Source organism: Taudactylus pleione, unplaced genomic scaffold, assembly GCF_031769625.1.
Source record: "Taudactylus pleione unplaced genomic scaffold, aTauple2 ptg000027l, whole genome shotgun sequence".
Lineage (NCBI taxonomy): Eukaryota > Metazoa > Chordata > Amphibia > Anura > Myobatrachidae > Taudactylus > Taudactylus pleione.
The window spans coordinates 1278758-1422936 of NW_028284429.1; the positions used below are offsets into that span (position 1 = coordinate 1278758).

The 144179-nt window shown below is 46.9% G+C and overlaps 1 protein-coding gene and 1 pseudogene across 1 annotated transcript; both read right to left on the bottom strand.

Moving 5' to 3' along the window:
- Positions 1–10672: 10672 nt before the first annotated feature.
- Positions 10673–72181, bottom strand: TMEM86A (transmembrane protein 86A). The gene is made up of 3 exons (XM_088451760.1): positions 72117–72181; positions 20169–20433; positions 10673–14145 (listed from the first exon to the last, which is right to left on the bottom strand). The coding sequence occupies exons 1-3, from the start codon at positions 72135–72137 to the stop codon at positions 13718–13720; spliced, it is 714 nt and encodes a 237-aa protein (XP_088307886.1). The 5' UTR covers positions 72138–72181; the 3' UTR covers positions 10673–13717.
- Positions 30798–48499, bottom strand: LOC148539132 (uncharacterized; annotated as a pseudogene).
- Positions 72182–144179: the final 71998 nt, after the last annotated feature.

Consider the following 144179-nt stretch of genomic DNA (forward strand, 5'->3'; position numbering starts at 1 on the left):
TGTGTATGGGAGAGGGAGAGATTGTGCATTCAGAGAGGCATTCCACCTCTAAGGTGCGACCTGGGCTTGTATGTCTATGGGAGAGGGGGAGATTGTGCATTTAGAGAGGCATTCCACCTCTAAGGGGTGACCTGGGCTTGTATGTCTATGGGAGAGAAGGAGATTGTGCATTCAAAGAGGCATTCCACCTCTAAGGGGCGACCTGGGCTTGTATGTCTATGGGAGAGGGGGAGATTGTGCATTCAGAGAGGCATTCCACCTGTAGGGGGCGACCTGGGCTTGTATGTCTATGGGAGAGGGGGAGATTGTGCATTTAGAGAGGCATTCCACCTCTAGGGGGCGACCTGGACTTGTATGTCTATGGGAGAGGAGGAGATTGTGCATTCAGAGAGGCATTCCACCTCTAGGGGGCGACCTGGGCTTGTATGTCTATGGGAGAGGGGGAGATTGTGCATTCAGAGAGGCATTCCACCTCTAGGGGGCGATCTGGGTTTGTATGTCTATGGGAGAGGAGGAGATTGTGCATTCAGAGAGGCATTTCACCTCTAGGGGGCGACCTGGGCTTGTATGTCTATGGGAGAGGAGGAGATTGTGCATTTAGAGAGGCATTCCACCTCTAGGGGGCGACCTGGGCTTGTATGTCTATGGGAGATGGGATATTGTGCATTCAGAGAGGAATTCCACCTCTAGGGGGCGACCTGGGCTTGTATGTCTATGGGAGAGGGGGATATTGTGCATTTAGAGAGGCATTCCACCTCTAGGGGGGCGACCTGGGCTTGTATGTCTATGGGAGAGGAGGTGATTGTGCATTCAGAGAGGCATTCCACCTCTAGGGGGCGACCTGGGCTTGTATGTCTATGGGAGAGGAGGAGATTGTGCATTTAGAGAATCTTTCCACCTCTAGGGGGTGACCTGGGCTTGTATGTCTAGGGGAGGGGGGGAGATTGTGCATTTAGAGAGGCATTCCACCTCTAGGGAGCGACCTGGGCTTGTATGTCTATGGGAGAGGGGGAGATTGTGCATGCAGAGAGGCATTCCACCTCTAGGGGGTGACCTGGGCTTGTATGTCTATGGGAGAGGGGGAGATTGTGCATTCAGAGAGGCTTTCCACCTCTAGGGGGCGACCTGGGCTTGTATGTCTATGGGAGGGGGGGAGATTGTGCATTTGGAGAGGCATTCCACCTGTAGGGGGCGACCTGGGCTTGTATGTCTATGGGAGAGGAGGAGATTGTGCATTTAGAGAGTCTTTCCACCTCTAGGGGGTGACCTGGGCTTGTATGTCTATGGGAGGGGGGGAGATTGTGCATTTAGAGAGGCATTCCACCTCTAGGGAGCGACCTGGGCTTGTATGTCTATGGGAGAGGGGGAGATTGTGCATTCAGAGAGGCATTCCACCTCTAGGGGGCGATCTGGGCTTGTATGTCTATGGGAGATGGGATATTGTGCATTCAGAGTGGCATTCCACCTCTAGGGGGCGACCTGGGCTTGTATGTCTATGGGAGGGGGGGAGATTGTGCATTTGGAGAGGCATTCCACCTGTAGGGGGCGACCTGGGCTTGTATGTCTATGGGAGAGGAGGAGATTGTGCATTTAGAGAGTCTTTCCACCTCTAGGGGGTGACCTGGGCTTGTATGTCTATGGGAGGGGGGGAGATTGTGCATTTAGAGAGACATTCCACCTCTAGGGAGCAACCTGGGCTTGTATGTCTATGGGAGGGGGGGAGATTGTGCATTTAGAGAGGCATTCCACCTCTAGGGAGCGACCTGGGCTTGTATGTCTATGGGAGAGGGGGAGATTGTGCATGTAGAAAGGCAGTCTACCTCTAGGGGGTGACCTGGGCTTGTATGTCTATGGGAGAGGGGGAGATTGTGCATGTAGAAAGGCAGTCTACCTCTAGGGGGTGACCTGGACTTGTATATCTATGGGAGATGGGATATTGTGCATTCAGAGAGGCATTCCACCTCTAAGGGGCGACCTGGGCTTGTATGTCTATGGGAGAGCGGGAGATTGTGCATTCAGAGAGGCATTCCACCTCTACGGGGCGACCTGGACTTGTATGTCTATGGGAGAGAAGGAGATTGTGCATTCAAAGAGGCATTCCACCTCTAGGGGGCGACCTGGACTTGTATGTCTGTGGGAGAGGAGGAGATTGTGCATTCAGAGAGGCATTCCACCTCTAGGGGGGCGACCTGGGCTTGTATGTCTATGGGAGAGGGGGAGATTGTGCATTCAGAGAGGCATTCTACCTCTAGGGGGCAACCTGGGCTTGTATGTCTATGGGAGAGGAGGAGATTGTGCATTTTAACGAGGCATTCCACCTCTAGGGGGCGACCTGGACTTGTATGTCTATGGGAGAGGAGGAGATTGTGCATTTAGAGAGTCTTTCCACCTCTAGGGGGTGACCTGGGCTTGTATGTCTATGGGAGATGGGATATTGTGCATTCAGAGAGGAATTCAACCTCTAGGGGGCAACCTGGGCTTGTATGTCTATGGGAGAGGAGGAGATTGTGCATTTAGAGAGGCATTCCACCTCTACGGGGTGACCTGGGCTTGCAAGTCTATGGGAGAGGGGGAGATTGTGCATGTAGAATGGCAGTCTACCTCTAGGGGGCGACCTGGGCTTGTATGTCTATGGGAGATAGGATATTGTGCATTCAGAGAGGAATTCCACCTCTAGGGGGCGACCTGGGCTTGTATGTCTATGGGAGAGGAGGAGATTGTGCAGTTAGAGCAATGGTCAAGGAACAGGGGTAAATTACCCCACATGGGGTAAAAATGAAATTCCTGGGGGTAATGGACGGACAGCCAGACATGGATATGAATCATTCTATAATATGATTCATATGCATGCCCGGCTGTGCCGCAGGGTGGCTCTAAGCCAGACGCCCGCTAAGATGTTATTACTAGCGGGCGCCCGGCTCCTTCCCTGCAGCTCTGAGTTAGCCGGAGGCTGGCGTTCTCTTATGAACTCCAGCTTCCGCCTCTCTCCATGCGCACTATGGGAGAGACATCATAACGTCTCTCCCATAGTTCCGATGAGCTGCCGGTTGGACAGGACGGCGGCGGATGCAGGAGCGGGGATTAAGGTGTTTTTTCTTGTACAAGCGGCACTACAGGGGCATTATATGGGGGCACTACTACAGGGGCACTATATGGGACACTACTACAGGTGCATTATATGGGGGCACTACTACAGGGGCATTATATGGGGGCACTACTACAGGGGCATTATATGGGAGCACTACTACAGGGGCATAACTATGGGGGCACTACTACAGGGGTATTATATGGGGGCACTACTACAGGGGCATAACTATGGGGGCACTACTATATGATTTCCTTCCTTTCAAATCAAGGGGGTAACATCGGCGTATCTAAATATATTTTGGGGTAAAAGGTAAAAAAGTTCCCTGACCCCTGATTTAGAGAGCCATTCCACCTCTAGGGGGGGACCTGGGCTTGTATGTCTATGGGAGAGGGGGAGATTGGTATTAGCCCTTATACCTACAGCTGAAGAGCTTTTGTGGCAACCAGTCAAACATTTATTGTTAACAGTTATTTATATAACACTGGCATATTTTGTTGCAATTTACATATAATAACATTTATATAACACTGGCATATTTTGTTGCCAGAGCAATCTGAGAGGCTCCAACAGACCCTATTTAGGTGCAGAAGTTGTCCATAGCAACCAATAAGCTATGGGCAATGGCCCTCATTCAGAGCCACTCGCTATTTGCGGTCGTTCGTTCTAAAACAAGGGGTGGCTATTCAAATGAACCGTTCGCTGTTTGCGGTCTGTTCACGCCTCTATGTCTGAACGAGCGAACAAAACTTGCGTTCGTTTTTTGGAAAAATACGCCCCCTGGCCGCTCGCATCCTACGTCATGTCCGCTATTTATTAGATTAATCGAGTACATCGACAAGGGTATAAACTGCTCGCTATTCTTGGGGTTGGTGTTTGCTACCACAATTTTGCGAGCAGTTCTGACTATAAAATAACCCAGTGACGTGGTCAATGACGCTGCTGTTTTAAATATGCACACCCATAAAACGCCCGTTTTGACCTTTAAGCACGCCTGCGTTCTGATTTCCACTCCACATTTTCAAGCACCTTCCCCTGTTACCACCCACATACGCCTCTTTCTGTCACTCAAAATAGCAGGCATTCGCTGTTTTGCGAGCACATGAATTTCGGCCGCACTGACTGGTTAGCGCATGCGTATAACGATCCGTACGCATGCGCAGTTGGGCTAACATCACTCGGAACGAACGAGCGGCCGCTTACGAGCGGCTCTGAATCAGGCCCAATGTCTCAACTTTTTACACTGCTTGATACATCTCCCCATCAGTCTGATTTTTGCATTCTGAGGAATATCCACTTTATATACCCATGATTGGACCATAAACCATTAGCCCAAGGCTCCATTCATCGCTGGAAATGCAATGTACTAGCCAATCAGAAAGCAGGAATCTTTATTCAGTATTTTGCAATAATATCACATTCATGAATACGCGTCTGGCAGATGACACAACACACTGCAGATATAATCAGAAATGGATAACACATAAAGTTGCATTGTCTTTTGCCTTTTGTTTCCATATAAATTGTATTGCCCAGGATATCCCTGATCTTTGTGCTGTACGAAGAATAATGAGATGATCCTTATTTTCAAACAGTACCGTAAAATCCCACTTCTAACCCCAAGATAAGAAAAACATAAGAAAAACAGACAGGCTCAGATATCATTTATATACAGCATTTAATAAGAAAATGAAAGGCTGTAATGAATTCCCCATGAATATTTAAATGCCAGCGCTAAATAAACGCTGCCCTGCACACAGCGGAGGCAGACATTTCTGCGGGCTGGACGAATGTTCATGAGAAAGCAGCCTGTCAATCACTAACAACCAATTACATCACAGAAGTAGGAGTCAAACCGCGCCTCGTGCCTCAGTAAACTCACTGGTTCATAGTGAGCTGATGGCTGCCGCCAGTGTGTCTAGGAGACAGATATCAGCTCCTATGCCTGACTCCTGTGGCTTAGCACGCAATAATTTAAAGGGAAAAAGCAGGTTGGTTTGGCCTTTTAAATCATCGGTGCTTTAAAAATAAGGTCTAAGTTGCAGGAATTGCACCGGTGCCTGAGGCTCGCAGGCTATTAATAATAAAAATACTTCAGTTTTATATGCTAAAGGCTGCTGTATTTTACAATGTCTTCTTAAAAGAAAGTAATTTGAAGTTATTCCGTTTTAAACTGATCTCCACTGTATGTAATGTTACATTCCGACGATAGCAATTTACTAACTGTAAGTAAACGTGTGTACCATCAGTCATTGGTGTCATGGCGCCCGATGGCGCACGTCCGGTACTTCCGTCTGCCTGAGATAAGTCTCTCAGCACTTATGGTCATGATGAAAGTAAATGGATTAGCCGACAGCCCAGTGAAATATTCCCATTCAGAAGAACAGGCAGAACCGTCGTCACATTGAGCGGGTTTCACATCATGATAAAACCACAGATATAATATGTAACACATGAAATTTCCTGATATTGGTCCTTGCAGCAGATTTGAGCTATTGATCAATGAACCTGTCAGACAGCGCAGAACAGGCTGCACCCGACCGGACCTGTGTGTAACATGTAGTAACACCCCTGACCCTGAGACCGGTATATAATGTATCAATAGGTGTATAAATGTTATTCAGTGATCACACCTCTACAATATTTATTAGGACACATTCAAAGAAACTGTGACATACGTTATACAGTTATTACTGTTCCCTGTATAGCAACAATCAACCTGGTGCATTTTAAGCGGCCACAAAACTGTCCAATGTTCTAATTAACTTATTATTTATTAATTTCAGAGCTTGTTGTCATTTTCACATGACCCTTCCTCCAAACGAGTAATACAATGGGTGAGGGGAGAGGTGCTTGAGAGTAGGACAAGTGCAATACTCATATAGGGGGGTAATTACCAAAGTCTGGAGAGAGACAAAGGACCTCATTCAGAGGCGGTCGTTAGTTGCAAGCGGTCGCCCTGGATCAGGGCGGCCGCTTGCATCCTGAACGACCGCCTCCTTGTCGATCGCTAAGCTGTGAGTTAACACCCACAGCTCTAGCGACCGATATGGGTGATGGTCGCGATGGTCAAGACCATCGCGACCATCGGGGCTTACGACCAGACCCTAAGTTTGGGTCTGGGCCCTCGTAAGCCCTAGGGAGCTTCCTGCTCTGATCGAGCAGGAAGCTGCCCACTGACATCAGCAATGATGTCAGTGGGGCCGCCCCGAAATGGCAAGCGTTCCGGCGGGAACGCCTCCGTTTGGGCAGGCACGCCCCCTGTCCGCCACCCAAACGGGGCGAGCTGTCACTCACCATCGACAGCTCGCCCCGTCTGCCGAGAGACCCCTTGCGATGGAGCGTCCGTCGCTAGACGGGGTCTCGCACATGCGTACGACGGAGCCGGCTCCGTCGTGCGCATGCCCAGTGGGGCAACATCGAGTCGGTTGCAAGCGCTCAGCGCTTGCGGCCGATTCTGAATGACCCCCAAAGTACTAACCAATCAGCTTCATACTTACATTTTTTGCAGGCTGTGTTTGAAAAATGACAGTTAGGAGCTGATTGGTTGGTACTTTACCTCTCTCCAAGCTATGATAAATCCCCTCCACAATCGTGATACAAGTAGATGAGGACGCGTGTATCTCTTGTGGGTGCAGGAGGGCTAACAGCAACGCTACGTGGCCGCTTCCGACTGGCTGATTGCGTATTGACCCCTCCAGCTGTGCGCACATTATTCATTAGCAGCTGAATTATACGACATTGTCCCCTTCTATTAAAAGGACTGAACTGGCATTTCCATTTACACTACTGCAGGAATAAAAGATTCCCATTTCATTTTTAAGGTTGAAAACAACAGATGTTATTTAATTTAACTGAATTGTTATTTACTGTGATATAATATGCAGTCGTATCATTTTATTTTGTCATTTTGTTGGCTTTTCATTACATTTTCTCGTGCATTTACCATTCACCTGTGTCGGAACAGCGGTGGCGAAAATTACAACACGGCTACAGCGTGTAAGGTGCAAATTGTTCCGTCCATGCTATAAATCACATTACAAACTGTGAACCCAAATCAGTTTCAGTGACCTCACTGACTGCAGAGGGAGGCCTGGTAATAAGACCAGAGGCCTCATATCATGTGGTGCTGGGGAAATGGCGACTTCTGCGCTCGCTGCAATAAGGCCTGTCAGCTGTTGGCGGAAACTAGTACCAGCTGCAGGTCACTGTAATGTAATAACTGAGGGCCTGATTCAGAGACGCTCGTAAGCGGCTGCTCGTTCGCTCCGAGCGATGTTCGCACATCTGCGCATGCGTATGGGTCGTAATGCGCATGCGCCAACCAGTCATTGCGGTCGGAAATCGAACGCTCGCAAAATAGCGAGTGCCTGCTAATTTGAGTGACAGGATGAGGCGTTTGTGGGTGGTAACAGGGGAAGGTGCTTGAAAACGGGGAGAGGTGATCCGAACGCAGGCGTGCCAAAAGGTCAAAACGGGCATTTTAAGGGTGTGCATAATTAACAAAGCAGCGTCATCGACCACGTCACTTGGTTGTTTCTTAGCCTGAACTGTTCGCATGATTGCGGTAGGAAAATCCAACCACAAGCACTGCGAGCAGTTCAGACGCCTTTCGATGTACTCGATTAATCAAATAAATAGCGGAGATGACGTAGGATGCGAGCGGCCAGGGGGCGTCTTTACAAATTAGCGAGTGCATGTTTTGTTCGCTCGCTCAGACATAGAGGCGTCAACAGACCGCAAAGAGCGAGCGCTCAATTTAAATAGCCGGCCCCTTTTTCTGAACGAGCGAGCACATATAGCGTCCGGCTCTGAATCAGGCCCTGAGTACGCGTCATACGGCCGCCCGCTGTCTACACTCGCTGGGCACCACTCATTGTTATTTACATAATTACAGCAATGGTTTCTTAAGCGAGGGGGGATTTATATTCTCTTTTTATAGCTTATATGAGTGCGTCTCACTGACACGTTAGTACTGGACGCGGGTGATGTTTTTGGCCTGACACCCAACACCACAGAGCTCCTGAGCCTGTCCTGCTTTAAACTTATCTAATCTCCACTCTGGAAAAAAAAAAATTCTTATCCCTGAAACCGTAGCGGCAGAGAGCGAGCAGCGCCAGCAGCTGAGAGGGTGGAGAGAGCGAAATTCAAAGAGAATCTATCCCCTATATCTATCTCGTAGGCCCAGCTCCCCTCACATCAACCCACCGGTGTATTCATAGGAAAGTAACGTTCATTTGTGAATCGCAAAATACTGTGATTGTGCCCGTAATTCCCTGGAATCGCTGGCGGCGGCATCGGTGAAGAGGCTGAGTTTGGCACCTTCTAGTGACGCGTTTTGTGGTACCATTTTGGATTTAAAATGCCCAGTGTTCTGTCTATCCATCTGTCTGTCCGTCCGTCCATCTAGCTACTATAATACATCTTGGAAACCCTACAAGAAACATTTAGGGGTAAATTTACTAAAGTGAGAGATTTTAAAAGTGGAGATGTTGCCCATAGCAACCAATCGGATTCTACTTAACATTTATCTAGTCCCGTCTAGAAGATAATAGCTCGAAACTGATTGGTTGCTATGGGCAACATCTCCACGTCTAAAAACTCTCACTTTGGTAATTATACCCCTGAGTTGTCTATTAATCCACCAACACCTTCAATGATTGATTTGTGTCATATTTTAATCCATAAATGATTGTGGTGCTCAGGGATAGGACATAAGAGAATACAAAACAGACTTGAAACCCTGGGATCCTTCATATTACACCGCAGTTTATAGAACTTGGAAATGTAAAAAAAAAAACAATAAAAGCAGTATAGAAAAGGTTAATACTGCGACATGTACAGGATAATGTGGCAATGTCTGCGCAGTGGAACCGCCGCAGATGAGCTGAGCATTTCCGCAAAGCCAGTTTCTACGATACTCAGCGTTTCACGGTTTTCAGAAGCCGAGCTGAACGAATCTGACAATTAGTAACACAACGGTCTTTGAAAATTTCATTATTTACAACTACCGTCTATAATGCCTTATAAAGGGCTTTTATAGCCTTAAAACGTCTTTCTAAATAACTTTTTTCTTTTCCTGGTTTCAAGCGGTAATAAAATATTTGCAATAAAACACAATCTCCTGATATCACAGACTGCGCGAGGGGAGGACGGTTTCCCCAATACTGATTTTCTCGGCAACAGGAGAAGCAAAAAAATAAAATTGCCTTCTCCCCCCCTCTCCTTCGCTGGCTCATCTGCTAATAATACAAAGCATGAAACAGCTCGTCACAGTGACCGTCTGTGTCCCTCACCTCCCCACCTTCACCCATGGGGATTCAGTGACGCCACAAAGAAAAAGTGGCACGACCACGTGTCACGGCGGCATTGGCCACGCGTTGTGTGACCAGTGCTTGCAATGGGTCGGGTACGGGATGCCAGCGCTCAGGATCCCGGCGTTTAGGATCCCTACGTCGGCATCCAGACAGGGTTAAGATATCAAGGACAGATTCAGACTCAATGTACCATTTGCAGTTCACGTGCAGAAGCCGCCGGGACCCGTTCCGTCGCCTTCCGAGTATAATTGAATCTGCCCCTCAATGTCCTTGTTGCCCTGGGAGTGTGGCACTCGGTTATGATGTCACAACCCAGTGCCACGCACCCAGTATAAGGAGAGGATTCCACCTCACCCCTTCCGCAAACTCGCGCACAGCTGCTGATATATTCCACGGAGACAGCAAAAAAAGAGAGCGAGCGAGAGAGCGGACAGGAAATAAATGTCAAAAAACATAATAACAGAAACCAAATGGAAACTCTTTATAAGCTATCGTAATGTATCATAAAAAAACAAAGTAAAATGATTATATAGATGTTATAGTTAAGCCCTTGTTACCGCTCTGCATAACAATGCAATCAAAATCTCCCCAACTTTATTGACATAAGATTGTCTGTGACGACCGTTAAACCACACCTGAGTAGGGCCAGCCCAACTGTATTATATGGTGCCGATTGTGCTGCCAGGGGGGCACCTAGGCCTAAGCAGCAATCATGTCATGACGATATGATATTTACAGCCACAGTGTCACTGTCATTTTACTGACCTCTAATCCTTTTCAGTAGTTAAGTGATATATTTCTGGAATATGGCATGGTGCAGTGGATCACATGTGAGAGAAAAATAAACTTGCAATGCCACGAACAGCGGTGATACATGTACAGATCACTGTGTCATACAAGGTGATACAAATGAACAATATATATATATATATATATATATATATAAAAAAAACAAAAACAAAACATGAATGGTAAAAGCAATATAGAACAACCAGCACTGCAGTTATAATGTCACAATTTGAGGTCAAGTAACTATTTTAAGAGTCTCTTGCAAGAGCCCAAGCTAGTGGTTCATTAAGACACTCATAAAAGGAGATCTAGGGGTCTAGTTACTAAGCAGTGTTAGGAGACAGAGTGAAAAGTGATAAGAAAGTGATAAGGTGCCAGCCAATCAGCTCCCAGCTGTCATTTTTCAAACACAGCCTGTGAGATGACAGTTGGGAGCTGACTGGCTGGTACCTTATCACTTTCTTATCACTTTTCACTCTGTCTCCTAACACTGCTTAGTAAATAGACCCCCTAGCCTTACCGCAGGATTTACTCCATAGCGTCATGGGTGTGACCAATCAGACTTCAGGTTTGATCCTGCGCGGCTAAGACTAATGAAACAAGAGCAAGTTTGATTGCTTTATTGTGGGTGAGAACGGGCCTCTGTTATTTGCGCCATGTTATAGAGAACCGTCATTCAGTCAGACAAACGTGGAGAAGCCATTTTGTGAGTTTAATCTCTATCCATGGGAGCTCAGCCTATCAGGTCACTAGAAACCAGCTGGGAATTGTTAGGCTGCATTCCCAGTAATAACGTCACCTTCCTCCCAGTAATGGGGACAATGTGCATGAAAACGGGGGGGGGGGGGGGGGATCGTGCTACATGGAGGCATGACCAAGGCAGTTTTGGAGCCTGACAAATTCCCCTTCTAAAGTTCTGGACCACCCCTAACTTATCCCCTAAAGACACTCCTTCACTGCCACGCATACCTCATACCTCATAGTCACTGACTTTGTGGAAGTCTCCAGAGACAACAGTGATGGGACTGGGGCTGTAAATGGCCTCAAAGTGACACACCTCCCAAATGTTTTGGAACAGGGACTTTCTGAGGCGGCGGGACTCTCGTTTAAATCGGGGCAGTTTGGAGGCACGTGGTTTAGCCCTCCCCAAAATGGCTTCCCCCACTGCAGAGAATATAGCCAGGCCGTGTGTGTCTGTGCAATTGAATGTGTCTCTAGTCTCTGCTGCTTCTTGTAATTAATACTTAAACCTATCGGAATTTCTAAACGTTTGCAGCAGGTACCAGACGCAGCAGCGGATATAAGGATAAATGGCGGGAGGTCTCGGTAATACGCTGCAGGCCTTCTAGAAGTAAAGACCACACTAAATATCTACATCATTTTGGCTTATGGACAATGCAAGGTATAAACCTTTCACGCTATCCTGCGAATATAATTCGCTGAACACAGATTTATCATAAAATGAATTGGAAATACTGATTATTAAAGCTGTACTGTACTGTAATACGTGTGTGTGAGCGCTGCGTGTGCATGTGTGTGCGTGCATGTGTGTATGTGTGTGTCAGATCCTAGAATACGATTAATGCAACGTTTACGGCCATTCTCGCACGTTTCAGAACTCTAAAGAAAATCGTTCTATGCAAACCATGAAATAATATCTAAGTAAATATATATAATAAACACTAAAATCTAAAAAAAAAAGAAAAAACTGTAAATATATAACAGGTCACACAGTAAAGGAAAATGTCCATACTAAGTCTCTTTACAAATATTCTCACCGTATACATAGTATATAGTAGTTACGTAGGTATTGAAGTTGGTGGATGGGGAACAAAAGTTCTCCAACTTCAAACTATTATATATTCAATTACAATGATTTCAATATATTGGGCCTGATTCAGCATGGATCCCAATTGCAACTGCGTACGCAGACCGGCCGATTGTTGCGCACTGCGCATGTGTATGGTCCGAATTGCTCATGCACCGAGATCGCACTGCAATCATGCACGCCCACAGGAATCCTTCGCAGAGTGAGTGACAGGCTGTGAGCCATGGGGGCGGTGACGGGGGAGTGGTCTCGGAGAAACGCAGGCGTGGCTGTCCGTGTGAACGCCGTTACATGGGCGCACATAAATTAGCCACTGTGATCGCATACGTAGCTTGTGTACTTACTGCGTGCGACAAGACTTGCGGTTTCTGCGACAGGTCAGAGCTGCTGTAATTGTGCGTGAGGGGCCGATGTAGTTCGATGTTGCCGATGTGTACGCAGGACTGCGGGGTATTACGGATGTGATAAAGCAGCAGCGGGCGTCTCTATGCTGGCTGAGCGGTGGCAGACATTAGCATATTTTCGCAGATTACGTGCGATTGCGGAACTGCGGTCACTATTGCGATCCGTGCTGATTCAGGTCCTTTGTTCTTTTACGTGCCGGACTCAGGAGAAGCATCAGCTCTGCAGTCATTTCCATTAGGACGTAAAGGAATGGTAATAAAAAGAGGGACATTCGCAAAAGCAGCCGCCTCCTCCTGTGTGTACCAGCTGTCATCTAATGGACCAATCAGCCGTATAGTGTGGATGACTCAGCCCCGGATCTACGCCGTCAGTGCGGGAGGGAAGGCGCTAATCATTTATACAGTTTCTATGTCAAAATTAGACTTTTTAGTAATGAAATATGATCTGGGATTGAGCCATTGCCAGGATGCGCCATGCGTATGGACTGAAGACTCTGGTTTAGGCTGCGGTTCCCCCAACTCATGCGGTGCTGGCAGGGCATGCTGAGATTTGTAGTCCCACACAGACCAGGAGCCACTAATCTCCTACCAGTCAAACAAAGTGAACCATCCCTTTTCAGGTACACTCCAGTGACGGGACCCCGACTCACCATCACAGCACATTGAACAGCCAAGTCCCTGTATAAAGGGACGAACTCGCGAGCGCAGTGTGTGAGCTACTTCTCACAGTCTCCGGATTGCAGCAAACAGCACCAGATTTATATATGTGTAACCATAGCATTAATGCTGCCAGCCTGCCCCAAGCAGCAGACAGACACCGAGCCCTACAAGACAGCCAGCCTTGAGGGCAGTGACATCTATGTCGTAAAACCAGCCAGCGCCATTTCCTGCAGGCTGAGGGGTGCATTCTATAAATAAACAGTGGGTGAAACCTCAATACAAGAATGGCACCGTGTATAGTGACCGGTACCCCCAACACAGATCATACAGCTGTATACAGCCCTCTGGAATACATATATGTTATAGGATGTGCATCACATACAGAACATAGTGCAGAGAATCTTGACATAGACCCAGCCTCAAGCGATGGAATGAGCAGGACCCTTCCTGATTGGCGTTATCGGCATCTGTCAGGTAACCACATACGACCAACAAACCATATTTAAAGGGCACCGGCAAAGCAGGCATCGTTGCCTCAGAGAAGCAAAGTCACAATCAATGCACTGGAGACGAATATATCTCTGGGGAGGGAAGGGGGAATGTACCCACTTCTCCAAGCTAGTTCAGGATCCCCCTACTTTTTCTTCCTATAATCCCCGTCATCTCTACACTCCACGGCTGACAGGGCGATCAGCATCTGCGCTGCATAGTAAGTCGCCATGATGATACTTCTGGAGCAGGGGACGGGGAAACAGAACTTGTTGACGGCGATGGTCAGGTCGGACACGATGAAAAGCACGGCGCCGATGCAGGCCGAGAGCTTGGTCCATGTCCATAGATCGTTGCACAGCTGCACCCCGGCTACTGCCCGCCAGCCCATGAAGGCGATGAGGGCCGTGTACACGGCTACCAGGTAGGTAAAAGGACCTGAGAGGTAAGAGTACAGGAAAGTGTATAAAAAGCTGGATATCAGGCCGATCACAGCACCGGTCCGGAGGTCCAGGGGCTTCATCCCGAAGGCAGCGGAATACAGGATGTGGGTGATGGCGAACATCAGCAAACCTGCGGGAAGACAGCACACACGCACCGGTGAGACATGGGGCGATACTGGAATATAGTCAGAAATAATGATACACAAGGGGGGTAAATTACTAAAGGTCAACTTCAATCTCTTTTAATTGATTTCAAATCGGTCTAAATCGATGTTGTGTTTCTGGGGCTGAAGTATTCACTAACACTGGCCCCAGAAACACAACATGTGTTTAGATGGATTTGAAATCAATTGAAATTGACCTTTAGTAAATTTACCCCCAGGTCTCCAGATAGTCATTTAATTGTACATTTCTATTGCATTTAGAGAGCAACTATCACATACATGAGGCTGAGCCCAGTCAGCCACTAGTAGCCAGTGACATCACTGAGAATGCAGCCTATCCACTCTCTAAGAACCAGTGACATCACTGAGAATGCAGCCTATCCACTCTCTAAGAACCATTGACATCACTGAGAATGCTGCCTATTCAGCCACTACTAGCCAGTGACATCACTGAGAGTGCAGCCTATCCAGTCACTAGTAGCCATTGACATCACTGATAGTGTAGGCTATCCAGTCCAAGTAGCCAGAGCATCACTGAGAGTGCAGCCTATCCAGTCACTAGTAGCCAGTGACATCACTGAGAGTGCAGCCTATCCAGTCACTAGTAGCCAGTGACATCACTGAGAGTGCAGCCTATCCAGTCACTAGTAACCAGTGACATCACTGAGAATGCAGCCTATCCAGTCACTAGTAACCAGTGACATCCCTGGGAATGCAGCCTATCCAGTCACTAGTAACCAGTGACATCACTGAGGATGCAGCCTATCCACTCTCTAAGAACCAGTGACATCACTGAGAGTGCAGCCTATCCAGTTACTAGTAGCCAGTGACATCACTGAGTGCAGCCTATCCAGTCACTAGTAACCAGTGACATCACTGAGAGTGCAGCCTATCCATTCACTAGTAGCCAGTGACATCACTGAGGATGCAGTCTATCCACTAACCCCTTCATTCGATCCAAATGTTAAACTTTTATTTCCAAAAAGGCCGCTCACTGAAGCCTCTCCATGCTTTGAATGACTGGTGGCAGTTTGGAGACATCAGAGACGCCTCGTTTACATGTGACGCATTTCTAATTATTTTATGTTTTATGACATTTGTGCAAAAAATGTACTTTCCATACGTGGTGCTTTATACTGTATAAAGAGATTTGTGATGCAAATGGAATCCCATTGAAATTATAATCCAACACTTTGGTTGTGGAACTGAGCTCTAGAGCCACCTACTAAACTGGCAGCAGCCATATGTGGATAATATTCACCCCTTGATGGATTTTTATTATTATCATTATCCCATAGCACAGTATTTAGCATTTTGGAGCAATATCGTGCTGCTGCCCCTTACATCAGTAATAAGCTTCTGCGCTGCAGATACATGTTATCTTCACAGATGTGAAAGTGGCTCTTACTGTCCTCTGGTTCCCGTATTCCTCATTTGTGTCATCTCAATATGATGGGTAAGCGAGCAGTCACCCGACGGCAGGTGTCACAGAACCACAAGTACCATGTGTATATGCTGTGCACAGGAATGGTTCCCAAAGGGGCCGCCATTATTCCCGTACCTGGCATAGCCTGCAGAGCGCTGAGGGTCTGTTCTGCTGAACGCCACTGCAAACAAAACTGATTTCATCTTTCATGTATGTCATTAGAAATAATGTTTAAATTCACGGAGCAAAAAGTCCAGAACTGTCACTTTGAGTAACAAGTTATTTCCCAGCCTGAACACTGGTCCCAGTGTATACAGAGCCCTTTATTTCCTTATCCCAGTACTGCGGTCACCCTGCAGATAGGAGACATGGGAGCGACAACGTGAGACAATGACCTCTAGAACCCTGAGATGTACACAGGATCTCATTCAAGTGTGACTGAGGAGGGGGGCTAGGGACCCTCTCTATGTACAATACACCGTGTCAGGCTGCCAGTAATTACAGCTGCTAAGCCCCCAATGCTCCCCCAACACCCCCAAATGGCAGCAAGGGAGAAATAAAAATGTGCGAAAGGGATTTACTGTCTGGGGATAGAGAATGAGGCCATTGTGGGTTACAGACTATGGGACTCATGTACGCTGCAGTTTTCCCAGCATGGCATAATACAGCCTGCTCACCGATGAGGACCTGTGTCCCGGAGGGTCCTGAGAGATCTGCAAAATGCATATTATTGTATATCTGCTCTATAATAACTCTGGGGCTGATTCAGAGCCAGACGCTCTGAACGAGCGCTCGCTCTGAATCAGGGCATTTTTGGGGGTTTTTTGTGCGGCCTCCTGGCCGCTCGCATAGCTGTGGGTGACCACCCACAGACCACCCACAGCTATTGCGAGCAGCCAGGTTGATGGTCGCGATGGTCAAGACCATCATGACCATCGGGCTTGCGACGAGACCCTTGTGGTAGGGTCTCGTGGCCGCAAGCCCCAGAGAGCTTCTGGCTCTAATAGAGCCGGAAGCTCTCCCACTGACATCACTTGTGATGTCAGTGGGGCCGCTCCCAAATGGCAGGCGTTCCTTCGGGAACGTCTCCGTTTGGCCAGCCACCCCCCCTGCCCGCCTACCAAACGGGGTGAGCTGTCAATCAAATTCGACAGCTCACCCCCTTTGGTGCGAGACCCGGAGCGATGGAGCACCCGTCGCTAGCCAGGTCTCGCGCATGCACACGACAGAGCCAGCTCCGTCGTGCGCATGCCCAGTAGGCAAACATCGACCGCTCAGCGCTCAGCGCTTGCGACCAGGTCTGAATCAGGCACAGTATCCCATATAAAACAAAGCTCCAATCACACAGAGGTGTAATAACGACAGTCCTGTGTCCCCTGCGCCGTGATTGATTTAGCCCATCAGTGGCAAACGCAGGATTTTTAGAGGGGGGTTTCCAAATACTTGATTTTAGAGTGAGTGTGGCCAGTCCATGAATAATTGGCACTTAACCATCTTTAATATGTGTCATACAAAGTGTAATGTGCATCATAATTCCAGCATATACAGGACCAGCGATCACAGTAAGCCATTACATGTGGCAGTCGGGCCATCCTGTCTGAGCTAAATGTTTTTATTTCAGATGGGGGCTCCATTCCAGAGCATTGGAACAAGTCCAGGAGTTTGGGGGTACAGCAGAAGAACCTAGCACTACCCTGGGCATATATATACATATTGGTCTTCTTATGCACTGAATAGTGTATTATACTATATTAATAATTTACCCTATTGACGGTCTATAGCATTGCACCCCTAACTGCATGTTTTCCAGATCTCCTAGTTGGTGCACAGGTGTATTTAATACTGGCTGACACATATTAAAAGATCAACAGGGGGTGCTATTTATTTCATTTGTGATTCTGAGAAGAACATGCAGTACAATTCTATTATTTTACAATTTCTATTGTGGTTATGGGCTGGGGAGGGGGGATTCCAGGCAACCGGAAACCCCGCCTGCGTGTGCCTATGGCCATAATGATTATAAACTGATAAACTATTTTTAAGAAATAAGTAAAAATTTTATTAAATGAAATAGGGGATAACACAGTGGCAGGAAGGTGGACTTTTCAAGCGACAGTTACACTTTTGCGCAGTAAGTCTCCCTCACATTTCTCCACCTCTCCGCACGCCAAGCAGACCATATATTTATGTGCAGTGGGGAGGGTAGAAGGCGGGCAGCGGGTATTGTTCGCCCAGGCTTGTTGGAGGGGCCCGGCAGGGGCCTGGGTCAATTCCTGAAGGAGACATTCTCCCCCTTTGCAGCACGCAAGCATGACCATGCGGCCTAGATTTGGCCACGCACTCCCCCCCCCGCTCCCTCAAGTACCTGAGCATGTTCCCACCCCCGACGCCCCTGTTTATGTGATGGAGAAACTATAACATTGCCGATGGAAAAGACAAGGGAAAATCCTGACACGTGGGAACCTGCCTTTGACTGAAAGAAACAAAAGTTATAAGTTGGGGGTGGAAAGGAAACATGTGCGGTGCTTGGTCGTTGAACTGTATAGAAAATAACATGTTGTGGAATATACGAACAAGAGGTTACATAACCACTAACAGTTCTGATCATTCTGATTTTGTGTCCAAAGGGGTGGAGCTGCGCAAGTCAGGGGTGGGGCTTTACAATTCAGGGGTAGGGTTGTGGAATTCAGGGGTGGGGCTTTACAATCAGGTGTAGAGTTGTACAATTCAAGGGTGGGGCCTCACCTTGCTGGATCAGTCTAAAATGCCCCATATTCCACAACCAGACTGCTGACAGACATGAAAGCAGTCTCTCATATTCACCAGCAGTTTCCTGCTCCAAATCCACCTTCTTCATTTTTTGTTTGAATTTCAGCAGCTTAATTGACACAACTGTTTGCACAAAGTATATTCACTCCTAAAGAATAAAACCTGTGTGACTCAGGTAAGTTGCGATGACTGTGAGTTACTGGCATGTGGGGGCTATAAGTGTAAATGTTGTTGCTATTTTATTTCATATGTAGAGAAAAAAAGGTTTAATGCCATCACTACAAAATTTTACATCCAACATTATTATTATTATTATTATTATTATTATTATTATTATTATTATTTGCGCAGTAGCAACAATGGTGCATTGAGGTAAAAGGAGATGGGACAAGAAGGGGTGAAACAACGGCCCTGTACTTTCACACGGAATCGGTATGAATGACAGCCGGACTCCAGCCCGGCAGTTCAAATCCCGACTGCCGCAGCCCCATGGTTTGAAATTCTGACAGCGAAGGTAAGTCCACTATTCCTACCCCACTCCCCCCCTAACCCTCCTTTAGGGGTGCCTAACCCTAACCTTCCCCCCTAGTGCCTAACCCTCACCTCTCTTCGGTAGTGCCTGAGCCTAACCCCCCCCTCCCCGCACCCTAAGCTTAACCCTCCCGGGGGATGCCTAAACCTAACCTCCCCCCCTAGTGCTAAATCTAACCCCCCCTTTCCCTAGCCAAACACTAACCTTTCCCTTGGGGTGACTAACCCTAAGTCCCCCCATGGGTCCCTAAACCTAACCCCCCCATCCCCGGCTAAGTGTATACTTAGCCCGGCTGAGGACTCTCGGTCCGGCGTCCTCACGGGGTTCCGGCGTCGGGATTAACATAGGCATCAGTATTTCGACGCCTATGTTAAATCCCTTGCCGGGATTTCTTTGTCGGGATTGAGACCGCATGATAACTACATCCGCTTTCACACTCCTAGTGCCCCAGAGAAGATGAGAAGATGAACATAAAAATGTTGCTTTGCAATTGATTCAGAAATGAGGCCCAGTGTCAGGAGCGATGACTACAAACCTATTAGTAATTAGAGGCACAAACTGGAATCAAGAAAACATGGAAAAATGACAAAAATTTTACCCGACCATAAGGATGCCCACCGCTGCCTTCACATCTGCGTGTGACGACGCTTACCTGTGTAAATATCGACAACATCGACGCACATCGAGCAGCCATCTTGCCCTTGCAGCAGGTCTGACCAGCCGCACCCACGTCAACTCTCCTGACACGCGAGGGCTCTCATGATGCTTCTGCTAATTTATGCACGCCCGTGTAACGGCGTTTAACCGGTAAGACACGCCTGCGTTTTATTGACCACCCACCGTTACCACCCCCAAATGTTGACTACCTGTCACTCACTTTGCAAATGGGTTTTTCTGTGTGTGTGCGGAATCGCAAGACAATTGCAGTGCGGCTTTTATGCATGCGCAGTGGCAAACAATCGCTCGATCTGCGCAAAAATCCCCATTACGTCCGTCTCTGAATCGGGCCCCAAGTACAAAGTCAGAGAATGTAAGTTCTGTCACAGTTTGAGAACCTTTTACATATATATTAGGGGCATGTCCCCTGCTGCCTTCTAATGTTGTATCACCTTGCATTTCAGGCTATGCCCCCTTTACACTATCATACGGAGCCACTACTGCAATAGCGCAGAACTGGTGCATGGCGGTCACCGATGGCTGGGAATTAATCCCGTGGTTTAGCTCATGTCGCACACAGAGGGCGTCCGCTCTGCTTCACTCACCGTGAACAAAGTAACCCTGTTCCTGCCAGATCAGAAAGGCATCGCCTACGGCCGAGAAGATTAATCCTGCAAAGATCCTCTTGGCACTGCTATGGCTGACTAGGAAATTGACCCCGTGGGCCAGAAGGAATACCCAGAGGCAGAAGATGGGCAGACACTTTATCAGGGCGCTGAACCAGGACGGGCTGGAGGTCGGTAACCACAGTACAAAATAAACACAGGTGGCCTTGAAGAATGGAACCAGCTTCGGGCCCTCGCACTTCACCTGTAGGTAAATAAAATATAAAATGTAATTATAATATCTCAGTACTTGTATTAATGTCTTTACACATTGCAGACCCAAATATTACAGATAAAATAACACTCAGAAACAGATTGGAAGGAACCCAGGAGCTCATTCATGCAATAACAATTGGTTTTAGGTCGGTTATAATGTGATACAAATAGTTTTACCAAACTCAGCCCTACAGGCCTCAACGTGTGGTATCTTCAGCCCCAAATCTTCTACACCCCATTGTGCCCCTCACAACAGTCCAGATTGTGATAAGACTGTGCCAATCCGAGAACCCCACAAGAGGCACGGATTATCGGTGAGCGTACTTACCCACTCTCCGAGAATGATTGGGAGACGCCCACATTTTGGGGAGTGAGCCCCAGATACCTGGAAGAGCAGGTCACCCTCCCCCTGTCCTTCTTACAGATTGGATGAGGCCAAGACGGTACCCCCAGCATTCGCCCTCAAATCTCCGCCCCGGGATCTCCAAGTGGGGAATCAGTCAGATATAGTAGGTGAATGTGTTGCAGATGTGCTGACTCCCCTGCAATGGCCGGGAGGCTCCCGAAAATCGGACGGCGCTCCCGGGCCCCCCTGCGGGATAGGGCAAGGCTCAGGGGCCACTGGAGGAAATTCCTTCCCACCCAAATCGCGTCATTGTTGCCCTACCCCCTGCCTTACAATGACGGAAATTTCGGCATAGTCTAGCAGGGGGTGGGGCCGTAATGATGTGATCGCGCCACCGCACCCCCAGCATTGCCGAAGCAAAGCTCCCTGCAACGCCGACCTGGCTGCCCCCTCCCAGAAGGCATCTTTATTTAGGAGCAATATCACTAGAATGTCTGGTGGGTACAGAGCTGTGCCCGATGCCCCATCACCAATCCTTCGCACTGCGCATGTACAGTAGCGCTGCCAAGTCCAAATTCAGAAGTATCAAGTACACAATCCCGGCTGCCGTAGCTTCATACATGCCCCCGATAAACATATTCTCTAATGTGCTGGGGGGAGTTTTCTGTGCGTTTCTTGTATCTAGAACAGGGGTCAGGGAACTTTTTTACCTTTTACCCCAAAATATATTTAGATTAGGGGTGTGCACCGGCCACTTTTCGTGTTTTGTGTTTTGGTTTTGGATCTGGATCTTTCTTCGTGTTTTGGATCTGGATTGGTTTTGCCAAAACCACCCTTCCGTGTTTTGGGTTCTGGGTTTTGTGTTTTGGATCTGTATTTTTTTGAAAAAAAGCATAAAAACAGCTAAAATCACAGAATTTGTAGGTTTTTCTGCTCCTATGCTATTATTAACCTCAATAACCTTAATTTCCACTCATTTCCAGTCTATTCTGAATACCTCACACCTCACAATAGTGTTTTTATGTCCAAAAGGTTGCACCGAGGTAGCTGGATGACTATGCTAAGTGACACGAGTGGGCGGCACAAACACGTGACCCATCTAGGCGTGAAACTGCAGTGGCAGACAGGATGGCATTGAAAAACTAGGCCCCAAACTGTACATAATGCAAAGAAAAAAAAGAGGTGCAAGATGGAATTGTCCTTGGGCCCTCCCACCCACCCTTATGTTGTATAAACAGGACATGCACACTTTAACAAACCAATCATTTCAGCGCCAGGGTCTGCCACACAACTGTGGCTGAAATGATTGGTTCGTTTGGGCCCCCACAAAACAAGCTGGCAATTTATCTGTCCCTGCACAAACTGGCTCTACGGAGGCAAGATGTTATCCTCATCCTCCTCATCCACCGATTCCTCACCCTCTTCAGTGTGTACATCCTCATCCTCACAGAGTATTAATTCGTCCCTGCTGGAACCACAGGTCCCTCTGTACGTTCTGGAGGCTGGTCTCCCTGGAAGAGTTGATAATTCATTTTATGAACATCATCTTCTCCACATTTTGTGGAAGCAACCTCCTACGCCTTTCGCTGACAAGGTTCCCGGCTGCACTAAACACTCTTTCGGAGTACACACTGGAGGGGGGGCAACTCAGGTAAAATAGAGCCAGTTTGTACAGGGACCTCCAAATTGCTTCTTTTTCCTGCCAGTACAGGTACGGACTGTCTGACATGCCTACTTGGATGCTGTCACCGATGTAATCCTTTAACAGACAGACGCACGCTTGTCGCTGCTGCTTTGAGGATTCAAGTGCGGCTACAGCCCACACAATTCACAAAGACAGAATAAAAAAAAGAATATTTTTATTGTTTGTGGAGCACACTTTGAGGGTTACACCACCCTTTAACAGACAGACGCACGCTTGTCGCTGCTGCTTTGAGGATGCAAGTGCGGCTACAGCCCACACAATTCACAAAGACAGAAAAAAGAAGAAGAATATTTTTATTGTTTGTGTAGCACACTTTGAGGGTGTCACCACCCTTTAACAGACAGACGCACGCTTGTCGCTGCTGCTTTAAGGATGCAGGTGCGGCTACAGCCCACACATTTCACAAAGACCGAAAAAAAAAGAACAATATTTTAATTGTTTGTGTAGCACACTTTGAGGGTGTCACCACCCTTTAACAGACAGACGCACGCTTATCGCTGCTGCTTTAAGGATGCAGGTGCGGCTACAGCCCACACAATTCACAAAGACAGAAAAAAGAAGAATATTTTTATTGTTTGTGTAGCACACTTTGAGGGTGTCACCACCCTTTAACAGACAGACGCACGCTTGTCGCTGCTGCTTTGAGGATGCAGGTGGAATCTAGATGGGATTTGGAACCGAGGACACACTACCTCCATCAATTGTCTAAATCCCACTGCACTAATGTCGGATACCGGACACAAGTCTAACACCAACATAGCAGTCAAGGCCTCAGTTATACGTTTTGCTTCAGGATGACTGCTGTCGTACTTCATCCTCATCGCTAGGGACTGTTGGAGGGTCAATTGTTTAGTAAAAGTAGTGATGTTCCTACTTCCTCTCTGGGATGATGAACAACTCCCAGCAGCAGCAACAGCACTAGGAGGAAGTGGTTCTTGATCTTTCCCTATTTTATTTTTATCGGAGAAAGTTTGGTCCTCCATTTATGTTATATTGATATATATACGTGCGGCTAAAGCGCACACAAACACAGAAAATATTTTTTTATTTTTGCTGGAGAGTAGTGCACTTTGTGGGTTACACCACCCTTTAAGAAATGAGCCAGCCGGCTCTTTACTTATGGGACACAGGCGCACGCTTGGCGCTGCTCCTTTGTTGATGCACGTGCAGCCACAGTGCACACAAGTCACAAACACAGAAAATATATATTTTTTTGGTTTGGAGTGTACTTTGGGGGTTACAGAACCCTTTAACGGTCAAGCCAGCCGGCCCTTTACTTATGACACAGGCGCACGCTTGGCACTACTTTGTTGATGCACGTGCGGCTACTGCGCACACAATTCACAAACAGAGAAAATAATTTTTTTTTTGGTTTGGACTGGACTGTACTTTCGGGGGTTACAGCACCCTTTAACGGTCAAGCCAGCCGGCCCTTTACTTATGACACAGGCGCACACTTGGCACTACTTTGTTGATGCACGTGCGGCTACTGCGCACACAATTCACAAACACAGAAAATAATTTTTTTTTTGGTTTGGACTGGAGTGTACTTTGGGGGTTACAGCACCCTTTAACGGTCAAGCCAGCCGGCCCTTTACTTATGACACAGGCGCACGCTTGGCACTACTTTGTTGATGCACGTGCGGCTACTGCGCACACAATTCACAAACACAGAAAATAATTTTTTTTGTGGTTTGGACTGAAGTGTACTTTGGGGGTTACAGTACCCTTAACGGTCAAGCCAGCCGGCCCTTTACTTATGACACAGGCGCACGCTTGGCACTACTTTGTTGATGCACGTGCGGCTACTGCGCACACAATTCACAAACACAGAAAATAATTTTTTTTTTGGTTTGGACTGGAGTGTACTTTGGGGGTTACAGCACCCTTTAACGGTCAAGCCAGCCGGCCCTTTACTTATGACACAGGCGCACGCTTGGCACTACTTTGTTGATGCACGTGCGGCTACTGCGCACACAATTCACAAACACAGAAAATAATTTTTTTTTTGGTTTGGACTGGAGTGTACTTTCGGGGGTTACAGCACCCTTTAACGGTCAAGCCAGCCGGCCTTTTACTTATGACACAGGCGCACGCTTGGCACTACTTTGTTGATGCACGTGCGGCTACTGCGCACACAATTCACAAACACAGAAAATAATTTTTTTTTTGGTTTGGACTGGAGTGTACTTTCGGGGGTTACAGCACCCTTAACGGTCAAGCCAGCCGGCCCTTTACTTATGACACAGGCGCACGCTTGGCACTACTTTGTTGATGCACATGCGGCTACTGCGCACACAATTCACAAACACAGAAAATAATTTTTTTTTTGGTTTGGACTGGAGTGTACTTTCGGGGGTTACAGCACCCTTAACGGTCAAGCCAGCCGGCCCTTTACTTATGACACAGGCGCACGCTTGGCACTACTTTGTTGATGCACGTGCGGCTACTGCGCACACAATTCACAAACACAGAAAATATATTATTTTTTTAGCACTTGGGGGGAGCACCCCTGATGGACAGAGCACCCCCTGGACAACACTACAGCACCCCTTTAGGACTGGGACACTGCACAGGACTTTGGAGTGGACACAGCCCCTATGGAGAACTGACTGCACAACACAGTCCAGCCAGCCCCTATGGACTTTGAAGTAGTGGACACAGCCCCTATTAACAACAGCAGCACAGCACAACACAGCCAGCCCCTATGGAATTTGAAGTAGTGGACAACAGCAGCACTACACTACACTACACTACACTACACAGCCCAGCCAGCCCTAACTCCCACCCTCCCTCTTCACTGTCCACAGCCGAGTGAGAAAATGGCGCCGACGCGGGTACCTTATATAGGATCCAAAACCCGCGAGACTCGGAAGGCGGGAAGATGACGTTTTGCCTCGATTTCAGGATCCGAGTCAGGCGGGAAAAGTCGAGCCTGACTCGGATCGGACTCGGATCGGGGGGGCTCGGGGGAGTTCGGATTTCAGAAATCCGAACCCGCTCACCCCTAATTTAGATACGCCGACGTTACCCCTTTTATTTGAAAGGAAGGAAATAATATAGTAGTGCCCCCATATAATGCCTCTGTAGTAATGCCCCCATATAATGCCCCTGTTGTAGTGCCCCCATATAATGCCCCTGTAGTAGTGCCCCCATATAGTGCCCCTGTAGTAGTGCCCCCATACAATGCCCCTGTAGTAATGCCCCCATATAATGCCTCTGTAGTAGTGCCCCCATATAATGCCCCTGTAGTAATGCCCCCATATAATGCCCCTGTAGTAGTGGCCCCATATAATGCCCCTGTATTAATGCCCCCATATAATGCCTCTGTAGTAGTGCCCCCATATAATGCCCATGTAGTAATGCCCCCATATAATGCCTCTGTAGTAATGCCCCCATATAATGCCCCTGTAGTAGTGCCCCCATATAGTGCCCCTGTAGTAGTGCCCCTGTAGTAGTGCCCCCATATAATGCCCCTGTAGTGCCGCTTGTACAAAAAAAAAAAAAAAAACCCACTTACCTTAATCCCTGCTCCTGCATCCGCCGTCGTCCTGTTCACCCGGCTTCTCCTTGGAACTATGGGAGAGACGTCATGACATCTCTCCCATAGTGCGCATGGGGGGAGCCGGAAGCTGGAGTTCAGAAGAGAACGCCAGCCTCCGGATAACTCGGCGCTGCAGGGAAGGAGCCGGGCGCCCGCTGGTAATAACATCTCAGCGGGCGTCCGGCTTAGATCCTCCCTGCGGCACAGACGGGCATGCATATGAATCATTCTATATTATAGAATGATTCATATGCATGCCCGGCTGTTCGTCCATTACCCCCAGGAATTTCATTTTTACCCCATGTGGGGTAATTTACCCCTGTTCCCTGACCACTGACCTAGAATAACCCTTCCCTTTCCAGCCCCCTTAGTGCAGGCTGCCTCTTATCAGCTGCAGTAGTATCAGGACCCAGCTGATGTCTTAGTGTCCGAGCCCACTGTTACGTATAAATGGCACGGGTAACTACCATCTTGTGTATCACAGGTAATTAGGACAGATCCAAGATAAATTCTTAATGAACTGTGTATTTATTTTGCCAGAAAAGCAATATTACAAATGCACAGACATCAGATTCCTATCACCCTCTTTCTAAACATTAATAATGATTTCAAAAGTTTGTTGCCCCAATACCATTATTTGTTACTACCTTGGGCCAAATGTAATAGGGCGAGAGTACAGAGAATGTGAGTGTTTAGCACTTTTTAAACTCGGCCAATGTAATAAATCAGAGAACATGCAAAATCGCCTGTTTTTAGACTAAAAAAACTCTCACGATAAAACTCAACCAATGCGACGGGTTACTGCTAAACGCCCACATTTTCTACATTCTCACCCTATGACATTTGGCCCCTTGTGCGCATTTTACATTTTCTTAGTCAGGGGCCTATTCATCAACACTAAAATAAAGTTTTTAAGGACATTTTCCTTAAATAAGTTATTTTGGTATTCATGTAGCCACTTAGCACAGGAGATATCACAGATATCTCCTTGCTAAGTTCCCCTGCGTTAATTTCCACACTCCCCATACATTAGTACATTAGTATATTAGTACATTAGTACATTAGTATGAGGACATTAGTACATTAGTATGAGGACATTAGTACATTAGTATGGGGGCATTAGTACATTAGTATTAGTACATTAGTATGAGGACATTAGTACATTAGTATTAGTACATTAGTACATTAGTATGAGGACATTAGTACATTAGTATGAGGACATTAGTACATTAGTATGGGGGCATTAGTACATTAGTATTAGTACATTAGTATGAGGACATTAGTACATTAGTGCATTAGTACATTAGTATGAGGACATTAGTACATTAGTATGAGGACATTAGTACATTAGTATGGGGGCATTAGTACATTAGTATTAGTACATTAGTATGAGGACATTAGTACATTAGTGCATTAGTACATTAGTATGGGGATGTGGAAATTGTGGTATTCATCAAATTCCGAAAATTATCAATTTTCGGAATTTGATGCAGTTACTATTCGCCACTGTGAGGTGGCGAATAGCAGGTGAAACTTACCTGTATCCGCGTGTGCAGGTCCCCCGACGAGTCCCTCCGGTGCTCTGCTCCGTCCTCAGGCTCCGGAGGCTGGTCGGACATTTGTGCTCCCCAGCAGAGCACAAGAAAGTTTAGGAAAAAAAAAATGTTTTGTTTTTTTTCTAATCTGTCATGTGGTCTGCCGGGAAACCACATGACAGACCAGCAGGACGGAGCCGGAGGCTGCTGCGCGGACAGGTAAGTCGGGGGGGGGGAGGTGAGCGGAGGGGGTCGGGGGGGTACACAAACTTAATGCATCTGTAGGCAGTGCTGCGCATGCGCTGGTTTTACAGATGTAACAGCGCATGCGCAGCTCTGTTTCCAGATGCGATAAGGTAGTGTAGGCAGGAAAAGTATCTATTTCCCGAAAAGCTGTCATCGCAAAAATCACAGCTACCGGAATAGATACTTATGGAGAGGAGGAATGATGAATTCCACCTATAATTAGCTAGAACTCCATGAGAGTTCTCTACCTAATTATCTCCAGAGAATTTTTATGTTTAATGAATAGGCCCCACATACTTTTGTAATATGTATCTTTACTATGCAAAAAACCTTAATAAAAACACCAAGAGGCCTATTCATCATCGCCGGGAAGCCGTATTGCCTCCGATGATGAAGTATCCAACTCGCAGTGGGGGAAAAGTGACACCGGAGCAATTCATCATCGCTCCGGTGAGGGGACAACTGCTCCGAAAAATCCGAAAAGCAGCTGTCCCCGTGGTTAGTATCGCAGCTACTTCTGTAACTGCGTTACTTACCTGTTCTCTGTTGTCCCGGCTACGCATGTGTGACCTCAGGTAACACATGCGCAAAGCCGCCGGCGAGCTTGTGAGGAGGCAGCGGAGGCCCTGTAACTGAAATATGTGGAAACTAGCATTTCCGCATGGTTACCGGGCTATTTATCGATTGACGAATAGGCCCCCAACTTGGAGAAAAAAGTGACATAACTTACAAAATACATTTAAAGATGAACTGAAACTGTCTATATGGAAATGTCAGATTTAGCGGTACAAAGTAATTTTCCCTCTGGAGCTCTATCTATGGGGCCTATTCATCAAAACATAATTAACACATGTGATAAGTATGGTTCTGAACTCGCTGCGAGTTCAAACACAGTTTAGGAGGCATTCATCATGCCTCATTCATCATGCCTCATACCTCATGCCTCCTGTCCTAAACTATCACTTCCGAAAAACTGCTGTTTCTACGAAGCAGTTTTTCGTAAGTGAGAAACTTTTCACTGCCTGACAGACTGCAGACTTCACTAACCCCCCCCCACACAGGTGTGCGATCTGGACATCCCCCCCTCCCCCCTCAGGTGTACAATCCATTCAGTGCCCCCAGTAGTGGTCCCCTATGCAGTGCCCCCCAGTAGTGGTCCCCTATGCAGTGCCCCCCAGTAGTGGTCCCCTATGCAGTGCCCCCCAGTAGTGGTCCCCTATGCAGTGCCCCCCAGTAGTGGTCCCCTATGCAGTGCCCCCCAGTAGTGGTCCCCTATGCAGTGACCCTTATACAGTCCCCCCACCCCCCCATACATATATAAGACAAAGACACACACACAAAAAAACAAAAACACAGTAACCTGAATCCCCTCTGGCGGCGTTGTGTTTGTTACTGTGTAGAGCTCAGTTGGTCCCGGGGGACACTGGCGGCGGGTGCAACAGCGTTGTTGGATGCAGGCAGCTATGGGCCCCGGCTGCATCGCCGCTAGTTCCGCCATTGGACCCTATGTATGTTATTTCAATGATGCAACCAAGATTTAATTTCCCCTTTAAGTTCCCCACATCTACATCAATGGAACATCCCAGCTTTTAATGAATGAATGGGTCAATATATATATTTAAAAACTGAGAATAAAAGTTGCAGTTAGTTCAGCCCTTCAAACATTCGATGGGGAATGGGTATGAAATACCGGCGGCCGCATGGCCGGCGGTTCGATTCCCGTCAGCGGCAGCCCGACAGGAGCAGAGTGCGACGCAGCGGAAGCCCGACAGTGCTGGAAATCCCGATCGTGGATAGGTAAGTATCCACTAACCTAACCTAACCCCCCTAACCCTCCTTAGGGGTGCCTAACCCTAACTTCCCCCCCAAGTGCCTAACCCTAATCCCCCCTCTAAGTGCCAACCCTAACCACCCCCTTCCCCGCTACCGAAACGGGGAAGGGGGGGTGCCTAACCCTAGGTCCCCCCCCGGGGGTGCCTAACCCTAACCCTCAATCCCCCTAGCCTAACCCTAACCCTCCCGGGGTGGTGCCTAACCCTAAGTCCCCCCCAGGAGCCCTAAACCTAACCCGCCCCCCCCCGCAGATGTCCGCTCGCGGTGCCCGGCATCACTACGATCGTGATGGCGGGTTCCGGTCTCCCAGCGTCGGGGAAATGCGGGCGTCTACATCTAGACGCCCGGCATTTCACCCTTGCTGGGATAAGACAGTCGGGAACCCGGCTGCCAGTATATAGGCAGTCGGCTTCCCGATTGCTTCCCTTTGATGGACATCCCTGCGCCACCCTAAGGCACCCGAGTGAGTTAAAGTATCCCTAACATCAAACAAAAAGAATGAAAATAGACAAATGGAAATAGTTAATCTAAAAACTCTGAAAATAAAGCCAGAGAGGGTATACAGAGAGCGACCCTATCAATAATGACCTGACCGCACATCCTTCTATCAATACGGTACAAAGACAACGCGTTTCACCCAGACGAGCTGCTCAATCACTGACTAGATCTGGCAGGAGGGATGCCACTATACTTAATGCGTTTCACCTAGACGAACGGCTCAATCACTGACTAGATCTGGCAGGAGGGATGCCGCTATACTTAGAATCATTCCTGGGACGTGATTAATAATTGATTACAGTCACAAATGTCATAATGCATTTTGCTTGCACTGAGATCAATGGCTAAGTGAAATGATGTAATTATTTCTAGAAGAGACATGTTCCAACAGAACAATATGAATAATGACTGAAATCAATAACAATAATCCAAGATAATATATAATAATAGTACTAATCAACTGCATACTTAGAAAGAGGCTTAAAATCATAGTAACTTTGTTTGAAAAGCCTTGTTCAATTGTCATAAACTACATGAAGGCAGCTGTACTGTAGGGGAAATAGTTGGCATCCCAGTGCTCAGAATCCCGGCTCCAGAATCCCAGTGGCTACGATCCTGACGAGAAGTATTAGGATTAGGGTTAGATTTAGGGTGAGGGTTTAGGCACTAGGGGGGTGGTGAGAGTTAGGCTGCAGGAGGGGAGGGTTAGGGTAAGGCTACAGGAGGGAAGGGTTAGTTTAAAGCTGCAGGAGGGGAGGGTTAGCGTAAGGCTGCAGGAGGGAAGGGATAGGGTTAAGCTGCAGGAGGGGAGGGTTAGCGTAAGGCTGCAGAAGGGAAGGGTTAGGGTTAAGCTGCAGGAGGGAAGAATTAGGTTAATGCTGCAGGAGGGAAGGGTTAGGGTTAAGCTGCAGAAGGGAAGAATTAGGTTAATGCTGCAGGAGGGAAGAGTTAGGGTTAAGCTGCAGGAGGGAAGGGTTAGGGTTAAGCTGCAGGAGGGGAGGGTTAGCGTAAGGCTGCAGAAGGGAAGGGTTAGGGTTAAGCTGCAGGAGGGAAGAATTAGGCTAATGCTGCAGGAGGGAAGGGTTAGGGTTAAGCTGCAGGAGGGGAGGGTTAGTGTAAGGCAGCAGAAGGGAAGGGTTAGGGTTAAGCTGCAGGAGGGAAGAATTAGGTTAATGCTGCAGGAGGGAAGGGTTAGGGTTAAGCTGCAGGAGGGGAGGGTTAGCGTAAGGCTGCAGAAGGGAAGGGTTAGGGTTAAGCTGCAGGAGGGAAGAATTAGGTTAATGCTGCAGGAGGGAAGGGTTAGGGTTAAGCTGCAGGAGGGAAGAATTAGGTTAATGCTGCAGGAGGGAAGGGTTAGGGTTAGGCTGCAGGAGGGGAGGGTTAGCGTAAGGCTGCAGGAGGGAAGGGTTAGGGGTAGGCTGCAGGAGGGAAGGATTAGGGTTAAGCTGCAGGAGGGAAGAATTAGGTTAATGCTGCAGGAGGGAAGGATTAGGTTAAGGCTGCAGGAGGGGAGGGTTAGGGTTAGGCTGCAGGAGGGAAGGATTAGGTTAAGGCTGCAGGAGGGTTAGGGTAAGGCTGCAGGAGGAGAGGGTTAGGCTGTAGGAGGGATGGGTTAGGATAAGGTTACAGGAAGGAAGGGTTAGGGTAAGGCTGCGGGAGCGGAGGGTTAGGATAACGTGGTGGGAGGGGAGGGTTAGGGTTAGGCTGCAGGAGGGGACGGTTAGGGTAAGGCTGCAGGAGGGGAGGGTTAGGCTGCAGGAGGGGAGGGTTAGGGTAAGGCTGCAGGAGGGAAGGGTTAGGGTAAGGCTGCAGGAGGGGAGGGTTAGGGTAAGGCTGCTGGAGGGAAGGGATATGGTAAGGCTGCAGGAAGGGAGGGTTAGGGTAAGGCTGCAGGAAGGGAGGGTTAGGGTAAGGCTGCAGGAGGGAAGAATTAGGTTAAGGCTGCAGGAGGAGAGGGTTAGGGTAAGTAGGCAGGAGGAGAGGGTTAGGGTTAGGCTGCAGGAGGGAAGGATTAGGTTAAGGCTGCAGGAGGAGAGGGTTAGGGTAAGGCTGCAGGAGGGGAGGGTTAGGGTTAGGCTGCAGGAGGGGATGGTTAGGGTAAGGCTGCAGGAGGGAAGGATTAGGTTAAGGCTGCAGGAGGAGAGGGTTAGGGTCAGCCTGCAGGAGGAGAGGGTTAGGGTTAGGCTGCAGGAGGGAAGGATTAGGTTAAGGCTGCAGGAGGAGAGGGTTAGGGTAAGGCTGCAGGAGGAGAGGGTTAGGCTGCCGGAGGGAAGGGTTAGGGTTAGGCTGCAGGAGGGGATGGTTAGGGTAAGGCTGTAGGAGGGATGGGTTAGTATAAGGTTACAGGAGGGAAGGATTAGGGTAAGGCTGCGGGAGGGGAGGGTTAGGATAACATTGCGGGAGAGGAGGATTAGGGTTAGGCTGCAGGAGGGAAGGGTTAGGGTAAGGCTGCAGGAGGGAAGGGTTAGGGTAAGGCTGCAGGAGGGGAGGGTTAGGGTTAGGTTGCAGGAGGGAAGGATTAGGTTAAGGCTGCAGGAGGGGAGGGTTAGGGTAAGGCCGCAGGCGGGAAGGATTAGGTTAAGGCTGGAGGAGGGAGGGTTTAGGCTAATGCTGCAGGAGGGAAGGGTTAGGGTAAGGCTGCAGGATTGAAGGGTTTGGGTTAGGCTGCAGGAGGAAGGTTTAGGGTAAGGTTGCAGGAGGGAAGGGTTACGGTTAGGCTGCAGGAGGAAGGGTTAGGGTTAGGCTGCAGGAGGGAAGGGTTAGGGTAAGGTTGCAGGAGGGAAGGGTTAGGGTTAGGCTGCAGGAGGGAAGGGATAGGGTAAAGCTGCAGGAGGGAGGGGTTAGGGTTAGGCTGCCGTAGGGAAGGGTTAGGGTAAGCCTGCAGGAGGGGAGGGTTAGGGTAAGACTGCAGGAGGGGAGGGTTAGGCTGCAGGAGGGGAGGGTTAGGGTAAGGCTGCAGGAGGGAAGGGTTAGGGTTAAGCTGCAGGAGGGAAGAATTAGGTTAATGCTGCAGGAGGGGAGGGTTAGGGTAAGGCTGCAGGAGGGAAGGGTTAGGGTTAAGCTGCAGGAGGGAAGAATTAGGTTAAGGCTGCAGGAGAGGAGGGTTAGGGTTAGGCTGCAGGAGGAAGGCTTAGGGTGAGGTTGCAGGAGGGAAGGGTTACGGTTAGGCTGCAGGAGGAAGGGTTAGGGTTAGGCTGCCGGAGGGTAGGGTTAGGGTAAGGCTGTTAGGAGGGATGGGTTAGGATAAGGTTACAGGAGGGAAGGGTTATGGTAAGGCTGCGGGAGGGGAGGGTTTAGGGTAAGGCTGCGGGAGAGGAGGGTTAGGGTTAGGCTGCAGGAGGGAAGGCTTAGGGTAAGGCTTCAGGAGGAGAAGGTTAAGGTAAGGCTGCAGGAGGTAAGGGTTACACGATACACAATACCCCATTCTGTCCCTGCTTTATTACACCATACCCCATTCTGTCCCTGCTTTATTACAGCATACCCCATTCTGTCCCTGCTTTATTACACAATATCCCATTCTGTCCCTGCTTTATTACACAATACCCCATTCTGTCCCTGCTTTATTACACCATACCCCATTCTGTCCCTGCTTTATTACACCATACCCCATTCTGTCCCTGCTTTACTACACCATACCCCATTCTGTCCCTGCTTTATTCCACTATACCCCATTCTGTCCCTGCTTTATTACACGATACCCCATTCTGTCCCATCTTTATTACACGATACCCCATTGTGTCCCATCTTTATTACACCATACCCCATTCTGTCCCTTTATTATACCATACCCCATTCTGTCCCTGCTTTATTACACCATACCCCATTCTGTCCCTGCTTTATTACACCATACCCCATTCTGTCCCTGCTTTATTACACCATACCCCATTCTGTCCCTGCTTTATTACACCATACCCCATTCTGTCCCTGCTTTATTACACCATACCCCATTCTGTCCCTGCTTTAATACACAATACCCCATTCTGTCCCTGCTTTATTACACCATACCCCATTCTGTCCCTGCTTTATTACACCATACCCCATTCTGTCCCTGCTTTATTACACAATATCCCATTCTGTCCCTGCTTTATTACACCATACCCCATTCTGTCCCTGCTTTATTACACAATACCCCATTCTGTCCCTGCTTTATTACACCATACCCCATTCTGTCCCTGCTTTATTACACAATACCCCATTCTGTCCCTGCTTTATTACACCATACCCCATTCTGTCCCTGCTTTATTACACAATACCCCATTCTGTCCCTGCTTTATTACACAATACCCCATTCTGTCCCTGCTTTATTACACCATACCCCATTCTGTCCCTGCTTTACTACACCATACCCCATTCTGTCCCTGCTTTACTACACCATACCCCATTCTGTCCCTGCTTTATTACACCATACCCCATTCTGTCCCTGCTTTATTACACAATACCCCATTATGTCCCTGCTTTATTAGACCATACCCCATTCTGTCCCTGCTTTATTACACGATACCCCATTCTGTCCCTGCTTTAATACACCATACCCCATCTGTCCCTGCTTTATTACACGATACCCCATTCTGTCCCTGCTTTATTACACGATTCCCCATTCTGTCCCTGCTTTATTACACCATACCCCATTCTGTCCCTGCTTTATTACACCATACCCCATTCTGTCCCTGCTTTATTACACCATACCCCATTCTGTCCCTGCTTTATTACGCCATACCCCATTCTGTCCCTGCTTTATTACGCCATAGCCCATTCTGTCCCTGCTTTATTACGCCATACCCCATTCTGTCCCTGCTTTATTACGCCATACCCCATTCTGTCCCTGCTTTATTACGCGATTCCCCATTCTGTCCCTGCTTTATTTCGCGCTTCCCCATTCTGTCCCTGCTTTATTTCGCGATACCCCATTCTGTCCCTGCTTTATTACGCGATACCCCATTCTGTCCCTGCTTTATTACGCGATTCCCCATTCTTTCCCTGCTTTATTTCGCGATACCCCATTCTGTCCCTGCTTTATTACCCGATACCCCATTCTGTCCCTGCTTTATTACACCATACCCCATTCTGTCCCAGCTTTATTACACAATACCCCATTCTGTCCCTGCTTTATTACACGATTCCCCATTCTGTCCCTGCTTTATTACACATACCCCATTATGTCCCTGTTTTATTACACCATACCCCATTCTGTCCCTACTTTATTACACCATACCCCATTCTGTCCCTGTTTTATTACACCATACCCCATTCTGTCCCTGCTTTATTACACGTTACCCCATTCTGTCCCTGCTTTATTACACCATACCCCATTCTGTCCCTGCTTTATTACACCATACCCCATTCTGTCCCTGCTTTATTACACCATACCCCATTCTGTCCCTGCTTTATTACACCATACCCCATTCTGCCCCTGCTTTACTACACCATACCCCATTCTGTCCCTGCTTTATTACACCATACCCCATTCTGTCCCTGCTTTATTACACCATACCCCATTCTGTCCCTGCTTTATTACACCATACCCCATTCTGTCCCTGCTTTATTACACCATACCCCATTCTGTCCCTGCTTTATTACACCATACCCCATCTGTCCCTGCTTTATTACACCATACCCCATTCTGTCCCTGCTTTATTACGCGATACCCCATTCTGTCCCTGCTTTATTACCCCATACCCCATTCTGTCCCTGCTTTATTACACCATACCCCATTCTGTCCCTGCTTTATTACACCATACCCCATTCTGTCCCTGCTTTATTACACCATACCCCATCCTGTCCCTGCTTTATTACACGATACCCCATTCTGTCCCTGCTTTATTACACCATACCCCATCTGTCCCTGCTTTATTACACGATACCCCATTCTGTCCCTGCTTTATTACGCGATACCCCATTCTGTCCCTGCTTTATTACCCGATACCCCATTCTGTCCCTGCTTTATTACACCATACCCCATTCTGTCCCAGCTTTATTACACAATACCCCATTCTGTCCCTGCTTTATTACACGATTCCCCATTCTGTCCCTGCTTTATTACACATACCCCATTCTGTCCCTGTTTTATTACACCATACCCCATTCTGTCCCTACTTTATTACACCATACCCCATTCTGTCCCTGTTTTATTACACCATACCCCATTCTGTCCCTACTTTATTACACGATACCCCATTCTGTCCCTGCTTTATTACACCATACCCCATTCTGTCCCTGCTTTATTACACAATACCCCATTCTGTCCCTGCTTTATTACACCATACCCCATTCTGTCCCTGCTTTATTACACCATACCCCATTCTGTCCCTGCTTTATTACACCATACCCCATTCTGCCCCTGCTTTACTACACCATACCCCATTCTGTCCCTGCTTTATTACACCATACCCCATTCTGTCCCTGCTTTATTACACCATACCCCATTCTGTCCCTGCTTTATTACACCATACCCCATTCTGTCCCTGCTTTATTACACAATACCCCATTATGTCCCTGCTTTATTACACCATACCCCATTCTGTCCCTGCTTTATTACACCATACCCCATTCTGTCCCTGCTTTATTACACCATACCCCATTCTGTCCCTGCTTTATTACACCATACCCCATTCTGTCCCTGCTTTATTACACCATACCCCATTCTGTCCCTGCTTTATTACACCATACCCCATTCTGTCCCTGCTTTATTACACCATACCCCATCTGTCCCTGCTTTATTACACCATACCCCATCTGTCCCTGCTTTATTACACCATACCCCATTCTGTCCCTGCTTTATTACGCGATACCGCATTCTCTCCCTGCTTTATTACACCATACCCCATTCTGTCCCTGCTTTATTACACCATACCCAATTCTGTCCCTGCTTTATTACACCATACCCCATTCTGTCCCTGCTTTATTACACCATACCCCATTCTGTCCCTGCTTTATTACACCATACCCCATCCTGTCCCTGCTTTATTACACGATACCCCATTCTGTCCCTGCTTTATTACACCATACCCCATCTGTCCCTGCTTTATTACACGATACCCCATTCTGTCCCTGCTTTATTACACGATACCCCATTCTGTCCTTGCTTTATTACACCATACCCCATTCTGTCCCTGCTTTATTACGCGATACCCCATTCTGTCCCTGCTTTATTACGCGATACCCCATTCTGTCCCTGCTTTATTACACGATACCCCATTCTGTCCCTGCTTTATTACACAATACCCCATTCTGTCCCTGCTTTATTACACAATACCCCATTCTGTCCCTGCTTTATTATACCATACCCCATTATGTCCCTCCTTTATTACGCGATATCCCATTCTGTCCCTGCTTTATTACACAATACCCCATTCTGTCCCTGCTTTATTACACGATACCCCATTCTGTCCCTGCTTTATTACACGATAGCCCATTCTGTCCCTGCTTTATTACACAATACCCCATTCTGTCCCTGCTTTATTATACCATACCCCATTATGTCCCTCCTTTATTACGCGATATTCCATTCTGTCCCTGCTTTATTACACAATACCCCATTCTGTCCCTGCTTTATTACACGATACCCCATTCTGTCCCTGCTTTATTACACGATACCCCATTCTGTCCCTGCTTTATTACACGATACCCCATTCTGTCCCTGCTTTATTACACCATACCCCATTCTGTCCCTGCTTTATTACACCATACCGCATTCTGTCCCTGCTTTATTACACCATACCCCATTCTGTCCCTGCTTTATTACACCATACCCCATTCTGTCCCTGTTTTATTACATTATACCTCATTCTGTCCCTGCTTTATTACACCATACCGCATTCTGTCCCTACTTTATTACACCATACCCCATTCTGTCCCTGCTTTATTACACCATACCCCATTCTGTCCCTGTTTTATTACACAATACCCCATTCTGTCCCTGCTTTATTACACATACCCCATTATGCCCCTGTTTTATTACACCATACCCCATTCTGTCCCTACTTTATTACACCATACCCCATTCTGTCCCTCTTTTATTACACCATACCCCATTCTGTCCCTGCTTTATTACACCATACCCCATTCTGTCCCTGCTTTATTACACCATACCCCATTCTGTCCCTGCTTTATTACACGATACCCCATTCTGTCCCTGCTTTATTATACCATACCCCATTCTGTCCCTGCTTTATTACACCATACCCCATTCTGTCCCTGCTTTATTACACGATACCCCATTCTGTCCCTGCTTTATTACACCATACCCCATTCTGTCCCTACTTTATTACACCATACCCCATTCTGTCCCTGTTTTATTACACCATACCCCATTCTGTCCCTGCTTTATTGCACCATACCCCATTCTGTCCCTGCTTTATTACACGATACCCCATTCTGTCCCTGCTTTATTACACGATACCCCATTCTGTCCCTGCTTTATTACACCATACCCCATTCTGTCCCTGCTTTATTACACCATACCCCATTCTGTCCCTGCTTTATTACACCATACCCCATTCTGTCCCTGCTTTATTACACCATACCCCATTCTGTCCCTGCTTTATTATACCATACCCCATTCTGTCCCTCCTTTATTACGCGATATCCCATTCTGTCCCTGCTTTATTACACGATACCCCATTCTGTCCCTGCTTTATTACACGATACCCCATTCTGTCCCTGCTTTATTACACAATACCCCATTCTGTCCCTGCTTTATTACACAATACCCCATTCTGTCCCTGCTTTATTACACGATACCCCATTCTGTCCCTGCTTTATTACACGATACCCCATTCTGTCCCTGCTTTATTACACGATACCCCATTCTGTCCCTGCTTTATTACACGATACCCCATTCTGTCCCTGCTTTATTACGCGATACCCCATTCTGTCCCTGCTTTATTACACCATACCCCATTCTGTCCCTGCTTTATTACACCATACCCCATTCTGTCCCTACTTTATTACACCATACCCCATTCTGTCCCTGCTTTATTACACCATACCCCATTCTGTCCCTGCTTTATTACACCATACCGCATTCTGTCCCTACTTTATTACACCATACCCCATTCTGTCCCTGCTTTATTACACCATACCCCATTCTGTCCCTGTTTTATTACATTATACCTCATTCTGTCCCTACTTTATTACACCATACCCCATTCTGTCCCTGCTTTATTACACCATATCCCATTCTGTCCCTACTTTAATACACAATACCCCATTCTGTCCCTGCTTTATTACACGATACCCCATTCTGTCCCTGCTTTAATACACCATACCCCATCTGTCCCTGCTTTATTACGCGATACCCCGTTCTGTCCCTGCTTTATTACGCGATACCCCGTTCTGTCCCTGCTTTATTACGCGATACACCGTTCTGTCCCTGCTTTATTACTCCATACCCCGTTCTGTCCCTGCTTTATTACACCATACCCCATTCTGTCCCTGCTTTATTACACCATACCCCATTCTGTCCCTGCTTTATTATACCATACCCCATTCTGTCCCTGCTTTATTACACGTTACCCCATTCTGTCCCTGCTTTATTATACCATACCCCATTCTGTCCCTGCTTTATTACACATTACCCATTCTGTCCCTGCTTTATTACACGTTACCCCATTCTGTCCCTGCTTTATTACACCATACCCCATTCTGTCCCTGCTTTATTACACCATACCCCATTCTGTCCCTGCTTTATTACACCATACCCCATTCTGTCCCTGCTTTATTACACCATACCCCATTCTTTCCCTGCTTTATTACACCATACCCCATTCTGTCCCTGCTTTATTACACCATACCCCATTCTGTCCCTGCTTTATTACACGATTCCCCATTCTGTCCCTGCTTTATTACACCATACCCCATTCTGTCCCTGCTTTATTACACCATACCCCATTCTGTCCCTGCTTTATTACACCATACCCCATTCTGTCCCTGCTTTATTACGCGATACCCCATTCTGTCCCTGCTTTATTACACCATACCCCATTCTGTCCCTGCTTTATTACACCATACCCCATTCTGTCCCTGCTTTATTACGCGATATCCCATTCTGTCCCTGCTTTATTACACCATACCCCATTTTGTCCCTGCTTTATTACACCATACCCCATTATGTCCCTGCTTTATTACACAATACCCCATTCTGTCCCTGCTTTATTACACCATACCCCATTCTGTCCCAGCTTTATTACACCATACCGCATTCTGTCCCTGCTTTATTACACCATACCCCATTCTGTCCCTGCTTTATACCCCATTCTGTCCCTGCTTTATTACACAATACCCCATTCTGTCCCTGCTTTATTATACCATACCCCATTATGTCCCTCCTTTATTACGCGATATCCCATTCTGTCCCTGCTTTATTACACAATACCCCATTCTGTCCCTGCTTTATTACACGATACCCCATTCTGTCCCTGCTTTATTACACGATACCCCATTCTGTCCCTGCTTTATTACACAATACCCCATTCTGTCCCTGCTTTATTATGCGATACCCCATTCTGTCCCTGCTTTATTACACCATACCCCATTCTGTCCCTGCTTTATTACACCATACCGCATTCTGGCCCTCATTCAGAGCTGCTCGTTAGCGGCAGTACGCTCGTTCCGAGCGATGTTTGCACATCTGCGCATGCGTACGGTTTTTAGTACGCATGCGCGAACCAGTCAGTGCGGCCGAAAATCGTTTGTACGCTATATAGCGAGTGCCTGCTATTTTGAGTGACAGAATGAGGCGTATGTGGGTGGTAACAGGGGAAGGTGCTTGAAAATGGGGAGTGGAGATCCGAACGCAGGCGTGCTTAAAGGTCAAAACGGGCGTTTTATGGGTGTGTATATTTAAAACAGCAGCGTCATTGTCCACGTCACTGGGTTATTTTCTAGCCAGAACTGCTCGCAAATTTGTGGTAGCAAACACCAACCACAAGAATAGCGAGCAGTTCATACGCTGGTCGATGTACTCGATTAATCTAATAAATAGCGGACATGACGTATGGTGTGAGCGGCCAGGGGGCGTTTTTAACAAATAAACGAGCGTATGTTTTTGCTCGCTCGTTCAGACTTAGAGGTGTGAACAGACTGCAATGTGCGTACGGATCATTTGAATAGCCACCCCTTGTTTTTAAACGAACGACCGCAAATAGCGAACGGCTCTGAATGAGGGCCTCTGTCCCTACTTTATTACACCATACCCCATTCTGTCCCTGCTTTATTACACCATACCCCATTCTGTCCCTGTTTTATTACATTATACCTCATTCTGTCCCTGCTTTATTACACCATACCGCATTCTGTCCCTACTTTATTACACCATACCCCATTCTGTCCCTGCTTTATTACACCATACCCCATTCTGTCCCTGTTTTATTACATTATACCTCATTCTGTCCCTGCTTTATTACACCATACCCCATTCTGTCCCAGCTTTATTACACCATATCCCATTCTGTCCCTACTTTAATACACGATACCCCATTCTGTCCCTGCTTTAATACACCATACCCCATCTGTCCCTGCTTTATTACGCGATACCCCGTTCTGTCCCTGCTTTATTACACGATACCCCGTTCTGTCCCTGCTTTATTACGCGATACCCCGTTCTGTCCCTGCTTTATTACTCCATACCCCGTTCTGTCCCTGCTTTATTACACCATACCCCATTCTGTCCCTGCTTTATTACACCATACCCCATTCTGTCCCTGCTTTATTATACCATACCCCATTCTGTCCCTGCTTTATTACACGTTACCCCATTCTGTCCCTACTTTATTATACCATACCCCATTCTGTCCCTGCTTTATTACACGTTACCCCATTCTGTCCCTGCTTTATTACACGTTACCCCATTCTGTCCCTGCTTTATTACACCATACCCCATTCTGTCCCTGCTTTATTACACCATACCCCATTCTGTCCCTGCTTTATTACACCATACCCCATTCTGTCCCTGCTTTATTACACCATACCCCATTCTGTCCCTGCTTTATTACACCATACCCCATTCTTTCCCTGCTTTATTACACCATACCCCATTCTGTCCCTGCTTTATTACACCATACCCCATTCTGTCCCTGCTTTATTACACGATTCCCCATTCTGTCCCTGCTTTATTACACCATACCCCATTCTGTCCCTGCTTTATTACACCATACCCCATTGTGTCCCTGCTTTATTACGCGATACCCCATTCTGTCCCTGCTTTATTATACCATACCCCATTCTGTCCCTGCTTTATTACGCGATATCCCATTCTGTCCCTGCTTTATTACGCGATACCCCTTTCTGTCCCTGCTTTATTACACCATACCCCATTCTGTCCCTGCTTTATTACACAATACCCCATTCTGTCCCTGCTTTATTACACTATACCCCATTCTGTCCCTGCTTTATTACACCATACCGCATTCTGTCCCTGCTTTATTACACCTTACCCCATTCTGTCCCTGCTTTATTACACCATACCCCATTCTGTCCCTGCTTTATTATACCATACCCCATTCTGTCCCTGCTTTATTACACCATACCCCATTCTGTCCCTGCTTTATTACACAATACCCCATTCTGTCCCTGCTTTATTATACCATACCCCATTATGTCCCTGCTTTATTACGCGATATCCCATTATGTCCCTGCTTTATTACCCCATACCCCATTCTGTCCCTACTTTATTACACCATACCCCATTCTGTCCCTGCTTTATTACACCATACCCCATTCTGTCCCTGCTTTATTACACAATACCCCATTATGTCCCTGCTTTATTACACAATACCCCATTATGTCCCTGCTTTATTACACCATACCCCATTCTGTCCCTGCTTTATTACACCATACCCCATTATGTCCCTGCTTTATTACACCATACCCCATTATGTCCCTGCTTTATTACACAATACCGCATTCTGTCCCTGCTTTATTACACCATACCCCATTCTGTCCCTGCTTTATTACACAATACCGCATTCTGTCCCTGCTTTATTACACCATACCGCATTCTTTCCCTGCTTTATTACACAATACCCCATTCTGTCCCTGCTTTATTACACCATACCCCATTCTGTCCCTGCTTTATTACGCGATACCCCATTCTGTCCCTGCTTTATTACACCATACCGCATTCTGTCCCTGCTTTATTACACCATACCCCATTCTGTCCCTGCTTTATTACACCATACCCCATTCTGTCCCTGCTTTATTACACAATATCCCATTCTGTCCCTGCTTTATTACACCATACCCCATTCTGTCCCTACTTTATTACACGATTCCCCATTCTGTCCCTGCTTTATTACACGATACCCCATTCTGTCCCTGCTTTATTACACCATACCGCATTCTGTCCCTGCTTTATTACACCATACCCCATTCTGTCCCTGCTTTATTACACCATACCCCATTCTGTCCCTGCTTTATTACACCATACCCCATTCTGTCCCTGCTTTATTACACAATATCCCATTCTGTCCCTGCTTTATTACACCATACCCCATTCTGTCCCTACTTTATTACACGATTCCCCATTCTGTCCTTGCTTTATTACACCATACCGCATTCTGTCCCTACTTTATTACACGATTCCCCATTCTGTCCCTGCTTTATTACGCGATACCCCATTCTGTCCCTGCTTTATTACGCCATACCCCATTCTGTCCCTGCTTTATTACACGATACCCCATTCTGTCCCTGCTTTATTACACCATACCCCATTCTGTCCCTGCTTTATTACACGATACCCCATTCTGTCCCTGCTTTATTACACCATACCCCATTCTGTCCCTGCTTTATTACGCGATACCCCATTCTGTCCCTGCTTTATTACGCCATACCCCATTCTGTCCCTGCTTTATTACACGATACCCCATTCTGTCCCTGTTTTATTACACCATACCCCATTCTGTCCCTGCTTTATTACACCATACCTCATTCTGTCCCTGCTTTATTACACCATACCCCATTCTGTCCCTGCTTTATTACACCATACCCCATTCTGTCCCTGCTTTATTACACCATACCCCATTCTGTCCCTGCTTTATTACACCATACCCCATTCTGTCCCTGCTTTATTATGCGATACCCCATTCTGTCCCTGCTTTATTACACATACCCCATTCTGTCCCTGCTTTATTACACGATACCCCATTCTGTCCCTGCTTTATTCCACCATACCCCATTCTGTCCCTGCTTTATTACACCATACCCCATTCTGTCCCTGCTTTATTACACCATACCCCATTCTGTCCCTGCTTTATTACACATACCCCATTCTGTCCCTGCTTTATTACACCATACCCCATTCTGTCCCTGCTTTATTACGCCATACCCCATTCTGTCCCTGTTTTATTACACCATACCCCATTCTGTCCCTGCTTTATTACACCATACCCCATTCTGTCCCTGCTTTATTACACATACCCCATTCTGTCCCTGCTTTATTACACCATACCCCATTCTGTCCCTGCTTTATTACGCGATACCCCATTCTGTCCCTGCTTTATTACACGATACCCCATTCTGTCCCTGCTTTATTATACCATACCCCATTATGTCCCTGCTTTATTATACCATACCCCATTCTGTCCCTGCTTTATTACACCATACCCCATTCTGTCCCTGCTTTATTATGCGATACCCCATTCTGTCCCTGCTTTATTACACATACCCCATTCTGTCCCTGCTTTATTACACCATACCCCATTCTGTCCCTGCTTTATTACACCATACCCCATTCTGTCCCTGCTTTATTACACCATACCCCATTCTGTCCCTGCTTTATTCCACCATACCCCATTCTGTCCCTGTCTATTGTGATGTGTGAGACATGTACTTAGGTAGAGCCATTGGCCCTCATTCAGAGCCGTACGCTCTGAGCAGAGCGCACGCTCTGAATGAGGGCCGGGCTCCATGAAAATAGAGCGTCCTCCTGGACGCTCGTATAGCTGTGGGTCACCACCCACAGGCTATACGAGCGCGCATTTTGATGGCCGCGATGGTCGTGACCATCGCGACCATCGAAATTGCGAGCCGGAGCCTGCGGTTGAGGTTTTCAACCGCAAGCTCCGGAGTGATTTTGGCTCTATCAGAGCCAAAATCACTCCCACTGACATCACTAGTGATGTCAGTGGGCCGGCTTTTGACGGGAGGCGTTCCCGTGGGAACGCCCCCGTCAGGGAGGCACGCCCCCGGCACGCCTACCAAAGGGGGCGTGCTGTCAATCAACATTGACAGCACGCCCCCTTTGATCGGACACAACGAGCGAAGGACTTTCCTTCGCTGGTCGCGTCTGGCGCATGCGCACGACGGAGCTCCCTCCGTCGTGCGCATGCTCAGTCCATAACATCGACCCACTTGCGAGCGGACAGCCGCTCGCGAGTTGGTCTGAATCAGGCCCATTGTGTGAATGAATGATAACATTGCACAGAATTAAAGCATCAGCTCTGTGTATCATCCTATAGGAAACAGGCTGCTGTAATACAGGTCGTCACCGGTAAATGTATCATTGTCTGCCACTGAGGACGAGGAAATCGCTTGTCTAGTTTAGCCTTTATGTTAGATGTGTCGCTATCATGGCCGGATTGTACAGCGCTGCAAATTATGTGGTAACTATATCAATAAAAGATCATTTGGGCGGATACAAGTTTGCATAAATTATTCAATGGTAAAAGCTTACTATTATATCAAATTGGAAAATACAAAACCACTAGACACCAAAAAGTATATTTCCTCTAAAGTTTGCCGAAGACCACTTGGACGATACACAACAGAGGCATCTGTGGACGTGGCGTAAAGTGGAACATTATTCAATCTACTGTATGTAGCAAGGCAAAAAAATGGACATAATTACTCTTTCTTTCACACATTCCTTACGGGAGGCGGCTTTGCACAACTGTCCGCATGGGGGCATGGCCAGAGGAGGAGGCGCGGGGTGCGCGGGCATGGTAATGAGACTTAGGAGTCGCATTGTGCTACTACCGTCTCTCCTCCCTGCGCAGAAATTCACTTAGGAGCAGAGCTGTTGTATAAATAAGAACTAAATAGTAAATACTGCACAAAAATGGAGCATTGTGCTTCTATATATAGTGTTCATTCTAGCACCCCGCACATGTCACAACCCGTACAGCACCTCTCTCCTGCCTGGGGTGTTGTTCTAAACTCTGGTGCTTCTAGCACACTCAGCTGATGTACAAACTGCTGAGACACAGACCAGAGTGTGCTAGAAGCACCAGAGCATTGAGCGACACCCCAGGCAGGAGAGAGGTGCTGCAGGGGTAGCGACAGTTGCGGGGTGCTAGAATGGAGACTATATATACATTCATACTTACCTACTCTCCTGGAATATCCAGGAGACGCCTGTATTTTTTTTTACCCCTATGAGAGAGTAGACCAGCCCCCCCCCGGATCCTGCCCACTACCCCAGAGAAGCGCTACGAGAGTTTCAGCGTGCGCAGTGCACCTGAGGGGCACCGGTTATTTCTTCCGTAAATCGCCCAACTCCTCACTCTAACTTCTATTTCAACAAAAATTTTGATATTGCGCAGTTGCGGCCTGTCTGTCCCACAAACCCATGAGCCATGCTGGAGATCAGAGACCGCCTACGCAAAGAGGCGCACGGCGGGCAGAAATGCGTATTAGCACTGCGGGACGGCTCTTTTGGCCGCGGTACACGACCTCTAAAGACTTCCAGCTATAACAGTTCCTGTCCGTCTGTATTTTTAGATGCTCTCTGAGTTTATTGACCCTTTTATTTCATTGTTTTACATTCTCAGCTCCTGGAATTCTAATACGTACTGAACACATTCCATTTCCTCCCTGAGACTCTCACCAGCTTACACACTGGCTTTCAATCTAGCTACAGAAATATATACAACTGTTATTCTAATGATACTATGAACGGCCTGGAGGTCTTTATAGAGATCAATAGAATATCTGTTCTGTACAAAAGAAATAAAATAAGAAATAACACATTTTACTCCCAGGGGATGTGGAGACAGGTAACTGCTCCCGTCTGCCTCCTCTTACCCTCTCCCAGCAGCTTTATATACATTCCCCAGCCCTGTCCTCTACCCGAGACAGATTCAGCCCACTGTGATTATTTACTGGGGCAAGTACAGCCCAATGCTGTATGACCCCTCTCATGCTTTCCCATTGTGGAAACCGTTATATACCGAATATAATCATATATGCAAAGGTTCATGCGGGAACTGGTAAACAACAAAATATTCTTGTTTTAGAATTATGCATATATAGCACTAATTATTATACAAGATATTTTCTGTTTTGGGTACAGGGTTAGTTGTCCTTTAACTACACTGGCATTAAGAGCATGTGACCCTAGTGGCCAGGGCAAGGCCGAAACTAGGATTTTTGTCACCCAGGGCAAGGCACTAATTTGGCGCCCCCCTCTGCCATAACTAGACTCTGTCCCTCCAGCAGCCTCTCACCTTGCTCCCCCTGTGTCCCTCCTCCAGCAGACTCTCACCTTGCTCCCCCTGTGTCCCTCCTCCAGCAGACTCTCACCTTGCTCCCCCTGTGTCCTTCTTCCAGCAGCCTCTCACCTTGCTCCCCCTGTGTCCCTTCTCCAGCAGCCTCTGACCTTGCTCCCCTTGTGTCCCTCCTCCAGCAGCCTCTCACCTGGATTTGGTGCTGCACCGGTAGGCAGCTGCAGCCCTTGAGAGGCAGCACTGCCATCATTCGATTCAGTCACCAGTCGCTAGCCATGGGGACTGGCAGTCGTTGCTGCTTGGCTGCCAGTCCACGAGCTCCAATTGGCTCACAACTGGGGCCAGAGGCCAGATTAGAATGACGACAGCAATGTGTCTTTCAAGGGCTCCAGCTGTCTGCCCGTGCTGCTCCAAATCCACACATGCTGCCACCCAGGCTCCCCTGTATGGCACTGGGTGGAACGGCCCATCTGGCTATTGGCCCCCCAAAGTTGCAGCCCTGGTCAGAGTCATTATTATGTATTGATAATCCTTGAAGGGTGATATGTAATAACCTGAAATACTATATCATATGCATCATAGGAATTTCCAATGATAAATCTGCAATTAATTCTCAGCCCCCCATGTAGTAGATCAGTGGGGTCTCCACTGCCAGTCTGGATGAAGAGCAGTATAACTTATGAGAGAGACATGGGCATATCTATAATGGCTGCAGGGAGTGCAGTGCATACTCCCTGCGCTCATACATTATAATTACATCTCCCTGGAGTCTGGCACCAGCGCTGCAGAAATCACCGGGAAAATGGTGCTGCCATACATTTGTGCATGTACAGTACAGAAATCACCAGGAGCATGACGAGGACTCCATGTTTCCGGAGACCTGGCACAGTACAGAATTCACCAGGAGCATGACGAGGACTCCATGTTCCCGGAGACCTGGCACAGTACAGAAATCACCAGGAGCATGACGAGGACTCCATGTTCCCGGAGACCTGGCACAGTACAGAAATCACCAGGAGCAGGACGAGGACTCCATGTTCCCGGAGACCTGGCACAATGCAGAAATCACCAGGAGCAGGAGGAGGACTCCATGTTCCTGGAGACCTGGCACAGTACAGAAATAACCAGGAGCAGGACGAGGACTCCATGTTCCTGGAGACCTGGCACAGTACAGAAATCACCAGGAGCAGAACGAGGACTCCATATTCCTGGAGACCTGGCAAAGTGCCATAGTATACTCTGCAACTGTGCTGTCGAGAGAGGGGGGAGGGCACACGGAAACTGCACACTGGCCCCCTCCTCTCTTAAAATGCCTCTGTGGGGAGATGTATCAAATCTTCGAATGAAGACAAATTGCCCATAGCATCATTCAGCTTCTTGGTATCGTGTATTAAGTACATTGTATGAAATGATAACTAAAATCTATTTGGTTGCTATTATACATCTCCCGCTATGGAAGATTCAAAATGTAGAGTACTGAGGTATGTGCGGGCCTGGATGCAGCCAGGTGGTCACCCTACGCAGGTCCGCTAAGAGTCGGCCCGGGCCCGTGTGAAGGTGCATGGCCTAATCGTGGAAGGCGTGGACATGCCCCCTTCAGGGGAGAAAACTAGTTGCCGTGCTGGGGAGGGGGGGGCGCTGTGAGCCCCTCAGCCCTGCGCAAATCCAGGGGGGAGCGCGATCAGGATGATCGCCCCCCCCACAGGCAGAGGAGACTGCAGCAGCAAGCAGTCTCCCTTTGCAGCCCAGCACACAACAGCATGACAGGGAGGAGGGGCATCAGACCCGGGCCCCCGACAGGCCCCTCCAGCAAGCCCGGGCCCGAGTAATTAGGCCCGATAACTCCAGCATTTTGTTTGCTTGTTTTTATGTAAATTCCTCTAAATGTCCCAGTGCAGGAAATATCATCTCTGGCCAATTTCCCAGATGCCGGAATAACAATAACAGCCGCATAGGCCCCGCCCACTTCTAGCCACACCCACTCACTGATAATTAATACAAACTCTGTGCATGTCTGCATCATTCCCATTAACCGCTTATGGAAGGAAGACTTCATGGCGGTTAAAGTAGAGCTGAAATATTGGACACAGTAAATTAAAAAAAAAAAAAAAACAATTGAGGAAACTACTTCAATGATCACGTTGAAGTAGTATGTGACGCGGGCGCGTCATGTAACTGCTTGCGTACACAGGCATATAATCGCTCATATTGGGGGCCGTACTCTGCCAGGGATCCTCACCTAACATGGGGCTGGTGTAAGTTTCGGTGGTGCGACCAATGGCTGCGCCTAAAAGAGGCACCAGGAGGCACTACAGTACCTAAAGACACTCAAAGTTGGCGTCTCAGTCCTCGCACACTCAGACGCACGCTGGTACACCAGGGGAAGAGCTGGTACCGGAATTAGCGTATTCTCGCAGACGTGACTACGGCAAAGAGACTAAAGCGGGGACAGTAGCGCAGGACTCAGGTCCAAAGTACGGTAATGTAAGGAGGATTTTCTCAAGGCAGACCTCTAAATCTGGCTACACAAAGGCAGATTGCACAGGTGGCCAAAGCACCGAGCTAGAATGAGGTCTAAGGGGGAGATGTACTAAGCCTTGGAGAGAGATGAAGTACCAATCGATCAGCTCCTGTCATTTTTCAATCACAGCCTGTAAAGTGACAGTTAGGAGCTGATTGGTTGGTGCTTTATCTCTCTCCAAGGCTTATTACATAGGACCTGATTCAGACCCGCTCGCTAAGATGCGTTCGCACGCAGCCAGCTGATTGTTTGCATTTTGCACATGCGTACGCATCGCAATGCCAGTACGAGCGATTGGGAAGCATACGCCCACTGCGCATAGACTGCCCAGCAGAGTGAGTGACAGGAGAAGCCGTTTGTGGGTGGTGACAGGGGCAGGCCGCCAGAAACGGGTGAGTGGAGGTGCGAACGCAGGCGTGCCTGAGCGTCTCAGCGCCGTTTCAGAGGCGTGCATAATTAGGACATGGCGTCATTGTACACGTCACCTGGCTGAAGTGCTTGCGGTAGGGTAGGGTCAGCCACAAGCGCTGTGTTCTCTTCCGATGGTATCCGATGTACCGATGGTTGCATACACTTCCTGGAGATGATGTGCGCAAGTGGGCGCCTTAGGACAGGCTGGTGGGCATCTGCATACACTGAGCGATCGCTCGCCAAGACATAGTGGGCGTGCTAATGCCTTGCCGTGCGATCGCCTGCCTTGCTGTCACTTAGCCGAATTTGCATACGCATCTAGCGAGCGGGTCTGAATTGAGCCCATAGCCCTCTGAATGTGCTTCTTGCATGTTTTGTTGAATAAGTTCAGAATTGTCAGCTCGGCGCTGAGGTCACGTGCTTGGGTCACTGTGGGACCATGATCTGCTAGTGCAGTGGTTACATGGAGTTATAATAATACGGACGGTTCATTATTACTGGCCTGCGTGCTTGCTTTGTGCCTGTACATAGTGCCAGTGATGTCCTGCACATCCCATGACCTCTAGGCTTCTTGGCACCACAGTAAACAGCAGATGTCTGCAATCCATGGGCCTGATTCAGAGCCGCTCGTAAGCGGCCGCTTGTTCGCTCCGAGCGATGTTTGCCCAACTGCGCATGCGTACGGATCGTAATACGCATGCGCGAACCAGTCAGTGCGGCCGAAAATCGTTTGTTCGCTAAATAGCGAATGCCTGCTATTTTGAGTGACAGAATGAGGCGTTTGTGGGTGGTAACAGGGGAAGGTGCTTGAAAACGGGGAGTGGAGATCAGAACGCAGGCGTGCTTAAAGGTCAAAACGGTCGTTTTATGGGTGTGCATAATTAATACAGCAGCGTTAATGACCACGTCACTGGGTTATTTTATAGTCAGAACTGCTCGCAAATTTGTGGTAGGAAAAACCAACCACAAGAATAGCGAGCAGTTCATACGCTGGTCGATGTACTCGATTAATCTAATAAATAGCGGACATGACGTAAGATGCGAGCGTCCAGGGGGCGTAATTATCCAAAAAACTACCGCAAGTTTTATTCGCTCGTTCAGACCTAGAGGCGTGAACAGACCGCAAACAGCGAAGAGTTCATTTGAATAGCCACCCCTATTTTGTGAACGAGCGAGCGCAAATAGCGTCCGGCTCTGAATCAGGCCCAATATTCAATGCAAACTGTTGCAGCTTCTGACACCCTTTCTGACCACAGTGACGACATGGAAATCCCGTTCCGCAGCAGCAGCCACCCAATAAGGGCTCCTAACACTTAAGAGCTATTCAATTCTATATAGGAAACTGAGGCTGAGGCCAGATCTGTGTCACTTTCACTAAGGCAAAGTGATGACTCACCAGGGTCTCCTTCCCACTGGTGCATGTATTAGAACGGAGGGCACAAGTCACAGACATTATCCCCTGGCCTTATACCAGTAATCCCATCCTGGCACAGGAAAATCACATCCGGCCGGCTGGCGGATTTAGAATGTCGTATAAGGGTCACTACGGGAGAACCAAGAATCCAGATACAGGCGTTTAAAATGTCAAATAAAACAACAGATATTTAACCATTTATTTTGTTGCAGATGACATTGGGCCTGTGTCATTGATAGACGCTAATGCCGCCGCTGCCGCTTCTGTGTACGCGGTGGATGTGCGAAAATATGCGAATGTCGCAGACGCCATGGATTGTATTGAGACGCCCACCTGCGGCTTTGCAGATCCAATCATCTGCGTACAAAGACGCTGCATCGGCCGCAGATCCTGCGATTATCCGGCTTCTGAGTAGCTCTATGGTTGTAGAGCTTCTTTCACCGCGTACGGAATCGCAGACGCATTATGTGACACGCCCCCAAAATGGTCGTGACACGCCTGCCTTATTTGTCGCAATTCCCTGTTACCGCCCACAAACGCTGTCTGACTGTCAATCACACAGCGAGTAACTAGTCACTGCAAGCGACTACGGTAATGTACCCTGACGCACACGCGCAGTGTGACTCAGACGCATGCGCAGACGACCGATAATCGCTCAACTGCGAAAACATCATCATAGCGTACATCTCTGAATCAGGCCTATAGCTGTGTTTGTATTTTGTGTTTCACGTGGACAGCGATACCAGCAGCGACACCTTTAGGTCATTAGGGTGCGCACACCCGGGGCCGTACAGCGCGAGCCCTGGGCCATAGGACTGGGGATCACATTTATCTACACTGAAGAAGAGCCAGCCTCCTGGGATCTAGCGCTATATAACGTCCAGCGTGACTGGGGACCGTTCGTACAGTTGTATAGTAAATTTAAATCGGATTATCAGTGGGCATCGAGGTCATTTCTGGACCAGACCTGGTTATATAAAGCAGGGCAGATGCTCCTTATTTCTGCAGCTCGTGGGGGTACACCTAAAATACACAAATACTGTAATAATGTCACTAAACTCCCACCTAACACTACAGGGTTTTTTTTCTTAAACTCGTGGTTGGTTTCATCTATGTCCCCTCAGTCACATTAGTAATTTAGGACTTTTACCTTTAATTAATAATGGGAGTAAAGAGGCATTGTCTGTATTACTCGAATACCTGCTGAACATTATAATGTTATTTGAAGTGCCCTTGTGACTTACCTTATAAAATGTGCGAAATGTTTACGACAGGGTTTACAACAAGATCATGTGGATGTCGGACAATTCAGGGATCTATTTAAGACCATTCGCACTTTGACCCAGAAAAGTTTAAGTTCTCTTTGCCCCATATCATGTCGATAACCGATGATTTTTCTGGCCTGCTTTTGAAAGCCTCTTACCATTCCTGAAGAATAGTGAATAGTTTTTGCTTTCACTTTACTGCCGGTTCAGTACCGATTTACCTATTACGCACGTGCGCCCATCGGCCAGCTCAGAGAAGACATTACAGGGTGCTGGTGCGGAATCCGGAGATACCACTCGGGTGAAACTTCAGCCTACAGACTACAATGATCTGTGAAGATGGTGTTAGTTATTAGGACCAAGCTCTGTAGAGCGCAGCTTTTCAGGGCTTGGAAAATGACTGCAGTACTAAGGCAAATTACCGGCGGTACCGAGGGGTGGTTTAGTTAACACCGGAGAGAGCTGTGATATCGCCTGCTTTAGCCAATTGGTAAAAAAACAACATTAATATTTGCTTTACTCATTCGGAAAAGCCATTTCTGTGAGATTTAAGGTAAATACTTTACACAGTGGAGAAATAGGACCCTCGGTTCTTTAGCGTTGACTAAGAAATGCAGGAACTCCTCCTGAAGATAAGAGTACCACCACCACCACCACTACCACCTCCAATGCTGGTCCTCCACCCCATTATATCATTTGCACAATCTCATTCCACAAACGGAAATCCCATTGTTGAACGTGTGCACAACCCAAAGTGTCCGGCTCCTTCCAGGTGAGGAAGCAAAGCTTTCCACCGTCAGATGCTGACACTCACAGGACTACTCCACCTTGTAGTCAAGGCTTTATCTCATTCACGGGGCTAGGCCAGGGTTTCACAACATCAGTCCTCAGGGCTGTCTTCTAGCAGCTCAATTTTTTCAGGTCTCCTCACAAAATTGCAAGTAAAATAAATAATTACTATCACCCATGTCAGTCAGTACAGAATACACCTGTTCCCCAGCAAGGGGATATGGAAAACATGCACTGCTAGGGAGCACTGAGGACTGGAGTTGGCATACACTGGATTAGATCAACCTGCAGAAAAACACAGCTGCCTCAGTGTTCCCGACCCTTACACATTTGCTGGGCCAGGTGCAGAGCCGGAGTAAGGGGTGGGGGTGGCACAGTGCCCCAGGCTCCGCTCTTTCAGGGCCCCCCTTCCACCTGGCCAGAGCACACTTCTCTACTGTGCAGTCCTGTGCATTTTCCAAAGACGGAATGAGTGGGGACGAGATGGGCGACAAGTACGGTAGGGCTGGATGTCTAGTGGGGGCAGGTCAGATGATGAGTGTGGTGGGCTGGACGACAAGTGAGGGTGTACCACATAATGAGTGGGGGCGGGTCAGGTGACCAGTGGGGTCGCTGCTTACAAGAGGGGGAATGCCAGAGGAGTGGGGGTGGACACATACAGTATGCCTCTAAGTCAGAGGTTCCCAAAGGTGGTCCTCAAGGCTCCCCAACAGTCCAGGTTTTGGAGATCTCCATGGTTGAGCACAGGTGACTTAATTAGTACCTCAGCCAGTTTGAATTAATCACCTGTGCTCAACCATGGCTATCTCTAAAACCTGAACTGTTGGGGAACCTTGAGGGCCGCGTTTGGGAACCTCTGCTCTGAGTAAATTACACTAGAAAGACATGCTGGGCATTGTAGTTCAACAGCAGCTGGAACAGGTTGAGTAAAGCCAGACACAAAACTGAACGATTTTACTCAAACTCTGACTGACTTCATGATTATCAGAGCAGAGAAACGATCTCAAGTATATCCGATGCCCAGTGTACACACAGGATCATCGGTCCAATCAAAACGATTGTCTGTCCATAAGATGGTCATGGCGATTTTGTGTCTCCGCATTCACGGTCATAAGAAAATTTAATACATCATTAAAGGCTTTCACAGTGCACACAGCCATGTATTCATTAACGTAAATGAGATGACATAAGTCACGTCGTTACAGATATCAAACATGCGCGCCCACAAAAGAGATCTTCATGACTGAAGTATTCATCTGATCCGACTGATTTTACAATGATAATTGGCGCTGTCTGAGATTCTCGAACCGAGCACCTGAAAATCAACTGATTGGCACAATTACTGCATATTGTGTACCTAGCTTTAGCCTGGCAGTGCTGGGCTATATAGTCCCACAATAGAAGATCTGCAGCTTGCCTACAACTGGAATTCCTGAGACTTGTAGTGCCACAATAACTGTAGCATGACAGGTTACCTAATTGCACGTATTTAGAAAACAGGAATCAAAAGGCGAATTTAAAAGCAAGAGGAATGTTAATCCAGGGAGATTTCCAATTGCCATTCTCAAAGGAATTTGTCCCTTAATAAGAGAACTCTAGAGACTTTTTTTTTACATTGACTTCTTCTCGGTCAGCAGAAAAGAGAATGAAATAAGCAATTACCAAGTTGTAACTTGTCTACCACAAGTTTTGTTGAGACATATGAAGTAATTGTGTCAGTGTTTAACTCTAATTGTCCACATAATATGCTCTAAGGATGTTCTATCCCCAAAAGCCTTTAATTTTCAAGAACATGCTCGGGATTGTACCACGAACATGCTCAGGATTTTGCCAAGAACATGCTCAGGGATGTACCACAAATGATCAGGGATGTACCACAAATGATCAGGGATGTACCACAAATGATCAGGGATGTACCATGAACATGCTTGGGATTGCCCCAAGAACATGCTTGGATTGTACCAAAACCATGTTTGGATTGTAACAGGAACATACTCGGGATGGTACCAAGAACATGCTTGAATTGTACAAAAAACATGCTTGGGATTGTACACAGAACATGCTCAGGGTTGTACCACAAACATGCTCAATTTTGTACCATGAACATGTTCCGAATTATACCAAGAACATGAGTGGGATTGTACCATGAACATACTCTGGGTTGTACCATGAACATACTCTGGGTTGTACCACGAACATGCTTGGGATTGCATCACTAAAATGTTTGGGATTGTCATTGTACCAAAACATGCTCCGGATTATACCAAAAACATGCTCGGTATTGAACATGAATAGGATTGTTCCACAAACATACTCGGGATTGTACAATGAACATGCTCGAGATTGTACAACAAACAGGGTCTGGGATTGTAATATAAGCATTTTGGGGATTGTACCATAACATGCTCGGGATTGTACCACTAACACACTCGGGATTGTACCACGAACACACTCGGGATTGTACCACGAACACACTCGGGATTGTACCACGAACACACTCGGGATTGTACCACTAACACACTCGGGATTGTACCACTAACACACTGGGGATTGTACCACTAACACACTCGGGATTGTACCACTAACGCACTCGGGATTGTACCACGAACACACTCGGGATTGTACCACGAACACACTGGGGATTGTACCACTAACACACTCGGGATTGTACCACTAACACACTGGGGATTGTACCACTAACACACTGGGGATTGTACCACTAACACACTCGGGATTGTACCACTAACACACTCGGGATTGTACCACTAACACACTGGGGATTGTACCACTAACACACTCGGGATTGTGCCACTAACACACTCGGGATTGTACCACTAACATACTCGGGATTGTACCACTAACATACTCGGGATTGTACCACTAACACACTCGGGATTGTACCACTAACACACTGGGGATTGTACCACGAACACACTCGGGATTGTACCACGAACACACTCGGGATTGTACCACTAACACACTCGGGATTGTACCACTAACACACTGGGGATTGTACCACTAACACACTCGGGATTGTACCACTAACACACTGGGGATTGTACCACGAACATGAGTTGTTGAACTAGTGAAATTTGTTTGGATTTTGAACTAGTTTGGAATTTTCACGCATCTCTACTTCTATCTCTCCGCAAATCATCCTGCATCTCTCATCAGCCCCCAAATGTTACAGCAGTGTCTCTGACGCCTGTCTCCATCACCCATTCGGGGAGCCTCCTTTTTGGAACTCACTCCAGGCTCTGGCACTAGACTGCCACGTTGTTGACTACTGCCGAGTCCCAAGCGTCCCTCTCTGGCCCACCTGCCCATACCATTTCTTGCCCCGATGCCAGTCACTGGAGTGGGGTGTAACGGACTCCCCTACTGAGAAAACAATATCCCTTCTTAAATACACCAGGTCCTCCAATACTACCCACCCATCACCCAGGGGCGTCACCCTAGCCCATCCACACAAGCGGGCATTACACTACTGAGCAATTAGGATGCATTTTCATGAATACTGGTTCAGCAAAGTTGTACCCAGGTTATACCAACAGGGACAGGGTCCAGCCTGGGAATTTATGTCAATATAAAATGAGAGCGTTCTGCATTTATTTTATTTTATTCTGCACATAACACAACTCTCTAATCGCAACAAGGGAATGAGAGAATAGACAGTCACAGCCGCACACTGCAGACAGATATTCATTTGCTCTAATGTAGAGCGTAGGGCAGGGTCGATCCGGGTAAATGAATATTGGCTCCACGAGCCACATAGCTCCTCAGCTTACGTTCTCTCCCCTGGTGCCAGTTACAGGGGGAGATAAGAGCAGAGAGGGGGGGTGGGATAAGCTGTCTCTCTCTCTGCATCCACCACCCGGCCTGGAGACTGGGCGAAACATCCGCAGCACTCAGCAGCATCATTGCAGTATTAATACCTGCTTGCTTTTTATTGCTATTACACTCCTCTTCTCCTGATATATTACTGACTGTAATCTTCCTGCACGCTCGCTGTGGCTGCAAGAGAAACCTCAACACACTGTCAGCGGCTGGGGCCGAGCACATGATACAGTTATTTGTCAGTGGTTTCTCTTTTCTTCCCTTGTCCCTGGCTCAATCGAGAAAATGTTCGCAGCAGCCGGGGTAAGGCTTCGGGGAGGAAGGTGAAGGCGGAAAGTGACGTGCCGCAGACAGGACGCGGGATCTGAGCCAGGAGCAAGGCCGTAGTCAGTCCCTGTCTGAACAGATGGAGCCCGTTTTGACAATATGGTTAAAATGAAAGTAGTGCGGGCAAATGACACAGGCAGGGTTTCAGGGGCTTATTCTTTTATTTAAAGAATAATTCTCAATTTCTTGTTCTTGGGTGGAGATGAAAGCCTTAAACACTGCGCACGTGCCTACATTCCAGGAACCGTTCTCCACGTCTATAGATTGTAAGCTTGCGAGCAGGGCCTTCCTACCTATATATCTGTCTGTTATTACCCAGTTTTGTTCTATGAATGTCTCCAATAGTACAGCACAACGTAATATGCTGCGCTATATAAGAAACTGTTAATAAATAATAAATGTCCCACGGGGCTCATTTAATCAGGCAGAAAGGATGACCAAACCCGTCTCTCGGGAACTAGGTTTCTGACAGACTATGGGGCACATTCATTATTATTTGCCGTGTGCCTCCAAAGCTTTTTTGGGGGGGAGAATTTACCAACCTCTTATAGAGCTCGTCCCGGCGATCAGTAAGACGTAAAGTGATCGCGTATGCAATAACGTTGCTTCCGGACCCTGGCCCCACTACTGCACATGCTCGGCTTTCCAGCTGCTCACGGGCAATGCAAAGACAACACCATGGGTATCGGGATCACCTCCAGCCCAACGAGGAGGGATCGCAAGATCTGCCTCCAGTAGGGCTGCCCTATTGAAGGTAATGGGCTAACGCCATCAGAAGATGGCGTTAGCCCACACACGCAAGACCTGGAAAGCTACGTTTTGCAAGGGCTGGAGGGAGGAGATCTGCTTTGCTACATTCAAGCGGCATTTAATTCTGGTTGGGTATGGGTGGCCAGCAGTCGGGGTCCCGGTGGTCAGAATCCCGTCACCGGGATCCCGACAGGATTAACAAACAGACACTTGTTGGTCGGTATGCTAACCCTCCTCCTCTCCCTGCCCTAACCCTCCATTCCTGGTTCCTGAACCTAACCCCCCCCCCTCCCCTCACCCTAAACCTATCCCTTCCCCCTTAGGGCCTAACCCTAACCCTCCCCCTAGTGCCTAACCAGGGGCGTTTCTAGAGAGGAGGGGGCCCGTGTGCAGTCTCCGACACAGGCCCCCACCTCTCCGCCCGGCCATTTTCCAGTCGTTTTACAGCGCCGGACCCCCACGCCGACGTGGGACTTCGGAAAGGTAAGTAATATTATGGGTGCAGTCAGTGTGCGGTGTGGTGCGGGGCCCCCCTGGATCCAGAGGCCCGTGTTCGCCACACACCCTGCACCCATTATAGATACACCCCTGTGCCTAACAATAACCCTTCCCCTTGTGCCTAACTCTAACACGGCACCCTAACCCTCCTCCTAACCCCCGATACTTACCTTCGGGATGCCAAAGGTCGGTATTCTGGAGCCGGAATCCCGACTATTGTCGGGACGCCGGTGCCGATATTTAGACCATCGGCATTCCGTCAGCCGGGATGCTGACTACGGCCCTGATTCATAGTTGGGAATAGAGTGAGATATCTCTCTCAACTGATCATCTTGGTGACACCATGCTGCACTGCAGGGGGGGCAGATTGAAAATGTGCAGAGAGATTTACATTTGGGAGGAGTGTTTCCAAACTGACATCTAAAATGCAGTGTGATAATAAAGCTGTGCAGTATTTGTGGGCTACATACAAAAGCAGCCAGTATTTACCCCACATGCAAAAAATATTTACACCCCTTACATTGCAACATGGTTTGGCCAGGTTCACAGTTAAGAGCTAATTATCACTCTATTCCCAAAGCTGAATCAGGCCCTACATCTCTTTAATTCTGCCCTGAAACATGTGAAAACCGCAGTTTTCGTATATATCTTAAGGGCAGAGTTATTTGACAAATAGGCCCCTATGGACCTATTGAGTAAAATGGAATGGCACATTGTCGGCTACCCCTAGCAACAGCTTTTACCAAAGCGTGAGGACGACGCCCATTTAATAAATTTACCCGCAATCCTCTAATCGCTTTTGCGATCTCAGCATTGTGATAGCAGAAGAGAAAACAGAAGGAAGCGTTTATTTGTTTGTTATACAATTTGTATACTTTTTATATTTTCACTTTATTGGAATTTTTTTTTTCACAAAAGTGGAACTGCAAACCCATTTTTAGGCTCCCAGGGCTTCATTCAGAGGCGGCCGTACGGTCTACGACCGCATGGCTGCTTCGATGTTGTCCAGTACGCATGCGCACGAGGGAGCCGGCTCCTTCGTGCGGATGCGTGAGACCCGCTACGACCGACAGCGCCGGTCGTAGCGGGTCTCTTTCCAAAGGGGGCGAGCTGTCGATGTTGATTGACAGCTCGCCCCGTTTGGAGGGTGGGCCGGGCGAGTGACAGCCAAAACGGAGGCGTTCCCATGGGAACGCCTGCCGTTTGGGGGAGGCCCCACTGACATCACTAGTGATGTCAGTGGAGGGCTTCCGGCTCTGACAGAGCCAGAAGCTCTCCGGGGCTTACGACAAGTGAGACCCTACCCTAGGGTCTCGTCGTAAGCCTCGATGGTCTATGACCATCGCGACCATCACCCTAGCGGTCGTTAGAGCTGTGGGTGTAAACCCACAGCCTAACGAGCGAAACAGAGGCGGCCGGTCAGGATGCAAGCAGCCGGCCAGTTTCTGAGCGACCGCTTGCATCCTCCGACCGCCTCTGAATGAGGGCCCGTCCCATCTCGCACGCGTGAGTCCTAATGTCGCAGATATATTTCTTACCTCTGAAAAACAGTAACCAGGGCGGTTTGTCTGATAATAAGTGGGCGAACGGTGACCCACAAGCTAATGTTGTACTACAACTCTCAGCACGATCCTGGCGCTTAGCAAAAGCATCAAAGGACAGGATCAATGTCCAACGTGGTCAAACTGCACAAGATCAGATGCCCCTCACCCCCTCGCCTCTGGCCAATGGGCTTCTGGTCTCATCAGACAGGACTTGGACCGGCTAGTGCTGTGGAAAGTTGGCGGCACACAAGGATCGATAGCGGTGATCTGTGGTCATCATCTGTCTGCATTTACCGACAATGTATCATCTGATCAATTTCCATTGGACTTTACAATGATTTTGGAGCAGTATGTCCTGCTCTATCTTAGTAAGTGTGGCCTGCGCTTGCGTTGTCCTATTCCGCCCTGCGCCTTTATCTCAATTCCAAGCTCCACCTGCCGTCATTATTATTTATTTATTAAAGTTTTCTAATATAGCGCCGGCATAGTCTATTATTCTTTACAATCGGGAACAAAGAGTAATAAAACATGACTGGGCAATAACAGCCAGACAAGTAATCCATGAGCTGAATACACCGCACACCTCCGCGCCCTCCATTATAACATCGCTGGCGTTTCCCATTCCTGCGCGTAACCGTAGTACTCTCACACTCCATGTCACATGAACCCCTGTCCCATACATGATAATAATAATTATAATAAATGTCCCGGCACTTCATTAAAGCTGCTCATACACTAATCAATATTGATCAGAAATGGGGCCACTTCCCCTGAATTGCGCAGATATCGTTCTGTGTCTGGACCCAAAGTAACCCGTGGTCCTGGCCACAATGCAATGGAGACATGTCTGAATTTGCTGAGTTCCGTTTAATGTGTGTCGTTACGTCTACACAGTCATTGGCCCACCACGCTCATTGGCTTGTTCTAGTTACAGGGGTCAACCGTCTCTTTAATTGAATAATTAAAGACATCTCATGTCGATGATTCTAAATGCTGGTTCACCCCAAATCATGAGCCCTATTTGAGTGCAATCGGCAAACGGAGTCCTCTAGCGCTAAGCACCACCATGCTAGAGGGCTCTTGGCGTCAGATAATGGGCGATTCCTGCGGCTGGGCCCTGCTATATTTAATGCGTGTGCACTATGGGCCTGGTTAAGCATGGATCGCAATTGCTACCCGCTTACGCAGATCGGCCGATGGTGCGTACTGCACATGTGTATGCAGCGCAGTGCGCACGTGCAGCAATAGCATTGCGATCGCACTGTGATCATGCACACAGGAATTAATCGCAGAGTGAGTGACAGGCTGTGAGCATTTAGGGCTGGTGTCGGGGGAGTGGTTAGGGAAACGCAGGTGTGCCTGTACGTTTGAACGCTGTTGTATTGGCGTGCATAAATTAGCCACAGCGGTCAGAGCTGCTGTAATATGGCGTGACGGCCCGATGTTCCTCAATGTTACCGATGTGTATGCAGGACTGTGAGGTATTACAGATGTGAGATAGCAGTAGTGGACGTCTCTATGCTGGCTGTGCTGTGGCTGATGTTACAGATGTATACACAGGACTGTGAGGTATTACAGATGTGAGATAGCAGTAGTGGGTGTCTCTATGCTGGCTGTGCTGTGGCTGATGTTACAGATGTATACACAGGACTGTGAGGTATTACAGATGTGAGATAGCAGTAGTGGGTGTCTCTATGCTGGCTGAGCTGTGGATGATGTTACAGATGTGTATAGAGGACTGTGAGGTATTACAGATGTGAGATAGCAGTAGTGGTGTCTCTATGCTGGCTGAGCTGTGGCTGATGTTACAGATGTATATAGAGGACTGTGAGGTATTACAGATGTGAGAAAGCAGTAGTGGGTGTCTCTATGCTGGCTGTGCTGTGGCTGATGTTACAGATGTATACACAGGACTGTGAGGTATTACAGATGTGAGATAGCAGTAGTGGGTGTCTCTATGCTGGCTGAGCTGTGGATGATGTTACAGATGTGTATAGAGGACTGTGAGGTATTACAGATGTGAGATAGCAGTAGTGGTGTCTCTATGCTGGCTGAGCTGTGGCTGATGTTACAGATGTATATACAGGACTGTGAGGTATTACAGATGTGAGATAGCAGTAGTGGGTGTCTCTATGCTGGCTGAGCTGTGGCTGATGTTACAGATGTGTACACAGGACTGTGAGGTATTACAGATGTGAGATAGCAGTAGTGGGGTCTCTATGCTGGCTGAGCTGTGGCTGATGTTACAGATGTATACACAGGACTGTGAGGTATTACAGATGTGAGATAGCAGTGGTGGGGGTCTCTATGCTGGCTGTGCTGTGGCTGATGTTACAGATGTGTACACAGGACTGTGAGGTATTACAGATGGGAGATAGCAGTAGTGGGTGTCTCTATGCTGGCTGAGCTGTGGCTGATGTTACAGATGTATACACAGGACTGTGAGGTATTACAGATGTGAGATAGCAGTAGTGGGTGTCTCTATGCTGGCTGGGCTGTGGCTGATGTTACAGATATATACACAGGACTGTGAGGTATTACAGATGTGAGATAGCAGTAGTGGGTGTCTCTATGCTGGCTGTGCTGTGGCTGATGTTACAGATGTGTACACAGGACTGTGAGGTATTACAGATGTGAGATAGCAGTAGTGGGTGTCTATGCTGGCTGAGCTGTGGCTGATGTTACAGATGTATACACAGGACTGTGAGGTATTACAGATGTGAGATTGCAGTAGTGGGTGTCTCTATGCTGGCTGAGCTGTGGCTGATGTTACAGATGTATACACAGGACTGTGAGGTATTACAGATGTGAGATTGCAGTAGTGGGTGTCTCTATGCTGGCTGAGCTGTGGCTGATGTTACAGATGTATACACAGGACTGTGAGGTATTACAGATGTGAGAAAGCAGTAGTGGGCGTCTCTATGCTGGCTGAGCTGTGGCTGATGTTACAGATGTGTACACAGGACAGTGAGGTATTACAGATGTGAGAAAGCAGTAGTGGACGTCTCTATGCTGGCTGATGTTACAGATGTATACACAGGACTGTGAGGTATTACAGATGTGAGATAGCAGTAGTGGGTGTCTCTATGATGGCTGAGCTGTGGCTGATGTTACAGATGTATACACAGGACTGTGAGGTATTACGGATGTGAGATAGCAGTAGTGGGTGTCTCTATGATGGCTGTGCTGTGGCTGATGTTACAGATGTATACACAGGACTGTGAGGTATTACAGATGTGAGATAGCAGTAGTGGGCGTCTCTATGCTGGCTGAGCTGTGGCTGATGTTACAGATGTATACACAGGACTGTGAGGTATTACAGATGTGAGATAGCAGTAGTGGGTGTCTCTATGCTGGCTGAGCTGTGGCTGATGTTACAGATGTATACACAGGACTGTGAGTTATTACAGATGTGAGAAAGCAGTAGTGGGTGTCTCTATGCTGGCTGAGCTGTGGCTGATGTTACAGATGTATATAGAGGACTGTGAGGTATTACAGATGTGAGATAGCAGTAGTGGTGTCTCTATGCTGGCTGAGCTGTGGCTGATGTTACAGATGTATACACAGGACTGTGAGGTATTACGGATGTGAGATAGCAGTAGTGGGCGTCTCTATGCTGGCTGAGCTGTGGCTGATGTTACAGATGTATACACAGGACTCTGAGGTATTACAGATGTGAGAAAGCAGTAGTGGGTGTCTCTATGCTGGCTGAGCTGTGGCTGATGTTACAGATGTATACACAGGACTGTGAGTTATTACAGATGTGAGAAAGCAGTAGTGGGTGTCTCTATGCTGGCTGAGCTGTGGCTGATGTTACAGATGTATACGCAGGACTGTGAGGTATTACAGATGTGAGATAGCAGTAGTGGGTGTCTCTATGCTGGCTGAGCTGTGGCTGATGTTACAGATGTATACGCAGGACTGTGAGGTATTACGGATGTGAGATAGCAGTAGTGGGTGTCTCTATGCTGGCTGAGCTGTGTCTGATGTTACAGATGTATACACAGGACTGTGAGTTATTACAGATGTGAGATAGCAGTAGTGGGTCTCTATGCTGGCTGAGCTGTGGCTGATGTTACTGATGTATACACAGGACTGTGAGTTATTACAGATGTGAGATAGCAGCAGTGGGTGTCTCTATGCTGGCTGAGCTGTGGCTGATGTTACAGATGTATACACAGGACTGTGAGTTATTACAGAGGTGAGAAAGCAGCAGTGGGTGTCTCTATGCTGGCTGTGCTGTGGCTGATGTTACTGATGTATACACAGGACTGTGAGGTATTACAGATAGGAGAATGCAGTAGTGTGTGTCTCTATGCTGGCTGTGCTGTGGCTGATGTTACAGATGTATATACAGGACTGTGAGATATTACAGATGTGAGATAGCAGTAGTGGGTGTCTATGCTGGCTGAGCTGTGGCTGATGTTACAGATGTATACACAGGACTGTGAGGTATTACAGATGTGAGATAGCAGTAGTGGGGTCTCTATGCTGGCTGAGCTGTGGCTGATGTTACAGATGTATACACAGGACTGTGAGTTATTACAGATGTGAGATAGCAGCAGTGGGTGTCTCTATGCTGGCTGAGCTGTGGCTGATGTTACAGATGTATACACAGGACTGTGAGTTATTACAGAGGTGAGAAAGCAGCAGTGGGTGTCTCTATGCTGGCTGTGCTGTGGCTGATGTTACTGATGTATACACAGGACTGTGAGGTATTACAGATAGGAGAATGCAGTAGTGTGTGTCTCTATGCTGGCTGTGCTGTGGCTGATGTTACAGATGTATATACAGGACTGTGAGATATTACAGATGTGAGATAGCAGTAGTGGGTGTCTATGCTGGCTGAGCTGTGGCTGATGTTACAGATGTATACACAGGACTGTGAGGTATTACAGATGTGAGATAGCAGTAGTGGGTGTCTCTATGCTGGCTGAGCTGTGGCTGATGTTACAGATGTATACACAGGACTGTGAGGTATTACGGATGTGAGATAGCAGTAGTGGGTGTCTTTATGCTGGCTGAGCTGTGGCTGATGTTACAGATGTATACACAGGACTGTGAGGTATTACGGATGTGAGATAGCAGCAGTGGGTGTCTCTATGCTGGCTGTGCTGTGGCTGATGTTACTGATGTATACACAGGACTGTGAGGTATTACAGATAGGAGAATGCAGTAGTGTGTGTCTCTATGCTGGCTGTGCTGTGGCTGATGTTACAGATGTATATACAGGACTGTGAGATATTACAGATGTGAGATAGCAGTAGTGGGTGTCTATGCTGGCTGAGCTGTGGCTGATGTTACAGATGTATACACAGGACTGTGAGGTATTACAGATGTGAGATAGCAGTAGTGGGTGTCTCTATGCTGGCTGAGCTGTGGCTGATGTTACAGATGTATACACAGGACTGTGAGGTATTACGGATGTGAGATAGCAGTAGTGGGTGTCTTTATGCTGGCTGAGCTGTGGCTGATGTTACAGATGTATACGCAGGACTGTGAGATACTACAGATGTGAGATAGCAGTAGTGGGTGTCTCTATGCTGGCTCAGCGCTCACGACCGACTCTGAATGAGCTCCAGAGTCCTTATGAAACAAACAAAATAAAATAAGGTAATGCTATCTATGAGGCTAATACTGGCTTTCGCTATTCAGCTAAATAAACGAGTAGATGGAAGGAGCATCCTTCTGTCATGCTGCGGACAGGTCTGAAAATGATTAATCTATAAAGTACAAATTTAAAGATGAGCTAAAAAAAAATAGAAATGAGGAATCGCTGTATGGCTCCAGTTACTACAGCAGATCAATATGCTTAGCACTTACACAGGAAGACAATCAATGTGTGTATATAGCAGAGTATTGATTATATAACGTACGGGATAATGCACGCCCAACTGTAAATTATATTAGCAATTGAGGTCACCGAGGAGTTCTGTGACCATACAAATGCAAAAGGCTGCAGTAATCTAATATACGCAATAACTTACATTAGCGAAAAAGTCCTTATAATACACAAACATCACTACATCAGAGCACAGCAATCACAAGTGATGACATCAGAGCACAGCAATCACAAGTGATGACATCAGAGCACAGCAATCACAAGTGATGACATCAGAGCACAGCAATCACAAGTGATGACATCAGAAGAACTCACTGTTAGTACAGATATTACTTCCAGGAGCTCATATTACTGTCACTTGGGTATTAAGGGGTAGATATACTAAGTCTTGGAGAGAGATAAAATAGACCGATATAAAGTACCAACCATTCAGCTCCTAACTGCCATGTTACAGGCTGTGTTTGAAAAGTGACAGGAGCTGATTGGTTAGTACTTTATCTCGGTCTACTTTGTCTCTCTATAAGGCTTAGTACATAGGCCTCATAGCCTGTAAACTGACAGTTAGGAGCTGATTGGTTGGTACTTTATATCTCTCCGCTGTATCTCTTTCCAAGGCTTGATACATCTCCCTCATATAATCACTGACTACATGTCTCTTCTAATGAAGAACACAGGAGGAGGTACATTAGGATTTGGGGTTACTCTTGTAGTAGCCAATGTAGAGTAAAACGCAATTCCAGTATAATTGGACTAATTGGTAATTAGCGGAGTATCCCCCGGATGTATGAATGAGGTACCGTAGCAGGTACCGATACCTCCTGTGATCCCTCCATTCCTGCAGGCAGCCGCCTCCACCATAGGTTTCTAGGGGCAATGTCATGCTGCCAGATTTACCAACATCCGGAATGCCTAATGCCTATGGGCTACACCGTGCGTAATTAGCCGGCGGAGGGTTCCCTCTCCGACAATGGCGGCCGTGCATGTGCAGTCAGCATGTGCCGGATGATACATCCGGGTGCTATGATCTCATATTGTAATGCGATCATGGACTGTGATGTCATGCCCAGATTGCATTGCAATAGCGATCATTAATAAATGGGGGCATACACGTGACATCCGGTTACTTCCCAGCTACACCCCTTCAGCCGTCGGACATGTCGCATATTCCTCATCATCTCCTGTAGTTGCGTGCGCCGGGCTCTGGAATGGGTTGGGTATGAATTCCCGGCTGTCGGCATCCCGACACCCATAGGATCACACAGTGAGCAATTTCCTAACCCCTACCATAACCCTAACCGTCCCTCCTCGGTGCCTAAACCTAACCTTCCCTCCTAGTGCCTAAACCTAACCTTCCCGCACCCTAATCCTAACACCCCCTCCCCGGTGCCTAAACCTAACCTCCCCTCCTAGTGCCTAAACCTAACCTCCTCTCCTGGTGCCTAAACCTAACCTCCCCTCCTGGTGCCTAAACCTAACCTCTCCTCCTAGTGCCTAAACCTAACCTCCCCTCCTAGTGCCTAAACCTAACCCCCCCCCCATAGTGCCTAAACCTAACCTCCCCTCCTAGTGCCTAAACCTAACCTCCCCTCCTGGTGCCTAAACCTAACCTCCCCTCCTAGTGCCTAAACCTAACCTCTCCCTCCCCAGTGCCTAAACCTAACACCCCCTCCACGGTGCCTAAACCTAACCTCCCCTCCACGGTGCCTAAACCTAACCTCCCCTCCTGGTGCCTAGACCTAACCTCCCCTCCTTGTGCCTAAACCTAACCTCCCCCTCCCCAGTGCCTAAACCTAACACCCCCTCCCCGGTGCCTAAACCTAACCTCCCCTCCTGGTGCCTAAACCTAACCTCTCCTCCTAGTGCGTAAACCTAACCTCCCCTCCTAGTGCCTAAACCTAACCTCCCCTCCTGGTGCCTAAACCTAACCTCCCCTCCTAGTGCCTAAACTTAACCTCCCCCTCCCCGCACCCTAATCCTAACACCCCCTCCCCGGTGCCTAAACCTAACCTCCCCTCCTAGTGCCTAAACCTAACCTCCAGTCCTTGTGCCTAAACCTAACCTCCCCTCCTGGTGCCTAAACCTAACCTCCCCTCCTAGTGCCTAAACCTAACCTCCCCCTCCCCAGTGCCTAAACCTAACATCCCCTCCCCGGTGCCTAAACCTAACCTCCCCTCCTGGTGCCTAAACCTAACCTCCCCTCCTAGTGCCTAAACCTAACCTCACCTCCTGGTGCCAAAACCTAACCTCCCCCTAGTGCCTAAACCTAACCTTCCCTCCCAGGTGTCTAAACCTAACCTCCCCTGCTAGTGCCTAAACCTAACCTCCCCTCCTAGTGCCTAAACCTAACCTCCCCCTCCCTGCACCCTAATCCTAACACTCCCTACCCGGTGCCTAACTCTCCCCCTAGTGCCTAACCCTGTTACGTAACCCTAACCTCCCCCTAACACCCCCAATACTTAACTTTGGGATACTGGTGCCGGAATCCCGACCTTTCGGATTTCGGCACCGGTATTCAGACAGTCGGCATCCCTAGGGAACAAGTGCATAAAGTATGTCCGGAAAACTGACTGGCGCTCACCTCTACCTCAGTCTCATAGTTATCACTTGTGAATCATTTCCAGAGACACTGCCACCAGGTAAGTGCACGTAACCCGTCACTAACGGATAGACCTGGGTGAACTACAATACTCAGAATACAATCGGTGAATAAGGCTAGATTTTCTCTGTCTTGCTTTTCAACTACTTTAAAATGGACACCTATGGGGTCTCTGTCTCACAAGTAGCCCAGATTTGTGGAAGTGAGAGCAGCACCTGTCTAACTGGCCATGGTATCGCCCTAATCGGGCTGAAGGGTCACAGGTTACCCACTTATTATCAGTGCCTGCCTTTACTCCTACAAGAGACTGTAAAGTCTATTACCATGGCTATTACCTCCTTCTCCGCAGTACCAGAGTAATAAATCACCCCTGCGGGCTAGGGTAATGGCCCGTTCTCTAAGCCCCAAGCAACAGCCCAGAGCTCTATGTCAGTAGCACCAATCAGTCAATAGTAATAAGCGCTGTAATCAGCAATGCAGCTCATGGGTACAATAGTCCTTATAACTGAAGCTCTATTATATCTAATGATTCAATTCAGATCTTGACATATTTCAGCTGAACCCCAGTTGGGTCACATGGTGTCAGTGGACCAATAATGACCCTCATATCCTGGGTACATGACACAGTCAGCACCAAGCAGGGAGAACCTACTACACATACTGTACTATCAGCAATGGTTCCCATGATTGCGTGGCTTTATTATCTGCATTGTGTATCTCTCACTGTACTCTCATGCACTGTAGCACACACTGACCGCTGTATAATCACAACACGTCATGCTGTACTGTCAGCTATCCTATACACATCCTGGCCTACATTCCATCCAATCGCTCCCCGGCTGTGGTGCATGACATGAAGGGAAGACCACATCACATAAACACACATGTAGGAGAAGCACATTATGCAAAGTGTCGCACAAGGAAGAAGCTGAGCACTGTGTTTGTGTGCCCGAGCAGTGCAGCCGGAGTAATACACACACAGCCCTTGTCCTGGATGATAAACAGTGTGTATTGCAGCAATTGTGCAGCCCTGTCACAGTGTCATCACCTGGGGGCGGGGCCATGCACTGACAGCCTGGCTGGCACTGCTGGGGTTAATGATTGGGGGCACTGCAGTGGCTGCTGTGATTGCAGTGTACAGGGAGGGATCAGAGACCCCCCCCAGGAGCTCAGAAACGTCCTGTGACACATAATGCACAACCTGCAAACAGATGTACAATGTACAATGCAGATATACGGTGTAACACACTAGATGTACAATGTACAGTAACACATCATATATACAATGTAACACACTAGATGTACAATGTACAGTAACACATCATATATACAATGTAACACACTAGATGTACAATGTACAGTAACACATCATATATACAATATAACATACTAGATGTACAATGCAGATATACGGTGTACCGCACTAGATGTACAATGTACAGTAACACATGATATACAATGTAAAACACTAGATATACAATGTACAGTAACACATCATATATACAATGTAACACACTCAATATACAATAACACATCATATATACAATGCAACATGCTAAATGTACAATGTACAATGCAGATATATGGTGTACCACACTAGATGTACAATGTACAGTAACACATCAGATATACAATATAACACACTCAATGTACAATGTACAGTAACACATCATATATATATACAATATACCACACTAGATGTACAATGCAGATATACGGTGTACCGCACTAGATGTACAATGTACAGTAACACATGATATACAATGTAAAACACTAGATATACAATGTACAGTAACACATCATATACACAATGTAACACACTAGATGTACAATGTACAGTGACACATCAGATATACAATATAACACATCAGATATACAATGTAACACTAAATGTACAATGTAACACATTCAATGTACAATGTACAGTGACACATCAGATATACAATGTAACACATCACATATACAATGTAACACTAAATGTATAATGGAACACACTCAATGTACAATGTACAGTAACACATCAGATATACAATGTAACACACTCAATGTACAATGTACAGTAACACATCAGATATACAATGTAACACACTCAATGTACAATGTACAGTAACACATCAGATATACAATGTAACACACCAATGTTGTACAATAACACATCATATATACAATGTAACACGCTAAATGTACAATGTACAGTAACACATCAGATATACAATGTAACACACTCAATGTATAGTAAAGCATCAGATATACAATGTAACACACGTCCAATGTACAGTAACACACCAGATGTGCAATGTAACACACTACATGTACAATGCACAGTAACACACACCAGATGTACAATGTAACACACATATATACAATATAGCATACAGATGTACAATGTAACACATCAGATATACTATATAACACTACATACCAGATATACCATGTAACACACCTGATGTACAATGTGACACAGCAGATATACAAAGTAACAAAACTGATATACAATGTGACACACTTATGTACAACGTTAACACCCGAGATATACAATGTAACAACTGTGTACAGATATTACTGTGCCATAGATGGAGGGGGAGGGTGTATATTATATATGACAGTGTATATTATACAGAGAAAGAGCTGTGTACAGGCACAGAAAGGACACACTAGTATATAGCTATGTACAGCATATGTATGTATGTATGTATGTATATATGTATATACAGGTATCTCTCCTCCACTCACCACTGTGACGGGTGACACCATGTCTGCAGATCCCCGCACAATGTATCTCTGTGACCACGGCTGATTGTTATTGTATCTGCTTTCAGAATGCTGTGACGTCAAAGTGGGCGGGCATAGGTGTCACTGGGGGGCGGGGCATGCGGCCTGCTCTCTGCTTCAGCTCTCCAGCTGCAGAGCCTTTAGCTTAACCCCTCATGTTCTGCAGCTGGGTGACATCTGCCTCTGCAGTGATACAGGCAGCTCATCATGCAGCTTATCCTGATCAAGCTCACTTTTCCTGCAATATCTAATATATTATTATTATTATTATTATTATTATTATTATTATTATTATTATAGATTATTATTGTATTATTATCTTATAAATATTGTTAGTATTGTTATTTTTATTATTATTAATGTAGTTTATTATTATAATTATCATCACAAATATTGCTATGATGATTATTATTACTATGATTATTATTATTATTATTATTCTTCTTCTTCTTCTTCTTATTATTATTATTATTATAGATTAGTATTTTATTATCTTATAATTATTGTTATTTTTATTATTAATGTAGTTTATTATAATAATCATAATTATTGCTATGATGATGATTATTATTATTATTACTATAATAATAATAATAATAATAATAATAATAATTATTATTATTATTATTATTATTATTATTATTATTATTATTAGTCCTCAGTTAAAACAAATGGTGCCTTTATTATAATGTTAATAGTCAGACACTTTAGACCTGACATTGAGATGGATGGAAATTGGGCGTATGTTGATCCCACATGTCTGCGTGAAAACAAATATGTAAGTTCGCCCGCATGCAGAACTGTTCGCCTGTCCCCATGGTGACATTTGGGGGTCAATCCAACTGCAAGACGCAATGCAGAGGTGCGCGTATATTTGTCATACTGTATATGGTATTCCCGATATTGCAGCAAAGTTATGGAGTTTTGTGCGCAATTACAGGGCAGTGAATGGGTTGCAATTTGCGCCTGATTGAATTAACCCCTTGGTCATCTAGACCAGCGCAGACTCGCACCCGCTCTATACTAGGTGCCAATGTTCTGTACAATACATAGATAAGGCTATTTATAAACACAATAACCCTCCGAAAAATGTGCCGACAGAACACTTGCGGCCTTTACCACGCATCTAATGCCTTGCACTGATTGTCCTTATATGTGTCTTATTTCTGCACCAACCAAGACTGTTTCTATGGAGCAAATTTATTAATATTCAGGTTTTTGGACCCGATAATTAAAATTTCTTATCACTTTTTGTATTGCCAAAATGTATGAAAAAAACACATCCAGCGACTGGGTGCTGCAATCGGAGCCCGTCCCTGAGCCCATCCCTGTGATGTGTAAAGTGATCAGCCCGTGAAGGGTATCAGATCGTCTGTTTAGTTAGGACGATGCTGAGTTCTGTCTTGCACCACGGATAGCGTGCGCTGGTAAATGATGACAGCGACGGGGCTGCTTCTGAGTCGGGAACGAAGCAAAAAAAACAAGTAACTATGCACCGGGACAAACCATGCTGCAATACAAGAGGGGGGGGTACATATTATTCTGCATGTGTGGTAAATACTAGCCGCTGTTGCATGTAGCTCACAAATCCTGGTCAGCTTTATTCTTAAGCTGGGTACGCACTGGAGCGTCAGTAACGACAAGTCGTCTACATCGCTCAGCATGTACCAGTGTCTGCGCGGTCTTCCGCGGTTGCTAGGTTGGATATGCTGTACATCAAACCTAGCGATATCGCTAGTGACCTGTGGTAAGTTAATGAAGGACGTCACCCCTATGCGTACCCAGCTTTACACTGCACTTTAAATTTGAGTTTGGACACATCCCTCCCAAATCTAAATCTCTCGCCACATCTTACATGTGCCCCCCATCAGTGCAGCATGGTATTATTACCAAGTTACTGGCTCTTTATGAAGAAATGTATAGGTAAGGGTGGTGCTGTTGCATAGTTACCTAAAACTCGGCATGTGGGCAAATATCTGCATTTAGGGCCTGATTCAGACCCGTTCGCTATCTGCGTACGCTCGCTGGATGCGTATGCAAATTTGTCAAAGTGACGCAACGGGACGGGATGGCTCGCCAAGGCATAAGCACGCCCACCATGTCTTAGTGAGCGGCCACTTTGTGTATGCGTACGCTCCCAATCACACAGGCAGAGCCGTCCACCAGCAACACGTCATCTCCAGGAAATGTATTAAAAACATTGGTACATCGAGCACCATCGGATGTGAACGCAGCGCTTGAGGTAGCTTTACCCTACCGCAAGCATTGCGAGGAATTCAGCGTAAAAAAATGGCATGTAAACGTGTAATATGACGCTGCCTGTTAATTATGCACGCCTCTAAAACGGCGTTGAAACACTCAGACACGCCTGCGTTCACATCTCCAACCCCCTGTTATTAATGTCCTGCCCCTGTAACCACCCACAAACGGCTTCTCCTGCCACTAATTACCCTGGGTTGCCCTTGCTGGGTGAGCGAGAGGGATGCGATCACAGTGTGTAGTTCGCGCACGCGCAGAACGAAGCGTGCGCTTGTACGTACACAGAACATCGGGCCGCTGCGAACACACAGCATGAGCAAGCAGCTCTGAATCAGACCCTTAGTTCTGTGTACGCAGTCTGAGTGTAATTACTGCCAACTTACGTACAACTCTGACACAGCCACAGAATGTATTCATATCGCTTTTCCAGGGTCAACTCTTCATACGTGACCTTCACTAAGGGCCATACTTACCGACTTTGCAGGGCAGCATTCCGGGAGCTGCCGGAGGGGACGGGGCCAGACAATAGCCGGATTTAGCCCCCCCATACAGGAAACCCCTTAGTTTTGCGGGTCCGCTAGGAAGGGACAGGGCTAAATGACTCGATTTGCGCCATTTAGCCACGCCCCCTCCATATGGACCCGCAAACATCTCGGAAAATCTCCCCATCCTGACCACTTCACTAGGAAGTGGGCGGGAAACGGGAGATTTGCCAACTCTTTCTGGGGTGCGGGGGGGGGTTACCCGAAAAATCGCGAGCCTTCCACGACTCCCAGGAGAGTAGGCAAGGTATGCTAAGGGCCTGATTCATTTTGGATCGCAATTACAACGGCGTACGCAGATCGGTCGATGGTGCGTATTCTCATGCATTGCAGTGCGTGTTCGTGCATGAGTTAGCATTGCGATCGCTCTGTGATCACTTACGCAGAAAGAAGGCCATCGCAGAGTGAGTGACGGGAGGTCAGCGTTTGGGGGTGGTGACGGGGGAGTGGTCAGAGAAGCGCAGGCGTGCCTGTTTCATCACCGTTGCATGGGCGTGCAGAAATTAAAAAGCTTGCGTACTTACTGTGTGCGACGAGGTTAGCAATTTCTGAGTAAGGTCAGACCAGCTGCAAATATGCGCGAGGGGCCGATGTTACTCGATGTTACCGATGTATACGCAGGGTATTACGGATGTGAGATAGCGGTAGTGGGCGTCTCTATGTTGGCTGAGCGACGGCTTTGCGATTGCTTTCATTGGCATATTTTTGCAGCAGACCTCCGTGCGTAATTACAGCCGTGATCGCAATAGCGATCCGTGATGAATCAGGCCCTAAACCCACCCGGCGGGCAACGGGCTCTCCATCGCTCCTTTGGTGGGCATGCCGGGGGCGTGCCTGCCAGACGGAGGCATTCCCATGGGCACTATGATTCATATGCATGCTCGGCTGTCCGTCCATTACCCCCAGGAATTTCATTTTTATTTTTTATTTTTTTACCCCATATGGGGTAATTTTCTCGTTCCCCGACCACTGATCTAGATAGACAACAGGTGGTAAACAGGTAATAGGTCGACAGCGACAAAAGGTTTGACAGGGACAAAAGGGCAACACAGAAACAGTCGAAATGGATGAAGGTCAACAGGTACAAAGGGTTGACAGAGTCAAAATGTTGACATAAAATGGTCAACACAAAATGTTTGACACATTTTTTTTTTAGCCCTAATCTTCACCCTAATCCTAACCATCGGGGTAAGTGCCAAACCCTTACCATCCCTTCTAGTACCTAACCCTAAAAATGTGTTGACCATGTTGACCTTTTAGTACATGTCGATCTTCATCCATGTTCACCTTTTCTGTGTCGACCTTTTTGCCCCTTTCAACCTGTTGTCCCTGTCGATCTATTGCCTGTCTAACATCTGTTGTCTATCTAGACATTGTCGACCTTTTTTCACTGGAACCTGTCTAAGATGTGGTCCGATGTGAGGACCAGGCGAATGACTGCGCTGTGCAGCTGACCGCCCATGGCGCCGTTTGTAGTGCAACAGAAAAGTTATCAAATCTAATTTGTTTCTAAATACAAGAAAGAGCACATAGCTTGGGTCCCTCAGGGCCATCGCAGGTCATACACGGTTGGTGGGAATGCCCTTGGATACAGCTTTAATGCTCTGCAGCCTCAGATTCAGCAGTTTAGTGCAGTCCTTTTACAGCCTATATATATATATAAATCTAAAACTTTCTGCTGGCCTGATGCTGTGTTAGGCTTATGGCAGCTTGTATGTACTGCAGTGCCTGCTGGCCCGATGCTGTGTTAGGCTTATAGCACCGTGTATGTACTGCACTGCCTGCTGGCCTGATGCTGTGTTAGGCCTATGGCAGCTTGAATGTACTGCAGTGCCTGCTGGCCCGATGCTGTGTTAGGCTTATAGCACCGTGTATGTACTGCACTGCCTGCTGGCCTGATGCTGTGTTAGGCTTATGGCACCGTGTGTGTACTGCAGTGCCTGCTGGCCTGATGCAGTGTTAGGCTTATGGCACCGTGTATGTACTGCAGTGTCTGCTGGCCTGATGCTGTGTTAGGCTTATGGCAGCGTGTGTGTACTGCAGTGCCTGCTGGCCTGATGCTGTGTTAGGCTTATGGCACCGTGTATGTACTGCAGTGCCTGCTGGCCTGATGCTGTGTTAGGCTTATGGCAGCGTGTATGTACTGCAGTGCCTGCTGGCCTGATGCTATGTTAGACTTATGGCAGCCTGTATGTTCTGCAGTCCTTGCTGGCCTGATACTGTGTTAGGCTTATGGCAGCGTGTATGTACTGCAGTGCCTGCTGGCCTGATGCTGTGTTAGGCTTATGGCAGTTTGTATGTACTGCAGTGCCTGCTGTCCTGATGCTGTGTTAGGCTTATGGCACCGTGTATGTACTGCAGTGCCTGCTGGCCTGATGCTGTGTTAGGCTTATGGCAGCGTATATGTACTGCAGTGCCTGCTGGCCTGATGCTGTGTTAGGCTTATGGCAGCGTGTATGTACTGCAGTGCCTGCTGTCCTGATGCTGTGTTAGGCTTATGGCACCGTGTATGTACTGCAGTGCCTGCTGGCCTGATGCTGTGTTAGGCTTATGGCAGCGTGTATGTACTGCAGTGCCTGCTGGCCTGATGCTGTGTTAGGCTTATGGCAGCGTGTATATACTTCAGTGCCTGCTGGCCCGATGCTGTGTTAGGCTTATGGCACCGTGTATGTACTGCAGTGCCTGCTGGCCTGATGCTGTGTTAGGCTTATGGCAGCGTGTATATACTGCAGTGCCTGCTGTCCTGATGCTGTGTTAGGCTTATGGCACCGTGTATGTACTGCAGTGCCTGCTGGCCTGATGCTGTGTTAGGCTTATGGCAGCGTGTATGTACTGCAGTGCCTGCTGGCCTGATGCTTATGGCAGCGTGTATGTACTGCAGTGCCTGCTGGCCTGATGCTGTGTTAGGCTTATGGCAGCGTGTATGTACTGCAGTGCCTGCTGGCCTGATGCTGTATTAGGCTTATGGCACCGTGTGTGTACTGCAGTGCCTGCTGGCCTGATGCTGTGTTAGGCTTATGGCAGTGTGTATATACTGCAGTGCCTGCTGTCCCGATGCTATGTTAGGCTTATGGCACCGTGTATGTACTGCAGTGCCTGCTGGCCTGATGCTTATGGCAGCGTGTATATACTGCAGTGCCTGCTGGCCTGATGCTGTGTTAGGCTGATGGCAGTGTGTATATACTGCAGTGCCTGCTGTCCCGATGCTATGTTAGGCTTATGGCACCGTGTATGTACTGCAGTGCCTGCTGGCCTGATGCTGTGTTAGGCTTATGGCAGCGTGTATGTACTGCAGTGCCTGCTGGCCTGATGCTGTATTAGGCTTATGGCACCGTGTGTGTACTGCAGTGCCTGCTGGCCTGATGCTATGTTAGGCTTATGGCAGCGTGTATGTACTGCAGTGCCTGCTGGCCTGATGCTGTGTTAGGCTTATGGCAGCGTGTGTGTACTGCAGTGCCTGCTGGCCTGATGCTGTATTAGGCTTATGGCAGCGTGTATGTACTGCAGTGCCTGCTGGCCTGATGCTGTGTTAGGCTTATGGCAGCTTGTATGTACTGCAGTGCCTGCTGGCCTGATGCTGTGTTAGGCTTATGGCAGTTTGTATGTACTGCAGTGCCTGCTGGCCTGATGCTGTGTTAGGCCTATGGCAGCTTGAATGTACTGCAGTGCCTGCTGGCCCGATGCTGTGTTAGGCTTATAGCACCGTGTATGTACTGCACTGCCTGCTGGCCTGATGCTGTGTTAGGCTTATGGCACCGTGTGTGTACTGCAGTGCCTGCTGGCCTGATGCTGTGATAGGCTTATAGCACCGTGTATGTACTGCACTGCCTGCTGGCCTGATGCTGTGTTAGGCTTATGGCACCGTGTGTGTACTGCAGTGCCTGCTGGCCTGATGCAGTGTTAGGCTTATGGCACCGTGTATGTACTGCAGTGTCTGCTGGCCTGATGCTGTGTTAGGCTTATGGCAGCGTGTGTGTACTGCAGTGCCTGCTGGCCTGATGCTGTGTTAGGCTTATGGCACCGTGTATGTACTGCAGAGCCTGCTGGCCTGATGCTGTGTTAGGCTTATGGCAGCATGTATGTACTGCAGTGCCTGCTGGCCTGATGCTATGTTAGACTTATGGCAGCCTGTATGTTCTGCAGTCCTTGCTGGCCTGATACTGTGTTAGGCTTATGGCAGCGTGTATGTACTGCAGTGCCTGCTGGCCTGATGCTGTGTTAGGCTTATGGCAGTTTGTATGTACTGCAGTGCCTGCTGTCCTGATGCTGTGTTAGGCTTATGGCACCGTGTATGTACTGCAGTGCCTGCTGGCCTGATGCTGTGTTAGGCTTATGGCAGCGTATATGTACTGCAGTGCCTGCTGGCCTGATGCTGTGTTAGGCTTATGGCAGCGTGTATGTACTGCAGTGCCTGCTGGCCTGATGCTGTGTTAGGCTTATGGCAGCGTGTATGTACTGCAGTGCCTGCTGTCCTGATGCTGTGTTAGGCTTATGGCACCGTGTATGTACTGCAGTGCCTGCTGGCCTGATGCTGTGTTAGGCTTATGGCAGCGTGTATGTACTGCAGTGCCTGCTGGCCTGATGCTGTGTTAGGCTTATGGCAGCGTGTATATACTTCAGTGCCTGCTGGCCCGATGCTGTGTTAGGCTTATGGCACCGTGTATGTACTGCAGTGCCTGCTGGCCTGATGCTGTGTTAGGCTTATGGCAGCGTGTATATACTGCAGTGCCTGCTGTCCTGATGCTGTGTTAGGCTTATGGCACCGTGTATGTACTGCAGTGCCTGCTGGCCTGATGCTGTGTTAGGCTTATGGCAGCGTGTATGTACTGCAGTGCCTGCTGGCCTGATGCTTATGGCAGCGTGTATGTACTGCAGTGCCTGCTGGCCTGATGCTGTGTTAGGCTTATGGCAGCGTGTATGTACTGCAGTGCCTGCTGGCCTGATGCTGTATTAGGCTTATGGCACCGTGTGTGTACTGCAGTGCCTGCTGGCCTGATGCTGTGTTAGGCTTATGGCAGTGTGTATATACTGTAGTGCCTGCTGTCCCGATGCTATGTTAGGCTTATGGCACCGTGTATGTACTGCAGTGCCTGCTGGCCTGATGCTTATGGCAGCGTGTATATACTGCAGTGCCTGCTGGCCTGATGCTGTGTTAGGCTGATGGCAGTGTGTATATACTGCAGTGCCTGCTGTCCCGATGCTATGTTAGGCTTATGGCACCGTGTATGTACTGCAGTGCCTGCTGGCCTGATGCTGTGTTAGGCTTATGGCAGCGTGTATGTACTGCAGTGCCTGCTGGCCTGATGCTGTATTAGGCTTATGGCACCGTGTGTGTACTGCAGTGCCTGCTGGCCTGATGCTGTGTTAGGCTTATGGCAGCGTGTATGTACTGCAGTGCCTGCTGGCCTGATGCTGTATTAGGCTTATGGCAGCGTGTATGTACTGCAGTGCCTGCTGGCCTGATGCTGTGTTAGGCTTATGGCAGCTTGTATGTACTGCAGTGCCTGCTGGCCTGATGCTGTGTTAGGCTTATGGCAGTTTGTATGTACTGCAGTGCCTGCTGGCCTGATGCTGTGTTAGGCTTATGGCACCGTGTGTGTACTGCAGTGCCTGCTGGCCCGATGCTGTGTTAGGCTTATGGCAGCGTGTATATACTGCAGTGCCTGCTGGTCCGATGCTGTGTTAGGCTTATGGCAGCGTGTATATACTGCAGTGGCTGCTGGCCTGATGCTGTGTTAGGCTTATGGCAGCGTGTATGTACTGCAGTGCCTGCTGGCCTGATGCTGTGTTAGGCTTATGGCAGCGTGTATATACTGCAGTGGCTGCTGGCCTGATGCTGTGTTAGGCTTATGGCAGCGTGTATATACTGCAGTGGCTGCTGGCCTGATGCTGTGTTAGGCTTATGGCAGCGTGTATATACTGCAGTGCCTGCTGGCCTGATGCTGTGTTAGGCTTATGGCAGCGTGTATGTACTGCAGTGCCTGCTGGCCTGATGCTATGTTAGGCTTATGGCAGCGTGTATGTACTGCAGTGCCTGCTGGCCTGATGCTGTGTTAGGCTTATGCCAGTTTGTGTAGCGTAAGAGATGTAAATTGGTTCTGCGCATGTCCATGAAAAGTGCTGCACGCGCCCAGGCGTATGCAGCTTTGCTTGTTGTTTTAAGGTGCGTACACACGGGAACGATTAAAACGGATGATATGAACGACAGCGATATTGATCATATCGTTAATATCGTGCATTTTTCGCCCACCAATGACCTGCGATACGTGGGCACGTATGGTCGATATCGATATCGACCATCGCCCGTGCATACAGGCTAACCTGGTAGATATCGACCAGGTTACTATAGGGATCCGCGATCGTTGATCGCGGGTCATTATAGTCATTGGTATATTGGTGGTGTGCTGGATGATCAATATCGATCGTTCAGCACACCCGGGAGATCGAACAACGATATCGTTATCATTGTCGATTGTCCCGTCTGTACGCACCATTACTCTTGTGCCCCCCTATGTGACTGTCACTGGAGAGGTGAGAAGGGGAGTTAGGCGGCTTTCTAACGTTGGCCACTTACAGTAAGGGTGTGTTTGTGCAATTGTGGACAGCTGCAGGCAGACACAGAGAAGCAATTATACCTGTCAGTAGCAATTGCGGGTCTCCATTTTAGTACTCTGACTGCACCTCAGTTTCAAAAGCAACTTGTAACAAGGGGCCTGATTCAGAGCCGCTCGTAAGCGGCCGCTCGTTCGTTCCGAGCGATGTTTGCCCAACTGCGCATGCGTACGGATCGTAATACACATGTGCGAATCAGTCAGTGCGGCCGAAAATCGTTTGTTCGCTAAATAGCGAATGTCTGCTATTTTGAGTGACAGGAGGAGGGGTATGTGGGTGGTAACGAGGGAAGGTGCTTGAAAACGGGGAGTGGAGATCCGAACGCAGGCGTGCTTAAAGGTCAAAACGGGCGTTTTATGGGTGTGCATAATTAATACAGCAGCGTCATTGACCACGTCACTGGGTTATTTTATAGTCAGAACTGCTCGCAAAATTGTGGTAGCAAAAACCAACCACAAGAATAGCGAGCAGTTCATACGCTGGTCGATGCACTCCATTAATCTAATAAATAGCGGACATGACGTAGAATGCGAGCGGCCAGGGGGCGTAGTTTCCAAAAAAACGACCGCAAGTTTTGTTCGCTCGTTCAGACATAGAGGCGTGAACAGACCGCAAAGAGCGAACGGTTCATTTGAATAGCCACCCCCTTTTTTCAGAACGAACGACCGCAAATAGCGTCCGGCTCTGAATCAGGCCCAAGGCCCCATATAGCAAATCTGTATTTCAAAACAAATATTTTGAGACATGGTTGTAATTGTATCTGACATACGTGGCGCACATTTTGCTGGTGTACATTTGCACGCTTATTGCAATTTTTGCAACGTTACATACGTGCACAGCTGCATCACTATTGAAGCATTTTACGTCTGTGAATTTGGAAAGCAAATGCATGTAAAGTAACGCAGCCTCAGCCGCTGCGCGCCTATTTTGTAGCTACATGATAAATGCAAAATGAAACCAGTTTGGAGGACTCACTGTCACTGACAGTTTTATACTGCTCAAAGTCAAATAGATCCAATTTGCAAGGTTTGCCCTTTGAGTCTATCTGCACCCGTGTGTCAGCGTTTGGCTGCGATATTAATGTCCGCTCACTGCAGTACAAGAGCCCATTATGTGTTAGCAGGTTCCTCTCACAGCAGCGCTCAGCTGAAATACAACACTCGGCTTTTTCCTGATCTTTCATCTGCAGATTCCGTTACTGTTACACCGACGCAGCAAAGCCGTAATGCGGACTGACTGCAGGGTCTGTGTCATCTCACCTGAATCCAGAAAACAAGAACATTGTTACTGTGACTGTTAACTCTAGAATGGAAATGCTTATTTTTAGATAGAAAGACATGTGCAGCTATAAGGCACTGGGGGTCATTCAGACCCGGTCGTTAGCGCAGATGCGCTCGGACCGGGTCGATGGCCCCCCACAGAGCATGCGCACGACGGCGCCGTCATGCGCATGCGTGAGACCCGCTACGATTGACAGCGCCGGTCGTAGCGGTCTCGATCCAAAGGGGGCGAGCTGTCGATGTTGATTGACAGCTCGCCCCGTTTGGAAGGCGGGCCGGGGGGGTGGCAGCCCAAACTGAGGCGTTCCCATGTCAGTGGAGAGCTTTCGGCTCAAACAGAGCCAGAAGCTCTCCGGGCCTTACGACAAGGGAGACCCTACCCTAGGGTCTCGTCATAAGCCCCGATGGTCGCGATAGTCTCTGACCATCGCGACCATCACCGGAGCGGTTGTTAGAGCTGTGGGTGTTAACCCACAGCCTAACGACCGCAACAGAGGCGGCCGGTCAGGATGCAAGTGGCCGTCCAGTTTCTGAGCGACTGCTTGCATCCTCCGTCCGCCTCTAAATGAGGCCCACAGTGCAGTCTGTTATCTCATTTTATACTTTTGCGCTCAGCATTGGTTCAGGCTAAGGACTGCGATGACGCACGCCTTTGCAATGCGATTGTGCAATTGTTGCCCGAGTGAACTGAGGGCCTGATTCATTGCCGGACGCTCTTTCAGAGCGCACGCTCTGAATCAGGGCGGCATTTTTTTTTGAGAGCCCACAGCTTTTGCGAGTGGCCAGGTGATGGTCGCGATGGTCACGACCATCGCGACCATCGGGCTTGTGACAAGACCCTTGTGGTAGGGTCTCGTGCATCGCAAGCCCCAGTGAGCTTCCGGAAGCTCACTACTGAGGCCGCCCCCAAACGGCAAGCGTTCCTTCGGGAACGCCTCCGTTTCGCCAGCCACTCCCCCCTGCCCGCCTCCAAAACGGGGCGAGCTGTCAATCAAAATCGACAGCCGCCCCGTTTTGGTGCGATACCTGTAGCGACGGAGCACCCATCGCTGGCCGGGTCTGCTCCGGCATGCTCATGCGCAGTGAAGGACCATCGATCTGCTTGCGAGTGCTGTGCGCTCGCGAGCAGGTCTGAATTAGGCCCTGAAGCCCAAATGCCTGTTACCGAAATAAAATCCCCAAACTGGATTTAAATTTTCGCTTCCCTTTTCTGTACCATCTGATATACTCACCCTTCTATCAATGCACTCTGCAATGATCCCAAAGCCTGGCTGTCCTTTCCTCAAATAATACCCACTGCACCCCTTGTATAGTACACAGTGATCGTTACAGTCTATTCCAGAGGCAGGCAAGTTTTCTGTTTTGGGTGCCAGATGTTCAGCATTAGTGTCTCCACCAATACAACATTTAAAAACATAACAAATGTAAATGGCTTTCCTGTTCTTCCTATTTTGAAGATAGTCAGCTCTGGATAAGTTGATAATTTGACGTCTGGAGCAGGGGTGTATCAATTCCCGAGGGGGTCCGTGTGCAGCGGGTCCCCTCCTCTGAGCAGCAGCCCCCCGCCCTGACATTTTAACCTGTGCCAGCAAGCGGGTCCCTCCTCCTTCACAGCTGTGCCATCTTACCAGTAATATGCGGGAAGATGGCGCATGCACACTAGAGGAAGGCGCTGGCACAGTCCCAGAGACTTTGCTTTCACTGCTAGGAAGATGGCACCACGGAGAAGGAGGCACCTGTTTGCCGGCACAAGGTAAGCATACTATGGGTGCAGGGTGTGTGGTGCAGAGCCCCCCTGTACACTAAGCACCCTGCACCCATTATAATTACTCCTATGGTCTGGAGATGAAGACATGCTTCAGAATTGTCTACAGATATTCAGATGTGAGCAGGACTGACTGTGGCAGGTATCACTCACCAGAGGCCCAGGCTTCGCTGGGTGAGCAGGCCATGCTTGAGTTCTTTGACTTGGAGAGGGTTCAGGTTCCTCTGTGATGGAAGAAGGTGAAGCAGGAGGGGAGGTGCAGCGCAGTGGGAGGAGGACATATCCCGCCATTGCCACTTAAAATCATTCTCAAGTGCCAACTTTGTTGCACTGGTGCCAAAAGTTACCTATGCCCGGTCTGCACCAACACTTGGGAAAAATGAAGACCAGATAAAGCCTTCCTGAATTCATCCAAGCTATGCCCATTATCTGCCCAGCCATCTGCATGATCCGCCCTGCCACTCCTCCATTTTGCCAAAGTCATGTCCCCAATGCTCTTGAGCTTCTGGGGTCGAATGTCTTTGCGGTTTTGCCATAAAGTAGACAATTGTGAAATATGAGAGTCCATGAATAGAGTCTGCACAATAGTGATACGACACACAGACAGTATATAGCGTTACGTGGGATGATCCCCATTGGTTAGTTTCTTAGTATAGTTTGCAGAGGAAGAAGATATTTTCTGATGCAGTTATATAACAAAACAATAAAATAATGCTGGTGCTTACAATGGTGTACAATCGGGAAACCGGTTGCCAGCTTCCCGACTGTCATATCCCGGCGAGGGTGAAATGCCGGGCATCTATATCTCGACGCCTGTAATTACCCCGATGCTGGGAGACAGGCACCCGGCATCCCGATCGAAGGGATGCCGTGCTCCGCGAGTGGACAGCTACGGGGGGGGGGGTTAGGTTTAGGGCACCCGGGGGGGACTTAGGGTTAGGCACCCCCCCGGGAGGGTTAGGGTTAGGCTAGGAGGAGGGAGGGTTAGGGTTAGGCTAGGGGGAGGGAGGGTTAGGCACCCCCGGGGGGGGACTTGGGGTTAGGCACTCCCCCGGGGGATTTATGTTTAGGCAGCGGGGAAGGGGGGGTTAGGGTTAGGCACTTAGAGGGGGGATTAGGGTTAGGCACTTGGGGGGGAAGTTAGGGTTAGGCACCCCTAAGGAGGGTTAGGGGGTTAGGTTAGTTTATACTTACCTTAGGGACGATCGGGATTTCCAGCGCTGTCGGGCTTCCGCTGCCGGGCTCTGCTCCTGTCGGGCTGCCGGGAATCGAACTGCCGGCCATGTGGCAGCCGGGATTCCATTCCGATTCCCTTACAATACATGGCAGAGCCCCCGTCCCATTGCTTTGCTGAAAAATAAATATATCTGTATAATGCCACAGTGGCTGCTTTGTGTCTTTACCTTGTTTGTTACAAATACAGTGACAACAATAGGCCGCATTCCTGTGCAAGTTGTAACATAAATACAGATTATACCAAGCAACACTCAGCCAGTATGAATAAGTTTGTTATTTACGGCAAATACAGAATCTCCCTCTGTGTCTAACATTCCGCGTTGAGACATATTTGCGTCTTGTTAACAATAGACCGTACACGTAACGCTTCGTGTTGTCTCTGGGACTTGTATCTGTAAAAGTTCCTGACGTGCACACTCAGGTCCTTCCAAATATCACGATGGGTGGTGGTCGCCCATGGAATGAGGCACTTAGCAGTGGTTAAATGAAAAATATATATAAATATGCTCATTGACAATGAAATATACTTATGTATTTACTAGTTTGTGACTCAATATAAAGTTTTTCTTTTTTATGACTATTCTATGCGTCACACGATGTATCCAGCTCTGGGCTACTTGCAAATGCGGCTAGTCCAGATACAGGTCCACCCAGCCAGGTCACAAACACAAGAAAAGTTTGTTGACATTTGCTCTGATAGCGAACGCCATGATGGCGGCCATGTCCGCGCCCCCAGATGTTTCACCATTGGTGCAGGGGTCCCACGAGTCAAGGACACAGCATCAATTTTCAGATATGAGCCATGAAGGTAAAATTAATTGTTCAATGATGTATTTTCCTCTATAATAATAGTAACGTATTATTTCACCACTTCCTTACAGAGAGCCGAAGTTCAAATGAGCTACTGTGACATCACTGGCTCCACCCCTGTATATGAGTCAACCAATCCACATGAGATTCTGCACAACATCTGTACCCTGCTGTCAGTCACTCAGTCGGCTTTGAGGCCATTCCCTAAAGACAGGGCTGTCATGCAATAATGGCCCATTCCGTTCCCATACCCATAGGGAAGATGCTGAATCCAGTGTCGGACCAGTCAATACTGAAGTTATTTAGAATACCTTAGCCTTTTCTGATCAAGAAATGTGTAGTTAAAAAAAGTTCATAGTGGATTAAGCAGTGATTAGAGAAGTCTCTCTAATAATCTTTGGAAGACTGAGAGCCTGATTCAGAGCCGCTCGCTCGCGCTGTGCGTTCGCAAGCGGCCCGATGTTCTGTGTACGCGCATGCTTCGTTCTGTGAGTACACACTGCGATCGCAACCCTCTCGCTCGCCCAGCAAAGACAGCCCAGGGTAATGAGTGACAGGAGAGGCCGTCTGTGGGTGGTAACAGGGGCAGGACACTAATAACGGGGGGTTGGAGATGTGAACGCAGGCGTGCCTGAGTGTTTCAACGCCGTTTTAGAGACATGCATAATTAACAGGCAGCGTCATATTACACGTCACTTGCCATTTTTTTACACTGAATTCCTCGCAATGCTTGCGGTAGGGTAAAGCTACCTCAAGCGCTGCGTTCACATCCGATGGTACCCGATGTACCAATGTTTTAATACACTTCCTGGAGATGATGTGTTGCTGGTGGGCGGCTTTGCCTGTGCGATTGGGCATACGCATACACAAAGTGGCCGTTTGCTAAGACATGGTGGGCGTGCTTATGCCTTGGCGAGCATTTGCTTCCCGTGGCGTCACTTTGACAAATTTGCATACGCATCTAGTGTGCGTACAAAGAAAGCGAACGGGTCTAAATCAGGCCCTGAGTATGCAAAGTTGAGACAGACTATTTGCCGGATCCACTGGAGCTGTCGGTAGCTGGAGCCAGATTAGGCAAGCAGTGGGATCCATACACTGAACTAAAGTCTGCAGACACTGCATAATTCTCAGCCTTGTCGGATTCTTGTTTGTGCGGAGCAGGTCCTTTGGTGATGGGTTACCAGTAGAATCCATTCATTTGCCCAGAGTATTCTGTCACAAAAATAGCAGGTATTAAATAGATTTGGTTCTTCCAACTAGGATTGGTGCTACCTGTCACGATCAGCCGGTCCCCAGACACCTCAAGCTGAAACTGCCGGTCAGGGGCGTAACTAGGGGATTTGGCACAGTGGCGTCCCTGTACTGGCCCAATACTGTATGTATGCCTACCACTCAGGGCTGACCCAATACTGTATGTATGCCTACCACTCAGAGCTGGCCCAACACTGTATGTATGCCTACCACTCAGGGCTGACCCAATACTGTATGTATGTCTACCACTCAGAGCTGGCCCAATACTGTATGTATGTCTACCACTCAGAGCTGGCCCAATACTGTATGTATGTCTACCACTCAGAGCTGGCCCAATACTGTATGTATGCCTACCACTCAGAGCTGGCCCAACACTGTATGTATGCCCACCACTCAGGGCTGGCCCAATACTGTATGTATGCCCACCACTCAGAGCTGGCCCAACACTGTATGTATGCCCACCACTCAGAGCTGGCCCAACACTGTATGTATGCCCACCACTCAGAGCTGGCCCAACACTGTATGTATGCCCACCACTCAGGGCTGGCCCAATACTGTATGTATGCCTACCACTCAGGGCTGGCCCAATACTGTATGTATGCCCACCACTCAGGGCTGACCCAATACTGTATGTATGCCCACCACTCTGGGCTGGCCCAATACTGTATGTATGCCCACCACTCAGGGCTTGCTCAACACTGTATGTATTCCTACCACTCAGGGCTGGCCCAATACTGTATGTATGCCTACCACTCAGGGCTGGCCCAACACTGTATGTATGCCTACCACTCAGGGCTGGCCCAATACTGTATGTATGCCCACCACTCAGGGCTGGCCCAATACTGTATGTATGCCTACCACTCAGGGCTGGCCCAATACTGTATGTATGCCCACCACTCAGGGCTGGCCCAACACTGTATGTATGCCCACCACTCAGATCTGGCCCAACACTGTATGTATGCCCACCACTCAGATCTGGCCCAACACTGTATGTATGCCTACCACTCAGGGCTGGCCCAACACTGTATGTATGCCTACCACTCAGGGCTGGCCCAATACTGTATGTATGCCTACCACTCAGGGCTGGCCCAATACTGTATGTATGCCTACCACTCAGGGCTGGCCCAATACTGTATGTATGCCCACCACTCAGGGATGGCCCAACACTGTATGTATGCCCACCACTCAGGGCTGGCCCAATACTGTATGTATGCCTACCACTCAGGGCTGCCCCAATACTGTATGTATGCCTACCACTCAGGGCTGGCCCAATACTGTATGTATGCCCACCACTCAGGGCTGGCCCAATACTGTATGCCAGGGTATATTTGAATTAGAGATGTGCAGGTTCGGATTAGTTCCGATTTTCCGAATAGGCAATAAACAATGTTAAAAAGTGAGAGCAGGAGTACAGGGTGTGAAGCCTAATACTCTGGGAGTGATACTGATTGCCACAGTGGTGTAAATAGGCTGGACTGTTTCAATCTGTCGCCACACATATGACCGCAACTAAATTCAGTCAGTGACGCCGCGCACCAACTCTGTACAGCACAATGTGACGACGGCAAGAGGAGAAAGATTGAAGCCGAGATCTCGCTCATGGATGTGGAGTGAGGCGCCATCTTAACAGTTGCAGGCTGCAAGAACCAGTGGCGGCGGACCCGGTAAGGGAACTCCGTGCTCCGGCGGTTTCTGACAGCCACAATCCAGGCTACAATAAAATAAAAATGTTCTATGGTTTCATTAGAAAAAGAAATCAGTCATGAAAAACAAAGCCTATGGAAAATAAAATGTAATGAAATGTGCCTTGAACTATCGTCTATATAAAGACTGGGGGCAGATTGTTGTCTAGCGAGCCTGTGATATGTTCTAGGATAATGTGCTATAATCAGGACAGTCTATAAATGATTCTGCACCTCGGCAGAGCCAGGCACAAAGGCGTGACCTTGGGAAGGGAAGCTACCCGCCCCTCTGTACTGAACATTATTATCATAGTGTCAGCCCGTAATAAATGACACCAAGCAGGGGAACGATTATGGCCATCGACTTTATTTACATTCACCTTGAGAAGAGCATAACGGGCAAATAAGAGCTCCAAGGAGCCACAGATGAGTGATAACCAGGTTCACCTACACCAAACCCCACCAAACAGTCATGTAATGCTCTGCCCCAGTGACACAACATACCTCCCCCCTAGTGCCTAACCCTAACCTCCCCCCAGGGGTGCCTAAAACTAACACCCCCTCCCCACACCCTAAGCCTAACCATACCAAGGGGTGCCAAAACCTAACCTCCCCCCCCCCCCGGTGATGCCTGACCCTAACCCCCCTTCCCCTAGCCTAATCCTAACCCTCCCGGGGGGGTACCTGTCCCTAAATCCCCCTTTGGAGTCCCTAATCCCAAACCCAAAGCCCACCCCGCCACCCCGACGGCATAGCGCTGCGGACGCCCGGCTTACCTATGATTGGTATCCGGAGCGTCTGGATTTTGGCGTGGGGCTGATGATAGGTCGGGAAGTCGGTGGTCTGCATTTCAACCACCGGCTTCCTGACTACTCCCCGTGACAAACATCAGCTGCAAATATGAATATCTCCATTATTTGTTGTCTGGACTAAGAGGTTGCTGGCTGAGATCTGCAGAGAGAGAACCCAGTGATGATGTGGAGAGTCAGTATCAGTCCATCCTAGGGATGGTTAGCAGCGAACGATGTCTCTGATTTCATGGAAGTACTTTTTCCATGAAATACCGGGAATTACTTGGTTGCCAGCCATTTAGAAGATCAATAATATTATTGCGCACGCCGAAGGCTCCAGTGCTCGCTCCAAGTTAGTATGTTCATTATTGGTCAAGGACCCCAATAATTAACATAAGGAGTAGACCCCTATATGAGAAAGAAGATGAACTGAACACAATATTAGGCTCTAGAACAACACATCATGATATACAGAGATTCCGCCATCACTAGGAAATAGACCCATGCTTTATATGGATGAATGTATGCATTATTTAGTATGTTCCAGGTCCTTGATCTCTCATTGTAAAAATACTTTCTGGCAAGCTAGTCATGACTATATATAGCTGAGAATACATTAAAATCAATAGTGAAAGTGCTATTCAGCTCTCCTATAATGGAGAACACAGTCACGTCTCACCGTACTGACATTTTAACTATTAAGTTTGTTTGATTTTTGTGTTTGTTGCTTTTCTTAGACTATTGGCGGATGGCGCCATTTCCTGCTCTGCTATAAACTCGGGTGTGATATGTATTATCGCGGCTGCCCGACAAAGGAGGAAATCCCGATCGTCCTAAAGGTAAGTATTTACTAACCTAACCCCCCTAACCCTAACCCTCTTTAGGGGTCCCTAACTCTAGCCTGTGCCTAACCCTAACCCCCCCTCTAAGTGCCTAAACCTAACCCCCACCTTCCCCGCTGCCTAAACCTAAGTCCCCCCGGGGGGTGCCTAACCCTAACCTCCCCCCGGGGGTGCCTAACCCTCCCTCCCCCTAGCCTAACCCTAACCTCCTAGGGGGGTGCCTATACCTAAGTCCCCCCCGGGAGCCCTAAACTTAACCCTCCCCCCCCACGGCTGTCTCCCGACGTCGGGCAAATGACAGGCGTCTAGATTTAGACACCTGTCATTCGTCCCTAGTCGGGATAAAGCAGTCTGGAAGCCGGCGGTCGGCATTTAGACCGTCGGGTTCCAGACTACAACCCATAAACTCCGGCAGCCAATCAGGGTTCAGCGTAGGACAGGAACCAAAGCAGCTATAACCCAGTGATCACACGGTCTGTTGGCTGCTCGGCACACAACGGTGGAAGCGGGAATGGCTGGCAGTGGGACACACACAGAATACGGCTTGCATACCTCAATCATATCAGGACCTTGGGCCATCATCCAGTTTTCCCCTCCTCCCAATTGCAAAGGCTTCTGATATAAAAGGGCCCCTAGCGTGTTTTATAGGGAATTTAATCCAACTGATATAGATGTGATCGCAGAGTGAGGGGGAAACGGTCGGGGTGCTGGTACCTCGCAGACTCCAACATCACACACTTTGCCACGCACATCATGACCACACATTGCCCATAGGCAAACGCAGGGGGGGTTTCCGTCTGCCTGGAAACCCCCCTGCCCAGCACACACATTGCCAGGAACTGAATTGCCCCTTAGACGTTTTTCCCGGTCTGCCTGGTTTTCTCTCTCTCTCTCACTCTCTCTCCGTCTCTCTTCTGTACTCCCCTCACTGTTATTCTCCCCCTCTCTCTTCCCCTTCATATGTCTATTCCTCCTATCAGCACTTCATGTTATTACATGGATTATTCTTAGCATTGCTTATTGTTTTCATTGTTACTATTGAAGTTTTTTGGACATCCTCCCTTTCACCTCTACAGCGTGTTTCCTCTCTGTATGTAGGTGTGCACCCCTGTGTGTCTTTTTTCTTTCCTCTATATTGTTACACATGTCTGGCTGGGGATAATGCTGTGTTATTGGGTGAATATCAGGAGCGTCTGTGTGTTATTGGGTTATTATCAGGAGCGTCTGTGTGTTATTGGGTGATTATCGGGAGCGTCTGTGTGTTATTGGGTGATTATCAGGAGCGTCTGTGTGTTATTGGGTGATTATCAGGAGCGTCTGAGTGTTATTGGGTTATTATCAGGAGCGTCTGTGTGTTATTGGGTGATTATCGGGAGCGTCTGTGTCTTATTGGGTGATTATCGGGAGCGTCTGTGTGTTATTGGGTGATTATCGGGAGCGTCTGTGTGTTATTGGATGATTATCGGGAGCGTCTGTGTGTTATTGGGTGATTATCAGGAGCGTCTGTGTGTTTTTGGGTGATTATCGGGAGCGTCTGTGTGTTATTGGGTGATTATCGGGAGCATCTGTGTGTTATTGGGTGATTATCGGGAGCGTCTGTGTGTTATTGGGTGATTATCAGGAGCAGGAGCGTCCGTGTGTTATTGGGTGATTATCAGGAGCGTCTGTGTGTTATTGGGTGATTATCAGGAGTGTCTGTGTGTTATTGGGTGATTATCGGGAGCGTCTGTGTGTTATTGGGTGATTATCAGGAGTGTCTGTGTGTTATTGGGTGATTATCAGGAGCGTCTGTGTGTTATTGGGTGATTATCAGGAGCGTCTGTGTGTTTTTGGGTGATTATCGGGAGCGTCTGTGTGTTATTGGGTGATTATCGGGAGCGTCTGTGTGTTATTGGGTGATTATCAGGAGCAGGAGCGTCCGTGTGTTATTGGGTGATTATCAGGAGCGTCTGTGTGTTATTGGGTGATTATCAGGAGTGTCTGTGTGTTATTGGGTGATTATCAGGAGCGTCTGTGTGTTATTGGGTGATTATCAGGAGTGTCTGTGTGTTACTGGGTGATTATCAGGAGCGTCTGTGTGTTATTGGGTGATTATCAGGAGCGTCTGTGTGTTATTGGGTGATTATCAGGAGCGTCTGTGTGTTATTGGGTGATTATCAGGAGCGTCTGTGTGTTTTTGGGTGATTATCGGGAGCGTCTGTGTGTTATTGGGTGATTATCGGGAGCGTCTGTGTGTTATTGGGTGATTATCGGGAGCGTCTGTGTGTTATTGGGTGATTATCGGGAGCGTCTGTGTGTTATTGGGTGATTATCAGGAGCAGGAGCGTCCGTGTGTTATTGGGTGATTATCAGGAGCGTCTGTGTGTTATTGGGTGATTATCAGGAGTGTCTGTGTGTTATTGGGTGATTATCAGGAGCGTCTGTGTGTTATTGGGTGATTATCAGGAGTGTCTGTGTGTTATTGGGTGATTATCAGGAGCGTCTGTGTGTTATTGGGTGATTATCAGGAGCGTCTGTGTGTTTTTGGGTGATTATCGGGAGCGTCTGTGTGTTATTGGGTGATTATCGGGAGCGTCTGTGTGTTATTGGGTGATTATCGGGAGCGTCTGTGTGTTATTGGGTGATTATCAGGAGCAGGAGCGTCCGTGTGTATTTGGGTGATTATCAGGAGCGTCTGTGTGTTATTGGGTGATTATCAGGAGTGTCTGTGTGTTATTGGGTGATTATCAGGAGCATTTGTGTGTTATTGGTTGATTATCGGGAGCGTCTGTGTGTTATTGGGTGATTATCGGGAGCGTCTGTGTGTTATTATCAGGAGTGTCTGTGTGTTATTGGATGATTATCAGGAGCGTCTGTGTGTTATTGGGTGATTATCAGGAGCGTCTGTGTGTTACTGGGTGATTATCAGGAGCGTCTGTGTGTTATTGGGTGATTATCAGGAGCGTCTGTGTGTTATTGGGTGATTATCAGGAGCGTCTGTGTGTTATTGGGTGATTATCGGGAGCGTCTGTGTGTTATTGGGTGATTATCGGGAGCGTCTGTGTGTTATTGGGTGATTATCAGGAGCAGGAGCGTCCGTGTGTTATTGGGTGATTATCAGGAGCGTCTGTGTGTTATTGGGTGATTATCAGGTGCGTCTGTGTGTTATTGGGTGATTATCGGGAGCGTCTGTGTGTTATTGGGTGATTATCGGGAGCGTCTGTGTGTTATTGGGTGATTATCGGGAGCGTCTGTGTGTTATTGGGTGATTATCGGGAGCGTCTGTGTGTTATTGGGTGATTATCGGGAGCGTCTGTGTGTTATTGGGTGATTATCGGGAGCGTTTGTGTGTTATTGGGTGATTATCGGGAGCGTCTGTGTGTTATTGGGTGATTATCAGGAGCGTCTGTGTGTTATTATCAGGAGTGTCTGTGTGTTATTGGATGATTATCAGGAGCGTCTGTGTGTTATTGGGTGATTATCAGGAGCGTCTGTGTGTTACTGGGTGATTATCAGGAGCGTCTGTGTGTTATTGGGTGATTATCAGGAGCGTCTGTGTGTTATTGGGTGATTATCAGGAGCGTCTGTGTGTTATTGGGTGATTATCAGGAGCGTCTGTGTGTTATTGGGTGATTATCAGGAGTGTCTGTGTGTTATTGGGTGATTATCGGGAGCGTCTGTGTGTTATTGGGTGATTATCGGGAGCGTCTGTGTGTTATTGGGTGATTATCGGGAGCGTCTGTGTGTTATTGGATGATTATCAGGAGCGTCTGTGTGTTATTGGGTGATTATCAGGAACGTCTGTGTGTTATTGGGTGATTATCAGGAGGGTCTGTTTGTTATTGGGTGATTATCAGGAGCGTCTGTGTGTTATTGGGTGATTATCAGGAGTGTCTGTGTGTTATTGGGTGATTATCAGGAGCGTCTGTGTGTTATTGGGTGATTATCAGGAGCGTCTGTGTGTTATTGGGTGATTATCAGGAGCGTCTGTGTGTTATTGGGTGATTATCAGGAGTGTCTGTGTGTTATTGGGTGATTATCAGGAGCGTCCGTGTGTTATTGGGTGATTATCAGGAGCGTCTGTGTGTTATTGGGTGATTATCGGGAGCGTCTGTGTGTTATTGGGTGATTATCGGGAGCGTCTGTGTGTTATTGGGTGATTATCGGGAGCGTCTGTGTGTTATTGGGTGATTATCGGGAGCGTCTGTGTGTTATTGGGTGATTATCGGGAGCGTCTGTGTGTTATTGGGTGATTATCGGGAGCGTCTGTGTGTTATTGGGTGATTATCGGGAGCGTTTGTGTGTTATTGGGTGATTATCGGGAGCGTCTGTGTGTTATTGGGTGATTATCGGGAGCGTCTGTGTGTTATTGGGTGATTATCGGGAGCGTCTGTGTGCTATTGGGTGAATATCGGGAGCGTCTGTGTGCTATTGGGTGATTATCGGGAGCGTCTGTGTGTTATTGGGTGATTATCGGGAGCGTCTGTGTGTTATTGGGTGATTATCGGGAGCGTCTGTGTGTTATTGGGTGATTATCGGGAGCGTCTGTGTGTTATTGGGTGATTATCGGGAGCGTCTGTGTGTTATTGGGTGATTATCGGGAGCGTCTGTGTGTTATTGGGTGATTATTGGGAGCGTCTGTGTGTTATTGGATGATTATCAGGAGCGTCTGTGTGTTATTGGGTGATTATCAGGAACGTCTGTGTGTTATTGGGTGATTATCAGGAGGGTCTGTTTGTTATTGGGTGATTATCAGGAGCGTCTGTGTGTTATTGGGTGATTATCAGGAGTGTCTGTGTGTTATTGGGTGATTATCAGGAGCGTCTGTGTGTTATTGGGTGATTATCAGGAGCGTCTGTGTGTTATTGGGTGATTATCAGGAGTGTCTGTGTGTTATTGGGTGATTATCAGGAGCGTCCGTGTGTTATTGGGTGATTATCAGGAGCGTCTGTGTGTTATTGGGTGATTATCGGGAGCGTCTGTGTGTTATTGGGTGATTATCGGGAGCGTCTGTGTGTTATTGGGTGATTATCGGGAGCGTCTGTGTGTTATTGGGTGATTATTGGGAGCGTCTGTGTGTTATTGGGTGATTATCGGGAGCGTCTGTGTGTTATTGGATGATTATCAGGAGCGTCTGTGTGTTATTGGGTGATTATCAGGAACGTCTGTGTGTTATTGGGTGATTATCAGGAGCGTCTGTGTGTTATTGGGTGATTATCAGGAGTGTCTGTGTGTTATTGGGTGATTATCAGGAGCGTCCGTGTGTTATTGGGTGATTATCAGGAGCGTCTGTGTGTTATTGGGTGATTATCAGGAGCGTCTGTGTGTTATTGGGTGATTATCGGGAGCGTCTGTGTGTTATTGGGTGATTATCGGGAGCGTCTGTGTGTTATTGGGTGATTATCGGGAGCGTCTGTGTGTTATTGGGTGATTATCGGGAGCGTCTGTGTGTTATTGGGTGATTATTGGGAGCGTCTGTGTGTTATTGGGTGATTATCGGGAGCGTCTGTGTGTTATTGGGTGATTATCGGGAGCGTCTGTGTGTTATTGGGTGATTATCAGGAACGTCTGTGTGTTATTGGGTGATTATCAGGAGTGTCTGTGTGTTATTGGGTGATTATCAGGAGCGTCCGTGTGTTATTGGGTGATTATCAGGAGCGTCTGTGTGTTATTGGGTGATTATCAGGAGTGTCTGTGTGTTATTGGGTGATTATCAGGAGCGTCCGTGTGTTATTGGGTGATTATCAGGAGCGTCTGTGTGTTATTGGGTGATTATCGGGAGCGTCTGTGTGTTATTGGGTGATTATTGGGAGCGTCTGTGTGTTATTGGGTGATTATCGGGAGCGTCTGTGTGTTATTGGGTGATTATCGGGAGCGTCTGTGTGTTATTGGATGATTATCAGGAGTGTCTGTTTGTTATTGGGTGATTATCAGGAGCGTCTGTGTGTTATTGGGTGATTATCAGGAGTGTCTGTGTGTTATTGGGTGATTATCGGGAGCGTCTGTGTGTTATTGGGTGATTATCAGGAGCGTCTGTGTGTTATTGGGTGATTATCAGGAGCGTCTGTGTGTTATTGGGTGATTATCAGGAGTGTCTGTGTGTTATTGGGTGATTATCAGGAGTGTCTGTGTGTTATTGGGTGATTATCAGGAGCGTCTGTGTGTTATTGGGTGATTATCAGGAGTGTCTGTGTGTTATTGGGTGGAGCGTCTGTGTGTTATTGGGTGATTATCAGGAGTGTCTGTGTGTTATTGGGTGATTATCAGGAGCGTCTGTGTGTTATTGGGTGATTATCAGGAGCGTCTGTGTGTTATTGGGTGATTATCGGGAGCGTCTGTGTGTTATTGGGTGATTATCAGGAGTGTCTGTGTGTTATTGGGTGATTATCAGGAGTGTCTGTGTGTTATTGGGTGATTATCAGGAGCGTCTGTGTGTTATTGGGTGATTATCGGGAGCGTCTGTGTGTTATTGGGTGATTATCAGGAGTGTCTGTGTGTTATTGGGTGATTATCAGGAGCGTCTGTGTGTTATTGGGTGATTATCAGGAGTGTCTGTGTGTTATTGGGTGGAGCGTCTGTGTGTTATTGGGTGATTATCAGGAGTGTCTGTGTGTTATTGGGTGATTATCAGGAGCGTCTGTGTGTTATTGGGTGATTATCAGGAGCGTCTGTGTGTTATTGGGTGATTATCAGGAGCGTCTGTGTGTTATTGGGTGATTATCAGGAACGTCTGTGTGTTATTGGGTGATTATCAGGAGTGTCTGTGTGTTATTGGGTGGAGCGTCTGTGTGTTATTGGGTGATTATCAGGAGCGTCTGTGTGTTATTGGGTGATTATCAGGAGCGTCTGTGTGTTATTGGGTGATTATCAGGAGTGTCTGTGTGTTATTGGGTGGAGCGTCTGTGTGTTATTGGGTGATTATCAGGAGTGTCTGTGTGTTATTGGGTGATTATCAGGAGCGTCTGTGTGTTATTGGGTGATTATCAGGAGTGTCTGTGTGTTATTGGGTGGAGCGTCTGTGTGTTATTGGGTGATTATCAGGAGTGTCTGTGTGTTATTGGGTGATTATCAGGAGCGTCTGTGTGTTATTGGGTGATTATCAGGAGCGTCTGTGTGTTATTGGGTGATTATCAGGAGCGTCTGTGTGTTATTGGGTGATTATCAGGAACGTCTGTGTGTTATTGGGTGATTATCAGGAGTGTCTGTGTGTTATTGGGTGGAGCGTCTGTGTGTTATTGGGTGATTATTGGGAGCGTCTGTGTGTTATTGGGTGATTATCAGGAGCATCTGTGTGTTATTGGGTGATTATCAGGAGCGTCTGTGTGTTATTGGGTGATTATCAGGAGCGTCTGTGTGTTATTGGGTGATTATCAGGAGTGTCTGTGTGTTATTGGGTGGAGCGTCTGTGTGTTATTGGGTGATTATCAGGAGTGTCTGTGTGTTATTGGGTGATTATCAGGAGCGTCTGTGTGTTATTGGGTGATTATCAGGAGCGTCTGTGTGTTATTGGGTGATTATCAGGAGCGTCTGTGTGTTATTGGGTGATTATCAGGAACGTCTGTGTGTTATTGGGTGATTATCAGGAGTGTCTGTGTGTTATTGGGTGGAGCGTCTGTGTGTTATTGGGTGATTATTGGGAGCGTCTGTGTGTTATTGGGTGATTATCAGGAGCGTCTGTGTGTTATTGGGTGATTATCAGGAGCGTCTGTGTGTTATTGGGTGATTATCAGGAGTGTCTGTGTGTTATTGGGTGGAGCGTCTGTGTGTTATTGGGTGATTATCAGGAGTGTCTGTGTGTTATTGGGTGATTATCAGGAGCGTCTGTGTGTTATTGGGTGATTATCAGGAGTGTCTGTGTGTTATTGGGTGGAGCGTCTGTGTGTTATTGGGTGATTATCAGGAGTGTCTGTGTGTTATTGGGTGATTATCAGGAGCGTCTGTGTGTTATTGGGTGATTATCAGGAGCGTCTGTGTGTTATTGGGTGATTATCAGGAGCGTCTGTGTGTTATTGGGTGATTATCAGGAACGTCTGTGTGTTATTGGGTGATTATCAGGAGTGTCTGTGTGTTATTGGGTGGAGCGTCTGTGTGTTATTGGGTGATTATTGGGAGCGTCTGTGTGTTATTGGGTGATTATCAGGAGCGTCTGTGTGTTATTGGGTGATTATCAGGAGCGTCTGTGTGTTATTGGGTGATTATCAGGAGCGTCTGTGTGTTATTGGGTGATTATCAGGAGTGTCTGTGTGTTATTGGGTGGAGCGTCTGTGTGTTATTGGGTGATTATCAGGAGTGTCTGTGTGTTATTGGGTGATTATCAGGAGCGTCTGTGTGTTATTGGGTGATTATCAGGAGCGTCTGTGTGTTATTGGGTGATTATCAGGAGCGTCTGTGTGTTATTGGGTGATTATCAGGAACGTCTGTGTGTTATTGGGTGATTATCAGGAGTGTCTGTGTGTTATTGGGTGGAGCGTCTGTGTGTTATTGGGTGATTATTGGGAGCGTCTGTGTGTTATTGGGTGATTATCAGGAGCGTCTGTGTGTTATTGGGTGATTATCAGGAGCGTCTGTGTGTTATTGGGTGATTATCAGGAGTGTCTGTGTGTTATTGGGTGGAGCGTCTGTGTGTTATTGGGTGATTATCAGGAGCGTCTGTGTGTTATTGGGTGATTATCAGGAGCGTCTGTGTGTTATTGGGTGATTATCAGGAGCGTCTGTGTGTTATTGGGTGATTATCAGGAACGTCTGTGTGTTATTGGGTGATTATCAGGAGTGTCTGTGTGTTATTGGGTGGAGCGTCTGTGTGTTATTGGGTGATTATCAGGAGCGTCTGTGTGTTATTGGGTGATTATCAGGAGCGTCTGTGTGTTATTGGGTGATTATCAGGAGTGTCTGTGTGTTATTGGGTGGAGCGTCTGTGTGTTATTGGGTGATTATCAGGAGTGTCTGTGTGTTATTGGGTGATTATCAGGAGCGTCTGTGTGTTATTGGGTGATTATCAGGAGTGTCTGTGTGTTATTGGGTGGAGCGTCTGTGTGTTATTGGGTGATTATCAGGAGTGTCTGTGTGTTATTGGGTGATTATCAGGAGCGTCTGTGTGTTATTGGGTGATTATCAGGAGCGTCTGTGTGTTATTGGGTGATTATCAGGAGCGTCTGTGTGTTATTGGGTGATTATCAGGAACGTCTGTGTGTTATTGGGTGATTATCAGGAGTGTCTGTGTGTTATTGGGTGGAGCGTCTGTGTGTTATTGGGTGATTATTGGGAGCGTCTGTGTGTTATTGGGTGATTATCAGGAGCGTCTGTGTGTTATTGGGTGATTATCAGGAGCGTCTGTGTGTTATTGGGTGATTATCAGGAGCGTCTGTGTGTTATTGGGTGATTATCAGGAGTGTCTGTGTGTTATTGGGTGGAGCGTCTGTGTGTTATTGGGTGATTATCAGGAGTGTCTGTGTGTTATTGGGTGATTATCAGGAGCGTCTGTGTGTTATTGGGTGATTATCAGGAGCGTCTGTGTGTTATTGGGTGATTATCAGGAGCGTCTGTGTGTTATTGGGTGATTATCAGGAACGTCTGTGTGTTATTGGGTGATTATCAGGAGTGTCTGTGTGTTATTGGGTGGAGCGTCTGTGTGTTATTGGGTGATTATTGGGAGCGTCTGTGTGTTATTGGGTGATTATCAGGAGCGTCTGTGTGTTATTGGGTGATTATCAGGAGCGTCTGTGTGTTATTGGGTGATTATCAGGAGTGTCTGTGTGTTATTGGGTGGAGCGTCTGTGTGTTATTGGGTGATTATCAGGAGCGTCTGTGTGTTATTGGGTGATTATCAGGAGCGTCTGTGTGTTATTGGGTGATTATCAGGAGTGTCTGTGTGTTATTGGGTGGAGCGTCTGTGTGTTATTGGGTGATTATCAGGAGCGTCTGTGTGTTATTGGGTGATTATCAGGAGCGTCTGTGTGTTATTGGGTGATTATCAGGAGCGTCTGTGATGTCAGCATGAGGTGGGATGTAAGGCGTAAGTACAAGAAATAACAGAAGTGTCTGTGGACTGAAGTTGTGTGTTATGCCAACAGTCTCTGGAAGTGGCATCACTGGTGGGAGGGGCCAGGCTTTCACACCAACTGTCATTGCATGCCAACGTGATGACATCATTTTTATCACTACTTAGCTTTATATATATATATATATATATATATATATATAGAGAGAGAGAGAGAGAGAGATATACAAAGCCGCCTCCTAGTGCAATATTATGTAGACACCACTAATGTGTGCAAATAAACTAGAAGTGGACCTCTACCATAGCAAATTAATTTAAAGCTTATCTGATTGCTTGAAATTATTCCACACAAAGGGCCCGATTCAGACCCTCTCGCTAGGATGCGTTCGCACACAGCCAGCCGATGTTTGTAATGTGCACATGCGTATGCATCGCAGTGTGCGTGCGCGAACCAGTCCATCGCCCCTTAAGCTTAGACGCCTCACTAGGTTGAGTGACAGGACGAGCTGTTTGTGGGTGCTGACTGGGGTTGGGCGATTGAAACGGGGGAGTGGTGGTGCGAATGCAGACGTGTCTGAGCGTCTTAACGCCGTTTCAGAGGCGTGCATAATTAAGACGGAGCGTCATAGTACACGTCACATGGTTGAATTACACACTGAAGCACTCGCAGTGCTTGCAGCAGGGCATGGTCAACCACAAGTGCTGCGTTCGCTTCCGATGGTACTCGATGTTACCGATGGTTGCATACACTTCCTGGAGATGACGTGTATAAGAGGGCGTCTTCTGGCAGGCTGGTGGGAGTCTTAATACACTCCGCGATCGCACGCCAAGACATAGTGGGCGTGCTATTGCCTTGCCGTGCGATCGCCGGATTTGCATACTTTGGCAGCTGACGGCTGCATGCGAACGCATCTAGCGAGCGTGTCTGAATCGAGCCCAAAGTCCCAACAGTGAACATATTCATATTTAATAAGACTCCAGAAAACACAAAAGATATAAAAAAAAATTAACATACATAGTGTAATCCAATTAGCATAAATAGAACACTAAAATCATCCCTGAGGAAGTCTGAGGGACGAGACACGGCTCCATCTCAACGAAACGCGTTGTTTTGAACTTGCTGTTTTCAGAGAAGCGTATCTTTCTCTTTTACACTGTACAAGAATTCATTTTGTTATAGTGTGTTTTATTTATGCTTATTGGATTTTAATGTTTGTTCACTGATGGCAGATGGTTTTACCATCGATGTCGGAGATGCAGATAGTTTTGGGCATCGATTGCAGCTGTGGAACCCATTTTTCTTTTTTTTCACACACTTGCACTACAGAGCTACTAGGTTGCCAGCCAGTAGCCCTGCACCACGGCCGGCGGGAACCATAGATGGTACACCATTGCACTTCATACCATCGATAGTTCCGTCTGTATTTTCCAACAATGGCAACCATCGATGGAGGGCACACCAATGGGCCAATGGCCATCTCTAACCGGAGATGGAAGAGCAGAAATTTCAATACTATGAGCAGCACGGAACAGCAGACACTGGAGGTGCAGGAAGTGGGAGAGGGGAGGAGCAGAGGTCAGGAGGGCGCAGCATGCGTACGGGGGCTTAGAGCTGTGCCCCCCATGGAGATTGAGAGAGGACGCATTCTACCTATTGTTAATGCGCAGACTCTACTGTGTTCTGCCGGGGATCGTGGAACTGTACCCAGCGGTCTAAGTAGCAATATTCCCTGGTCAATAGAACCTGCTCCGTCGACTTTAAGCCCCTGGTATGCACAGACAGGGGCATATTGTTATTCAACGTAACCCTATATTCTGAAAGTGGCTTCATTTGTTAGGTGTGGCCACATTTTCAGTAGGCATTGATAAATCAATAAGGGGCAGACTTATATTGTTGGTGCCATCAGGCAGCCTGTGGGAATCTTTCACTAGTAACACTGCGTGCACTAAGCGCAGGTGGCTCCTTACTGTTCCAGACCCTCCAACATGACCCCTTCCATCAGGTACAAAATTCTCTGTTCCTGGACCTCCTACTTAATTTATCATTGCCGTCACCTGTGTGGGATCACCTTTCTCATCAATTAACTTGTTCAAAGACAGATGAAGGCAATCATAAACTAAGAGGGAGGTCCAGACGCAGAGCATTTTGTACCTGATGGAAGGGGTCATGTTGGAGGGTCAGCGGTCTCTATAGTCAGAACAAAGGGCCTGATTCAGAGTTGGGAATAGAGAGAGAGATAGCACCTAACTGTGAACCTGAACAAACTATTTTGCAATGCAAGGGGTGTAAATACATACATTTTTTTACATGTGGGGTAATACTGGCTGATTTTGCATGTAGCCCACAAATACTGCACAGCTTTATTACTACACTGCATATTAGATGTCAGTTTGGAAACACCCCTCCCAAATCTAAATCTCTCTGCACATTTTAAATCTGTCCCCCCCCCCCCCCCCTGCAGTGCAGCATGGTGTCACCAAGATGATCAGTTTAGAGCAGGGGTCTTCAAACTTTGCCCTCCAGCTGCTGTGGAACTACACATCCCAGCATGCACTGCCACCTTTTTGATTTAACAGCATGCTAAAACTATGTGCAGTGCATGCTGGGATGTGTAGTTCCACAGCATCTGGAGGGCCAAGTTTGAAGACCCCTGGTTTAGAGCAATATCTCACTCTATTCCCCCAAAGTACTTAATGCATGAAACAGTCCCAGAAAATAGGGACAGTTGGCAGATAGTCTCTCCTACCTGTTTTTGCTGCTGGTGTCATAGGGGTCTATTTACTAAGCAGTGTTAGGAGACAGAGTGAAAAATGATAAGGTACCAGCCAATCAGCTCCCAACTGTCATCTCACAGGCTGTGTTTGAAAAATGACAGTTGGGAGCTGATTGGCTGACACCTTATCACCATACTTGCCGACAATGAGCTCCAGCCTTCCGGGAGGGAGCTGATTGTCGGCTAACAGCGGGGGCGGTCATTGGGGCCGGAGCCGGGGTGGGCCAGCCAGTTGGTGGTACATTGGGGGTGGAGCCGGGGGCGGAGCCGCACGGTCGCATCATCGTGGCTCCGCCCCTCTTCACAATGCCGTTATTTTCGACAGTGTGAAGCAGGGGGCGTGGCCGCGATGACGCGATTCAGCGCGAATCGCGTCACCGGCTCCCCCGCTGCGGGGGTTTGTAATCTTTTCAGGGGGGAGAACGGGAGGGTCGGAGGCTTCCGGGAGGCTTGCCTGCCTTTCCGGGGGGCCGGGAGTGGCTCCCGAAAATCGGGAGGCTCCCGGCCAAATCGGGAGTGTAGGCAAGCCTGCTTATCACAGACTTATCACTTTTCACTCTGTCTCCTAACACTGCTTAATAAATAAACCCCTTAAGCTCAAGATTGCTGCTTGGCTGGAATCAGGAATGTTGAACCCTGGTTGTAACAGGGAGAGATACTTTCACCACCTGGAAAGCCAAACAATAAACACTATAGACCCCCAAACAGCTTCAACATAATATCAATAGCATTCACATTGTACTAATTTGCATATTTCTCCAAATGACCCCCCCCAAAACCAATACATTATTAGCATCACATACTTGCCCCATCACATACTTGCCCCATCACATACTTGCCCCATCACATACTTGCCCCAGATGACTAGATGAGAGATGTAGCTGACTTGAGGTGGGGCCGTCGTTATTTGTCACTAGGTCTCGCCTCCTTGCAGGAAATGCCGCAAATCATGGATCCATCAAGAGGGTTCAAGGCCCATATAACGTGATTTTCATAGAAACATGTCATATTGGCCCCATCCCCTCCCCGTTTACTCACGATTCTCTGCGATATCCTCCCCATAGTGCGGGAGGGCAGCATACTCTTGCAGTGGTCTAGGGGACTGCCCGCAAATTTGGGAGTCTCCCGCAACTTCTGGAAGAGCAGGAAAGTGCGCATTTACCTAAAGGCCTATACAGGCTGCTCGTGCATGTAGCACACGAATGCTGGGCTGCTTTGTTTTTACACTGAAACTTAGACTTAGGCTAAGGAAGGAAGGTAGAGACAGTCACCTCAGACTTTCTGACCCGCTCCGTGAGAGATAAAGGACTCTGCGCAACCCACATACTGTCAATGGCAGGGAGCTGGGGTGGTGGAGGAGAGCAGAAGGAATTTCCTAGCAGTGCAGAGGATTTTAGCTTTGGTGATAAGTTTATTGTCCAGCATTAGTTTCCACCTGCACTAGTAGAGCAATGACAACATGTCATGGGTCATTTTAGGCTTCCCTGGAGATGAGAAGCAGATACTTTGTAATGTGGAGGAGGAAGGGCGGCAGAGAGACAGGGAGTGAGAGGCACGAATCAGCTGATCCGGTGGGTGGTCTGTGAGGAAGGGTCAGCCACCAGGAAGCAAAGCAATATCGGGCAAGGCCAGCCCCTAATAGGCCTGGGCCCGCCCAGATGAGCACCGAGTCACCCCCAAGAGAAAACGAAAATAATAATAAAAAAAAAAACATTTAAGAACGGCCAACCAGAAGATATCGCATGCGACCGCAGGAGCGTGCAAGTTGGGCATAGACATTTAATGATATGCCCGATTTGTCATTCCGATTTGCCCGGAAACGACAAATAGGGCCAAAATCTTTCCAGTGTGTACCCGCCGTAACGCTGCCGCGGGTTGCTCTCTCCCCTTTTTTTTTTAAGCAGTTTCTTTGTGGTTACAGTTGTCGAAGCTGGATTATTGACTGAGACAAGATCAGTTTAAAATTGGATCACAGCGATGCCATCTTGCGACTGGCCGCAAGACGCCATCTTGGAAATGAGATCGCAAGACGCCATTTTGCGAATGGCCGCCTAATCACCATTTTAGATAAACTCACACTTTAGTACATGTGGCGATATTACTATTAGCATCATGCGATTGCATCTGTGACCATCGCCATAAGTTACGGCGATTCATCAAAAGCCCATTTCATGACTTTACGTAGTTTGGGTGCTCTGGATAAAGTGTGTGTATTATTATAATTCCCCTAAAGGATATATTTCAGAAATGGCTGTACAGTATGTCAAAATTGGATTGCATTAGGTAAACAGAGCAAATGGCCACGTGACAACTAGCCTGTGTAGACAAGCTTCATGGACATAACGTCTGCTCTCACTCCAGGTGGCCCTGCTCGAGTACAGCAAGAGGGTCGTTTGTAGCACCTTACATTAGCAGGCTTCCTACAATAAAATACCTTCAAAGCCAAGAGTGTTATCTGAGGTTCGGGTCTTGTAGCTGTGCTAATATGCATCCACACAGGCCCTGGGAGAACAAAGACCAGTATTTTGGAGCCTGAAAAGGGTGGGGGCTGCTGGGGCATGAGCAAGTCATGGAACTATAATGCTCAGCATTCCACACTGCTAGGTGTTCTCATACACACATTAATACACACAATTGCGCTGTTAACTAGCCGCATATTAGCGAATGCATAAGATCCTGTATGAAAACGCTGAATATTAGCTCCATGCACACGCATCTGCCCCAAGTTAACTAGCGTCTTTACATCAAACCCCACACACTCACACATTACATATTCACATACAAGGTTCCATAAGCTTTAAGGTATAAGATTCAAGTATGCACATTTACTATAATTGCTATGAAATAAAGATTATTTCGTAACTAAGGTTTTATACGTGATAAGTAAGCCATGTTTGGTATTGTACTGATGCGGACTCATTTTACAGTATTCCGGTAATATCGATGGAGAGATCGCAACATGCATTCTCAACTTATGGACCGCAGAGACTTCAAGCAACAAAATGTACATTATATGAACAACTGTTAGGATTTGCATGAGGCGGGAAACCAGAGACCACCAGTTGTTAGAGGCTGGATCGTGTCTATTTGAACCAACCTGTTAAATTCCTTGTAACATATGCCCTCTCCTTTAGGACCAATGGTATTAGCAACAAACTTCTCTATTGTGTTGTTTATTTCTGGGGGGTATAAATATGTGCTCTGACCCTAGGTTCCTAGTCTTCATGCTGAATGCTGATTGACGGGGGTTTCTTGCTGATGCCTAACATCTCGACCAGAGAGCGCTGCGTATGTATAATTGTACTTGGGTCTGTATAATCTCTTTGCGCTAAGATTATATGAGGATCATAGCCTGTAACTGCTGTACTTTTACTTGAATAATACTTTGTGCTTTGGAACCACAGGTTCTAGGTCTGGAGTCTTTATTTACTGTATGACTGCGTACGCAGATTAGCGTCATCCTTAGAGGTTTATAGGCAGGATATTAGAAGGTATAGGCAGGGGTATATAAAGGTTCAAAGGCAGAATCCTTACAGTAAAAAAACAAAAATTCAGGGGAAATAATCACCAACCCATCATCGGGAGATATGGAGGGACCTTGACTGAGGCTGCTATCATGGGAATAAGGAGATCCCGTCCCAATTATATGACGCTGTCTGTGGGGACAAATCTGCCACTTTTACACATTGCATCTATTCATCATTTGCAAAACATATTACACTAACGGTGCCCACGAGAACTCTCCAGGGCCAGGCACCGGGCGCTGCGATCACATTAGCAATGCTTTCTGCAGGACAATTACATTTAACACCGTATGATTCTGAAAAGGCCAAACCCACAGGGATAGAACAGCTCCCAAACCAGTTATCTATTAGTACATTCTGTTCTTTTCACAGTAACGTTACAAATAAAAATCTGAAGCTACGAGGAAAACACATTTCAGCAACTTTAAAGAACTTTCAGACCCGCACGTTCCCCAGTAGATAATGCACTTAGATGGACGCTAATCCCACCACTGCTGCGAAATGGTACGCAGCGTCCGTGCAAAAATATATGCGAAGGTCAGAGCCAGCAGGGTTTGTATCGAGACGGCCACCGGCGGCTCCGCTAATTCAAGGGACTGCGTGCAGAGACGCACCATTGGTCGCAGATCAGGTGATTATCGGACTTCCGAGTAACCCTATGATCACGTAGAACTGAGACACCGGAGCCATTATCACTGCGCAGGGGATCGCAGTCGCAGTAATAGACATGCCCAGAAAACGGTCGCGGCACACCTGCGTTTCATTTACCACCCCCAATGGTGCTTCTGCCTGTCAATCACTTTGCAAATAAATCTTTGTTGCTAGCGACGTCGGTAATGGCATTGAGGCATGTGCAGACCACTGATAATCGCTCAGCTGTGTCACAACGGCGTTGCATCCATCGGTGAATCAGCCCCTTAGGTACTATGGGGAAAATGTACTAAGCTTTGAGGAGATAAAGTGGAGAGAGAAAAAGCATCAACCAATCAGCTCCTAACTATCATTTTTCAAACACAGCCTGTAACTTGACAGTTAGGAACTGATTGGCTAGTACTTTATCTCTCACCATGGCTTAGTACATAGACCCCTTAAACTGTTATTATTTTTGCATCTCTTGACATCTTTAGTAAAACCTTGTGATTTCTTCAGCCCAGCTCTCTTGGTGACAGCTATGAGCAGGAGACGATTATCGGGTTAGGGTCTGATTCATCACACGCGAGCAGCTTTGCGATTCCGTCCTTGCAATTCTGGTAATGCAGCAGGAGGCATCACGCATCCTTCATGCTGCGTTGTACAACGCAGCATCGGATAATCTGCCATAGGGTCACGCAAGCTGGCCTGTGCATATAAGAGAAAGAGGCCAGGAAATCTCGGCCAGCCGACAGAGATCCTGACCTCCTCCCCTCCCCCCTCAATGGTGGCGTCACACCTCAGTTTCCGTTAACGGAGGCCATCGCCGCTCTCTCCCACCCACAAACAGCGGCAGACTGTCAATCACTGGCAGTCGGCTGCCGAACTGCGTGCATCCACGTAGGAAAAATTCTGCACATGCGCAGTACGGGTTGGACGCCTGCGCAGATTCCCGACCACCGGGAATCTGCGTTCAGCAGTGCTATAGCGTGCACTGCTGAACAGTGGCGTAACTGGGGGGTCGGCCAGGGCTCGTGCCCTCGGGGGGGCGCCCCCATCTGCGGTCCAGGTCCGTTTCAGTTAGTGTAATTAATGTAGTGCGGACCGCACTACACAATAAAACAAACACGCCGGCGCCGGGTAGTACAATAATAGGGGCATTATTACAGTGGGCATTGCAAGAGGGGCACTACTACTGGGGGCATTAAGGTGCATATGGAATGGAAAGGAATGTTCCCAGAGTGATAAGAAACGGTGGTGTGTCATGTTGACACGCCCCATTTCAGTGACCACGCCTCTTGTGGCATGTAGCCACGCCCACCTTCTCACTGTGCCTTCGGTGTGCACATGGAGGGGGGGGGCTCCATTATTCATCCTTTGTGGCCTCCAAATACCCTAATTAAGCCACTGCTGCTGAACATGGCCCTAAATGCATAGACTGGATGCTTTGTGTTGATATACTTGTCTGTAGAAGGAGAGGCCGATGCATCACTAGTCTATTTCCTGCTGTTCTTGAAGAATTGTGTGAAGTATAAAAGCCAATGTTCGGCCAGGGCCGCAACTAGGGGGGGGCTGAGGGGTCATGTGCACCGGGCACCATCCTCCAGCGGCCACACACTTTTCTGTGCCGGAGGTCTGCAGATAGAGACCTCCGGCTGTGGTGCGCGCCGGACATTGAATATCGGCGGAAGATCCCGCCCTCCCTCCTGCTGTCGGAAGTCAGGGTAAGCGCACGGGGGGGGCGGAGAGTCAGTGAGAGGGGCGGCAGTGCTGCACTGGGCGCACTGCCGTCTAGCTACGGCGCTGGTTCGGCCATACGCCTGGAATACAGGACAGGATAAACAAGAAGACAGGTGGGTATGTGCCGACCAGGGGCCTCATTTCTCAATGAGTTTCGTCATTCACAACGACTGATAAAAGGCGGTGCGTGTGATAAATGGTGCTCCAGCCAATCAGCTCCCAACTGTCATTTTTCAAACAGTGACAGGTGGGAGCTGATTGGCTAGAGGACCATTTATCTTAAGCTGGGTACACATTTAATGATGTGCGATGGGACTTGTGCAATGGGACCCGGCCGGGCTGCCAGCATCAGCAAGTGCACACACACTCTCCGATGTCTGGGGCCATACTGCATTCAGGTCCGACAGGCGATGTCGCTGATGATGTGCGGGAGTGCGCATCGTCAGTGACATTGACGGTACACACTTGTCGATGTCGGGAGCGACAGCAGGGGCCATGCTGCATTCAGGTCCGACGGGCGATGTCGCTGATGAGGCGCGGGAGCGCACATCGTCAGTGACATTGACGGTACACACTTGTCGATGTTGGGAGCGACAGCAGGGGCCATGCTGCATTCAGGTCCGACGGGCGATGTCGCTGATGATGCGCGGGAGCGCGCATCGTCAGTGACATTGAAGGTACACACTAGACGATGTTGCCGACATGTCGTCGATCCGGCCGGATCGGACGACATATCGTGTAGGGAGTACCCGGCATTACGCAACAAGTTATATCGCTCTCTGTGAATGACAAAACGTGTGGATAAATGAGGCCCTTCGATAGGTATACCAGCAGATATATAGGGCGTGATTCAGAGTTATACGCCAATGCCGCCGCCACTGCGTCTGTGAAAGCATTGGCATAGTGTACAGCTCTGAGTCGTGCCCATGGAAATGTATGCCAGCCTGATGTTTCAGCACTCCAAACCTGGTTGTCAACAAGGCCACAAAGCGCTTACAGTACCGCGTTCTGCGACGATCTATGTGTACGCGGCGTTCAGCTGTATTACTTATATTATTTCTATGTCTGTAGCTCATGTCTCCTTGCGTTTCCCAACAGTGGACTTTTATAATAAATTTTGACTAATACAGAACCCTGGATGTTCTTCTCATAGTAATTGAATTGCTGAGACACGTGCCTACTGATTGCTCACATCAATGAATAATAACTGATTTGTTTTGTTACTATTAATTGCATAATCCTCCCATCATATAAACTGTTTGCTCTGATCGTCGATCTCGTGTATATACGAGGCCGTTCCTATTAATGCTTATGCTTCCGTCTGCTGTGCAGAATTGTGTCACCGAACGTTCCCAAGCGCTGAATTATTATTGTGCCTCATTGTTCAGCAGAGTTCAACAGTTTTCTGTATTGATCCATTGAGCTTAGATCTTGCTGTGATACATTGTCGCCATAATATGAAGAATCATTTGTCCTTTAATAGAGATTGTGAACCGATATTGTGAGATAATACAGATCTGCAGACACTGGAGATAATCCGGCTGTTATAGACTGTTAATACCATGATAATAGAGAAGTGATTTGTGTGCACTGGTTGCTGTATTCAGTCCTCTGAGTCCTACAATTAGGAATCTCCCCAGCAGTTCTTATATAAATAGCTTCAGTGCATGATGGATTTTGTGAATTTTGTATTGGCCTAACATAAAATGAAAACCAGCCTAAAGCTTTACACTACACAATGGACCTCATTCAGAGCCGCTCGCAAAAAGCAAGCGCTCGCTCTGAATGAGGGCGGCCGCTTTTTTTTTTTAAGCCGGCCTCCTGGCTGCTCGCTAAGCTGTGGGTGACCACCCACAGCTTTTGCGAGCGGTCAGGTGATGGTCGCGGCCATCGCGACCATCGGACTTGCGACGACCCTTGTGGTAGGGTCTCGTCTGCCGCAAGTCCCAGTGAGCTTCCGGCTCTAACATTGCCGGAAGCTCACTACTGACATCACTCATGATGTCAGTAGGGCCGCCCCCAAATGGCAGGCGTTCCTGCAGGAACGCCTCCACTTGTCCAGCCTACAAAACGGGGCGAGCTGTCGATGAACATCAACATCCGCCCCGTTTGTAGCGAGCCCTGGAGCGAGTGAATTTCTCACTCGCTACTGGGCTTGCGCACGCGCATTGTGCACGCCGAGCGTACGCAATGCACAACCATCGACCCGCTTGCAAGCAGGTCTGAATGAGGTCCAATGTTTGTACCCAGCGATGGAGCGATACATTGCGCCGTCCGTACACAACGCACGATTCAGTGGACGACGGCGCGATGTGTCATTCCATGCTGCATTTAGCTGCATGGCGTCGTTCATTGCATCGTACCATCTTCTGTGCAGATGGGACGATACGATGAAAAACCACGGACACGCGCGATCAGGCGTACACACTATGCGATCCACACAATATACCGTTCCGATCCGCAGCGGAATGATAAATTGTGCTATGGATCATGTCGTGTGTACCCAGTTTAAGATTATAAATCCAGTACTGAATCCTCCTTTTCAAATAATAGTACCACGTGCTGTATTTAGTAGGGTCTCCTCATCGCTGACAAATAGACGGGGTCTTTCCAGATCACCTTCTCAGCTTCATAGCAGGCGGGTGACGAGCGTTGGTGTGGCAGATCCATATCGCTACATTGCTGGCAATTGGCTGGGGTCCCAGCTACTACTGGATATGTGTAACAGCTAGAACAGACGTGGGTTTCCCAGGAAGAAGACCCTCACCACATTGCTATTACTGGGGAGGGAGGGGTTTAAATACAGGAGATATTTAAATTGGAAGCCCCCTTTAAGAACCACTGGTGTTATCCAAGGTAAGCTAATGAAAGCTGATGTCTGATTGGTTCTTGTGGGTTACAGCATATTTGCGCTATTTGCACTGCATGACGTAAGCCCTTTAGCAGGACCTGTTTTACCTGTCCTGGGACCTGTCCATGGTGCTGAGGGAGGTGATGGGCCTATGGCTGATTACGCCACTGTTCCTGCTGGAACTGTATAATGCAGATGCTGCCAGCTTGTGTCACTTGTACAGTACTAGAACTTAACACTTCACTTGCTAATATTTGGGCTGGCTCTCTGATTTCACAAATATTTTACAGCATAATGTACTGTATCTCTACCTTAATTATTTGCCAAGCCTGTCATCTGTCTTCTAACACAGTTTACTTTAATAATCCATTTCTTCCCCGCTAAATCTCCATTTTTCCTTCCCTCAATTATAACCATTTATCAATATACAAATAAACCTTCTTCCACTGTACTTTTACTTGATTCTCTGCAAGTCTCCTGCACTTTCTCTTACATATATACTCTATGCCTACATCTAGATTTCCTCCCCAAACTCTACCCAGCCACACCATGACCATGTTTTCATCCATTTCCTCCTCCACTCAGTGTATACCCGATCCACTGCTTTGCCCCCTTCTTCCACCTTTATCATTTCCCCCTTATCTCCTCCACCTCCTCCTTCCTTTATCTCCCCTCCTCTGTCTGCCTTCCTCCCTCTCCTCTCCCATTACTCCACATTTGTTCTCTTCTACCCCACCTGGGTCCTACTACCCCACCGCTAATCCTTCCTCCAAGCCTCCTCTCCCCGCCATGCCAACCCACCGCCACCCACATCTCATTAAACTCCCTCCCTGCCCACCACCTCCAGGTTCCCTTCCCAACACTGGTGCCCGCACAATCTCTCCACTACATTCATCTCGATCACCCAAATTAATCTCACCTTCTCGTCACAGCAACCCTGATAATCTCATTCACATCTCTCCCATAAACACTGTCCCTCTATCCTGTGCCCTCTGGAATGCCAGATCAGTCTGTAACAAACTGGTTCCCACCCATGACCTTTTCAATTCCAAAAATTTGCATCTCCTAGCCATTACTGAAACCTGGATTTCACCCTCTGACACCACTTCCCCTGCAGCTCTCTCTTCTGGGGGCCTCACCTTCTCTCACACCCCAGGCCTGGGGGTCGCCATGGGGGTGGTGTTGGGGGTCCTTCTATCCCCAGGTTACTCATACCAACTCCTACCCTCTGAACCATCCCTTACATTCTCTACATTTGAAGTTCATGCTATACGCCTCTTCCAACCAGCACATCTGCGAGTAGCTGTCATTTACCATCCCCCTGGCCCTCCCTCTAAGTTCCTTGACAACTTTGCTTCCTGGCTCCCTCACTTTCTCTCCTCTGACCTCCCTTCCATTATTCTTGGTGACTTCAATATTCCAATTGATATCCCCACAGAATCCTCTGCCTCCAAACTCCTTACCCTCACATCTTCATTTGGTCTCTCACAATGGACCTCCTCACCCTCCCATGTGAGTGGGCACTCACTTGATTTAGTCTTCACTCACCGCTGTAATATTTCTAATTATTTTACTCCCCATTTGCCCTCTCTTATCATCACCTTCTCTCTTTTAACCTATCTCTCTCTCCCTCCTCTCCTCTACCTCCGAAGGCCACCATCACTAAGTGTAACATTGAGGCTATCAATGCTGTTTCTTTATCTTCCCTGCTTGACTCGCTTCTCTCCCCTATCCTCTCCCTCTCCTGCCCTGAACAAGCTGCTTCCCTATACAATGCCTCCCTTATTTCTGCTCTGGACTCTGTTGCACCAGCAATCACTGCTCACCCTCGCAGATCTACTCCTCAACCCTGGCATTCCAAATGCACCAGATATCTGCAAAAGTGTTCACAAACTGCCGAGCGACAGTGGAGAAGATCATGCTCTCAGACAGATTTTCTCCACTTCAAATTTATGCTCTCATCCTACAGTGTTGCCCTTTCCCTATCTAAACAGTCCTATTTCAAGAACCTCATTTCCTCCCAGTCCTCAAATCCCCAGCGTCTCTTCACCACCTTCAACTCCCTCCTCTGTCCACCCCCTCCCCATCTCCCCTCCTCACTCATTGCCACTGACTTTGCTACCTACTTTACATCCAAAATCGATTCCATATGTCAGGACATCACATCCCACCAGTCCCCCTGCTCTACACCTCCTTCTTTCCCTGATCAATCATCTCCATCTATTTCACCGACTCTGACAGCCTTCTCCCCTGTATCTGGAGAGGAAGTCATGGCTCTCATCCAGTCCTCCGCCCTTTCTACCTCCCCCCTTGACCCTATCCCTTCACGTCTTCTCCGCTACCTCTCTCCTTGTGCCTGTTCCCATCTTGCCCATCTCCTCAATCTCTCCCTCTCATCTGGCACTGTCCCTTCTGCATTCAAACATGCAATAGTCTCCTCCATTCTTAAAAACCTACCCTTGATCCCAACACTCTCTCCAACTACCATCCCATCTCTCTCCTCCCTTTTGCCTCCAAGCTCCTTGAGCGTGTTGTTTACAAATGCCTCACCACCTTTCTTTCCTCCCACTCCCTGCTTGATCCTTTTCAGTCTGGCTTCCGTTCTCTCCACTCCACTGAGACTGCCCTCACAAAAGTCAGCAATGACCTCCTTGCTGCCAAATCCAAGGGCCATTACTCTCTGCTTATTCTCCTTGACCTCTCTGCTGCCGTCGACACTATTGACCACCCTCTCCTGCTGTAAATCCTTCACTCCCTTGGTTTACGTGACACTGCTCTCTCCTGGCTGTCATCATACCTCTCAGACTGGTCCTTCTCGGTCTCTTCTCATGACTCCTCTTCCCCACCACGGCCTCTTACAGTAGGTGTTCCCCAAGGTTCCGTTCTTGGACCTCTACTATTCTCCCTCTATACATCCTCACTAGGTGAACTCATCAGCTCTTTTGACCTCCATTATCATCTCTATACTGATGATACTCAGATCTACCTTTCCTCCCCTGACCTCTCCCCCTCTCTCCTCACTCATATCTCCAACTGTCTCTCTGCTATTTCTTCCTGGATGTCCCAGCGATTTCTTAAACTTAATATGTCTAAGACTGAGCTGATAATTTTTCCACCCTCCAACATAACCTCACTTCCCACTATTTCTTTAACAATTGATGGCACAACTATCTCTTCTAGCCCCAAAGTGCGCTGTCTTGGAGTTATCCTGGACTTCTCCCTCTCCTACAAACCACATATCCAGAGCCTCTCACAGTCCTGTCGCTTCCATCTCAAAAATATTTCCAAGATTAGACCCTTTCTCACCCAGGATGCCACCAAAACCCTCATACACTCACTGGTCATATCCAGATTGGACTACTGTAACCTTCTCCTATCTGGCCTCCCCAACTCCCATCTCTCTCCTCTCCAGTCTGTCCACAATGCTGCTGCTCGACTCATCTTCCTCTCCAAATGCTCTACATCTGCCTCCCCTCTCCTACAAGCCCTCCACTGGCTCCCCTTCCCTTTTAGAACCCAATTCAAGGTTCTCACACTTGCTTACAAAGCCCTCACCCATTCCTCTCCCATTTACATCTCTGACCTCATCTCCCTCCACTCTCCTGGCCGCCCCCTTCGCTCAACCAATGCACGCTGCCTCTCATGCCAACTGATTACTTCCTCCCACTCCCGCCTCCAAGATTTTGCCCATGCTGCTCCCGACCTTTGAAACTCTCTCCCTCGCCCTATCAGACTCTCCTCCTCTTTGCAATCCTTCAAACGGGCTCTCAAGACCCACTACTTCATCAAAGCCTTCCAGCTCCCATCCTAACTTGCTGCAACATGCTCCCTCCTCCGTTTACCCCATCTGTGTCACACCTGTTTGTCTGCCCCTCCCCTTTAGAATGTAAGCTCTTACGAGCAGGGCCCTCTCCCCTCTTGTGCTTCTCCTTACTTTACTTTCACCTACTTCTTACCCCCCATCAGGGCACCTAACACTTGGTTGCTTACGCTCTGTTGCATATCTAGGTGTTATGGTCACTTATGTATCAATGTATATTATCCATGTCCTTGTCCTATTTTTTACTGTAAGTCAGTTGTCAAATTATTTGTTTATGTACTTTGTAAGGCGCTGCAGAACACTTGTGGCGCCATATAAATAAAGGATAAATAATAATAATACTAGTAATACAGATACATTACAGTTATGTTCCCCTATATGCGCACACTATATCTTTGTGTCTTTGTACTTTGTTCTGTATACCTGAATTTACTAAATATTATTATTATTATTATTATTATTATTATTATTACTAACTTGTATTTATAGGGCGCAGTACAGTAATATAAAAATTGCAAAAATATTTAAAAAAATAAATAGGATAATGTAAAAGCAAAGATAGGGAACATATGATCACTAGTGGCAGAGATAGTGCTGGGAGGAGAGCACAAAAGATGAGGTTCTTGCCCATGGGAGCTTACAGTCTATCGGGCAGGGGAGTTATTTTGACAACCTGTCACTAACTAATCTGCACCAGCAGCCGCCACAGCACAAATATAGGCGCAGAACCACATAATACACCATTGGCACTGTTAGGCTCATTTGTGCAGATATGCAACTGTCCCTCACTGAGAGCAGGTTGTAAAAGTTGAAATAACCTGTTGGTGGCAAGGTGGCATAGTATTACTGCCTTGTGGCATTCAAGTCATGAGATCATTTCCCAACCCTTATTTGTGTGGAGTTTGTATGTTCTCCCCAGGTTTGCTCATATGTTTCCTCTAGGTGCTCTGGTTTCCTACCCCACCCCAAAAACACAGTGGTAGCTTATTTAGGTTCTGCTGATAGTAACCTAGTGTGTGTGCGCTTGCATGTTAGGGACTGTTACACTGTGACCTCCCATGGGGCAGGAGGGACTGATGTGAATGACGTATATTCTCTTTATAGAGCAGCGTAATTGATGGCACTATTTAAATAAACAGTAATATTAATAAAAAATATAACTGCCAGACACTGTGCATATTAAAATGAAGGATCAGATGCAGTGGCCGGAACTTCCATGTTGAGTCACCTCCCTGAGGTCCCCACTTTGCTCTCAGGGTTCATGTGACCGCACTCTAACCCAGCCACCTGGCCGCCTGGTGGTGCTCACAGTACACGGACAGATGGTGTCTGGGAGGAGAAATGCATTAACACTGTTATGGTACGGCCATCATAGACAAAACCCTGAAATATAATGCACAGTTAGAGCAGGGCCGTAGAGAGCGGTGTTGGGCCCAGGTACTGTAGGGGGCGTGACCTAACTGTAGCGGCATGGCCACGCCCCCTCTGGGGAAAAAAGTATAGCAAAGAGTCATTGTGGCACCACACAAGGAAAGGGCCATGTGCCCTCAGCCAAGGGCAGATCTAGGGGGGGGGGGAAGCTGATCATTGCAATCACTATCCTCCTGCCGGAGACTAATTCTGCGCTCAGCAATAGCAGCCTCCCTGTACTCACTGCAGCCCAGCACACAGCAGTGTGTACTGGGCGCTGCTGACCTTGACAGGACTAGGCGGGGGGAGCAGCAGTCCCTGACACGGAACATGATGCAGATTTATTGATGGCTCTCAGAGAATGCAGTTACACCATATGATATAGACTGAGACCAAGGGGAGTTCTGATAATTGGACATGTATCAAACTATATATATATATGTATACATATAATATATACACTGTGGTGACCTAAGTGTCAATATATGTAATAATTACTATATATATATATATATATATATATATATATATATATATATATAACCTTTGTACACCATTCCAGGACCTTTGTACAAGTATCTGCAGCTAGTTTTGTTAGCAGATCAAAATTAAACAGAACATAATACTATATCCTGACCTGTCTGTCTCCAACTAAACAATATGATTCCCTTTCAGAGTGGAGGGTCCTAACGTCTGTCACGGCTGCCAACATTTGAGACTCCTGGAGGGAGGCAGGCCTACTAGGCACAATAAACTGGGGTGGTCTTAGGAATGACCTTTCCATGAAACTCAGTAGCACAGGATAAAAGTACAATAGAATTTATTCATAAAGGAATTTTAATCAGCAGGGTCTCATATAAAGTCTCAAACAGCAGAGAGATTCATATATATATAGCACAGACGGTGTAATGGTTAGCGTTACTGCCTCACAGCACTGAGGTCGTGGGTTAGATTCCCACCACGGCCCTATCTGTGTGGAGTTTGTATATTCTCCCTGTGCTTGCGTGGGTTTCCTCCGGGTACTCCGGTTTCCTCCCACACTCCAAAAATATACTGGTAGGTTAATTGGCTCCAAAACCTAAAAAAAAATTAACCCTAGTGTGTATGTGTGTGAGCATGTGATAGGGAACATAGATTGTAAGCTCCACTGGGGCAGGGACTGATGTGAAAGGCCAACTATTCTCTGTAAAGCGCTGCGGAATATGTGTGCGCTATATAAATAACTGGTAATAATAATAATAATAATAATAATAATATATGCAACAATAAGTATAGGAGAGAATCCCTAAATATATATGCAGTCTTTAACATATAAGAGCTAACGTGGTAGGGAACCCCGAGTCCAGTATGAGGCAAACACCTCAGGATGGCATTGAGGACCTTAGCCAGGGTAGAACCCTGTAGTAATAATGTTCAGTTATAAAGCCCAGGGAATAATACCAGAGAGTGAGAATTGCATCCAGTGTACAGAATAAGAGGAATTGTATTGTGATGGCTTCACCCTCAGTGTAAGATGTATCTAAGTGTCAATGACCGGGAGTGATCCGCACGGCGAGCGCTGTATCCTCAGGGTGTTGTGGTCACTCACAGAAGAGATGAATAGTGACTATTTGCAGCCTCTCATCCCCCATAGTGTCTCGTGCTGCTGAGCTGTACAAGTGACTCTGCAGCATAAGCTCGAACTTAGACTTCCATCTTTATCTGAGGGTGAAGAGGGGAGGACTCACTGCCAGACCACAAGTCACCGAAATCTCCCTGCTGAGTCAGCTCATGTGCCGACACAGTAATGCTGACTGTCACATGTACACAGTGCTGCATTATACCTCTGCATTACACACGCAGGACGGAGAACCTCTGTCTGCTGCTATCTCTGTACATCCTGCTGTATGAGATCCATCTTCTATATACGTATAAATAATAAATATGTGTGTGTGTGTTTATGTATATATGATATAATATACTGTATGTATATATATCATAAATATAAATATGATTATATAATAATCATCATCGTCATCATCAATAACTATAACATTATGTACAGTAAGTGCAGTTTTCCTTTCAGATTAAACATCCCAGGAATTAGAGACATTTCTATACTTTATTGTAGCCTATGGTCTCTACATAATGTACAGGGCGAGGTTTCCATAGGACCCCTCCCTAGCAATAGCCACCCACACATGCATGGGGACCCGGCATTAGCCATCAATTCACTTATAACATATGCTAGTAATGGGCTCCTTCCGGCCTCCATGCATGCTTATAACGGTACATCCGGGTAATCCACCATTTCTTATTGCCGCAACAAGAAATTATAATCATCGGCCAATAATTAATAAATATGCCCCAATGTGTATTAGTAATTATGGATGAGATGTCCGTCTGCACTGTGACGGCTATGGGCCTGGTGCTGCCTTACATCAGTAGTAGGGAAAGTGATGGAATATCTCAGATCCAGCAACTTACAGGATCCCCAGCAGCGTGGAGTTACCGGGGGGAGATCACCCCAAACAAATATTATTGACTATTTTGGGTGACTACAGTAACAGATAAAGGGGGGGCCGTAGATGTAGCTTATCTAGACTTGTGTAAGGCTTTTATCACGTCCCACATCACGGACTGAAAAATATTAATAAACGCGAAAGTTTGGGATTGGGTTCTAAGGCGGTTAAATGCACAAGATCATGGCTTCAGGGATGCCAGTGTCGGGCTAATGCCAGGCCAAGTGCCGGTATTCAGGGGCGCCGAGAGGGGGGGAGCGAGTACAGATTACCCGGGCCCGGGCTTCCTGAGGGGCCCGGCGGGGGCCCGGGTCCGGCGCCGCTCCCCCTCCCTCACAGCAGCCCAGCACACAGCGTGTGCTGAGCTGCAGTGGAGACTGCTCGTGGCTGCTGAGTAGCAGCCACAGCGCCGGGCTGTGGGGGGCTGCTCAGCCGGGCACTGCCGGGCTGAGGGGGCTCAGAGCGCCCCCTCTCCCCAGCGCGCAGCGCCGCTTCGCGGCGCTGCATATCTTTTTTTTCACGGGAAGGGGGCGTGGCCACGCCTCCCGCGATTAGGACACACCCCCTATTACCCGGGCTCACCGCAGCTCTCAGCGGGCCTGCCGGTATTTCATACCCAACCCAGTGTAGCAACTACAGTATTATGCCAAAAAAGCGCAAAATCATGCACTTGGGTCTCAAAAGTCCAAAGGCTAAATATAGTATTAATGGCTCTATAATGGTCACTACTGAGGAGGAGAGGGATCTAGGAGTCACTATATCAAGTGACTTATAGGCTAAATATAGTATTAATGGCTCTATAATGGTCACTACTGAGGAGGAGAGGGATCTAGGAGTCACTATATCAGGTGACTTATAGGCTAAATATAGTATTAATGGCTCTATACTGGTCACTACTGAGGAGGAGAGGGATCTAGGAGTCACTTTATCAGGTGACTTATAGGCTAAATATAGTATTAATGGCTCTATACTGGTCACTACTGAGGAGGAGAGGGATCTAGGAGTCACTATATCAGGTGACTTATAGGCTAAATTTAGTATTAATGGCTCTATACTGGTCACTACTGAGGAGGAGAGGGATCTAGGAGTCACTATATCAGGTGACTTATAGGCTAAATATAGTATTAATGGCTCTATACTGGTCACTACTGAGGAGGAGAGGGAGCCAGGAGTCACTATATCAGAGGACCTGAAAGCAGGTAAGCAATATTACAACAAAGCAATGATAAAGGCAAGTCAGCTACTGCATAGGGAGAGGAATCAGTAGCAGGAAGACAGAAGTAATAACGCCCCTGTATAAGTCACTGGTACGTCCTCATCTAGAGTACTAACCCAAATGTAATAGGGCGAGAGTTTAGAACATATTTGCCTACTTTTGAAAAAGCATGTCAATGAGATTGTGAGAACAGCACCTATGAGCGGCGCGGTAAATTGGGCGTGTACTGCTACATCTGAGGGGCGTGTCATACATGTGATAGGCATGTACTGCTACATCTGAGGGGTGTGTCATACATGTGATAGGCATGTACTGCTACATCTGAGAGGCGTGTCATACATGTGATAGGTGTGTACTGCTACATCTGAGGGGTGTGTCATACTTGTGATAGTCGTGTACTGCTACATCTGAGGGGCGTGTCATACATGTGATAGGCATGTACTGCTACATCTGAAAGGCGTATCATACATGTGATAGGCGTGTACTGCTACATCTGAGAGGCGTGTCATACATGTGATAGGCGTGTACTGCTACATCTGAGAGGCGTGTCATAAACCTGACTTACATCCACATGTAACCGAGACCCAAAGCAGTCAGTAAGATCTAAAACACACTGATACTTTTTCAGAAAATACATGTAGCCATAGGGATCATTGCATACTTGCCTACCCTCCCGATTTGCTCAGGAGCCTCCCGAAAATCAGGTGCCGCTCCCGGCGTCCCGGGAAGGCAGGCAAGCCTCCCGCAAACTGCCGACCCCTCCTGCCCCCCCTCCCCCCCCACGCGATGAGTGAGAATCCCCGGCAGCGGTGGGGCCTGTGTCATTTTGGCCCCGTCCCCTGCTTCACAATGACGGGATTATCGCCATTGTGTAGTGGGGGAGGGGCCAAAATGACGCGAGTGCGTGGCCACGCCCCTGCTCCACCCACAACAGCCAGCCACGCCCCCGGTTTTGCAGATCTGGCTGCCCCCTCACGGAAGGGGCAGCCAGATTGCCGGCATGTCTGGATCATTGTACCTTATACCCAATGCAGGGAAATTATACTAATGATCACATTTGTGTGTATACAGTATATCCCTAGGGGGGGTTCTATAATAGCTTCATTTTGGATGTAATGTGCAATCAGGGAGATTGCTAGGGGTAAATTTACTATAATTTGACTTTTTAGAAGTGGAGATGTTGCCCATAGCAACCAATCAGATTCTAGCTATTATCTTCTAGAAGGTGCTAGCTAAATATTAAGTGGAATCTGATTGGTTGCTATGGGCAACATCTCCACTTCTAAAACTCTCACTTTAGTAAATATAGTAACCCCCTATGTCTCTTCAGGGAGACTGATACTATTTCAAGGAGTCTCGCTGACAATCAGGGAGAGTTGGGAAGTATTGGTTTAGAAAATGTCAGCGCATGGCAGTAACCTCTCACATTGGTCGCGTTTTGTATTAAAAATGGGAAACCATCTGGATGAGAGTATAAATAGTGAGAGTTTTTTGGGGTCTATTCATAAAGCAGAAAATAGGGCTTTTCACTACTTTTGGCGATTCATAGAGGCGGTTACCATGGAGAAGGTTATTCTTTCTGCTGCGGCACCCTCACTTCGTGTATGAATCGCATCACCATACTTTTATATGGTGAGCGCAATTCGTAAAGGAACGGAAAGCTCTGATTTCCGTTCCTCTACTGCGGTACAGATTGGCCATCTGAGGACGGCGTAGTCTGTACCACAAGCCGAACAGAGCAGGGAAGCTTCCTACTTCCCTGTTGTCTGACCGGCACCCAGCGCTGGCTCCGCCCCCTTTTCCCAGCATCCATTGCAGCAGGTCTGACCTGACCTGCTGCTCTCAGACGCCGGTGCATGCGCGGTAAGAATGCAGGGATATCGGGCTCCCGATATAACTGTATTCTCTCTACGCCCAGGGATCACGGAGGAGCTGGACAGGGCCTGAAGACGGCGGACAGGTGAGTCTACATGAATGGCTACTAAATATCACCATATATTGCATCAATGTGATGCGATATATATACATATAGTGATGTTTATTGTGAGCCTCTTCATGTTCTTTATGAATACACTCCTATGAGTCTACAAACAGGCGAGTTTGCACATCCTCGGACTCTATTACATTGGGCCAGTTTCCATGTTCTCAGACTCTATTACATTGGGTGAGTTTTCATGTTCTCAGACTCTATTACATTGGGTGAGTTTCAATGTTCTCTGACTATTACATTGGCCAAGTTTGCACGGCCTCAGACTCTATTACATTGGCCAAGTTTGCACGGTCTCAGACTCTATTACATTGGGCCAGTTTCCATGTTCTCAGACTCTATTACATTGGGTGAGTTTTCATGTTCTCAGACTCTATTACATTGGGCGAGTTTCCATGTTCTCAGACTCTATTACATTGGCCGAGTTTGCACGTTCTCAGACTCTATTACATTGGGCCAGTTTCCATGTTCTCAGACTCTATTACATTGGGTGAGTTTTCATGTTCTCAGACTCTATTACATTGGGCCAGTTTCCATGTTCTCAGACTCTATTACATTGGGTGAGTTTCCATGTTCTCTGACTATTACATTGGCCAAGTTTGCACGTTCTCAGACTCTATTACATTGGGCAAGTTTCCATGTTCTCTGACTATTACATTGACCAAGTTTGCTCGTTCTCAGACTCTATTACATTGGGCGAGTTTCCATGTTCTCAGACTCTATTACATTGGGCGAGTTTCCATGTTCTCAGACTCTATTACATTGGATGAGTTTTCATGTTCTCAGACTCTATTACATTGGGCCAGTTTCCATGTTCTCAGACTCTATTACATTGGGTGAGTTTCCATGTTCTCTGACTATTACATTGGCCAAGTTTGCACGTTCTCAGACTCTATTACATTGGGCGAGTTTCCATGTTCTCTGACTATTACATTGGCCAAGTTTGCTCGTTCTCAGACTCTATTACATTGGGCGAGTTTCCATGTTCTCAGACTCTATTACATTGGGCGAGTTTTCATGTTCTCAGACTCTATTACATTGGGCGAGTTTCCATGTTCTCAGACTCTATTACATTGGGCCAGTTTCCATGTTCTCAGACTCTATTACATTGGGTGAGTTTCCATGTTCTCTGACTATTACATTGGCCAAGTTTGCACGTTCTCAGACTCTATTACATTTGGGGAGTTTCCATGTTCTCAGACTCTATTACATTGTGCGAGTTTCCATGTTCTCAGACTCTATTACATTGGCCGAGTTTGCACGTTCTCAGACTCTATTACATTGGCCAAATTTGCACGTTCTCAGACTCTATTACATTGGGCGAGTTTCCATGTTCTCAGACTCTATTACATTGGCCGAGTTTGCACGTTCTCAGACTCTATTACATTGGGCCAGTTTCCATGTTCTCAGACTCTATTACACTGGGCAAGTTTCCATGTTCTTAGACTCTATTACATTGGGTGAGTTTCCATGTTCTCTGACTATTACATTGGCTAAGTTTGCACATTCTCAGACTCTATTACATTGGGCCAGTTTCCATGTTCTTAGACTCTATTACATTGGGTGAGTTTCCATGTTCTCTGACTATTACATTGGCCAAGTTTGCACATTCTCAGACTCTATTACATTGGGCGAGTTTCCATGTTCTCAGACTCTATTACATTGGGCAAGTTTCCATGTTCTTAGACTCTATTACATTGGGCGAGTTTCCATGTTCTCAGACTCTATTACATTGGGTGAGATTTCACATTCTCTGACTCTATTACATTGGGCGAGTTTTCATGTTCTCAGACTCTATTACATTGGGTGAGTTTTCATGTGCTCAGACTCTATTACATTGGGGAGTTTTCATGTTCTCATACTCTATTACATTGGCCAAGTTTCCATGTTCTCAGACTCTATTACATTGGGCGAGTTTTCATGTTCTCATACTCTATTACATTGGCCAAGTTTCCATGTTCTCAGACTCTATTACATTGGGCGAGTTTTCATGTTCTCAGACTCTATTACATTGGGCGAGTTTCCATGTTCTCAGACTCTATTACATTGGGCAAGTCTGCACATCCTTGGACTCTATTACATTGGGCAAGTTTAAAATGTGTGAGAGGTTACTGCTAAACTCTCACCCTATTACATTTGGCCTACTGTGTTCAGTTCTGGAGGCGGCATCTCCAGCAGGATATAAACACATTAGAGACTGTACAAAGAAGGGCAACTAAAATGGTGAATGGTCTACAGCACAGAACTTACCAGGAGAGACTTTCTCAATCTGTGATGTCTGATTAAATTATTGGTACTACGAGCTAATAAGGACACAGGGCCATAGTAGATGCTAATTGACTGCTTCTGGAGGAGGATGCGGCCGGGCCCTGGGATAACGCAGAGTTGAACGCATGGCGGCTGTAATTGCTCCTGCACTGCATCTGCGGATGATGTATACATTCGCCCACATGCAGAGTTGTACAGATGCACAGGCTGCCCCAATCCGTATACCTAGGAGGGCATCACTCTACTTTGGAAACAGAAATCTTACAGTTGTATCGGTAGCTACAGCAGCCCAGAGGATAAAAATGTGCCTTAAAGAACACACTGACATCATCATGTCACCTAACATTTACCCCAACCAGATGAGTGTATGCTTCTGAGGAGGAGCTTATCACACGCCCCTGACAAAGTGTCCAGCATGTCCAAAGCCCCTGCATTGCCCCTCCAGTCACTTACCGCTCTCCTAACAAAAAACAACTTTAGTGTTGCATGCACCAGCAACTGTTACGAATGGGACACCAGTCAGCAGAGCAAATCTGCCAACTCTCCAGGCAGGGACGTATTAAGAGAGGAGGGGGGCCTGTGTGCATTCCCCGTCCGAGGCCCCCTCCTCTCTCCCCAGAGGCCGCCAGCGCACTGACAGCAGCAGTAGACACCGGGCACAGACAGACTGTGCCCGGAGTCTACTGCACATGCACAGGTCTCAGAGAAAATGGTGCAGCAGCCATTTTATCAGTGGTTTCCCTGCTGCCCATGCTCAAAATGCCGGGAAAATGGCAGAGGCGGCCATTTTGCAGGCGTTTTGTGTAGCGCTGCTCCAGTCGACATGGAACTTCGGAGAGGTTAGTATTAAAAAGTATGGGTGCAGGGCGTGCGGAGTGGACCCAGGGACCCGTGTGCACCGCTCACCCTGCACCCACTATAAATACGCCCCAGTCTCCAGAAATAAGCACATAAGTCCTGACGGTGCGATGGCAGCAAAGTCCCCTCAAATCAAGGCTCTCCAATCTACATTGGCACAGTACAAGGGTATGACTGAAGCCTCCTGCTGTTGTGATATATGTAGCATTGGTAACTGCCACCTGACGAGTTTTTATTATTATATTATATATTATTTATATGGGTCTTTTTCCTTCATAAAAAGTTTTGCTTTAATCCAGTACTAAGATTAAGGGATCTATGTACTAAGCCTTGGAAAGAGATAAAGTGATCGTTGATAAAGTACCAACCAATCAGCTCCTAACTGCCATGTCACAGGCTGCAATTGAATAATGACAGGAGCCGGTTGGCTAGTACCTTACCTCCGTCCACTTTATTTCCATCCAAGGCTTAGTAAATAGACCCCTGTGTTTAAAATAAATGATAGATAGGAGCTGATTGGTTAGTACTTTATATCTGTCCACTTAGTTTCTAATGGTGGGTACTCACTGAGCGATATTACTGAGCGACTGCATGATTACGACATCGTGCAGTCGCTCGGTAATCGTGCACAAATCGTGCACTTTTATGTCGGAAAGGACCAGCGATGCGCACGCCCACTGGTCGTTTCTGACATTGTCCATCGCCTGAACATGCAGCACAATCTGCCGATAATGACAGATTGGCATGTTCAGGAATGATGGACTGTGCCGGCACTGAGTGACTGACTGTTCAGTGCGGACACTACAGGGGGTCAGGAACGACTGTACCATTACAATGTCGTAATGGTACTGTCTTTCCTGATCGCCTAGTGTGTACGCACCTTAAGGCTAATGTTCGGCCATTTGGAAGGTTAGAAGGCCACCCAGTGCAGCCCCCGAAGTGTATCAGGTTGCCCCTCATCGTGCAATGTTCTGTGAGATCATCCAAGAGCTTCAGAGAAAGGGCCATTGCCATTGGGATTAGGTGACTGGTTTGCACACTGATTCAGACAATACCCTGTATAATATTGGTTCAGTGATTAATGTCCTGTTATCACTGCCTGCAAATAGGAAGCAGACACAGCGGAGAGTACCCTCAGTTCTAGAGTCGCTGAAACCGACACCGCGCTGGTTTCGCTGACAGTGTCACTATTTCTAGGAGGTAGCACAAATTAACCACAAACAGCTGGGGGGGAAGTTCATTTAAGTTCCTCCTCTGTCTCTAGGAGAGCACCCAAACCAGAATGTTTCCTCATAGCTGTAAGAAAACATAAAATCAGGAATTGTCACCTACTAGAAACGCTTGTTGTATTGTTCGGCTCTTGGGGCCTCATTTAGTATAGAACGCAGTCTTGTGGCCTGAAGTAAAGTTCAGTTGTTAAATTGCGCTATTGCTGGTTTATTTTGAGGATATTACAGCTCAACGTGCAGTGTAAGAAAGAAGCTACATCATCACTATGCCCTATAAAAGTCAGCTCAGCTGTACGGTACGGACTGCGCAGTGACAACACCTCCGGGATGTCTGGGAGACTTCCCAAATTGTTGGTGATCTTCTGGGCTCCCTGATTTGAGGCCAGGATGAGATATGGTGGTGAAAATACAATATAACAACGCGATTTACAACGTCACGCTCTGATCACTTCTCGCCCTTTGTAATAACATGTCATAGGCGTAACACTCTTATCGCAGGTCTTTAATGCTAACTCCGCCAGGCCCTGTTCCCCTGGAAACAAGTCTCCTTAATACTAGAGCAATAGTTCTAAATGCTCCACCCACTTGTGCCACCAGTCGCCACCACTCATTCCATACTGCATCATATTGCCCATGTGTTGCCCACCAGCAACCATCCCATCGATGACTCCGGCAAGAAACCCGGCCAGTTGCTGCTGTGCTCCTTCCCATCTGCCCCTTGCACCACTATACAGAAGCTGTTATCTAGAATGGTTATAGGGCCTGATTCAGAGCCGGACGCTCTTTGAGAGCGCTCGCTCTGAATCAGGGCGTCCCTGTTTTTTTTTAAAGACGGCTTCCTGGCCACTCGCTAAGCTGTGGGTGACCACCTACAGCTTTTGCAAGCGGCCAGGTGATGGTCGCAATGGCCACGACCATCGCGGCTTGCGACGAGACCCTTGTGGTAGGGTCTCGTACCCGCAAGCCCCAGTGAGCTTTCGGCTCTAATAGAGTCGGAAGCTCACCCACTGACATCACTCGTGATGTCAGTGGGGCCGCCCCCAAACGGTAGGCGTTCGTTCGGGAACGCCTCCGTTTGGCCAGCCACCCCCCCCCTGCCCGCCTCCAAAATGGGGCAAGCTGTCAATCACAATCGACAGCTGCCCTGCTTTGGTGCAAGACCCGTAGCGACGGAGTGCCCATCGTTGGCCGGGTCTCGCGCATGCGCACACCGGAGCCGGCGTGCACATGCGCAGTGAGGGACCATCGACCCTGAATCAGGCCCGTAAAGCAGCACCTAACTCATTTTTCAGCCCCTGCCACAAATAACAATCTGCCGCTAATGATATAGAGCACTGATAAATATAAATGTGTAATGGCCCTGACCACTCTGTTATTATTATATATACGGGGACTGGTTCTGAGTCTGACGCATCTCAGGCTGCAGACGCTTCTCACCATTATAAGCAGACTGCACATGTGCCACAGAAATCACCGTCCCGTGGGAGTGTCATGGTAGCGTTGTGGGCGTGTTTGAGGCGGGGTCATTGTGCAGCAGAGTCCTTTATGTCTATCTGGACACCCAATCGCTGACTGAACACTACTATTGTATATCAGAGAGCTGACTCTCGCCATGTCCTAATGCAGCAGCTCCAGTCACTGATCACTCCGTTCCCAGTGTTTCCTGCGTGAGAGCGATGGTCACGTTATACCATGATATTCTGAAAAAAATAAAAAAATTATAATATATATATAATATAATTGTGGCCCAAAGCTCAGACTAAACTTCCAATAAAGTACATAAGTTTGCTAAACCCATAAACAGTAGAGCTCACGTCCACTTGTGATACCCGTTCCCTTTCCTAAAATAGTGTCAGGAATCGCGTCATTGCACTTAAGACCTCACCTTCACGCTGGTGCACTGGCCTGCACAGGTCATCTATTCAGGCTATCTCCCCGGTTCCCACTCTGCGCTGCTGTCCGCAGTGTACCACATCTTCCCTGGCTGCTGTAACCTTGCTAGCATGCCCGTCATCTCTGGCTGGGCACCGCCACGACACCTGCGGTCAGCTGACCGCTGATCCTCCAGTCTCTGGGCCAGCGGTAGTCATGTCACTCTGAGCAGGGCCATAGGGAGCGCCGCCGGGCCCAGGTAAAGAGGGGTGTGGCCTAATCGTGGGAGGTGTGGCCACACCACCTTTAGAAAAAGAAAACTTTTTTGCAGCGCTGTGTGCTGGGGAGAGGGCGCTGTGAGCCCCTTAGCCCGCTGCAAAGCCAGGGGGGCGCGGTCAGTGTGATCGCTCCCCACCTCAGGCATAGGAGATTGCTCTAGCAGCCGCGAGCAATCTCCCACTGCACGCTGTGTGCTGGGCTGCTGCGAGGGAAAGAGGAGGAAGGGGAGGGGGGCGGCCCCAGACCCGGGCCCCCGCCGGGCCCCTCTGGAAGCCCGGGCCTGGGTAAATTGTACCCGCTCCCCCTCCCCTCTCGGCGCCTCTGACTCTGAGCTCCACTCAGTGTGGAGTGTCCTTCATCCAGTCAGACACATTGCAATGGACACCTGATCCTGTCAGCCAACCAGCACAGACCAGGGGGAATAAAAGGATTGCACTGACTAGCAGTCGGTGCCTTGGACAACACGTCTCACTCCTGTGCTACGTTACTAGGCTCCAGACTGATCCTCGTTGCTGTTGCAGAAGTACTTGCACCATCGGTCCCTATTCGATACCAGCACCATCGGTCCCTATCCGATATTCAGCCAAGAGGTACCTACTCAAGTCTAATCCCCCTCGTGTACCTATTTGATTACCAGCTTATCAGTTCCACATTTATCAGCTGAATCCAGAACCATCGAATCCATGTTCACCAGCTATAACCAGAACCATCGGTTTCAACATCATCAGCTGCAACCGGAAACATCGGATCATTAACGTTGGCTTTTGCTATCCTTCCCCATTGTTTTGTCCGTGGTCCTGGGGGCTTGCCTTCAGTATCTTCAGAGAGTTATAGATAAAGTCCTTGGGAGACCCTACCAGGGGGCTGCGACCTGTACATCAGACGCAGCGAAAATCCATATTCTATTGTGGGGTTCCCTGGTGAAAACCGCTGGTGTATTTAGACTTTGCACCCTTGGCTAGCGTACTAGTCAACTCCCTAAGCTTATCTAGTTCTCAGTTCCCCGAGTCCAGTGCTATCCCCTGAGTACAGTCTCCTTGTGTTCTTCCATAGTCCTGGTCATCACCAGACCCCAGTACCTGAGCTCATTCCTAGAGTCCCATACACGGAATTGGTCCGGCCGGCCGAATATGAAATCCCGCCGGCCGCATGGCAGCCCGACAGATGGACAGATCCCGGCAGCGGCAGCCCGACAGCACTGGAAATCCTGATCGTCCTCAGGTAAGTATATACTAACCTAACCCCAATAACTCTAACCCTCCTTAGGGGGGCCTAATCCTAACCTCCCCCCCAAGTGCCTAACCCTAATCCCCCCTTTAAGTGCCTAACCCTAACCGCCCCCTTCCCCGCTGCCTAAACCTAACCCTCCTGGGGGGGTGCCTAACCCTAAGTCCCCCCTAGGTGCCCTAAACCTAACCCTCCCACCCCCGCGGCTGTCCGCTCGCGGCGCCCAGCATCCCTTCGATCGGGATGCCGGGCGCCGGTCTCCCGGCGTCGGGAAAACGACAGGCGTCTAGATATAGACACCTGTCATTTAACCCACGCTGGGATAAAGCAGTCGGGAAGCCGGCTGTCGGGATCACGTCAGCAGGTTTCCCGATTGCATCCCCTATACACATTTACACTGCTGCCTCCTCTAGACCTGATTCTGTATCTGCACAGAAACTATATAAAACCTGCTAATCTCCTGATCCCGAGTTCCACCACTGAGACACCAGTATCACGGTCAGGAGCACAAAACACCACAGTCCCGACAAATAGTATTTGGGAAGATAAAGAGAGGGTGTGTCCCATTCTTACCGACTTTGTGTACTTCCTTTCCGGGAGCAGCCGGAGAGCTACTGCCGCAGGCCGGTTCGAGGGAGAGAGGGGGTGTACTGGTGACGTAATTAGGGCCCACACCTAAAAAGTCCATGATTAGGGGGGGCTAACTGACGCAAATCGCAACAGTTAGTCCCGCCCCCTCTTCGCAAACCCGCAAATTCCCCATTAGATCTCCCCATCATGCCCGCTTCACTAGGAAGTGGGCAGGATGCGAGAGATCAGCCTACACTTCCAGGGGTGCGGGGGGTTACCGGAAAAATCGTGAGCCTCCAGCGACTTCCGGGAGTGTAGGCAAGTATGGTGAGGCCTCAGTCACATGGGTGTGGTATGAGCAGACAAGGAAGTAGTTTGGGTGAAAGGAGGCGCTATTTGGCTTGATGGGGGGCAATTTTCCATTCGGGAATTTACAGTAGGGATGGCCATTGGTGGGGTGTCCATCGATGGTTACCAACAATGGGTCCATCAGTGATTACCATTGATGGCACAAAAACATCTATGGTGAGCCATCGATGGTTTGTACCCCTCGCTGCCCACCGCTGGGGGTGGGGCTTAATAGCCACTGGGGCGGGGCTAAGATCCATCCCATCAAGAAAAATATGAAATAAACAACGGCTCCCACTTGTCCATCGATGGCAAAGAACCACTGGTTCTCTGCCATTGATGGCAAAATCATCGACCATCCACAGTTAAACATTGATGATTGCTAACTATTGATGGTCGATGGCCTTTCCCAGCCTGCAGCAGTGCAGGCCACACTACCTTGTGGGACTAACGCTACATTAGTCATTATAAAGTAGTTCACTTTAATGTTTTTTTCATTAAAATATGAAGCAACAATACAAAGAAAGTTGTTTGTGACAATTTTTGCTTTTTTAAACATATTAAACATTAGGCAAAGCAGAATAGAAGCTTCCCTGCATGCTCCCTTACTCACTCTCAGGTGTATATGAATATATAAATGAGTATCTGGTACGCAACATATGAAACCCAAAGCTATACATAAATCTATATGTTACATCATGTCCTTCATGTTTAGCCCAGTATTATATCTAATCACACATTCCTGGGTCACTTATCTATTTGCTGCCTGATCGCCCTCTGCTGGCCAGTTGAAATAGTAACATTTACTTTACATATGATGCATATGAAATCTATCTAATCTATCTATCTATCTATCTATCTATCTCATATCTATCTATCTATCTATCTATCTATCTATCTATCTATCTATCTATCTATCTATCTATGTCTATCTCATATCTATCTATCTATCTATCTATCTATCTATCTATCTATCTATCTCATATCTATCTATCTATCTATCTCATATCTATCTATCTATCTATCTATCTTTCTATCTATCTATCTATCTATCTATCTATCTATCTATCTATCTATCTATCTATCTATCTATCTATCTATCTATCTATCTATCTATGTATATCTCATATCTATCTATCTATCTATCTACCTATCTATCTATCTATCTATCTATCTATCTATCTATCTATCTATCTATCTATCTATCTATCTATCTATCTATCTATGTCTATCTCATATCTATCTATCTATCTATCTATCGCATATCTAATTATCTATCTATCTATCTATCTATCTATCTATCTATCTATGTCTATCTCATATCTATCTATCTATCTATCTACCTATCTATGTCTATCTCATATCTATCTATCTATCTATCGCATATCTATTTATCTATCTATCGCATATCTATCTATCTATCTATCTATTTATCTATCGTATATCTATCTATCTATTTATCTATCTATCGCATATCTATCTATCTCATGTCTGTCTTTCTGTCTGTCTATTTATTCAACAAGCAAATCCCAGTCTGGAAAAGAAAAAAACAAATATTGTGTTAGAATAGATACATAATACAAGAGTAACTGTGACTCCTTATTCTGCCCTGAGTGCGCTTTTCTCATCCACAGATAGAATTCAGCTGTTCAGCCTCGGAGACCATAAACATTGTAGCACTGTATGATCAATCTCTGATATATAATCATAAATAAAATTCATTCTTACACCTTGACAAAGTCGAAAGAATCAGAGAAACGCATCAGTTAAGCTTACTTCTAGGATTCATTGTATCATTGCTATTTGTAAAAAGCACAAATTTGCTACATCTTCGTCATAGAAGTACTACTACTCTCAGCAAATGTTCTGGATAGAAGTACCACTACTCTCAGCAAATGTTCTGGATAGAAGTACCACTACTCTCAGCAAATGTTCTGGATAGAAGTACCACTACTCTCAGCAAATGTTCTGGATAGAAGTACCACTACTCTCAGCTAATCATCTGGATAGAAGTACTACTACTCTCAGCTAATCATCTGGATAGAAGTACTACTACTCTCAGCTAATCTATGGATAGAAGTACTACTACTCTCATCTAATCTATGGATAGAAGTACTACTACTCTCATCTAATCTATGGATAGAAGTACTACTACTCTCAGCAAATCATCTGGATAGAAGTACTACTACTCTCAGCTAATCATCTGGATAGAAGTACTACTACTCTCAGCTAATCTATGGATAGAAGTACTACTACTCTCATCTAATCTATGGATAGAAGTACTACTACTCTCATCTAATCTATGGATAGAAGTACTACTACTCTCAGCTGATCTATGGATAGAAGTACTACTACTCTCAGCTAATCTATGGATAGAAGTACCACTACTCTCATCTAATCTATGGATAGAAGTACTACTACTCTCAGCTGATCTATGGATAGAAGTACTACTACTCTCAGCTAATCTATGGATAGAAGTACTACTACTCTCAGCTAATCATCTGGATAGAAGTACTACTACTCTCAGCTAATCTATGGATAGAAGTACTACTACTCTCATCTAATCTATGGATAGAAGTACTACTACTCTCATCTAATCTATGGATAGAAGTACTACTACTCTCATCTAATCTATGGATAGAAGTACTACTACTCTCAGCTAATCTATGGATAGAAGTACTACTACTCTCAGCTAATCTATGGATAGAAGTACTACTACTCTCATCTAATCTATGGATAGAAGTACTACTACTCTCATCTAATCTATGGATAGAAGTACTACTACTCTCAGCTGATCTATGGATAGAAGTACTACTACTCTCAGCTAATCTATGGATAGAAGTACCACTACTCTCAGCTAATCTATGGATAGAAGTACCACTACTCTCAGCTAATCTATGGATAGAAGTACTACTACTCTCATCTAATCTATGGATAGAAGTACTACTACTCTCATCTAATCTATGGATAGAAGTACTACTACTCTCATCTAATCTATGGATAGAAGTACTACTACTCTCAGCAAATCGTCTGGATAGAAGTACTACTACTCTCAGCTAATTATCTGGATAGAAGTACTACTACTCTCAGCTAATCTATGGAAAGAAGTACTACTACTCTCATCTAATCTATGGATAGAAGTACTACTACTCTCATCTAATCTATGGATAGAAGTACCACTACTCTCAGCAAATCGTCTGGATAGAAGTACCACTACTCTCAGCTAATCATCTGGATAGAAGTACTACTACTCTCAGCTAATCTATGGATAGAAGTACTACTACTCTCATCTAATCTAAGGATAGAAGTACTACTACTCTCATCTAATCTATGGATAGAAGTACTACTACTCTCATCTAATCTATGGATAGAAGTACTACTACTCTCAGCTGATCTATGGATAGAAGTACCACTACTCTCAGCTAATCTATGGATAGAAGTACTACTACTCTCATCTAATCTATGGATAGAAGTACTACTACTCTCATCTAATCTATGGATAGAAGTACTACTACTCTCATCTAATCTATGGATAGAAGTACTACTACTCTCAGCTGATCTATGGATAGAAGTACCACTACTCTCAGCTAATCTATGGATAGAAGTACTACTACTCTCATCTAATCTATGGATAGAAGTACTACTACTCTCATCTAATCTATGGATAGAAGTACTACTACTCTCATCTAATCTATGGATAGAAGTACTACTACTCTCAGCAAATCATCTGGATAGAAGTACCACTACTCTCAGCAAATCGTCTGGATAGAAGTAGCACTACTCTCAGCTAATCATCTGGATAGAAGTACTACTACTCTCAGCTGATCTATGGATAGAAGTACCACTACTCTCAGCTAATCATCTGGATAGAAGTACTACTACTCTCAGCTAATCTATGGATAGAAGTACTACTACTCTCATCTAATCTATGGATAGAAGTACTACTACTCTCATCTAATCTATGGATAGAAGTACTACTACTCTCATCTAATCTATGGATAGAAGTACTACTACTCTCAGCAAATCGTCTGGATAGAAGTACCACTACTCTCAGCTAATCATCTGGATAGAAGTACTACTACTCTCAGCTGATCTATGGATAGAAGTACCACTACTCTCAGCTAATCGTCTGGATAGAAGTACTACTACTCTCAGCTAATCATCTGGATAGAAGTACTACTACTCTCAGCTGATCTATGGATAGAAGTACTACTACTCTCAGCTAATCGTCTGGATAGAAGTACCACTACTCTCAGCTAATCATCTGGATAGAAGTACTACTACTCTCAGCTAATCTATGGATAGAGGTACTACTACTCTCATCTAATCTATGGATAGAAGTACTACTACTCTCATCTAATCTATGGATAGAAATACTACTACTCTCAGCTGATCTATGGATAGAAGTACTACTACTCTCAGCTAATCGTCTGGATAGAAGTACCACTACTCTCAGCTAATCTATGGATAGAAGTACTACTACTCTCAGCTAATCTATGGATAGAAGTACCACTACTCTCAGCTAATCTATGGATAGAAGTACTACTACTCTCAGCTAATCGTCTGGATAGAAGTACCACTACTCTCAGCTAATCTATGGATAGAAGTACTACTACTCTCAGCTAATCTATGGATAGAAGTACCACTGCTCTCAGCTAATCATCTGGATAGAAGTACTACTACTCTCAGCTAATCTATGGATAGAAGTACCACTACTCTCAGCAAATCGTCTGGATAGAAGTACTACTACTCTCAGCTAATCTATGGATAGAAGTACTACTACTCTCAGCTAATCTATGGATAGAAGTACTACTACTCTCAGCTAATCTATGGATAGAAGTACTACTACTCTCATCTAAACTATGGATAGAAGTACTACTACTCTCAGCTAATATATGGATAGAAGTACTACTACTCTCAGCTAATCTATGGATAGAAGTACTACTACTCTCAGCTAATCATCTGGATAGAAGTACTACTACTCTCAGCTAATCTGTGGATAGAAGTACTACTACTCTCAGCTAATCATCTGGATAGAAGTACCACTACTCTCATCTAATCTATGGATAGAAGTACTACTACTCTCAGCTAATCTATGGATAGAAGTACTACTACTCTCATCTAATCTATGGATAGAAGTACTACTACTCTCAGCTAATCTATGGATAGAAGTACTATTACTCTCAGCTAATCTATGGATAGAAGTACTACTACTCTCAGCTAATCATCTGGATAGAAGTACTACTACTCTCAGCTAATCTATGGATAGAAGTACCACTACTCTCAGCTAATCTATGGATAGAAGTACTACTACTCTCAGCTAATCTATGGATAGAAGTACCACTACTCTCAGCTAATCATCTGGATAGAAGTACCACTACTCTCAGCTAATCTATGGATAGAAGTACCACTACTCTCAGCAAATCGTCTGGATAGAAGTACTACTACTCTCAGCTAATCATCTGGATAGAAGTACCACTACTCTCAGCTAATCTATGGATAGAAATACCACTACTCTCAGCTAATCTATGGATAGAAGTACTACTACTCTCAGCTAATCTATGGATAGAAGTACTACTACTCTCAGCTAATCATCTGGATAGAAGTACTACTACTCTCATCTAATCATCTGGATAGAAGTACTACTACTCTCAGCTAATCATCTGGATAGAAGTACTACTACTCTCAGCTAATCATCTGGATAGAAGTACTACTACTCTCAGCTAATCTATGGATAGAAGTACTACTACTCTCAGCTAATCTATGGATAGAAGTACTACTACTCTCAGCTAATCATATGGATAGAAGTACTACTACTCTCAGCTAATCTATGGATAGAAGTACTACTACTCTCAGATAATCTATGGATAGAAGTACTACTACTCTCAGCTAATCTGTGGATAGAAGTACTACTACTCTCAGCTAATCTATGGATAGAAGTACTACTACTCTCAGCTAATCTATGGAGAGAAGTACTACTACTCTCAGCTAATCATCTGGATAGAAGTACCACTACTCTCAGCTAATCATCTGGATAGAAGTACCACTACTCTCAGCTAATCTATGGATAGAAGTACAACTACTCTCAGCTAATCTATTGATAGAAGTACTACTACTCTCAGCTAATCTATGGATAGAAGTACCACTACTCTCAGCTAATCTATGGATAGAAGTACTACTACTCTCAGCTAATCTATGGATAGAAGTACTACTACTCTCAGCTAATCTATGGATAGAAATACTACTACTCTCAGCTAATCTATGGATAGAAGTACCACTACTCTCAGCTAATCTATGGATAGAAGTACCACTACTCTCAGCTAATCTATGGATAGAAGTACTACTACTCTCAGCGAATCTATGGATAGAAGTACTACTACTCTCAGCTAATCTATGGATAGAAGTACTACTACTCTCAGCTAATCTATGGATAGAAGTACCACTACTCTCAGCTAATCTATGGATAGAAGTACTACTACTCTCAGCTAAGCTATAGATAGAAGTACTACTACTCTCAGCTAATCTATGGATAGAAGTAGCACTACTCTCAGCTAATACATGGATAGAAGTACCACTACTCTCAGCTAATCTATGGATAGAAGTACCACTACTCTCAGCTAATCTATGGATAGAAGTACCACTACTCTCAGCTAATCTATGGATAGAAGTACTACTACTCTCAGCTAATCATCTGGATAGAAGTACTACTACTCTCAGCTGATCTATGGATAGAAGTACCACTACTCTCAGCTAATCTATGGATAGAAGTACTACTACTCTCAGCTAATCTATGGATAGAAGTACCACTACTCTCAGCTAATCTATGGATAGAAGTACCACTACTCTCAGCTGATCTATGGATAGAAGTACTACTACTCTCAGCTAATCTATAGATAGAAGTACTACTACTCTCAGCTAATCTATGGATAGAAGTACCACTACTCTCAGCTAATCTATGGATAGAAGTACCACTACTCTCAACTAATCTATGGATAGAAGTGCTACTACTCTCAGCTAATCATCTGGATAGAAGTACCACTACTCTCAGCTAATCTATGGATAGAAGTACCACTACTCTCAGATAATCATCTGGATAGAAGTACCACTACTCTCAGCTAATCTATGGATAGAAGTACTACTACTCTCAGCTAATCTATGGATAGAAGTACCACTACTCTCAGCTAATCTATGGATAGAAGTACCACTACTCTCAGCTAATCTATGGATAGAAGTACTACTACTCTCAGCTAATCTATGGATAGAAGTACTACTACTCTCAGCGAATCTATGGATAGAAGTACTACTACTCTAAGCTAATCTATGGATAGAAGTACCACTACTCTCAGCTAATCTATGGATAGAAGTACTACTACTCTCAGCTAAGCTATAGATAGAAGTACTACTACTCTCAGCTAATCTATGGATAGAAGTACCACTACTCTCAGCTAATACATGGATAGAAGTACTACTACTCTCAGCTAATCATGTGGATAGAAGTACCACTACTCTCAGCTAATCTATGGATAGAAATACCACTACTCTCAGCTAATCTATGGATAGAAGTACTACTACTCTCAGCTAATCTATGGATAGAAGTACTACTACTCTCAGCTAATCAACTGGATAGAAGTACTACTACTCTCATCTAATCATCTGGATAGAAGTACTACTACTCTCAGCTAATCATCTGGATAGAAGTACTACTACTCTCAGCTAATCATCTGGATAGAAGTACTACTACTCTCAGCTAATCATCTGGATAGAAGTACTACTACTCTCAGCTAATCTATGGATAGAAGTACTACTATTCTCAGCTAATCTATGGATAGAAGTACTACTACTCTCAGCTAATCATATGGATAGAAGTACTACTACTCTCAGCTAATCTATGGATAGAAGTACTACTACTCTCAGATAATCTATGGATAGAAGTACTACTACTCTCAGCTAATCTGTGGATAGAAGTACTACTACTCTCAGCTAATCTATGGATAGAAGTACTACTACTCTCAGCTAATCTATGGATAGAAGTACTGCTACTCTCAGCTAATCATCTGGATAGAAGTACTACTACTCTCAGCTAATCATCTGGATAGAAGTACCACTACTCTCAGCTAATCTATGAATAGAAGTACTACTACTCTCAGCTAATCTATGGATAGAAGTACTACTACTCTCAGCTAATCTATGGATAGAAGTACCACTACTCTCAGCTAATCTATGGATAGAAGTACTACTACTCTCAGCTAATCTATGGATAGAAGTACTACTACTCTCAGCTAATCTATGGATAGAAGTACCACTACTCTCAGCTAATCTATGGATAGAAGTACCACTACTCTCAGCTAATCTATGGATAGAAGTACTACTACTCTCAGCGAATCTATGGATAGAAGTACTACTACTCTCAGCTAATCTATGGATAGAAGTACTACTACTCTCAGCTAATCTATGGATGGAAGTACCACTACTCTCAGCTAATCTATGGATAGAAGTACTACTACTCTCAGCTAAGCTATAGATAGAAGTACTACTACTCTCAGCTAATCTATGGATAGAAGTACCACTACTCTCAGCTAATACATGGATAGAAGTACTACTACTCTCAGCTAATCTATGGATAGAAGTACCACTACTCTCAGCTAATCTATGGATAGAAGTACCACTACTCTCAGCTAATCTATGGATAGAAGTACTACTACTCTCAGCTAATCATCTGGATAGAAGCACTACTACTCTCAGCTAATCTATGGATAGAAGTACTACTACTCTCAGCTAATCTATGGATAGAAGTACCACTACTCTCAGCTAATCTATGGATAGAAGTACCACAACTCTCAGCTGATCTATGGATAGAAGTACTACTACTCTCAGCTAATCTATAGATAGAAGTACTACTACTCTCAGCTAATCTATGGATAGAAGTACCACTACTCTCAGCTAATCTATGGATAGAAGTACCACTACTCTCATCTAATCTATGGATAGAAGTGCTACTACTCTCAGCTATTCATCTGGATAGAAGTACCACTACTCTCAGCTAATCTATGGATAGAAGTACCACTACTCTCAGCTAATCATCTGGATAGAAGTACCACTACTCTCAGCTAATCTATGGATAGAAGTACTACTACTCTCAGCAAATCTATGGATAGAAGTACTACTACTCTCAGCTAATCTATGGATAGAAGTACTACTACTCTCAGCTAATCTATGGATAGAAGTACCACTACTCTCAGCTAATCTATGGATAGAAGTACCACTACTCTCAGCTAATCTATGGATAGAAGTACTACTACTCTCAGCGAATCTATGGATAGAAGTACTACTACTCTCAGCAAATCTATGGATAGAAGTACTACTACTCTCAGCTAATCTATGGATAGAAGTACCACTACTCTCAGCTAATCTATGGATAGAAGTACTACTACTCTCAGCTAAGCTATAGATAGAAGTACTACTACTCTCAGCTAATCTATGGATAGAAGTACCACTACTCTCAGCTAATACATGGATAGAAGTACTACTACTCTCAGCTAATCTATGGATAGAAGTACCACTACTCTCAGCTAATCTATGGATAGAAGTACAACTACTCTCAACTAATCTATGGATAGAAGTACTACTACTCTCAGCTAATCATCTGGATAGAAGTACTACTACTCTCAGCTGATCTATGGATAGAAGTACCACTACTCTCAGCTAATCTATGGATAGAAGTACCACTACTCTCAGCTAATCTATGGATAGAAGAACTACTACTCTCAGCTAATCTATGGATAGAAGTAATACTACTCTCAGCTAATCTATGGATAGAAGTACTACTACTCTCAGCTAATCTATGGATAGAAGTACTACTACTCTCAGCTAATCTATGGATAGAAGTACTACTACTCTCAGCTAATCTATGGATAGAAGTACTACTACTCTCAGCTAATCATCTGGATAGAAGTACCACTACTCTCAGCTAATCTATGGATAGAAGTACCACTACTCTCAGCTAATCTATGGATAGAAGTACCACTACTCTCAGCTAATCTATGGATAGAAGTACTACTACTCTCAGCTAAGCTATAGATAGAAGTACTACTACTCTCAGCTAATCTATGGATAGAAGTACCACTACTCTCAGCTAATACATGGATAGAAGTACTACTACTCTCAGCTAATCTATGGATAGAAGTACTACTACTCTCAGCTAATCTATGGATAGAAGTACCACTACTCTCAGCTAATCATCTGGATAGAAGTACCACTACTCTCAGCTAATCATCTGGATAGAAGTACTACTACTCTCAGCTAATCTATGGATAGAAGTACTACTACTCTCAGCTAATCTATGGATAGAAGTACCACTACTCTCAGCTAATCTATGGATAGAAGTGCTACTACTCTCAGCTAATCTATGGATAGAAGTAATACTACTCTCAGCTAATCTATGGATAGAAGTACTACTACTCTCAGCTAATCTATGGATAGAAGTACTACTACTCTCAGCTAATCTATGGATAGAAGTACTACTACTCTCAGCTAATCTATGGATAGAAGTACTACTACTCTCAGCTAATCATCTGGATAGAAGTACCACTACTCTCAGCTAATCTATGGATAGAAGTACCACTACTCTCAGCTAATCTATGGATAGAAGTACTACTACTCTCAGCTAATCATCTGGATAGAAGTACCACTACTCTCAGCTAATACATGGATAGAAGTACTACTACTCTCAGCTAATCTATGGATAGAAGTACTACTACTCTCAGCTAATCTATGGATAGAAGTACCACTACTCTCAGCTAATCATCTGGATAGAAGTACCACTACTCTCAGCTAATACATGGATAGAAGTACTACTACTCTCAGATAATCTATGGATAGAAGTACTACTACTCTCAGCTAAGCTATAGATAGAAGTACTACTACTCTCAGCTAATCTATGGATAGAAGTACCACTACTCTCAGCTAATCTATGGATAGAAGTACCACTACTCTCAGCTAATCTATGGATAGAAGTACTACTACTCTCAGCTAATCATCTGGATAGAAGTAGTACTACTATCAGCTAATACATTGATAGAAGTACTACTACTCTCAGCTAATACATGGATAGAAGGACTACTACTCTCAGCTAAGCTATAGATAGAAGTACTACTACTCTCAGCTATTACATGGATAGAAGTACTACTACTCTCAGCTAATCTATGGATAGAAGTACTACTACTCTCAGCTAAGCTATAGATAGAAGTACTACTACTCTCAGCTAATCATCTGGATAGAAGTACCACTACTCTCAGCTAATCTATGGATAGAAGTACCACTACTCTCAGCTAATATATGGATAGAAGTACTACTACTCTCATCTAAGCTATAGATAGAAGTACCACTACTCTTAGCTAATCTATGGATAGAAGTACTACTACTCTCAGCTAATATATGGATAGAAGTACTACTACTCTCAGCCAATCTATGGATAGAAGTACTACTACTCTCAGCTAATATATGGATAGAAGTACTACTACTCTCAGCTAATCTATGGATAGAAGTACCACTACTCTCAGCTAATCTATGGATAGAAGTACCACTACTCTCAGCTAATCATCTGGATAGAAGTACTACTACTCTCAGCTAAGCTATAGATAGAAGTACTACTACTCTCAGCTAATCTCCTGGATAGAAGTACCACTACTCTCATCTAATCTATGGATAGAAGTACTACTACTCTCAGCTAAGCTATAGATAGAAGTACTACTACTCTCAGCTAAGCTATAGATAGAAGTACTACTACTCTCCGCTAATCTCCTGGATAGAAGTACCACTACTCTCCGCTAATCTATGGATAGAAGTACCACTACTCTCATCTAATATATGGATAGA

What these genes read in the sequence shown, in the direction of transcription:
- TMEM86A (XM_088451760.1), bottom strand. Translation starts at nt 72,137, where the DNA reads ATGGTGTCACCCGTCACAGTG. An exon ending in TGGTGTCACCCGTCACAGTG is followed by an intron (nt 20,434 to 72,116) that starts GTGAGTGGAGGA and finishes ATTTACCTACAG; the next exon opens with GTGAAGTGCGAGGGCCCGAA. An exon ending in ACAGGGTTACTTTGTTCACG is followed by an intron (nt 14,146 to 20,168) that starts GTGAGTGAAGCA and finishes GTCTTCCCGCAG; the next exon opens with GTTTGCTGATGTTCGCCATC.